The sequence below is a fragment of the Haliotis asinina genome, chromosome 5, assembly GCF_037392515.1.
Source record: "Haliotis asinina isolate JCU_RB_2024 chromosome 5, JCU_Hal_asi_v2, whole genome shotgun sequence".
Taxonomy (NCBI): domain Eukaryota; kingdom Metazoa; phylum Mollusca; class Gastropoda; order Lepetellida; family Haliotidae; genus Haliotis; species Haliotis asinina.
The window spans coordinates 36,933,217-37,077,395 of record NC_090284.1 but is presented as its reverse complement, the minus strand read 5'-3'; the positions used below and the strand labels follow the sequence as shown (position 1 = coordinate 37,077,395).

The 144,179-nt window shown below is 43.5% G+C and overlaps 1 protein-coding gene across 1 annotated transcript; it reads right to left on the bottom strand.

Moving 5' to 3' along the window:
- Positions 1-33,504: 33,504 nt before the first annotated feature.
- LOC137283845 (broad substrate specificity ATP-binding cassette transporter ABCG2-like) lies at positions 33,505-130,316 on the bottom strand. The gene is made up of 18 exons (XM_067815526.1): positions 130,069-130,316; positions 128,979-129,038; positions 125,954-126,068; positions 121,731-121,883; positions 117,281-117,438; positions 116,069-116,220; positions 115,763-115,874; positions 114,719-114,723; positions 109,195-109,255; positions 107,800-107,908; positions 107,599-107,664; positions 106,590-106,675; positions 39,337-39,426; positions 38,999-39,123; positions 38,330-38,484; positions 38,145-38,234; positions 36,723-36,784; positions 33,505-33,868 (listed from the first exon to the last, which is right to left on the bottom strand). Exons 1-18 carry the CDS (start codon positions 130,314-130,316, stop codon positions 33,718-33,720), a joined length of 1,998 nt encoding a protein of 665 aa, XP_067671627.1. The 3' UTR covers positions 33,505-33,717.
- Positions 130,317-144,179: the final 13,863 nt, after the last annotated feature.

The window sequence follows — 144,179 nt, the reverse complement described above, 5'->3', positions numbered from 1 at the left end:
GGTAGTGGTGAACCATGCACTTGTAGATGTTGTGGTGTCCTCATGTATGCAGGTGGTGGTGTACCATGCATTTTTGGTATGTGATCTTGGTGTCTCATGTATGAGGGTTGTGGTGCCCCATGCATTGGTGGATGTTGTGGTGTACTCACGTATGCAGGTGGTGGTGTACCATGCATTGGTGGATATTGTTATTTAGTTATGTATGCCAGCGGTGGTGCCCCATGCATTTTTGAATTTTGTGGTATACTTGTGTATGTCGGTGGTGATACACGATGCAATGGTGGATGTTGTGGTGTACTCACGTATGCCGGTGGCGGTGCGCCATCCATTGGTGGATGTGATGGTGGTGGCTTATGGATGCCTGTGGTGGTGCCCCATGCATTGGTGGATGTTGTGGTGGACTCATGTATGCCGGTGGTTCTAGATGATGCATTGGTGGATATTGTGGTGTACTCATGCATGTCGGTGGCGCTACTCAATGCAATGGTGGATGTTCTGGTGTACTCGTGTATGCCGGTTTTCTTGCACCATACAATGGTGGTTGTTGTGGTGTGCTCATATATGTCAGTGTCGGTGTACCAAGCATTGGTGGATGTGATGGTGGTGTCTCTTGTATATGTATGAGGATGGTTTTGACCATTGCATTGGTGTATGTTGCAGTGTACTCATGTATACAGGTGGTGGTGTCCCATGTCGGTGGCGGTGTGCCATACATTGGTGGATGTGATAGTGGTGGTTCATGTATGCCGGTAGTGATGCCCCATGCATTGGTGGATGTTGTGGTGGACTCATGTATGCCGGTGGTTCTAATTCATGCATTGGTGGATATTGTGGTGTACTCATGCATGTCTGTGGCGCTACTCAATGCAATGGTGGATGTTCTGGTGTACTCGTGTATGTCGGTTTTCTTGCACCATACAATAGTGGTTGTTGTGGTGTGCTCATATATGTCAGTGTCGGTATGCCATGCATTGGTGGATGTGAAGGTGGTGTTTCTTGTATATGTATGAGGATGGTTTTGACCATTGCATTGGTGTATGTTGCGGTGTACTCATGTATTCCGGTGGTGGTGTCCCATGTCGGTGGCGGTGTGCCATACATTGGTGGATGTGATAGTGGTGGTTCATGTATGCCGGTAGTGGTGAACCATGCATTGGTGGATGTTGTGGTGTCCTCATGTATGCTGGTGGCGGTACACCATGCATTGGTGGATGTTGTGGTATGCTCATGTATGTCGGTGACAGTACACGATGCATTAGTAGATGTTCTGGTGTACTCATGTATGCCGGCAGTGGTGCACCATGCATAGGTGGATGTTGTGGTGTACTCATGTATGTCGGTGGCATTGTCCCATGCATTTGTGCATGTGATGGTGGTGTCTCATATATATGTATGAGTGAGGTGATGGCCCATGCATTGGTGAATATTGTGGTGTACTCAACTATACTGTTGGCGTTGTACCATACATTGGTGGATGTGACAGTGGTGGTTCATGTATGCCGGTAGTGGTGAACCATGCACTTGTAGATGTTGTGGTGTCCTCATGTATGCAGGTGGTGGTGTACCATGCATTTTTGGTATGTGATCTTGGTGTCTCATGTATGAGGGTAGTGGTGCCCCATGCATTGGTGGCTGTTGTGGTGTACTCATGTATGCAGGTGGTGGTGTACCATGCATTGGTGGATATTGTTATTTAGTTATGTGTGCCAGCGGTGGTGCCCCATGCATTTTTGAATTTTGTGGTGTGCTCATGTATGTCGGTGGTGACACACGATGGAATGGTGGATGTTGTGGTGTACTCATGTATGACAGTGGCGGTGTGCCATGCATTGGTGGATGTGATCTTGTTGTCTCATGTATGAGGGTAATGGTGCCCCATGCATTGGTGGATGTGATGGTGGTGTCTCATATATATGTATGAGTGAGGTGATGGCCCATGAATTGGTGAATATTGTGGTGTACTCAACTATACCGTTGGCGTTGTACCATACATTGGTGGATGTGATGGTGGTTCTTTATGGATGCCTGTGGTGGTGCCCCAAGCATTGGTGAATGTTATGGTGTAGTTATGTATGCCGGTGGCGGTGTGCCATGCATTTTTGGTATGTGATCTTGGTGTCTCATGTATGAGGGTAGTGGTGCCCCATGCATTGGTGGATGTTGTGGTGTACTCACGTATGCAGGTGGTGGTGTACCATGCATTGGTGGATATTGTTATTTAGTTATGTATGCCAGCGGTGGTGCCCCATGCATTTTTGAATTTTGTGATGTGCTCATGTATGTCGGTGGTGATACACGATGCAATGGTGTATGTTGTGGTGTACTCATGTATGCCGGTGGCGGTGTCCCATGCATTGGTGGATGTGATCTTGGTGTCTCATGTATGAGGGTAATGGTGCCCCATGCATTGGTGGATGTGATGGTGGTGTCTCTTGTATATGTATGAGGATGGTTTTGACCATTGCATTGGTGGATGTTGCGGTGTACTCATGTATACCGGTGGTGGTGTCCCATGTCGGTGGCAGTGTGCCATACATTGGTGGATGTGATAGTGGTGGTTCATGCATGCCGGTAGTGGTGAACCATGCATTGGTGGATGTTGTGGTGGACTCATGTATGCCGGTGGTTCTAGATGATGCATTGGTGGATATTGTGGTGTACTCATGCATGTCGGTGGCGCTACACAATGCTTTGTGGTATGCTCATGTATGTCGGTGACAGTACACGATGCATTGTTGGATGTTGTGGTGTACTCACGTATGCAGGTGGTGGTGTACCATGCATTGGTGGATATTGTTATTTAGTTATGTATGCCAGCGGTGGTGCCCCATGCATTTTTGAATTTTGAGGTGTACTCATGTATGTCGGTGGTGATACACGATGCAATGGTGGATGTTGTGGTGTACTCACGTATGCCAGTGGCGGTGTGCCATGCATTGGTGGATGTGATGGTGGTGGCTTATGGATGCCTGTGGTGGTGCCCCATGCATTGGTGCATGTTGTGGTGGACTCATGTATGCCGGTGGTTGTAGATGATGCATTGGTGGATATTGTGGTGTACTCATGCATGTCGGTGGCGCTACACAATGCAATGGTAGATGTTCTGGTGTACTCGTGTATTCCGGTTTTCTTGCACCATACAATGGTGGTTGTTGTGGTGTGCTCATATATGTCAGTGTCGGTGTGCCATGCATTGGTGGATGTGATGGTGGTGTCTCTTGTATATGTATGAGGATGGTTTTGACCATTGCATTGGTGGATGTAGCGGTGTACTCATGTATACCGGTGGTGGTGTCCCATGTCGGTGGCGGTGTGCCATACATTGGTGGATGTGACAGTGGTGGTTCATGTATGCCGGTAGTGGTGAACCATGCATTGGTGGATGTTGTGGTGTCCTCATGTATGCCGGTGGCGGTACACCATGCATTGGTGGATGTTGTGGTATGCTCATGTATGTCGGTGACAGTACACGATGCATTAGTGGATGTTGTGGTGTACTCAGGTATGCCGGCAGTGGTACGCCATGCATTGGTGGATGTTGTGGTGTACTCATGTATGTCGGTGGCATTGTCCCATGCATTCGTGGATGTGATGGTGGTGTCTCATATATATGTATGAGTGAGGTGATGGCCCATGCATTGGTGAATATTGTGGTGTACTCAACTATACCGTTGGCGTTGTACCATACATTGGTGGATGTGATGGTGGTGGCTTATGGATGCCTGTGGTGGTGCCCCAAGGATTGGTGAATGTTATGGTGTATTTATGTATGCCGATGGCGATGTACCATGCATTTTTGGTATGTTCTCTTGGTGTCTCATGTATGAGGGTAGTGGTGCCCCATGCATTGGTGGATGTTGTGGTGTACCCACGTATGCAGGTGGTGGTGTACCATGCATTGGTGGATATTATTATTTAGTTATGTATGGCAGCGGTGGTGCCCCATGCATTTTTGAAGTTTGTGGTGTACTCATGTATGTCGGTGGTGATACACGATGCAATGGTGGATGTTGTTGTGTACTGACGTATGCCGGTGGCGGTGCGCCATGCATTGGTGGATGTGATGGTGGTGGCTTATGGATGCCTGTGGTGGTGCCCCATGCATTGGTGGATGTTGTGGTGGACTCATGTATGCCGGTGGTTCTAGATGATGCATTGGTGGATATTGTGGTGTACTCATGCATGTCGGTGGCGCTACACAATGCAATGGTGGATGTTCTGGTGTACTCGTGTATGCCGGTTTTCTTGCACCATACAATGGTGGTTGTTGTGGTGTGCTCATATATGTCAGTGTCGGTGTGCCATGCATTGGTGGATGTGATGGTGGTGTCTCTTGTATATGTATGAGGATGGTTTTGACCATTGCATTGGTGGATGTAGCGGTGTACTCATGTATACCGGTGGTGGTGTCCCATGTCGGTGGCGGTGTGCCATACATTGGTGGATGTGACAGTGGTGGTTCATGTATGCCGGTAGTGGTGAACCATGCATTGGTGGATGTTGTGGTGTCCTGATGTATGGCTGTGGTTCTAGATGATGGATTCGTGGATATTGTGGTGTACCCATGCATGTCGGTGGCGCTACACAATGCAATGGTGGATGTTCTGGTGTACTCGTGTATGCCGGTTTTCTTGCACCATACAATGGTGGTTGTTGTGGTGTGCTCATATATCTCAGTGTCGGTGTGCCATGCATTGGTGGATGTGATGGTGGTGTCTCTTGTATATGTATGAGGATGGTTTTGACCATTGCATTGGTGGATGTTGCGGTGTACTCATGTATACCGGTGGTGGTGTCCCATGTCGGTGGCGGTGTGCCATACATTGGTGGATGTGACAGTGGTGGTTCATGTATGCCGGTAGTGATGAACCATGCATTGGTGGATCTTGTGGTAGGCTCATTTATGTCGGTGACAGTACACGATGCATTGGTGGATGTTGTGGTGTACTCAGGTATGCCGGCAGTGGTGCACCATGCATTGGTGGATGTTGTGGTGTACTCATGTATGTCGGTGGCATTGTCCCATGCATTCGTGGACGTGATTGTGGTGTCTCATATATATGTATGAGTGAGGTGATGGCCCATGCATTGGTGAATATTGTGGTGTACTCAGCTATACCGTTGGCGTTGTACCATACATTGGTGGATATGATTGTGGTTGTTCATGTATGCCGGTAGTGGTGAACCATGCACTGGTGGATGTTGTGGTGTCCTCATGTATGCCGGTGGCGGTGTGCCATGCATTTTTGTATGTGATGGTGGTGTCTCATGTATGAGGGTAGTGGTGCCCCATGCATTTTTGGATGTTGTGGTGTACTCACGTATGCAGGTGGTGATGAACCATGTATTGGTGGATATTGTTATTTAGTTATGTATGCCAGCGGTGGTGCCCCATGCATTTTTTAATTTTGTGGTGTCCTCATGTATGCAGGTGGCGGTGTGCCATGCATTTTTAGTATGTGATCTTGGTGTCTCATGTATGAGGGTAGTGGTGCCCCATGCATTGGTGGATGTTGTGGTGTACTCATGTATGCCGGTGGCGGTGCGCCATGCATTGGTGGATGTGATGGTGGTGGCTTATGGATGCCTGTGGTGGTGCCCCATGCATTGGTGGCTATTGTGGTGTACTCATGCATGTCGGTGGCGCTACACAATGCAATGGTGGATGTTCTGGTGTACTCGTGTATGCCAGTTTTCTTGCACCATACAATGGTGGTTGTTGTGGTGTGCTCATATCTGTCAGTGTCGGTGTGCCATGCATTGGTGGATGTGATGGTGGTGTCTCTTGTATATGTATGAGGATGGTTTTGACCATTGCATTGGTGGATGTTGCGGTGTACTCATGTATACCGGTGGTGGTGTCCCATGTCGGTGGCGGTGTGCCATACATTGGTGGATGTGATAGTGGTGGTTCATGTATGCCAGTAGTGGTGAACCATGCATTAGTGGATGTTGTTGTGTACTCAGGTATGCCGGCAGTGTGGCGCCATTCATTGGTGGATGTTCTGGTGTACTCATGTATGTCGGTGGCATTGTCCCATGCATTTGTGGATGTGATGATGGTGTCTCATATATATGTATGAGTGAGGTGATGGCCCATGCATTGGTGAATATTGTGGTGTACTCAACTATACCGTTGGCGTTGTACCATACATTGGTGGATGTGATAGTGGTGGTTCATGTATGCCGGTAGTGGTGAACCATGCATTGGTGGATGTTGCGGTGTCCTCATGTATGCCGGTGTCGGTGTGCCATGCATTTTTGTATGTGATCTTGGTGTCTCATGTATGAGGGTAGTGGTGCCCCATGCATTGGTGGATGTGATGGTGATGTCTCTTGTATATGTATGAGGATGTTTTTGACCATTGCATTGGTGGATGTTGCTGTGTACTCATGTATGTCAGTGGTGGTGTCCCATGCATTGGTGGATGTGATGGTTGTGTCTCATATATATGTATGAATGAGGTGATGGCCCATGCATTGGTGAATATTGTGGTGTACTCAGCTATACCGTTGGCGTTGTACCATACATTGGTGGATGTGATGGTTGTGTCTCTTGTGTATGTATGAGGATGGTTTTGACCATTCCATTGGTGGATGTCGCGGTGTACTCATGTATGCCGGTGGTGGTGTCCCATGCATTCGTGGAAGTGATGGTGGTGTCTCATATATATGTATGAGTAAGGTGATGGCCCATGCATTGGTGAATATTGTGGTGTACTCAACTATACCGTTGGCGTTGTACCATACATTGGTGGATGTGATGGTGGTGGCTTATGGATGCCTGTGGTGGTGCCCCAAGGATTGGTGAATGTTGTGGTGTACTTACGTATGCCGGTGGCGGTGTGCGATGCAATTTTGGTATGTGATCTTGGTGTCTCATGTATGAGGGTTGTGGTGCCCCATGCATTGGTGGATGTTGTGGTGTACTCACGTATGCAGGTGGTGGTGTACCATGCATTGGTGGATATTGTTATTTAGTTATGTATGCCAGCGGTGGTGCCCCATGCATTTTTGAATTTTGTGGTGTACTCATGTATGTCGGTGGTGATACACGATGCAATGGTGGATGTTGTGGTGTACTCATGTATGCCGGTGGCGGTGTGCAATGCATTGGTGCATGTGATGGTGGTGTCTCTTGTATATGTATGAGGATGGTTTTGACCATTGCATTGGTGGATGTTGCGGTGTACTCATGTATACCGGTGGTGGTGTCCCATGTCGGTGGCGGTGTGCCATACATTGGTGGATGTGATAGTGGTGGTTCATGTATGCCGGTAGTGGTGAACAATGCATTGGTGGATGTTGTGGTGTTCTCATGTATGCCGGTGGCGGTACACCATGCATTGGTGGATGTTGTGGTTTGCTCATGTATGTCGGTGACAGTACACGATGCATTAGTGGATGTTGTGGTGTACTCAGGTATGTCGGTGGCATTGTCCCATGCATTTGTGGATGTGATGGTGGTGTCTCATATATATGTATGAGTGAGGTGATGGCCCATGCATTGGTGAATATTGTGGTGTACTCAGCTATACCGTTGGCGTTGTACCATACATAGGTGCATGTGATGGTGGTGGCTTGTGGATGCCTGTGGTGGTGCCCCATGCATTGGTGGATGTTGTGGTGTACTCATGTATGCCGGTGTCAGTATCCCATCCATTGGTGAATGTTGTGGTGTAGTCATGTATGCCGGTGGCGGTGTGAAATGCATTGGTGTATGTGATGGTGGTGTCTCATGTATATGTATCCTGGTGGTGGTGGACCATGCATTGCTGGATGTTGTGGTGTACTCATGTATGCCGGTGGTGGTGCCCCATGCATTGGTGGATGTTGTGATGCACTCATGTATAGCGATACACATTGGTGTATGTGATGGTGTTGTCTCATGTATTTGTATGCTGGTGGTGGTGCGCCATGCATTGGTGGATGTTGTGGTGTTCTCATATATGCCAGTGGTGGTGCCCCATGCATTGTTGGATGTTTTGCTCTATTCATGTATACCGCTGATGGTCGACGATCCATTGGTTGATGTTGTGGTGTACTCATGTATACCGGTGGTTGTGTGGCATGCATTGATGGATTTTGTGTTGTACTCACGTTTGCCGGTGGTGGTACACGATGCATTGGTGGATGTGACGGTGGTGGCTTATGTATGCCTGTGGTGGAGCCCCATGCATTGATGGATGTTGTGATGTACTCATGTATGCCGGTGGTGGTACACGATGCATTGGTGGATGTCGTGGTGTACTCATGTATGCCTGTGGCTTTGTGTCATGCATTGTTGGATGTAATGGTGGTGTCTCATGTATATATATAAAGTGGTGGTGGCCCATACATTTGTGGATGTTGTGGTGTGCTCATGTATGCCACTGTCGGTGCCCCATGCATTGGTGTATGTGATGGTGGTGTCTGTTGTATATGTATGAGGGTGGTGGTGACCATTGCATTGGTTTATGTTGCGGTGTACTCATGTATGCCGGTGGCGGTACGCCATGCATTGGTGGATGTGATGGTGATGGCTTTTGTATGAATGTGGCCCATGGTGGTGCCCCATGCATTGGTGGATGTTGTGTTGTACACATGTATTCCCGTGGTGGTACATGATGCATTGGTGGATATTGTTTTGTGTCACTGGCGGTGCGCCATGCAGTATTTTTTGTGATGGTGGTGCCTCAATAGGCCGGTAGTGGTGCGCCATGCATTTGTGGATGTTGTTGTGTCCTCATGTAAGAGGGTGGTGGTGTCGAATGCAATGGTGGATGTTGTGGTGTACTCCTGTATGTCGGTGGTGGTGTGCCATGCATTGGTGGATGTGATGGTGTGGTCACGCATGCCAGTGGCTGTGCGCCATGCACTGGTGGATGTTGTGGTGTACTCATGTATGCCAGTGGTGGTGACCCATGCATCTGTGGATGTTGTGGTGTACTCATGTATGTCAGTGGCGGTGCGCCATGCATTGGTGGATGTTGTGGTGTACTCATGTATGTCAGTGGCGGTGTGCCATGCATTGGTGGATGTGATGGTGGTGGCTCATGTGTGCCGGTGGTGGTAAACAAAGCATTGGTGGATGTTGTGGTGTGCTCATGTATGCAGGTGGCTGTACACGATGCATTGGTGGATGTTGTGGTGTACTCATGTATGAGGTTGTTAGTGCAACATGTATTGGTGGATGATGTGGTGTACTCATGTATGCAGGTGGCTGTACACGATGCATTGGTGGATGTTGTGGTGTACTCATGTATGAGGTTGTTAGTGCAAGATGCATTTGTGGATGATTTGGTGTACTCATGTATGCCGGTGGTGGTGCCCTATGTCGGTGGCGGTGTACTCATGTATGAGGTTGTTAGTGCAAGATGCATTTGTGGATGATTGTGGTGTCTCATGTATGCCTGTGGTGGTGCCCCATGCATTGGTGACGTGGGGTCCTTGCATTGCTCACGACATCACCTCCCCATGACAAAGTAATATTTTCCCCTAGGTCATGGTGTGAAAAATATGAACTCTGATATTTTCGATCTCGTAGCTCACGGGCGAATCTGGTAGAAATATTAATATTAATTCTTCTGCTGGAGTAGATCATCCAGGTATCCTTGGTGCTGTAAGTTGGAGACCCACTTGCGTTTAACTCGAATCAGCTGTTTTTGTTTCCTGTTTACTTCTAGAGTGACAGCATGTTATATGGAAAAAGATGGCCGCCATTGCAGTCTTACTACTTATACATACCAGAGGACTAAGTTTGTAAACAAGTAAACAAACAAACCAATGTAACAATGTAGCAAGCAATTCCTTTGATGTCAAATGTTTTATACAGTATCGAAAAAGACCTAAATTCCAATAGTATGGTTTATGAAAGCGTCATTTGCCTAATCATCCAAAGTGTTAGAAAGCTATTCTTCACGGCCCATAACTGCGTCTAAGCTCTGTCTGTACAGGGCCCAGGAAGCAGGGGTACACCTGCCCCCTATAATTTTTTTACAGGTTACTTTTTATGCATAAACGTATTGATTTAACATTCTTTTAATGTTGATAGTGCTCCCTTAAATGAGAAATGATAAATTCTGTCCTGTTGTAGCTATTCAAAGTGGTCTGTCAGATAACTCTTAATCACTTTTGATACATTCAGAAGCTTACAATTAACTCTCCTCTTCACTTTCTTTCATATCATATGTTACATCATGTCAGAACTGGAGTCCTCTAAAAGCTAAAGCTGTTCGGGCAACAATCACATGTCATACAAAAAGACATGCCTCTGTGCTCAATAAATCAGTTCATCTGCATTGATATAGATCTCTCTGCTGGCAGTTCAACTAATCCACGGGGAGCAGCATCTCTCGACATCAGGATAAGATGGCCATCATAAATGCTCCAACCATGGTCAACTGGTGAAGGAATATGATAGGCTGCAGATACTGTTTCCAAACATGCACTCGGTAGTTTACTTGCTCAATGTGATATTCTAGACTAGATGGTGGTGGGAGCTTTTCATTTAATGTCTTGTCTCATCTACAGACATCACTGGATTGTTTGGTACTAAAAGTCTGTGCGATCTGGTAATGTTGATAGGCTTTTGTATTGTAAGTTCTGGTTTGTAGATATTATAATACGCCCGTGTACTGATGCATTTTTTGGACTTGTTTCTTGATGTGTTGGCAGTGTATGGCAAAAACAAGCACTACGCGGCGATAAAGACGGGCAGATCCGATTTCCATGGACAACAACCGTTCTTCGAGTTCACAACTTTCAAAAACAAAACAAAACAAACAAGTACAACTGGACCAGCTGGGCGGATTACGGTGTTTAATGTCATCAATCCTAACATGGAACAGAACCAGATCCTCGAACACCAGCGTTGTTGCCGCAGATTGTGTGTCTAAATTGACCTTGTTCAAATTTGAGATTTGAACAAGGTCAAAAGGTAACTGAAGCCCGACACGTAAAACCAGAGATAAAAAAACTTTTTGGAGAAAAAAAAACAACTCTGGAACCGTGTTCCCTCAACGTATGCAACGCTACCTATTCTACTGGAGGGTTTACAGTAGTAGACACGCAGAGTACATTGTCACATCCACATCCCGTCCCAGAAGAATCTTCTGTCCATGGAACGTCTTCTTGGCAGTCGTCCTGCCTCTGGGGGACTTCAGGGTCCATTTCCGCCCCCAGGACGATGGGCATCCATGCTCCTGATAATAAAGGAAAACACATATTACACCATTGGTACTGTGTGTATAAATGCAAAATATATGACTACACGAGAAAATATCTGAAACATGAAACTCAAGTTGTGACTTTGCAGTAGACGTCATGGGAAACAAGGAGGCATTTTATGTTTTCTTCAAAAGACCGTTTGAAAATACACAGTTGCTTCCGTGTGCGACGGTTCTACTAATAAAGGTAAATAGTATTCTACATCTGTTATACTTCCCACGCAGATTAAGACTGCATGAGTGTTGTTTTTACACCGCTTTTAGCAATATTCCAGCTATATCACGTTGAGAAGCAACAAATATATTCTTCACACATCATTCCCATATGGAAAATTGAATTAGGGGTGTTTGGAGGGTCGTGAGCTGACGCTTTAACCATTCGGTTATTCGACGATCCCCTTACATTTAAATGCAAAACAAATATGTCGGGACATGAAAACAAAATTTAATCTAAATATTAAACTGAAATATTGAAATACTTTACCAGCAGTCGGCCAGTACACTGACTTTCAAAGTGACCATCCGGGACTTGCTTTGTCTCGAACTACCTATTGAAGGACGGAATGGTGGGTTAACACTAAGTTATACTATCTATAGATAGCATCGTACAGGGCATGCACGAAGGGGGCCCTATCTACACTAACCCCTAATCTACCAGTCAAGTGCAGTCAGCATTGGGTCTACTGGGGGTGCTGAAAAGACTGGGGCCACAGAGTGTGCCAACCCTAAACTAGCTGGGCTGCTGTAACAACCATCCTGACTGTACAGTCAGGCCCTAGCACCGAACCTACTCCATGTACGCTCGGCAGGGGGCTACGCGGAGAGCAGACGTACTATGGAGCCACCATGAGACAAAAGCTCATCCCATCGGTCCCTCGGAAAGCCAGTGTACTAAGTCCAGGTGGAAGGGTTTAGAGGGACACAACACCAAATCCAGAGTGTGCCAGGGTTCCTGCGTCTGAAAGAGATGAGTCATGCATATGTTTAACACAGTTTAGAAAAAAACAAACTTCAATGTTATGGTTAATAAACGCTATACATTCCTAAACTATTTGATGAAATAGCAGTATCCAAAGTATTAGAAAACAATGCTTCACGATCGATAACTGCCTCTAAGCTCTCGTAGTAGCTATTCAAATGGTCTGTCAGATAACTGTTAATCACTTTTGATACATTCAGAAGCTTACAATTTGTTCAGTTTATCTGGTTTGATATAGATCTCTTTTTGATGGCATACTGACTTTATTGCATTTACTGTATCAGTTCAACCAAACCATGGGGAGCAGCATCTCTCGACATCAGAACACAAGAATAGGGATACGCTGACCATCACAAATGCTCCAACCATGGTCAGCTGGTTAAGGAATATGATTGGCAAACATGCACTTGGTTGTTTACTTGCGCAATGTAATATTCTAGACTGTTGGATGTTGGTGGGAGCTTTTCATTTAATGTCTTGTCTCATCTACAGACACCACTGGATTGTTTAGGACATACATTGAAGTAAAGGTCTGTGCGATGTGATCTAGTAATGTTGATAGGCTTTTGTATTGGAAGTTCTGGTTTGTAGACATTAGAATACCCCCGTGTATTGATCTATTGTTTGAATGTTGGACTTGTTTCGTGATGTGTTTCTGTGTTGGCGGTGTTTAGCAGTGTATGGCAGTGTATGGCTAAAAACAAGCACTCCTACAAGGCGATAAAGTCGTGCACATCCGATTTCCATGGACAAAAACAATTCTTCTCGAGTTCACAAGTTTCACAAACAAAACAGCAAAACAAACAAGTACAATTGGACCAGCTGTGCGGATTATGTTTTATTAATGTCATCATTCCCAACATGGTACAGTACCAAATCCTCGAACATAAACACCAACATTGTTGTAACAGAATGTGTGTCTAAATTGATCTTGATCAAATTTGAGATTTGAACAAGGTCAAAGGTAACTGAAGCCCGACACGTAAAACCAGAGATAAAAAACATTTTTGAGAAAAAAACTCTGGAACCGTGTTCCCTCAACGTATGCAACGCTACCTATTCTACTGGAGGGTTTACAGTAGTAGACACGCAGAGTACATTGTCACAAAATGTCCGAACAGTAAAACATCCACATGCTGCTCCAGAAGAATCCTTGATCCACTTCTGTCCATCAGTCCATGGAATGTCTTCTTGGCAGTCGTCCTGCCTCTGGAGGACTTCAGAGTCCATTTCCGCCCCCAGGACGATGGCATCCATGCTCCTGATAATAAAGGTAAACATATTTTACATCATTTGTACTGTGTGCATAAATGCAAAATATATGATTCCACGAGAACATAGACGTAGACGTCATCGTACACAAGGAGGCACTTTATGTTTTTTTTAAAAGATCGTTTCGAAAAACACAGTGGCTTCTGCTAATAAAGGTAAACAGTATTCTGTATCATAATTTATACTTCCAGTACATATCAAAACTGCATGAGTGTCGTTTTCACACTGCTTTTACCAGCATACCACGGGGCAAAACAACAAATATCGGCTCCACTTATCATTCAGATATGGAAAATCGAAATAGGGTTGTTTGGAGCGTCATGAGCGAACGCTTTAACCATTCGGTTATTCGACGATCCCCTTACATTTAAATGCAAAACAAATATGTCGGGACATGAAAACAAAATTTAATCTAAATATTAAACTGAAATATTGAAATACTTTACCAGCAGTCGGCCAGTACACTGACTTTCAAAGTGACCATCCGGGACTTGCTTTGTCTCGAACTACCTATTGAAGGACGGAATGGTGGGTTAACACTAAGTTATACTATCTATAGATAGCATCGTACAGGGCATGCACGAAGGGGGCCCTATCTACACTAACCCCTAATCTACCAGTCAAGTGCAGTCAGCATTGGGTCTACTGGGGGTGCTGAAAAGACTGGGGCCACAGAGTGTGCCAACCCTAAACTAGCTGGGCTGCTGTAACAACCATCCTGACTGTACAGTCAGGCCCTAGCACCGAACCTACTCCATGTACGCTCGGCAGGGGGCTACGCGGAGAGCAGACGCACAATGGAGCCACCATGAGACAAAAGCTCATCCCATCGGACCCTCTGAAAGCCAGTGTACTAAAGTCCAGGTGGAAGGGTTTAGAGTGACACAACACCAAATCCAGAGTGTGCCAGGGTTCCTGCGTCTGAAAGAAATGAGTCATGCATAAGCATCAGTAATCACATTTCTCTCGGAAGTAGATTGGATTAACAACAGCGAGTAAGTGTGGTTTTCTGCCGCTTTGGGCACTTTTCCAACGACGGGCCTCATAAGTAGGCGTGGGACATAGTATTTAAGTGAGGACTCGAACAATGGTACTGAACATGACGTGCCAACACTTGAACAACTAGGCTACACTACCACTCCGTTTACATGCAGAAACCAGTATCAACCTTTCCCATCTATACCTAAATGGCTGTGACTATGCTTGTCGTAAGAGGCGACTAACGGGATCGGGTGGTCAGACTCTCTGACTTCTTGGTTGAAACATGTCATCGGTTCCCATTTGCGCAGATCGATGCTCGTGTTGTTGATCACTGGATTGTCTTGTCCATACTCGATTATTTACAGACCGTCACCTTATAGCTGAATATTGTTGAGTGCGACGTAAATCTAAACTCACTCACTCCTAAATGGCTGTATACTATGAGAGAATTAGTGTGCACTATATATGAAACAAATATTTTCTTCCAAAATGAGTTGAAAACACCTGCCTGTCTGGTCCTCTGTCACCCTTCCGAAGAATCCATGGTCCACGTCTATCCATAGAATATCTTCTTGGCAGTCGTCCTGCCTCTGGGGGACTTCAGGGTCCATTTCCGCCCCCAGGACGATGGCATCCACGTTCCTAATAGTAACGATAACGAATAGGTTAATGTTTCATATCACTGATACTTACTACATAGATAATAAATATTAAAAGCATATGCTTTTTGGTCAGGAAAACGCTGTAACCTGAAACACAAGTTGTGCTCATGACGTCATTGTCAACAAGAATGTATTGTATGTTGTCTTCAAAAGATAGTTTGGAGAACTTGCCTTCCTGGTAGTCTGGTGGCTTTGTGGTCGTTGTCCTGCCGCCAGAAGAGACCTTGATCCACTTCTGTCCACGGAATATCTTCTTGACAGTCGTCCTGCCTCTGGGGGACTTCAGGGTCCGTTTCCGCCCCCAGGAAGATGGCATCCCTGCTCATAACAGTACAGAGAATATAGTTTACATCGCTGGCACTTACTGTGTGCATAAATGCAACTTATATGCCTACACGTAAAATCTCAAACATGAAACTCAAGTTGTAATTTTGCAGTAGACGTCATGATAAACAAGGATGCATGGCATGTTATGGTTTATTCAAAAGATTGTTTGAAAGGAACAGTTGCATGCGTAAGCAACGGTTCTACTTAAAAAGGCAAATAACACTTTACATAATTTATGCTTCTCACACAGATTATGACTGCATGAGTGTCCTTTTACACCGCTTTCAGCAATATACTAGCTATATCACGGTGAGAAAAACAAATAGATGCTTCACACATCATTCAGATATGGGAAATCGAAATAGGGTTGTTTGGAGCGTCATGAGCGAAAGCTTTAACCATTCGGTTATTCGACGATCCCCTTACATTTAAATACAAAGCAAATACGTCGGGACGTGAAAAACAAAATTTAATCTAAGTTTTAAACTGAAATAGTGAATGCTTTACCAGCAGGTGGCCAGTACACTGACTTTCAAAGTGACCATCCGGGACTTGCTTTGTCTCGAACTACCTATTGAAGGACGGAATGGTGGGTTAACACTAAGTTATACTATCTATAGATAGCATCGTACAGGGCATGCACGAAGGGGGCCCTATCTACACTAACCCCTAATCTACCAGTCAAGTGCAGTCAGCATTGGGTCTACTGGGGGTGCTGAAAAGACTGGGGCCACAGAGTGTGCCAACCCTAAACTAGCTGGGTTGCTGTAACAACCATCCTGACTGTACAGTCAGGCCCTAGCACCGAACCTAATCCATGTACGCTCGGCAGGGGGCTACGCGGAGAGCAGACGCACAATGGAGCCACCATGAGACAAAAGCTCATCCCATCGGACCCTCGGAAAGCCAGTGTACTAAAGTCCAGGTGGAAGGGTTTAGAGTGACACAACACCAAATCCAGAGTGTGCCAGGGTTCCTGCGTCTGAAAGAAATGAGTCATGCATAAGCATCAGTAATCACATTTCTCTCGGATGTAGATTGGATTAACAACAGCGAGAAAGTGTGGTTTTCTGCCGCTTTGGGCACTTTTCCAACGACGGGCCTCATAAGTAGGCGTGGGACATAGTATTTAAGTGAGGACTCGAACAATGGTACTGAACATGACGTGCCAACACTTGAACAACTAGGCTACACTACCACTCCGTTTACATGCAGAAACCAGTATCAACCTTTCCCATCTATACCTAAATGGCTGTGACTATGCTTGTCGTAAGAGGCGACTAACGGGATCGGGTGGTCAGACTCTCTGATTTCTTGGTTGAAACATGTCATCGGTTCCCATTTGCGCAGATCGATGCTCGTGTTGTTGATCACTGGATTGTCTTGTCCATACTCGATTATTTACAGACCGTCACCTTATAGCTGAATATTGTTGAGTGCGGCGTAAATCTAAACTCACTCACTCCTAAATGGCTGTATACTATGAGAGAATTAGTGTGCACTATATATGAAACAAATATTTTCTTCCAAAATGAGTTGAAAACACCTGCCTGTCTGGTCCTCTGTCACCCTTCCGAAGAATCCATGGTCCACGTCTATCCATAGAATATCTTCTTGGCAGTCGTCCTGCCTCTGGGGGACTTCAGGGTCCATTTCCGCCCCCAGGACGATGGCATCCACGTCCCTAATAGTAACGATAACGAATAGGTTAATGTTTCATATCACTGATACTTACTACATAGATAATAAATATTAAAAGCATATGCTTTTTGATCAGGAAAACGCTGTAACCTGAAACACAAGTTGTGCTCATGACGTCATTGTCAACAAGAATGTATTGTATGTTGTCTTCAAAAGATAGTTTGGAGAACTTGCCTTCCTGGTAGTCTGGTGGCTTTGTGGTCGTTGTCCTGCCGCCAGAAGAGACCTTGATCCACTTCTGTCCACGGAATATCTTCTTGACAGTCGTCCTGCCTCTGGGGGACTTCAGGGTCCGTTTCCGCCCCCAGGAAGATGGCATCCCTGCTCATAACAGTACAGAGAATATAGTTTACATCGCTGGCACTTACTGTGTGCATAAATGCAACTTATATGCCTACACGTAAAATCTCAAACATGAAACTCAAGTTGTAGTTTTGCAGAAGACGTCATGATAAACAAGGATGCATGGCGTGTTATGGTTTATTCAAAAGATTGTTTGAAAGGAACAGTTGCATGCGTAAGCAACGGTTCTACTTAAAAAGGCAAATAACACTTTACATAATTTATGCTTCTCACACAGATTATGACTGCATGAGTGTCCTTTTACACCGCTTTCAGCAATATACTAGCTATATCACGGTGAGAAAAACAAATAGATGCTTCACACATCATTCAGATATGGGAAATCGAAATAGGGTTGTTTGGAGCGTCATGAGCGAAAGCTTTAACCATTCGGTTATTCGACGATCCCCTTACATTTAAATACAAAGCAAATACGTCGGGACGTGAAAAACAAAATTTAATCTAAGTTTTAAACTGAAATAGTGAATGCTTTACCAGCAGTCGGCCAGTACACTGACTTTCAAAGTGACCATCCGGGACTTGCTTTGTCTCGAACTACCTATTGAAGGACGGAATGGTGGGTTAACACTAAGTTATACTATCTATAGATAGCATCGTACAGGGCATGCACGAAGGGGGCCCTATCTACACTAACCCCTAATCTACCAGTCAAGTGCAGTCAGCATTGGGTCTACTGGGGGTGCTGAAAAGACTGGGGCCACAGAGTGTGCCAACCCTAAACTAGCTGGGTTGCTGTAACAACCATCCTGACTGTACAGTCAGGCCCTAGCACCGAACCTACTCCATGTACGCTCGGCAGGGGGCTACGCGGAGAGCAGACGCACAATGGAGCCACCATGAGACAAAAGCTCATCCCATCGGACCCTCGGAAAGTCAGTGTACTAAAGTCCAGGTGGAAGGGTTTAGAGTGACACAACACCAAATCCAGAGTGTGCCAGGGTTCCTGCGTCTGAAAGAAATGAGTCATGCATAAGCATCAGTAATCACATTTCTCGCGTTTGTAGATAGGATTAACAACAGCGAGTAAGTGTGGTTTTCTGCCGCTTTGGGCAATATTCCAACGACGGGCCTCATAAGTAGGCGTGGGACATAGTACTTAAGTGAGGACTCGAACACTGACACTGAACATGACGTGCCAACACTTGAACAACTAGTCTACACTACCACTCCGTTTACATGCAGAAACCAGTATCAACCTTTCCCATCTATACCTAAATGGCTGTGTACTATGAGAGAATTAGTGTGCACTGTACATTAAACAAATATCCATGAAGATGCATATTTTCTTCCAAATAGATATGGAAACACCTACCTGTCTGGTCCTCTGTCGCCCTTCCGAAGAATCCTCGAAGTCGTCCTACCTCTACAGGATTTCAAGACTTTCTGTGCCCACGACGAATATTTCACGTCACTATAGGTGGGTGCTCAAACTCCAAGCGTGCGTTTCGCTCGCTTACGCAACCTAATCCCAGTGGCCGAACTCGAAACAAAGGATTAGAGCTATTGAAAGCACCTCCATCAATCACAAGTGTTTGCACAGAGGCATGTTTCCTTATTTAGCGTGAGCCAAGACCTGGTGATATTTATTATTGAAACAAAACGAAACAAAATTTTCTTGCATTAATTACAGATTTATTTATGTAAGACAATATAGCTAAAGCACAATCAACGGCTAATACAATTACAGGTATAACCCATTGTAAATTTAAAATTACAAGTTAAACCCAAAGTGACATAGGTGTATGGAACATTCAATGTAAATGAATTAAAACAAACTGTTATTCTCACTCGTGTTATTCTGCGATTACAGTCCGTTTGCCGTGAAAGCGTACCCATGAATGTCTCTTTAAACAAAAACGTAAATCGAATAAAATGAAATGACGATGGCAAATTTCTTATAATTTTATACCTTGCCAATTGAACAATTTCTCAGAATTTTATTCAACTTAAGATGAAAGTTGTTAAACAAACGATCATAATTTCAAATCACTTTCTTTGTATTACAGGGGGTTTGGGGTGCACATTAAATAAAACGTCGAGAAGTTGGGTTGGTCTAAGTTAACGTACCGCGCGTGCACGTGTTTCACTGTTCTAACTGCTGCGCTTACCTCCTTGCAAAACAAACCAGTAATAACGATTTGAATCTACAATCGTTTGTCAATCTACAACTTTTATCCTACGTTGAATAAAATTCTAACACTTAAACTTTCAGTTGCAAGATAAAATGACGTGGATTCGAAATATTAATTTCACTATGTCTGGTTTACGTTTTCTTTGAAATAAAAAAAATCATCTCAATATCGTACACCACAATACATGTAAATGAGACACCACCATTACATTCACCAATGCATGGCGCACCACCACCGGCATACATGAGTACACCACAACATTAAGCAATGCATAGGGAACCACAACCGGCATATATAAGCCACCACCATGACATCCACCAATCCATGGCGCACCGCCACCGGCATACATAAGTACACCACGACATCCACCAATGCATCATGTACCGCCACCGGCATACATGAGTACACCGCAACATCCACCAATGCATAGGGCAAAATTCCCAGCATAAATAAGCGACCACCATCACATCCACCAATGCATGGTGAACCGCCACCAGCATACATAAATACACCACAACATCCACCAATGCATATTGCACCAAACCCGGCAAACATGAGTACACCACAATATTCACCAATGCATGGTGCACCAACACTCTCATACATGAGACACCACCATCATCTCCACCAATGCATGGGGCACCACTACCGATATACATGAGTGCATCACAACATCCACCAATGCATGGGGCAGCACCACCGGCATACATGAGCCACCACCATCACATCCACCAGTGCATGGCACACCGCCACCGGCATACATGAGACACCACCATCACATCCACCAATGCATGGCACACCGCCACTGGCATGGGGCAACACTACCGGTATACATGAGTGCATCACAACATCCACCAATGCATGGGGCAGCACCACCAGCATACATGAGCCACCAGCATCACATTAACCAGTGCATGGCACCATGCCACCGGCATACATGAGACACCACCATCACATCCACCAATGCATGGCACACAGACACTGGCATGGGGCACCACCACCGGTATACATGAGTGTATCACAACATCCACCAATGCATGGGGCACCACCACGGTCGTACATATACATGAGACACCACCATCACATCCACCAATGCATGGCATACCGCAACATGCATACATGAGTACAACACACCATCCACCATTTCATCGTGCCCCACCACCGGCATATGTGAGTACACCACAACATCCACCGATGCATGAGGCACCACCACCGGCACACATGAGTACACCACAACATCTACACTTGCAATGGCCACCACCAACCTCATGCATATACATGAGAAACCACCATCACATCCACCAATGCATGACGTACCACCACCTTCATACATGAGCATACCACAACATCCACCAAAGCATGGAGCACCACTTTCGGTATACATGAGTACACTACAACATCCACAAATGTATTCAGCACCACGTACACCGGCATACATGAGTAGACCACATCATCCACAAAAGCATGGGGCACCAGTACCTTCATACATAATTACACTACAACATCCACCTATGCATGGGGCACCACCACCGGCATACATGAGCATACCACAACATGCACAAATTCATGTTGCACCACAACCGGCATACATGAGCTACCACCATCACATCCACCAATTCATGGCGCACCGCCACCGGCATACATGAGTTCACCACAACATCCACCAAAACATCGTGTATTGCCACCTGCATACATGAGCACACCACAACATCCACTAATGGATCGTCCACCGCCACTGCCATACATGAATACACCACAACATCCACCAATGCATGGGCCACCACCGGCATACATGAGCCACCACCATCACATCCACCAATGCATGGTGCACCACCACCGGGATACATGAGTACACCACAACATCCACCAATACAAGGGTCAAAACCACCCTCGTACATTTACATGAGACACCACTATCACATCCACCAATGCATGGTGCAACGGCAGTGGCATACATGAGTACACCACAACATCCACAAATGCATGGCGCACTACCAACGTTCTACTGAGGCACCACCATCACAACCACTACTGCATGGCGCACCACCACCCACATACATGAGCACACCACAACATTCACCAGTGGATGGGACACCGCCACTGGCATACATGAATACACCACAACATCCACCAATCCATTAGGCACCAAAACCTTCATACATGAACCACCACCATCACATCCACCAATGCATGGACCATCACCAACCTCATGCATGAGTACACTACAACATCCACCAGTGCATGGTGCACCGCCAAAAGCATACATGAGCACACCACAACATCCACCAATCCATTAGGCACCAAAACCTTCATACATGAACCACCACCATCACATCCACCAATGCATGGAACACCGCCACCGACATACATGAGTACACCACAATCTTCACCAATGGATGTGGCACTACCAACGGCACACATGAGTACACCACAACATCCACCAATGAAGGGGCACCACCACAGGCATCCATAAGCCACCACTATAACATACACCAATGCATGGCACAAAGCCATAAGTAAGCATGAGTACAACGCCACCGACATATATCAGTACACCGCAACATTGACCAATGGATGGGCCACCGCCAACGGCATATGCATGAGTACACTACAACATCCTCTAGTGCATGGTGCACCGCCAAAGGCATACATGAGCACACCACAACATCCACCAATGCATGGGACACCACCACCCTCATACATGAGACACCACCATCACATCCACCAATGCATCGCTCACAGCCACTGGCATACATCAGAACAAAACAACAACAACAATGGATCGTAAACCGCCACCGACATACATGAATACACCACAACATCCACCAATGCAAGGCGCAAGGCACCAGCATACATGAGGACACCACAACATCCACCAATGCATCATGCACCGCCACCGGCATACATGAGACGCCACAACATCCACCAATGCATGGGACACCACCACAGGCATCCATAAGCCACCACCATCACATCCACCAATGCATGGCGCACCGCCACCGGCATACATGAGTACACCACAACATCCACCATTCCATCGTGTATCACAACCGACATACACGAGTACACCACAACATTCAAAAATGCATTTGGCACCACCGCTGACATACGTGAGGACACCACAACATCCACAAATGTATGGCGCACCACAACCACCTTGATGTATGAGGACACAAGAACATCCACCAATGTATGGCGCACCAACATCGGCATACAAGAGTACACCACAACACTCACCAATGCATCTGCCACCACCACCCTCATACATATACATGAGACACCACCATCACACCCGTCAATGCATGGCAAAGCGCCACCGACATACATGATTACCCCACAACATTCACCAATGCATGGGGCACCACCACCATACCTGAGTACACCACAAGATCAATCAATGGATCGGTCACCGCCTCCGGCATACATGAATACACCACAACATCCACCAATGCATGGGGCACCACTGCAGGTATACATAAGCCACAACCATCACATCCACCATTGCATGGCGCACCGCCACCAGCATACATGAGTACACAACAACATATGGTGATGGTTGTGGATCATGCATGCCGGTGGTGGTTAACCATGCATTGGTGGATGTTGTGGTGTGCTCATGTACGTCGGTAGCGGTGTGCCATCCATTAGTGTATGTGATGGTGGTGTCTCATGTATGCTGGTGGTGGTGTCCCATGCATTGGTGGATGTTGTGGTGTACTCACGTATACCGGTGGTGGTGCACCATGCATTGGTGGATGTTGTGATGTACTCACGTATGCCGGTAGTGGTGTGCCATGCATTGGCAGATGTTGTGGTGTATTCATGTATGCCGGTGGTGGTGCACCATGCATCTGTGGATGTTGTTATGAACTCAAGTATACCAGCGGCGGTGCTCCATGCATTGGTGGATGTGATGGTGGAGGCTTATGTATGAATGTGGTGGTGTCCAATGCATTGGTGGATGTTGCGGTGTGCTCATGTATGCCGGTGTCTGTGCCCCATCCACTGGTGAATGTTGTGGTGTATTCATGTATACCGGTAGTGGTGCCCCATGCCAGTGGCGGTGCGCCATGCATTGGTGGATGTTGTGGTGTATTCATGTATGCCAGTGGCGGTGCGCCATGCATTGGTGGATGTGATGGTGGAGGCTCATGTATGCCGGTGGTGCTGCCCCATGCATTGGTGGATGTTGTGATGCACTCATGTATACCGGTGGTGGTGCCCAATGCCAATGACGGTGTGAAATGCATTGGTGGATGTGATAGTGGTGCCCCATGCCAGTGGCGGTGCGCCATGCATTGGTGGATCTTGTGGTGTATTCATGTATGCCAGTGGCGGTGGACGATCCATTGGTGGATGTTGTTGTGTACTGATGTATGCCGGTTTTGGTGTGCAATGCATTGGTAGATGTTGTGGTGTACTCCTCTATGTCCGTGGCAGTGCGCCATGCATTGTTGGATGTTATGGTGGTGGCTTACATGCATTGGTGGATGTGATGGTGGTGGCTCCTGTATACCGGTGGTGGCGAACCATGCATTGGTGAATGTTGTGGTGTACTCATCTATGCCGGTGACGGTGCGCCATGCATTAGTGGATGTTGTAGTGCACTCATGTATGCCTGTGGCGGTGCGCCATGCATTGGTGGATGTAATGGTGGAGGCTCATGTATGCCGATGGTGCTGCCCCATGCATTGGTGGATGTTGTGATGCACTCATGTATACCGGTAGTGGTGCCCCATGCCAGTGGCGGTGCGCCATGCATTGGTGGATGTTGTGGTGTATTCATGTATGCCAGTGGCGGTGGACGATCTATTGGTGGATGTTGTTGTGTACTGATGTATGCCGGTTTTGGTGTGCAATGCATTGGCATATGTTGTGGTGTACTCATGGATGTCGGTGGCAGTGCGCCATGCATTGGTGGATGTGATGGTGGTGGCTCATGTCTACCGGTGGTGCTTCCCCTATGCATTGGTGGATGTTGTGATGCACTCATGTATACCGGTAGTGGTGCCCCATGCCAGTGGCGGTGCGCCATGCATTGGTGGATGTTGTGGTGTATTCATGTATGCCAGTGGCGGTGGACGATCTATTGGTGGATGTTGTTGTGTACTGATGTATGCCGGTTTTGGTGTGCAATGCATTGGCATATGTTGTGGTGTACTCATGGATGTCGGTGGCAGTGCGCCATGCATTGGTGGATGTGATGGTGGTGGCTCATGTCTACCGGTGGTGCTTCCCCTATGCATTGGTGGATGTTGTGATGCACTCATGTATACTGGTAGTGGTGCCCCATGCCAGTGGCGGTGTTCCATGCATTGGTGGATGTGATGGTGGTGGCTCATGTATACCGGTGGTGCTGCCCCATGCATTGGTGGATGTTGTGATGCACTCATGTATACCGGTAGTGGTGCCCCATGCCAGTGGCGATGCGCCATGCATTGGTGGATGTGATGGTGCTTGCTTACATATGAATGTGGTGGTGCCCCATGCATTGGTGGATTTTGTGGTGTACTGATGTATGCCGGTGGCGGTACACAATGCAATGGTGGATGTTGTGGTGTGCTCATGTATGTCGGTGGCGGTGCACCATGCATTGGTGGATGTGATGGTGGTGTCTCATGTATATGTTTGAGGTTGGTGGTGGCTCATACATTTGTGGATGTTGTGGTGTGCTCATGTATGACAGTGTCGGTTGCCATGCATTGGTGGATGTGATGGTGGTGTGTCTTGTATATGTATGAGGATGGTTTTGACCATTGCATTGGTGGATGTTGCGGTGTACTCATGTATACCGGTGGTGGTGTCCCATGCCGGTGGCGGTGTGCCATACATTGGTGGACGTTGTGGTATGCTCATGTATGTCGGTGACAGTACACTATGCATTAGTGGATGTTGTGGTGTACTCAGGTATGTCGGTGGCATTGTCCCATGCATTCGTGGATGTGATGGTGGTGTCTCATGTATATGTATGAGTGAGATGATGGCCCATGCATTGGTGAATGTTGTGGTGTATTCATGTATGAACGTGGTGGTGCGCCATGCATTTGTGGATATTGTGGTGTACTCATCTATACTGTTGGCGTTGCGGCATGCATTGGTGGATGTAATGGTGGTGGGTTATGGATGCCGGTGGTGGTGCCCCAAGCATTGGTGGATGTTGTCTTGTACTCATGTATACAGGTGTCGGTGCCGCATCCATTGGTGAATGTTGTGGTGTACTTATGTATACCTGTGGTGTGCCCCATGCATAGGTGGATGTTTCTGTGTATTCATGTATGCCGGTGGCGGTGGACGATCTATTAGTGGATGTTGTGGTGTACTCATGTATGCCGGTGGCGGTGTGCCATACATTGGTGAATTTGATGGTGTGCTCACGTAAGCCAGTGGCTGTACGTGATGCATTGGTGGATGTGATGGTGGTGTCTCTTGTATGATTGTGGTGGTGCCCCATGCATTGGTGGATCTTGTGGTGTATTCATGTATACCGGTGATGGTGGACGATCTATAATATTGGTGGATATTGTGGTGTACTCACGTATGCGATGGTGGTGCACCATGCATTGGTGGATGTTGTTTTCTACTCATGTATGCCAGCGGCGGTGCGCCATGCATTGTTGGATATGATGCTGGTGGCTTATGTATGCCTGTAGTGGTGCCCCATACATTGGTGGATGTTGTGGTGTACTCATGTATGCCGGTGGTGGTACATGATGCTTTGGTGGATGTTGTTGTATACTCATGTATCCCGGTGGTTGTACACGACGCAATGGTGGATGTTGTAGTGTAGTCATGTATGTCGGTGATGGTGTCCCATGCATTGGTGGATGTGATGGTGGTGTGTCATGTATATGTATGAAGGTGGTGGTGACCATTGCATTGTTGGATGTTGTGATGCACTCATGTATCCCGGTGGCGGTGGCCCATGCATGGGTGGATGTGATGGTGGTGGCTTATGTATGCCGGTGGTGGTGCCCCATGCATTGGTGGATGTTGTGGTATGCTCATGTATGCCGCTTGCTGTGCCCCATGCATTGGTAGATGTTGTAGTGTACAAATGAATGCCGGTACTGATAACATCTTTATACCGTACAGTATATTAAAAATATATCTCAGCTCAAACGTTGGTGAAAAGCTGTACGCATTATTCGTTGATTTTGCAAAACCTTGTGGAATAAACTATGGGGGTTTCGCACGGTCTTAGTAGTGGAATGAATAAAATGCTGAAGAGTATATACGAAAACGTTAATGTGTGTGTAAGGAATAAGCACGAATTATCTGGACCTTTCTATTGGTGAACTAAGTGTTAGAAAAGTCTGTATTTTGAAGCCCTCTCCTTTTTTCAATTCATTTTTCGTTAATGAATTGACAGTGCGCATATGTGACACATGTAAGAATGGGATCCAACGACACCCAGATACAATACAAGTGTTTCGGCTACTCTTTGCCGATGATGATGTATTATTTTAGTAATGTTAGCGTTTTACAGAAACAAATAGTTGAATTAGGAAACTTTTCTTGCAAATATAAATTGCGTGTATACAGAGACAAAACAAATTATTGTCTTTACGAAAGCAGGGAAACTTTTTAAATTAAAATAATGGTATTATAAAGGACATTTCTCCAAAGTACCAGTGTTTGTAAATACCTTGGCGTATATTTCTCTAATAGTCTTTCCTGGTCCAAACACAAAAACAAGCGTCAGTACAAGCCTTGAAAATTTAATCGGTGCTTGTAAAAATGCGAGATCTGTAGGGGTAACGTTCTTTAACACATTCTGTAAAGCGCTCGATATGAAGATAAGTCCAATACTCCCATACGAGGGCTGGTAAAAAATACGAAGGGTTGAGTTCAGAGTTGACAATTATGGTTGACATATTTTCGGGAATCACATTTCGAGTTCACACAAACAAAATCACCAAAACGGCTACCATTAAGATTCCCCAAAGTCAGGATTGTGTGTGGTCTCCATGGGCATCGGTGGGCGCGTTGCGTCGTCTGCATATGGAATGAATTAACCGGCTGATGAAGGCCATAGGCACTTGGGTCCATACTCTGCGAAATGCAGAACGAAATGCGAACAAAGTCCAGCCGCAGTTGTCTGACTTGGTTGGAGGTCATTCGGTCGTCTTTTAATCGCGTCCCAAAGGTGTGCTATTGTACGCCATTCCGGACCGAGTGCAAGCTATTGTAGGGGTTTGCTGGAATGTTGTCTTAGGAAGTCCAATATTACCCTAGTAGTGTGGGCACGAGCGTTGTCGGGCTGGAGTAAGTGAGTGAGTGAGTGAGTGAGTGAGTGAGTTTAGTTTTACGCCACACTCCGCAATAGTCCAACAATATGACCACCGATCTGCGCAATTGGGAACTGATGACATGTGTCAACCAAGTCAGCGAGTCCTGACCACCCGATCCCGTTAGTCGCCCCTTACGACAAGCATAGTGGCTTTTTATAGCAAGCATGGGTTTCTGAGGGCCTGTTCTTGCCCGGGACCTTCAGGGGGCTTTTGATTGTGAATTAAAGTGAATTAGAGCGCGTGCTTTGAAAAAAAAGGCTATCGGTGTGACATCATAAAAGAGATGATGAGGAGGACACGCGTAAAAATATGCACCTTGGTGAATTTAATAGGACATTCTGTGTCAAGAATTTACAGAACTTGAATAAACCTATGCCAGAATGATATATTAGGAAAATATGATAATTCATATATTTTCTTTGCTATTAATTCTAAATCAATTTCAAAAGGTGATTGAAGGATAGGTCTACTCTCGTTTAGCTTTAATTGGAAGCTACATGTTATTATGTGTGCATAACTGAGTAAACCCAGCAAATATTTATAGTATGAATGGTACATTTTCTTCGATTAAAATCTCAGCAACATTTAAAAACGGACTGAAATAATTAGATACATAACACATATTTTGAATGACAAACACAACAACCGTTTTCTTAAAACTTGAGGAATCATTTAATTTATGCTCCTTGTTGTGAGGGAGTCTAGTTTTACAATACACTCAGAGCTATTCCTGCTACATGACAGCGGTCTGTATATAACTGAATCTGGGCCAGACAATACGGGGATCAACACCATGACCATCTATCCACGCAAATGGGATACCATGACATGCTTCCGCCAAGTCAGTGAGTCTGACCCTCAGATCCCGTTAATATACTCTTACGTCCAGCTTAGGTTACTGACGATCAATTTTAACCGGGATCTTCACGAATGCTAGATACTTGCTGAGGTTTTGAAAGTACCCACAGTATTGTCCTTTATACTGCCTGTCAAAACCTCCAGTAATAACGGTATGTTTGCAGCTGAAATTACTAAACGACATCTACTTTAAGTATTTCATGTACTCTAATAGTAGGTGATTCGTGACTGTATCAACCGTCTTAAAAGATTTACTTCACATCAGATGGTTTTACATGTCGTTGGGGTAATTGTCATAAAATCATGTGCAATTCGACATTCTGGTAAGTGAAAAATTGCCCGTTGAAGCAAATCATCTCAAATGTTCACGTTGACGTGAACACAACCGTTCAAAATACTGGATTTCTTTACTCAGAATATCTTCTGTTACAGTTAAGTTTTGTTTGGAATAGCATTCTCGATAAGCATGATACTCGCGTTCTTGTTCAGTTGTTACTATCTCTACTTAAAAACAGTAGGAGCTAAGTGCAACGCTTCTAAAAATGGGTGTACTCAAGGTGAGTTCATTCAGTTTGCAACAGATCTGTGAAGTGAATACTGCTGACTGTCAATCAGGTGACTGACAAGGTTACCTAGGTGTTCATGCGCTGAAAGGAAATGGTTCTCATATGTTCTTTGGTAAGCAATTCGTTCAGACTTTGCTGTCTTGGACAATTCATTTACAATGTAAAATGAATGACTAGACTGTGTCATTCTCTGTTTTGAGTCATTGTCACCCTCATTCTTATGATCAACCTGGATCCCAGACTCGAAACTGTATTTGCTCAACTTATGTGAGTGTGAACGCTCAGACAAAGAAGTGCAATGTCGGCAAGCCACATGTACAAGGTTAACCAGAGTCAGGACATCTACACTGGTTGAATTTGACAGATAATATTGGATTTAATGTGAGAATGAGTTCCGCCCTGTGCCATCTAACCAGGTCTGCTTCAATTAGTTCCATGAGGTTACAGCAATTAAATAGTTAAATATCTTTGGAAATAAATACACTCTTAGTTTGGTAAGCCAAAACCTAGCGTCATGGACAAATACCGGGAGAGCAAAGGTGCCACTTAGTTTCTTAATTAAACTCCTACTGGCTTTGGAGTATACTACCATGGAGAAAGCTCAAGTTAATAAATGCACATCTCTATATCTTAAAACAGCGCGGGGCCCTAGTTTATATCCTGTTCCTCGGTCTGTGAAGAACGCAGAGAGACACCAATACTTCTTATGGATTCACCATATCTTGTAATCATGCAATAGCACTGTTTCTGTCGTGGACGCTTAATAGTTTGCGTTGTGGCATGTAGAAGAAAGTGTGAGGCTTTAATGCCGTTTGTAATTCTTTTAAAGGACACGTTGCCACAAGCTGCTTGGGAAGTCTGTCTGTCTTCCGCATGCACCAGTCTGTTGTGTTTGGACTTTTGAATCTAACACGTTGCTGGTGTTTCAGCACCCTTGTTTTTCGCTGTTTTTGAAAACGTTTCATTTCACTCAACCTCAACGATTATTGAATCAGCTGCGTCACTTCAAGCCCTAAGATGTTGCTGAAAGTGCCCATTAAGCATACAAAAAGTTGCATTTACCTTAGAGTATAAATGGCCATAACCTCAGAGTATAAATGACCATTACCTCAGAGTATAAATGATCAAAGCACGGTAAAGTGTATGTATGCCTATCAAATATTAGTGCATTCCCAAAGTTTTTTGTTTGTAGCATATAACTATTGTAAGACAGAACGGCGAAGGGAACAGAAACAAACATCGAGTGTACATGAACCCATGGGCCCCGAGGGACCAGTGAACAACGTATTTATCTAACTGAATATCTCAGTGTTAGTTCTGAGCTGTTTGAATCATGGGTATCTGATCGAACACTTCAGCCACCCTGAATCGACTGATTCGAATCTTGCTTTCTTTCCCGCAGGTATTGTCTTAGTAAAGTTGCTTTCATGAGACAGTAAGAAGAACTAAATTCCATGTTCCTAAAGTTATCTATTTATTTTCAGTCTTTCATCTATTGTATTAATCAATTCATAGGAATTTTCAAGTCAATGCATTAGTTCCGTGTGTCCTCCTTGCACATACATTTGAGTATTCTGAAAATTTCACCTTTTTACTTATGACTAAACATAGAGTAATTTGACTTTTCCAGACCATTTCTTAGAACCTCGTGTTCTTTGTTCAAATATACATTAAAACACCCATAAAAAGCACATGTGTGACTTAATATGAGATTTTAAAAGAATATTCACCGAAAATCTTCACTTTTCAAGTTTCTTGGCGACAAATAGGACTTGTCATATTTCAGTGGAGACATTACTCAGTAATGTCTGTTCCATTTCTTTTGGAGGTTTTGTGGTATTTTGATTGGACTAAAGGGAGATAACAGTGTTTGATCAAATGTCTTCGAGTGTCGAAATGAAATCTGGATCACTTTAGCCGCCACTTTGTACACGTGTGTTCCCAGTCCCTCTATCTGCATATAGCATACTTTCACTTCTTTAGTTTTCTTGAATTTGCCATGCACAAGATTAAGTGAGTTTAGTTTTACCCGCACTCAGCAGTATTCTAGCTATATGGCAGCGGCCGGGACCAGACAATCCAGTGATCGACAGCATGAACATGAACATCGATCTGTGCAATTGGGAACCGATGATATGTCAACCGAGCCTGACCACCCAATCCCGTTGGTCGCCTCTTACGACAAACTGAGTCGTCCTTTACAGCAAGCATGAGTTGCTGAAGGCCTATTCTACCCTGGACCTTCACGGGTCCCATGCACAAGAATTATTAAATGGTGTTTGTTCTTGCAACAAGCATGGACTATCGAAGACCAAGATATTCACGTGATACTATTGTGGAAGTTTTGTGAATATATCTTGCATCTACCATTATGATGCTGAGTGATGCTGAGTGAGTGAGTGAATGAGTGAGTGAGTGAGTGAGTGAGTGAGAGTGTTCTTTCACGTCACTTTTATCACAATTCCTGCAACATCACGGTGGCGGGTACCTGACTTCAAAGGAGCAAATCTAACAAGTTAGCCTTTGGTCACAGTTCGCTGTAACAGGATATATTATACGTATGCTTCAATAGGAACCATAACGGGCAGTCAACTGAAGTATTTTGTAAATGCTCGAGAATGAATTCTGTATGATAATACAGGAAAGGATGTCTAACAGGCTGTTATCGAATTATTGAGTATGTACCAATGCACCCAAAATGGCTCCGGTGGTATGGAAAGCTATCCACAGGCAAGAGTTCATCCGGCAGACCAAAGAAAGGCTACAAAGACACGCTGAAGGGTACTCTCAAGAAGAAGTGGTTTATTCTCATGACTCACATGTAGTGACATAGTGCACATACAGATAATCAACAATGTGATCAGTATTAAATAAGAAAAATGGGAAAATGGAAATATAAGTTGTTCACTGGTCACGAAGGGAGTATGGGTTGATGTACCCTCGATGTTTATGTACCCTGAGCGCCAACAACTTATAATATATCCCTTTTCTGAAATTTTTAACAAAATGATCTTCATACAAATGACAATCAAGTTCAGATTGGGAAATATTAAACGTCGACTACTTAACCCAGACATTTACATAACTTGATGAATCAACTGTTTAAAATTGTTAAATTGCTTCCCGATGAACGAAGTTAAAGGAACAGGGGAATCTAAATATACTTGTTGAATGCACGTGACTGTCACATGGAATATTTTCGGAGTTACATTCCTTGCTTTCATTCACTCTTTTGGGTGCAGGTACGTCCGCCCATGGTCCACGAGGACCTGTGAACAACCTATTTATCTCACCGAAGACCTCAATGTTAATTCTGAACTGTTTGAAGCATGGAGTGAATCAAACGAATCGAACCTTGCATCTTGCTGTTTTTCCCCCGCACGTAAATGTCTTATTACTGAAATGCCACATAATCGATAACCCTGCATCATGCGTGATTCAGTTTTATTTGAGATAAAGAAGTACCCCGAAGTATGGAATGTATTGCCATTGGAACCTGGGTACATATATGAACTGAGATCTCATGCTAAACAAACACAAATGTGAAACTGTAGTCTCAGCTTTTATCCAGTGGGTTTGTTCAAAACTCCATCTCCACCAAGCAGAAAATGGGTACCCAGTGGGATAAGTCATGTAAATAAAGGAATGTGCTATTGCAGAAGCTTTTTTCACTATTTTACATCAGTATTCATTCAATGCCTAAGATATACCATATACATGAGCATAATGCTTCCGGTCATAAGTGTTACTGAAGGTGTTTCACTCCTGACAACCAGGTCATGACATAAGCTGGTAAGTTTCACTCAAGGGAGCTAAACGTAAACAAAAATACATTCTGTAAAAGTGAATACAAATATCTCTAATTTTATTTCTGTATGCAGTTCAAAGAGGATTTGCTGAGAAAGGTGCATACAAGGGTTGACACTCCAATGTCAGGTATAACCAAATATCACATTACGCTTCCTAACAAACAATCTCAACTATTCATTCCACAAAGATGGAAGATACACCAACCAGACTGACTATACAAAATTAACCAAATAATGTTGGAACAAACTGCTGAATAAACAAAGAAGCAAAAGACAAGAAAACTATATTCATGTGTTATATACTATACAGTTCCACTGATGAACCATTATTGTTGACAGCAGCATATCTGTCCCTGAGGAAAGTAAGATGAGGAGTTATGTCTGTCAGGTTATACGTGTCTTAAACAACATGCTTAGTCTTGTATGTTGCTGTATACTAAACCACTTAACCCCACATCAACACATGAAAATATATAAAAACTATACAGTCCTCTGATTAGGTCCACCCGTACATTTTAAGTGGAGCTTCTGTTTGTATTGCCACAAAGTTGCTCATTCTGGAAGCCGTATTATTTGAGCTTCTTGAGTCGACGCAGCTGTATATAGGACAGAATTAGAAAGACAAAGGCGATAGCTGCCAGTGCCACCTGGGGTACCCACAAGTCCCATGTTGTCTCGTAGGTGATACCTTGCTGACTGAGATACTCGTCCCCTGTTGTACTGTGTGAAGAGACACATCCATTGACATACATGTGATAAACATACACATTACCAGGTGAACAGGATATCCATGTTCAGCAGTTTAAAGAATTGAAAATTTCAACAATAAATTGTATATTTAGACTCATCCTATCTCATGGTATGCACTTCTCTCTCCTACTTCGCTCATGTCATGGAAACCTGCTGTATGCTAGGTTGAATAAAATCTTATGCCTCTCTCTTACCCCATCTCTCCACCACTCCCATTCCAGGACATGTCAGACATCCCTGTAAAGCGTGTGAAGTGTGTCATATAATAATCTATGATGAGGGGAAAGTCAGGTGGGAATCCACTGCATGAGATAGGATAAGCATTATAAATATACAGTTTCCAAATTTTCCCCAAATTTCCAAGTTATTAAACTTCTCCCATCTCAAAGTATGCATTTCTCCCACAGTTTGACGGTGGGCTGCTGAGTACTTTGTGTCAAACGTACTACAACATCATCTGCCTGAAGAAAGCAGTACCTCCTGATATGCATACTCCAGTACATGTGATGAGTTGCTTCTCAATGATAAACCCCTTGACTTACATGGCACAAAAACTCTTGGGAGAGGGCAGTCCTGAATCAATGTTGCTTCAACTATTGTTCAAGGCAAAAGGCTGTTGTTTGGCAAGTAAGTCCTGCCACCCTGCAGTTTCTCACAGACCTTAATCTGATCAGCCCCTGCTTCAAAACCATTCTCCACACACATGATGGAATGTGGTGAAACTTGCTTAACATTCAGGACCATTGAATCACTCCGAGATGAGAAAGGGCAATGTTGGGCGTGAAAGCATGGAGTCTTGAAGATCTGAGGATGCAGCTTCCACTCTGTTGTTGATGGCTGAGCTGACTGGGACAGCGAGTCTGCAATGACATTCTGCACCCCTGGGATATGCCTGAATGCTTCTGCGGGACAAGGAAAACTGGAGAGTAAAATACAATGACTGTTGGGAGACGGGCTGAGCAATTCCACCATAAGGTTTGAATTGTTGCTCTCAGAACGGCTGACTGGGTTACGGGATATCTTCTTTGAACCAAGTGGAGCGTCAACGGAGGGGAACCTACTAGAAAAAAATGAAATCTTCTGAAAAGTGTCAACAGAAGGAATAGGTCATCCAGAACCCTCCATTTGTATGTATAAATGTCAAGTATTTTGCTGACTGCAGAAGTTCCTAGACGTGTACATGTGTTGATGTGAGTGAGTCACTGCTTGGAAGATCCTGCCACATGTGTCTGGTTGGACCGGATAGTGCTACGGGATCAGGTAAGTGTACAGATGCTTTTGGCACCTGAGATGGCTCAGGTAGGAGGGGTGACCTCGAAAATGATGATGACGAAAGTAGGTGCGGATTGTTGAGGAAGTAGAGCACTAGGTGTTGTTGTTGCAGAGGTATTCCATCTGTAGTTGTTGGAACTTCAGAAGTTCCACTGACATCCGTAGCTGAGCATCTTGCTTGACCTTGAAGCAGTCTTCTCAGAAGGACAGATTAAGGGGTACCCAATCCCTGAATGCTCTCAGATATGAGAAAAAATGGGCCACCTGATCCCAAACCAGCTGGAATTGTTCTCGCATCATGGCCATGCCTCCCCTCCCGATGTAGGCTTGTGATGTGAAGTCGTATGAGTGACCACCATAGCAACTGCCTTTGAGGCTGTGAGGATCATGTTGAACAGAGTCAATATTTTGCAGACTTCAGAATCCAGATGGGAGAATTCCTGATCCTCCACCATGAAAAGAGTGTAGGTACGCCGTTTAGTCCCCAACAACATGATATCATCATCATTGGGATGTAATCAGCGTAGAAGGTTGAACTGGGAAGTGGCCAACCATCCCTAACTTTCTGTAAAGTGTTAAAAGCATCATCCAATGATGCAGCCAAGGTGGGAAAGTGATCGTCAAATAATCATCGGGTTGTATGTCAAAGGAGGATAGCAGTTCTACTGGTGACCTGCTCCTTGGTAGTTTCAAATTATCAGCTATCCACATAAGAAGTTGTGATGTCTCACAGCATCTACACTGCCACTTGGAGCTCAGACTGCCATTCTGGATGATTGAGAGGTTATCATGAGAGCCACTGGACATGACTGGAAAGTGAAGTATGAAGCACAACCACTCAAGTGGGAGAATCCGCAGAATCAACATCATAGATTTTCACTTGTGTCCAAAAAATCCTCCTCTGCTGAGGGTGAAGAACGCCAAGCTGATATAAATGAAACATCTAGTTCACATTGTTTCGATGATAAGGGACCCTCGGATGGTCTCTGATGATCCCTGTCTGCCACTCGCCTGCTACCAACTCTGCGATAGGTAGTAAATGCATCATCATCTAAGTTAGCACAGCATGGGTTGCTGAAGGCTTATTCTATTCAGGGGTCTCTAGGAATGGGAACGTTGGAGAGCGATTGGGTGGGTGAGTCCAGAAGATTTCATTCAAATTAGCCTACAGCAAGTTTTCATGCAATGGTTTAAGTAGGAGAGTGAAGTACATAGTGTGAGATAGGATAGGATAAAAAATCTGGTTTTGATGGTAGACTGCCTTTTTCTACTATGATATGACTGTTCCCAGGGTAGGTGTTATATCACACTGGTCACACACTAGTCAGTTGGTGGGATTTGAAATTTACATACATTGCTGGAATATCGCTATCACAAGAAATATATTTTCATTACAAATAACTTCACAAAGTGAGGTGGATGTGACAAATGCCAAGTGCTTGTGACAAATCAAGCCTCAGTTACTTACATTTTAAGCTGGGAGACAGTTTGGGTACACTTACTTGTTCTACACAATCTAATGTTTTATAGATTCATAAAGTAATATACTCACCAAGTACCATTTGGCCCCATGTCACAGAAAACCTCACCAGAGAGCTCATTGATGCTTTGAGCCTGGAACAGCACACACAAAGTGATCATTGGACAAGGACTCAAGTGCACACAATGTGATCATTTAAAAAGGACTAAGGACACACAAAATTTCATCATTCAACAGGGACTCAAGTACACACAAAAAGATCATTCCACTGGACTCAAAATATGATCATTCAACAGGGACTCAAGTACACAAAATGTGACCATTTGACAGGGACTCAAGTTCATTAAAGGTGTTCTTTCGACAGGGACTCCAAATACACAAAATATGATCATTCAACAGGGACTTAAGGACTCAAAATGTGATAATCTGACAAGGACTCAAGTACACAAAATGTGATCATTCAAAAGGGACTCAAGGACTCAAAATGTGACCATTTGACAGGGACTCAAGTTCATTAAAGGTGTTCTTTCGACAGGGACTCCAAATACACAAAATGTGATCATTCCACAGGACTCAAGGACTCAAAATGTGATCATCTGACAAGGACTCAAGTACACAAAATGTCATCATTCAATAGGCACTTGATCACATACAAAGTGATCATTCAACAGGACTCACGTACACAAAATGCCATCATTCGACATGGGCTCAAGTACACACAAGGTGATGATCAACTAAACATTCATCATTGTGCACTCATATGAGACAAACAACTAAACATAATTCATCATTGAAACAAGCACTCACATAAGACATTCAACTAAAGATAATTTAGCGGTGAGACAAACACTCACATTAGACAATAAATCAAACATCATTTAGCAGGGAGACAAACACTCACATCAGAATAAAAAATGAAACATCATTCATCCGGGAGAGAAGCACTCACATGATACAAGAAACTAAACACCATTCTACTGTCTCACCAAGGATGCGATGAACATCATGGTTAGGTTGAAACACACAGACAGGACTGAGTGTATGCAACAGCTTCACTTCAGGAGTGATGAACATCATGGTTAGGTTGAAACACACAGACAGGACTGAGTGTATGCAACAGTTTCACTTAAGGAGTGATGAACATCAATGTCAAGATGACCTGTATTCATGAGGTCCATGTATGCATTCAGATCAACACTATGGCTGGACTAGCTTGATTATGTGTGGTCCCTCTATACACGGGTATCCGCTGTGATCATGGGATCATCAGCGAGAATTGGAGGGAAACTGGCATGGACATCAAGTCATGTTCATTGTTTAAGGAAGGCCCTTAGGCAAGTGCCACACAAACACAACAACCATTGTGACAACAGTTGCCAGAGGTCTCTCGGCTCTACTGTGAAGACTTGCCCTCTAGGTGACAAAACCTGGACAACATTAAACCTAGTGTTACTATCACTGCCTCTGAATACCACATATATTTATCATACTTACATCAAGACTGTATCTGAAGATACTGAACCACTTCAGCCACACCAACCAATCAGCAATGGAGCTCAGGTTCACCAACAGTCCACTGAACAACTGAAACATATCACAGGCAGTTTATTTTTCCAAATCCTCATTGAAAAACTGTAATGAAGAGTATCACCTTCCTGGCTTTTACTATGGATGCTCACCATCATAAATACATAGCACAGAGCGATGAGGAGGTTGGCAATGGCGAAGATGCGGACACTGGCACTGATGGCAAATGCTAATCCTGAGGCTGCCAGTGATGTTAAAAATAGGTCCAGCAAAAAGTAGAAGAAGTAGCTAGCGGCATTTCTTAGACCTGCAATGTAGAAAGCAGACTTGTCATAACATCTGACAGTGACAAAGTAGGGAGAGGACCTGTTGTAACCTCTGTATCATAGATGTTCTGACAGTGACAAAGTAGGGAGAGGGCCTGTCGTAACACCTGTATCATAGATGTTCTGACAGTGACAAAGTAGGGAGAGGGCCTGTCGTAACACCTGTGTGGTGGGTGTCTAGGTAGTGACAAGGTACGGAGACTCTTATGAGCAAGGTGTGTACAGCTATAAGTGGCATCAACTTCATCGTCATGCACTGCACATGCCCAAGCCTAGATCTGCTCTCCCTTTCAGAAGTCAAATAGGTTTGCTCACTGCCACGTACCTGCATTACCTTCTTCTTGAAAACTTGTTCTTTGTGGCACTCCAACTTATCCTTGTTTGCCAGTAAGTAATATCACAGACCCAATGCAGCTCATTGTCAATAAGGGTTATTTCAAACATTAGAATGAACACAGCACAAACACACCAAGGATCTGGTTGAGATGCACCCACCTATCATCCAGTAGACAATGGCGGTGAAAAAAGTTACTGGAACCAGCCTCATGGGAATGACATCACAGAAGACTTTAGCCAGGAAGTAGGCCGACACACGATAGAAGCCACTCACGTTCTCGTGCCTGTAATGGCAGAGTCATACTGTCAAACTTTGGGTCACTCGTTGAAAGGGAATTTAACTGTAATTGGGGTTCTATTCTTTGTGTTTGAAACCAAAATAAATATGAAAATATATACAGAACAGTCATCAGAACTATACTCCACAAATGACTTCACAGCCAGTAGAATTATAATGACTTTAAGCATCAAGGAAGCAAAATATCTTTTAAGCTTACATGAAAATAGCTCTCTCTTTGATGAAGAGCTCCACTGCGGACAAGTTGCCAAACACCTGGTTCATGATGATGAAGAAAAACGCCCCCACTCTGGAAGCAAACCAAACTCAACCGGTACAGACTAGCTTATTATTTACAAATGGAATAAGTATCCAAGACTGAAATGGATATTTACACATTCTGACATCTTTTTAGCAAAGTTGTAAATAAAATGACAGTTCTTACTCCGTGTACTTTGATAAATGTGAACAATAATTACACAATAATGAAACAGTCAACATATCTATATGGCAGGTCCAGTGTGAACACGATGAAGGATACTTTAATTAATGAAGTACAAAGTCATAATCATGTGGGTATAACACTTCACAGAGAATGTTAATGGAAAATACAAATCAATAAACAAATTCTCTAGAAAGTAAGTCCAAGAATATACTGCTTACGGAGAGCTACAAGTACAGACTGACCAGAAATGTTCCATTTTTGACTACAACTGTTATTACTCCAGAATTTGCATTTGGATGCCCCTGTATTCCATTACTCTAGAATTTGCATTTGGATGCCCTGAAAACTATTTGTGGGCAATTCGACAGCATATATGCCTTTATCTTACTGACACATAAATGCCACTGTCTGATTGGCTGAACACTCATCTATTACTTTCAAAGTATCCCGTGTACAAGCGAGGTGTATTGCAATATACCCTGCTGCCAATTGCAACTCATTCAGTACTTCATGTTTTTTTTTACCTCGAGTAACATCAAATGATGCATGATGCATGATGCACGATGCACGATGCACAGAAATTATATATGTTTTGCGAATGGAAATTGATGGAAGGGAGATAACTCTAAATCTGTTTTCCTTGTGTCGTCTGCAAAATCAAGCAATGACTCTTTCCAATAAGTAAGTATTGAATAAAAATAAAATGTTCAAATGTAGTTTAAGTGAATAATAAGAAGGGGAATTACATTGCGGCAACTTTACTAAGACAATACCTATGGGAAATAACAGCAAGATGCAAGATTTGAATGGTTTGATTCACACAGGTTGGCTGAAGTATACGATCCGATAGCCATGCTTCAAACAGTTCAAAATTAACAATAAGGTGTCCAGTAAGATAAATACATTGTTCACTGGTCCCTCGGAGACCATGGGTTGAGATATCCTCAATGTTTGAGGGTGCATCAACCCATGCCCCCCGAGAGACCAGTCAACAATTCATAACACCATCTCTCAGTCCATACAGAGAGACAGTACATACAAAGGAGGGATCTGATGGCAGATGAAACGACATAGACAACTCTCCTAATTCACCATCTCTCAGTCCATACAGAGAGACAATACACACAAAGGGAGGGATCTAATGGCAGATGAAACAACATAGGCAAGTCTCCTGACTCACCATCTCTCAGTCCATACAGAGAGACAGTACATACAAAGGAGGGATCTGATGGCAGATGAAACGACATAGGCAAGTCTCCTAATTCACCATCTCTCAGTCCATACAGAGAGACAATACACACAAAGGAGGGATCTAACAGCAGATGAAACGACATTGGCAAGTCTCCTGACTCACCATCTCTCAGTCCATACAGAGAGACAGTACATACAAAGGAGGGATCTAATGGCAGATGAAACGACATAGGCAAGTCTCCTGACTCACCATCTCTCAGTCCATACAGAGAGACAATACACACAAAGGAGGGATCTAACAGCAGATGAAACAACATTGGCAAGTCTCCTGACTCACCATCTCTCAGTCCATACAGAGAGACAATACACACAAAGGAGGGATCTAATGGCAGATGAAACGACATAGGCAAGTCTCCTGACTCACCATCTCTCAGTCCATACAGAGAGACAGTACATACAAAGGAGGGATCTAATGGCAGATGAAACGACATAGGCAAGTCTCCTGACTCACCATCTCTCAGTCCATACAGAGAGACAATACATACAAAGGAGGGATCTAATGGTAGATGAAACGACATAGGCAAGTCTCCTGACTCTCCACCTCTCAGTCCATACAGAGAGACAGTACATACAAAGGAGGGATCTAATGGCAGATGAAACGACATAGGCAAGTCTCCTGACTCACCATCTCTCAGTCCATACAGAGAGACAATACACACAAAGGAGGGATCTAATGGCAGATGAAACGACATAGGCAAGTCTCCTGACTTACCGTCTCTCAGTCCATACAGAGAGACAATACACACAAAGGAGGGATCTAATGGCAGATGAAACGACAGAGGCAAGTCTCCTCACTCACCACCTCTCAGTCCATACAGAGAGACAGTACATACAAAGGAGGGATCTAATGGCAGATGAAACGACATAGGCAAGTCTCCTAACTCACCATCTCTCAGTCCATACAGAGAGACAATACACACAAAGGAGGGATCCAATGGCAGATGAAACGACATAGGCAAGTCTCCTGACTCACCATCTCTCAGTCCATACAGAGAGACAATACACACAAAGGAGGGATCTAATGGCAGATGAAACGACATTGGCAAGTCTCCTGACTCACCATCTCTCAGTCCATACAGAGAGACAGTACATACAAAGGAGGGATCTAATGGCAGATGAAACGACATAGGCAAGTCTCCTGACTCACCATCTCTCAGTCCATACAGAGAGACAATACACACAAAGGAGGGATCTAACAGCAGATGAAACAACATTGGCAAGTCTCCTGACTCACCATCTCTCAGTCCATACAGAGAGACAATACACACAAAGGAGGGATCTAATGGCAGATGAAACGACATAGGCAAGTCTCCTGACTCACCATCTCTCAGTCCATACAGAGAGACAGTACATACAAAGGAGGGATCTGATGGCAGATGAAACGACATAGACAAGTCTCCTAATTCACCATCTCTCAGTCCATACAGAGAGACAATACACACAAAGGGAGGGATCTAATGGCAGATGAAACAACATAGGCAAGTCTCCTGACTCACCATCTCTCAGTCCATACAGAGAGACAGTACATACAAAGGAGGGATCTGATGGCAGATGAAACGACATAGGCAAGTCTCCTAATTCACCATCTCTCAGTCCATACAGAGAGACAATACACACAAAGGAGGGATCTAATGGCAGATGAAACGACATTGGCAAGTCTCCTGACTCACCATCTCTCAGTCCATACAGAGAGACAGTACATACAAAGGAGGGATCTAATGGCAGATGAAACGACATAGGCAAGTCTCCTGACTCACCATCTCTCAGTCCATACAGAGAGACAATACACACAAAGGAGGGATCTAACAGCAGATGAAACAACATTGGCAAGTCTCCTGACTCACCATCTCTCAGTCCATACAGAGAGACAATACACACAAAGGAGGGATCTAATGGCAGATGAAACGACATAGGCATGTCTCCTGACTCACCATCTCTCAGTCCATACAGAGAGACAGTACATACAAAGGAGGGATCTAATGGCAGATGAAACGACATAGGCAAGTCTCCTGACTCACCATCTCTCAGTCCATACAGAGAGACAATACATACAAAGGAGGGATCTAATGGTAGATGAAACGACATAGGCAAGTCTCCTGACTCTCCACCTCTCAGTCCATACAGAGAGACAGTACATACAAAGGAGGGATCTAATGGCAGATGAAACGACATAGGCAAGTCTCCTGACTCACCATCTCTCAGTGCATACAGAGAGACAATACACACAAAGGAGGGATCTAATGGCAGATGAAACGACATAGGCAAGTCTCCTGACTTACCGTCTCTCAGTCCATACAGAGAGACAATACACACAAAGGAGGGATCTAATGGCAGATGAAACGACAGAGGCAAGTCTCCTGACTCACCACCTCTCAGTCCATACAGAGAGACAGTACATACAAAGGAGGGATCTAATGGTAGATGAAACGACATAGGCAAGTCTCCTAAATCACCATCTCTCAGTCCATACAGAGAGACAATACACACAAAGGAGGGATCCAATGGCAGATGAAACGACATAGGCAAGTCTCCTGACTCACCATCTCTCAGTCCATACAGAGAGACAATACACACAAAGGAGGGATCTAATGGCAGATGAAACGACATTGGCAAGTCTCCTGACTCACCATCTCTCAGTCCATACAGAGAGACAGTACATACAAAGGAGGGATCTAATGGCAGATGAAACGACATAGGCAAGTCTCCTGACTCACCATCTCTCAGTCCATACAGAGAGACAATACACACAAAGGAGGGATCTAACAGCAGATGAAACAACATTGGCAAGTCTCCTGACTCACCATCTCTCAGTCCATACAGAGAGACAATACACACAAAGGAGGGATCTAATGGCAGATGAAACGACATAGGCAAGTCTCCTGACTCACCATCTCTCAGTCCATACAGAGAGACAGTACATACAAAGGAGGGATCTAATGGCAGATGAAACGACATAGGCAAGTCTCCTGACTCACCATCTCTCAGTCCATACAGAGAGACAATACATACAAAGGAGGGATCTAATGGTAGATGAAACGACATAGGCAAGTCTCCTGACTCTCCACCTCTCAGTCCATACAGAGAGACAGTACATACAAAGGAGGGATCTAATGGCAGATGAAACGACATAGGCAAGTCTCCTGACTCACCATCTCTCAGTCCATACAGAGAGACAATACACACAAAGGAGGGATCTAATGGCAGATGAAACGACAGAGGCAAGTCTCCTGACTTACCGTCTCTCAGTCCATACAGAGAGACAATACACACAAAGGAGGGATCTAATGGCAGATGAAACGACAGAGGCAAGTCTCCTGACTCACCACCTCTCAGTCCATACAGAGAGACAGTACATACAAAGGAGGGATCTAATGGCAGATGAAACGACATAGGCAAGTCTCCTAACTCACCATCTCTCAGTCCATACAGAGAGACAATACACACAAAGGAGGGATCCAATGGCAGATGAAACGACATAGGCAAGTCTCCTGACTCACCATCTCTCAGTCCATACAGAGAGACAGTACATACAAAGGAGGGATCTAATGGCAGGTGAAACGACATTGGCAAGTCTCCTAACTCACCATCTCTCAGTCCATACAGAGAGACAATACACACAAAGGAGGGATCTAATGGCAGATGAAACGACATAGGCAAGTCTCCTGACTCACCATCTCTCAGTCCATACAGAGAGACAGTACATACAAAGGAGGGATCTAATGGCAGATGAAACGACATAGGCAAGTCTCCTGACTCACCATCTCTCAGTCCATACAGAGAGACAATACACACAAAGTAGGGATCTAACAGCAGATGAAACAACATTGGCAAGTCTCCTGACTCACCATCTCTCAGTCCATACAGAGAGACAATACACACAAAGGAGGGATCTAATGGCAGATGAAACGACATAGGCAAGTCTCCTGACTCACCATCTCTCAGTCAATACAGAGAGACAATACACACAAAGGAGGGATGTAATGGCAGATGAAACGACATAGGCAAGTCTCCTGACTCACCATCTCTCAGTCCATACAGAGAGACAATACACACAAAGGAGGGATCTAATGGCAGATGAAACGACATAGGCAAGTCTCCTGACTCACCATCTCTCAGTCCATACAGAGAGACAGTACATACAAAGGAGGGATCTAATGGCAGATGAAACGACATAGGCAAGTCTCCTGACTCACCATCTCTCAGTCAATACAGAGAGACAATACACACAAAGGAGGGATCTAACGGCAGATGAAACAACATAGGCAAGTCTCCTGACTCACCATCTCTCAGTCCATACAGAGAGACAATACATACAAAGGAGGGATCTAATGGTAGATGAAACGACATAGGCAAGTCTCCTGACTCACCATCTCTCAGTCCATACAGAGAGACAATACACACAAAGGAGGGATCTAATGGCAGATGAAACAACATAGGCAAGTCTCCTGACTCACCATCTCTCAGTCCATACAGAGAGACAATACACATAAGGGAGGGATCTAATGGCAGATGAAACAACATAGGCAAGTCTCCTGACTCACCATCTCTCAGTCCATACAGAGAGACAATACACACAAAGGAGGGATCTAATGGCAGATGGAGCGACATAAGCAAGTCTCCTGACTCACCATCTCTCAGTCCATACAGAGAGACAATACACATAAGGGAGGGATCTAATGGCAGATGAAACAACATAGGGAAGTCTCCTGACTCACCATCTCTCAGTCCATACAGAGAGACAGTACATACAAAGGAGGGATCTAATGGCAGATGAAACGACATAGGCAAGTCTCCTGACTCACCATCTCTCAGTCCATACAGAGAGACAGTACATACAAAGGAGGGATCTAATGGCAGATGAAACGACATAGGCAAGTCTCCTGACTCACCATCTCTCAGTCCATACAGAGAGACAATACACACAAAGGAGGGATCTAACGGCAGATGAAACAACATTGGCAAGTCTCCTGACTCACCATCTCTCAGTCCATACAGAGAGACAGTACATACAAAGGAGGGATCTAATGGTAGATGAAACGACATAGGCAAGTCTCCTGACTCACCATCTCTCAGTCCATACAGAGAGACAATACACAAAAGGGAGGGATCTAATGGCAGATGAAACAACATAGGCAAGTCTCCTGACTCACCATCTCTCAGTCCATACAGAGAGACAATATACACAAAGGAGGGATCTAATGGCAGATGAAACGACATAGGCAAGTCTCCTGACTCACCATCTCTCAGTCCATACAGAGAGACAATACACATAAGGGAGGGATCTAATGGCAGATGAAACAACATAGGCAAGTCTCCTGACTCACCATCTCTCAGTCCATACAGAGAGACAGTACATACAAAGGAGGGATCTAATGGCAGATGAAACGACATAGGCAAGTCTCCTGACTCACCATCTCTCAGTCAACACAGAGAGACAATACACACAAAGGAGGGATCTAATGGCAGATGAAACAACATAGGCAACTCTCCTGACTCACCATCTCTCAGTCCATACAGAGAGACAATACACATAAGGGAGGGATCTAATGGCAGATGAAACAACATAAGCAAGTCTCCTGACTCACCATCTCTCAGTCCATACAGAGAGACAATACACACAAAGGAGGGATCTAATGGCAGATGAAACGACATAGGCAAGTCTCCTGACTCACCATCTCTCAGTCCATACAGAGAGACAATACACATAAGGGAGGGATCTAATGGCAAATGAAACAACATAGGCAAGTCTCCTGACTCACCATCTCTCAGTCCATACAGAGAGACAGTACATACAAAGGAGGGATCTAATGGCAGATGAAACGACATAGGCAAGTCTCCTGACTCACCATCTCTCAGTCCATACAGAGAGACAATACACACAAAGGAGGGATCTAATGGCAGATGAAACAACATAGGCAAGTCTCCTGACTCACCATCTCTCAGTCCATACAGAGAGACAATACACAAAAGGGAGGGATCTAATGGCAGATGAAACAACATAGGCAAGTCTCCTGACTCACCATCTCTCAGTCCATACAGAGAGACAGTACATACAAAGGAGGGATCTAATGGTAGATGAAACGACATAGGCAAGTCTCCTGACTCACCATCTCTCAGTCCATACAGAGAGACAATACACACAAAGGAGGGATCTAATGGCAGATGAAACAACATAGGCAAGTCTCCTGACTCACCATCTCTCAGTCCATACAGAGAGACAATACACAAAAGGGAGGGATCTAATGGCAGATGAAACAACATAGGCAAGTCTCCTGACTCACCATCTCTCAGTCCATACAGAGAGACAATATACACAAAGGAGGGATCTAATGGCAGATGAAACGACATAGGCAAGTCTCCTGACTCACCATCTCTCAGTCCATACAGAGAGACAATACACATAAGGGAGGGATCTAATGGCAGATGAAACAACATAGGCAAGTCTCCTGACTCACCATCTCTCAGTCCATACAGAGAGACAGTACATACAAAGGAGGGATCTAATGGCAGATGAAACGACATAGGCAAGTCTCCTGACTCACCATCTCTCAGTCAACACAGAGAGACAATACACACAAAGGAGGGATCTAATGGCAGATGAAACAACATAGGCAACTCTCCTGACTCACCATCTCTCAGTCCATACAGAGAGACAATACACATAAGGGAGGGATCTAATGGCAGATGAAACAACATAAGCAAGTCTCCTGACTCACCATCTCTCAGTCCATACAGAGAGACAATACACACAAAGGAGGGATCTAATGGCAGATGAAACGACATAGGCAAGTCTCCTGACTCACCATCTCTCAGTCCATACAGAGAGACAATACACATAAGGGAGGGATCTAATGGCAGATGAAACAACATAGGCAAGTCTCCTGACTCACCATCTCTCAGTCCATACAGAGAGACAATACACATAAGGGAGGGATCTAATGGCAGATGAAACAACATAAGCAAGTCTCCTGACTCACCATCTCTCAGTCCATACAGAGAGACAATACACACAAAGGAGGGATCTAATGGCAGATGAAACGACATAGGCAAGTCTCCTGACTCACCATCTCTCAGTCCATACAGAGAGACAATACACATAAGGGAGGGATCTAATGGCAGATGAAACAACATAGGCAAGTCTCCTGACTCACCATCTCTCAGTCCATACAGAGAGACAGTACATACAAAGGAGGGATCTAATGGTAGATGAAACGACATAGGCAAGTCTCCTGACTCACCATCTCTCAGTCCATACAGAGAGACAATACACACAAAGGAGGGATCTAATGGTAGATGAAACGACATAGGCAAGTCTCCTGACTCACCATCTCTCAGTCCATACAGAGAGACAATACACATAAGGCAGGGATCTAATGGCATATGAAACAACAGAGGCAACTCTCTTGACTCACCATCTCTCAGTCCATACAGAGAGACAATACACATAAGGGAGGGATCTAATGGCAGATGAAACAACATAGGCAAGTCTCCTGACTCACCATCTCTCAGTCCATACAGAGAGACAATACACACAAAGGAGGGATCTAATGGCAGAGGAAACGACATAGGCAAGTCTCCTGACTCACCATCTCTCAGTCCATACAGAGAGACAGTACATACAAAGGAGGGATCTAATGGCAGATGAAACGACATAGGCAAGTCTCCTGACTCACAACCTCTCAGTCCATACAGAGAGACAGTACATACAAAGGAGGGATCTAATGGCAGATGAAACGACATAGGCAAGTCTCCTAACTCACCATCTCTCAGTCCATACAGAGAGACAATACACACAAAGGAGGGATCTAATGGCAGATGAAACGACATAGGCAAGTCTCCTGACTCACCACCTCTCAGTCCATACAGAGAGACAGTACATACAAAGGAGGGATCTAATGGCAGATGAAACGACATAGGCAAGTCTCCTGACTCACCATCTCTCAGTCCATACAGAGAGACAATACACACAAAGGAGGGATCTAATGGCAGATGAAACGACATAGGCAAGTCTCCTGACTCACCATCTCTCAGTCCATACAGAGAGACAGTACATACAAAGGAGGGATCTAATGGCAGATGAAACGACATAGGCAAGTCTCCTGACTCACCACCTCTCAGTCCATACAGAGAGACAGTACATACAAAGGAGGGATCTAATGGCAGATGAAACGACATAGGCAAGTCTCCTAACTCACCACCTCTCAGTCCATACAGAGAGACAGTACATACAAAGGAGGGATCTAATGGCAGATGAAACGACATAGGCAAGTCTCCTAACTCACCATCTCTCAGTCCATACAGAGAGACAATACACACAAAGGAGGGATCTAATGGCAGATGAAACGACATAGGTAAGTCTCCTGACTCACCATCTCTCAGTCCATACAGAGAGACAGTACATACAAAGGAGGGATCTAATGGCAGATGAAACGACATAGGCAAGTCTCCTGACTCACCACCTCTCAGTCCATACAGAGAGACAGTACATACAAAGGAGGGATCTAATGGCAGATGAAACGACATAGGCAAGTCTCCTAACTCACCACCTCTCAGTCCATACAGAGAGACAGTACATACAAAGGAGGGATCTAATGGCAGATGAAACGACATAGGCAAGTCTCCTAACTCACCATCTCTCAGTCCATACAGAGAGACAATACACACAAAGGAGGGATCTAATGGCAGATGAAACGACATAGGCAAGTCTCCTGACTCACCATCTCTCAGTCCATACAGAGAGACAATACACACAAAGGAGGGATCTAATGGCAGATGAAACGACATAGGCAAGTCTCCTGACTCACCATCTCTCAGTCCATACAGAGAGACAGTACATACAAAGGAGGGATCTAATGGCAGATGAAACAACATAGGCAACTCTCCTGACTCACCATCTCTCAGTCCATACAGAGAGACAATACACATAAGGGAGGGATCTAATGGCAGATAAAACAACATAGGCAAGTCTCCTGACTCACCATCTCTCAGTCCATACAGAGAGACAATACACATAAGGGAGGGATATAATGGCAGATGAAACGACATAGGCAAGTCTCCTGACTCACCATCTCTCAGTCCATACAGAGAGACAATACACACAAAGGAGGGATCTAATGGCAGATGAAACAACAGAGGCAACTCTCCTGACTCACCATCTCTCAGTCCATACAGAGAGACAATACACATAAGGGAGGGATCTAATGGTAGATGAAACAACATAGGCAAGTCTCCTGACTCACCATCTCTCAGTCCATACAGAGAGACAATACACACAAAGGAGGGATCTAATGGCAGATGAAACGACATAGGCAAGTCTCCTGACTTACCACCTCTCAGTCCATACAGAGAGACAGTACATACAAAGGAGGGATCTAATGGCAGATGAAACGACATAGGCAAGTCTCCTGACTCACCATCTCTCAGTCCATACAGAGAGACAATACACACAAAGGAGGGATCTAATGGCAGATGAAACGACATAGGCAAGTCTCCTGACTCACCATCTCTCAGTCCATACAGAGAGACAGTACATACAAAGGAGGGATCTAATGGCAGATGAAACGACATAGGCAAGTCTCCTGACTCACCACCTCTCAGTCCATACAGAGAGACAGTACATACAAAGGAGGGATCTAATGGCAGATGAAACGACATAGGCAAGTCTCCTAACTCACCACCTCTCAGTCCATACAGAGAGACAGTACATACAAAGGAGGGATCTAATGGCAGATGAAACGACATAGGCAAGTCTCCTAACTCACCATCTCTCAGTCCATACAGAGAGACAATACACACAAAGGAGGGATCTAATGGCAGATGAAACGACATAGGCAAGTCTCCTGACTCACCATCTCTCAGTCCATACAGAGAGACAATACACACAAAGGAGGGATCTAATGGCAGATGAAACAACATAGGCAAGTCTCCTGACTCACCATCTCTCAGTCCATACAGAGAGACAGTACATACAAAGGAGGGATCTAATGGCAGATGAAACAACATAGGCAACTCTCCTGACTCACCATCTCTCAGTCCATACAGAGAGACAATACACATAAGGGAGGGATCTAATGGCAGATGAAACAACATAGGCAAGTCTCCTGACTCACCATCTCTCAGTCCATACAGAGAGACAATACACATAAGGGAGGGATCTAATGGCAGATGAAACGACATAGGCAAGTCTCCTGACTCACCATCTCTCAGTCCATACAGAGAGACAATACACATAAGGGAGGGATCTAATGGCAGATGAAACAACATAGGCAAGTCTCCTGACTCACCATCTCTCAGTCCATACAGAGAGACAGTGCATACAAAGGAGGGATCTAATGGTAGATGAAACGACATAGGCAAGTCTCCTGACTCACCATCTCTCAGTCCATACAGAGAGACAATACACACAAAGGAGGGATCTAATGGTAGATGAAACGACATAGGCAAGTCTCCTGACTCACCATCTCTCAGTCCATACAGAGAGACAATACACATAAGGGAGGGATCTAATGGCAGATGAAACAACAGAGGCAACTCTCCTGACTCACCATCTCTCAGTCCATACAGAGAGACAATACACATAAGGGAGGGATCTAATGGCAGATGAAACAACATAGGCAAGTCTCCTGACTCACCATCTCTCAGTCCATACAGAGAGACAATACACACAAAGGAGGGATCTAATGGCAGATGAAACGACATAGGCAAGTCTCCTGACTCACCATCTCTCAGTCCATACAGAGAGACAGTACATACAAAGGAGGGATCTAATGGCAGATGAAACGACATAGGCAAGTCTCCTAACTCACCATCTCTCAGTCCATACAGAGAGACAATACACACAAAGGAGGGATCTAATGGCAGATGAAACGACATAGGCAAGTCTCCTGACTCACCACCTCTCAGTCCATACAGAGAGACAGTACATACAAAGGAGGGATCTAATGGCAGATGAAACGACATAGGCAAGTCTCCTGACTCACCATCTCTCAGTCCATACAGAGAAACAATACACACAAAGGAGGGATCTAATGGCAGATGAAACGACATAGGCAAGTCTCCTGACTCACCATCTCTCAGTCCATACAGAGAGACAGTACATACAAAGGAGGGATCTAATGGCAGTTGAAACGACATAGGCAAGTCTCCTGACTCACCACCTCTCAGTCCATACAGAGAGACAGTACATACAAAGGAGGGATCTAATGGCAGATGAAACGACATAGGCAAGTCTCCTAACTCACCACCTCTCAGTCCATACAGAGAGACAGTACATACAAAGGAGGGATCTAATGGCAGATGAAACGACATAGGCAAGTCTCCTAACTCACCATCTCTCAGTCCATACAGAGAGACAATACACACAAAGGAGGGATCTAATGGCAGATGAAACGACATAGGCAAGTCTCCTGACTCACCATCTCTCAGTCCATACAGAGAGACAGTACATACAAAGGAGGGATCTAATGGCAGATGAAACGACATAGGCAAGTCTCCTGACTCACCATCTCTCAGTCCATACAGAGAGACAATACACATAAGGGAGGGATCTAACAGCAGATGAAACAACATTGGCAAGTCTCCTGACTCACCATCTCTCAGTCCATACAGAGAGACAATACACACAAAGGAGGGATCTAATGGCAGATGAAACGACATAGGCAAGTCTCCTGACTCACCATCTCTCAGTCCATACAGAGAGACAATACACACAAAGGAGGGATCTAATGGCAGATGAAACGACATAGGCAAGTCTCCTGACTCACCATCTCTCAGTCCATACAGAGAGACAATACACACAAAGGAGGGATCTAATGGCAGATGAAACGACATAGGCAAGTCTCCTAACTCACCATCTCTCAGTCCATATAGAGAGACAATACAAACAAAGGAGGGATCCAATGTCAGACGAAACGACATAGGCAACTCTCCTGACTTACCATCTCTCAGTCCATACAGAGAGACAATACACACAAAGGAGGGATCTAACAGCAGATAAAACAACATTTGCAAGTCTCCTGACTCACCATCTCTCAGTCCATACAGAGAGACAATACACACAAAGGAGGGATCTAATGGCAGATGAAACGACATAGGCAAGTCTCCTAACTCACCATCTCTCAGTCCATACAGAGAGACAATACACACAAAGGAGGGATCTAATGGCAGATGAAACGACATAGGCAAGTCTCCTAACTCACCACCTCTCAGTCCATACAGAGAGACAGTACATACAAAGGAGGGATCTAATGGCAGATGAAACGACATAGGCAAGTCTCCTCACTCACCATCTCTCAGTCCATACAGAGAGACAATACACACAAAGGAGGGATCTAATGGCAGATGAAACGACATAGGCAAGTCTCCTGACTCACCATCTCTCAGTCCATACAGAGAGACAGTACATACAAAGGAGGGATCTAATGGCAGATGAAACGACATAGGCAAGTCTCCTGACTCACCATCTCTCAGTCCATACAGAGAGACAATACACATAAGGGAGGGATCTAACAGCAGATGAAACAACATTGGCAAGTCTCCTGACTCACCATCTCTCAGTCCATACAGAGAGACAATACACACAAAGGAGGGATCTAATGGCAGATGAAACGACATAGGCAAGTCTCCTGACTCACCATCTCTCAGTCCATACAGAGAGACAATACACACAAAGGAGGGATCTAATGGCAGATGAAACGACATAGGCAAGTCTCCTGACTCACCATCTCTCAGTCCATACAGAGAGACAATACACACAAAGGAGGGATCTAATGGCAGATGAAACGACATAGGCAAGTCTCCTAACTCACCATCTCTCAGTCCATATAGAGAGACAATACAAACAAAGGAGGGATCCAATGTCAGACGAAACGACATAGGCAACTCTCCTGACTTACCATCTCTCAGTCCATACAGAGAGACAATACACACAAAGGAGGGATCTAACAGCAGATAAAACAACATTTGCAAGTCTCCTGACTCACCATCTCTCAGTCCATACAGAGAGACAATACACACAAAGGAGGGATCTAATGGCAGATGAAACGACATAGGCAAGTCTCCTGACTCACAACCTCTCAGTCCATACAGAGAGACAGTACATACAAAGGAGGGATCTAATGGCAGATGAAACGACATAGGCAAGTCTCCTAACTCACCATCTCTCAGTCCATACAGAGAGACAATACACACAAAGGAGGGATCTAATGGCAGATGAAACGACATAGGCAAGTCTCCTGACTCACCACCTCTCAGTCCATACAGAGAGACAGTACATACAAAGGAGGGATCTAATGGCAGATGAAACGACATAGGCAAGTCTCCTAACTCACCATCTCTCAGTCCATACAGAGAGACAATACACACAAAGGAGGGATCTAATGGCAGATGAAACGACATAGGCAAGTCTCCTGACTCACCATCTCTCAGTCCATGCAGAGAGACAGTACATACAAAGGAGGGATCTAATGGCAGATGAAACGACATAGGCAAGTCTCCTGACTCACCATCTCTCACTCCATACAGAGAGACAATACACACAAAGTAGGGATCTAACAGCAGATGAAACAACATTGGCAAGTCTCCTGACTCACCATCTCTCAGTCCATACAGAGAGACAATACACACAAAGGAGGGATCTAATGGCAGATGAAACGACATAGGCAAGTCTCCTGACTCACCATCTCTCAGTCCATACAGAGAGACAGTACATACAAAGGAGGGATCTAATGGCAGATGAAACGACATAGGCAAGTCTCCTGACTCACCATCTCTCAGTCCATACAGAGAGACAGTACATACAAAGGAGGGATCTAATGGTAGATGAAACGACATAGGCAAGTCTCCTGACTCACCATCTCTCAGTCCATACAGAGAGACAATACACACAAAGGAGGTATCTAATGGCAGATGAAACAACATAGGCAACTCTCCTGACTCACCATCTCTCAGTCCATACACAGAGACAATACACATAAGGGAGGGATCTAATGGCAGATGAAACAACATAGGCAAGTCTCCTGACTCACCATCTCTCAGTCCATACAGAGAGACAATACACATAAAGGAGGGATCTAATGGCAGATGAAACGACATAGGCAAGTCTCCTGACTCACCATCTCTCAGTCCATACAGAGAGACAATACACACAAAGTAGGGATCTAACAGCAGATGAAACAACATTGGCAAGTCTCCTGACTCACCATCTCTCAGTCCATACAGAGAGACAAAACACACAAAGGAGGGATCTAATGGCAGATGAAACGACATAGGCAAGTCTCCTGACTCACCATCTCTCAGTCCATACAGAGAGACAATACACACAAAGGAGGGATCTAATGGCAGATGAAACGACATAGGCAAGTCTCCTGACTCACCATCTCTCAGTCCATACAGAGAGACAATACACACAAAGGAGGGATCTAATGGCAGATGAAACGACATAGGCAAGTCTCCTAACTCACCATCTCTCAGTCCATATAGAGAGACAATACACACAAAGGAGGGATCCAATGGCAGACGAAACGACATAGGCAACTCTCCTGACTCACCATCTCTCAGTCCATACAGAGAGACAATACACATAAAGGAGGGATCTAACAGCAGATAAAACAACATTTGCAAGTCTCCTGACTCACCATCTCTCAGTCCATACAGAGAGACAATACACACAAAGGAGGGATCTAATGGCAGATGAAACGACATAGGCAAGTCTCCTGACTCACCATCTCTCAGTCCATACAGAGAGACAATACACACAAAGGAGGGATCTAATGGCAGATGAAACGACATAGGCAAGTCTCCTGACTCACCACCTCTCAGTCCATACAGAGAGACAGTACATACAAAGGAGGGATCTAATGGCAGATGAAACGACATAGGCAAGTCTCCTAACTCACCATCTCTCAGTCCATACAGAGAGACAATACACACAAAGGAGGGATCTAATGGCAGATGAAACGACATAGGCAAGTCTCCTGACTCACCACCTCTCAGTCCATACAGAGAGACAGTACATACAAAGGAGGGATCTAATGGCAGATGAAACGACATAGGCAAGTCTCCTGACTCACCATCTCTCAGTCCATACAGAGAGACAATACACACAAAGGAGGGATCTAATGGCAGATGAAACGACATAGGCAAGTCTCCTGACTCACCATCTCTCAGTCCATGCAGAGAGACAGTACATACAAAGGAGGGATCTAATGGCAGATGAAACGACATAGGCAAGTCTCCTGACTCACCATCTCTCAGTCCATACAGAGAGACAATACACACAAAGTAGGGATCTAACAGCAGATGAAACAACATTGGCAAGTCTCCTGACTCACCATCTCTCAGTCCATACAGAGAGACAATACACACAAAGGAGGGATCTAATGGCAGATGAAACGACATAGGCAAGTCTCCTGACTCACCATCTCTCAGTCCATACAGAGAGACAGTACATACAAAGGAGGGATCTAATGGCAGATGAAACGACATAGGCAAGTCTCCTGACTCACCATCTCTCAGTCCATACAGAGAGACAGTACATACAAAGGAGGGATCTAATGGTAGATGAAACGACATAGGCAAGTCTCCTGACTCACCATCTCTCAGTCCATACAGAGAGACAATACACACAAAGGAGGTATCTAATGGCAGATGAAACAACATAGGCAACTCTCCTGACTCACCATCTCTCAGTCCATACAGAGAGACAATACACATAAGGGAGGGATCTAATGGCAGATGAAACAACATAGGCAAGTCTCCTGACTCACCATCTCTCAGTCCATACAGAGAGACAATACACATAAAGGAGGGATCTAATGGCAGATGAAACGACATAGGCAAGTCTCCTGACTCACCATCTCTCAGTCCATACAGAGAGACAATACACATAAGGGAGGGATCTAATGGCAGATGAAACAACATAGGCAAGTCTCCTGACTCACCATCTCTCAGTCCATACAGAGAGACAGTACATACAAAGGAGGGATCTAATGGCAGATGAAACGACATAGGCAAGTCTCCTGACTCACCATCTCTCAGTCCATACAGAGAGACAATACACACAAAGGAGGGATCTAACGGCAGATGAAAACACATTGGCAAGTCTCCTGACTCACCATCTCTCAGTCCATACAGAGAGACAGTACATACAAAGGAGGGATCTAGTGGTAGATGAAACGACATAGGCAAGTCTCCTGACTCACCATCTCTCAGTCCATACAGAGAGACAATACACACAAAGGAGGGATCTAATGGCAGATGAAACAACATAGGCAAGTCTCCTGACTCACCATCTCGCAGTCCATACAGAGAGACAATACACATAAGGGAGGGATCTAATGGCAGATGAAACAACAGAGGCAAGTCTCCTGACTCACCATCTCTCAGTCCATACAGAGAGACAATGCACATAAGGGAGGGATCTAATGGCAGATGAAACAACATAGGCAAGTCTCCTGACTCACCATCTCTCAGTCCATACAGAGAGACAATACACATAAAGGAGGGATCTAATGGCAGATGAAACGACATAGGCAAGTCTCCTGACTCACCATCTCTCAGTCCATACAGAGAGACAATACACACAAAGTAGGGATCTAACAGCAGATGAAACAACATTGGCAAGTCTCCTGACTCACCATCTCTCAGTCCATACAGAGAGACAATACACACAAAGGAGGGATCTAATGGCAGATGAAACGACATAGGCAAGTCTCCTGACTCACCATCTCTCAGTCCATACAGAGAGACAATACACACAAAGGAGGGATCTAATGGCAGATGAAACGACATAGGCAAGTCTCCTGACTCACCATCTCTCAGTCCATACAGAGAGACAATACACACAAAGGAGGGATCTAATGGCAGATGAAACGACATAGGCAAGTCTCCTAACTCACCATCTCTCAGTCCATATAGAGAGACAATACACACAAAGGAGGGATCCAATGGCAGACGAAACGACATAGGCAACTCTCCTGACTCACCATCTCTCAGTCCATACAGAGAGACAATACACACAAAGGAGGGATCTAACAGCAGATAAAACAACATTTGCAAGTCTCCTGACTCACCATCTCTCAGTCCATACAGAGAGACAATACACACAAAGGAGGGATCTAATGGCAGATGAAACGACATAGGCAAGTCTCCTGACTCACCATCTCTCAGTCCATACAGAGAGACAATACACACAAAGGAGGGATCTAATGGCAGATGAAACGACATAGGCAAGTCTCCTGACTCACCACCTCTCAGTCCATACAGAGAGACAGTACATACAAAGGAGGGATCTAATGGCAGATGAAACGACATAGGCAAGTCTCCTAACTCACCATCTCTCAGTCCATACAGAGAGACAATACACACAAAGGAGGGATCTAATGGCAGATGAAACGACATAGGCAAGTCTCCTGACTCACCACCTCTCAGTCCATACAGAGAGACAGTACATACAAAGGAGGGATCTAATGGCAGATGAAACGACATAGGCAAGTCTCCTAACTCACCATCTCTCAGTCCATACAGAGAGACAATACACACAAAGGAGGGATCTAATGGCAGATGAAACGACATAGGCAAGTCTCCTGACTCACCATCTCTCAGTCCATACAGAGAGACAGTACATACAAAGGAGGGATCTAATGGCAGATGAAACGACATAGGCAAGTCTCCTGACTCACCATCTCTCAGTCCATACAGAGAGACAATACACACAAAGTAGGGATCTAACAGCAGATGAAACAACATTGGCAAGTCTCCTGACTCACCATCTCTCAGTCCATACAGAGAGACAATACACACAAAGGAGGGATCTAATGGCAGATGAAACGACATAGGCAAGTCTCCTGACTCACCATCTCTCAGTCCATACAGAGAGACAGTACATACAAAGGAGGGATCTAATGGCAGATGAAACGACATAGGCAAGTCTCCTGACTCACCATCTCTCAGTCCATACAGAGAGACAGTACATACAAAGGAGGGATCTAATGGTAGATGAAACGACATAGGCAAGTCTCCTGACTCACCATCTCTCAGTCCATACAGAGAGACAATACACACAAAGGAGGTATCTAATGGCAGATGAAACAACATAGGCAACTCTCCTGACTCACCATCTCTCAGTCCATATAGAGAGACAATACACACAAAGGAGGGATCCAATGGCAGACGAAACGACATAGGCAACTCTCCTGACTCACCATCTCTCAGTCCATACAGAGAGACAATACACACAAAGGAGGGATCTAACAGCAGATAAAACAACATTTGCAAGTCTCCTGACTCACCATCTCTCAGTCCATACAGAGAGACAATACACACAAAGGAGGGATCTAATGGCAGATGAAACGACATAGGCAAGTCTCCTGACTCACCATCTCTCAGTCCATACAGAGAGACAATACACACAAAGGAGGGATCTAATGGCAGATGAAACGACATAGGCAAGTCTCCTGACTCACCACCTCTCAGTCCATACAGAGAGACAGTACATACAAAGGAGGGATCTAATGGCAGATGAAACGACATAGGCAAGTCTCCTAACTCACCATCTCTCAGTCCATACAGAGAGACAATACACACAAAGGAGGGATCTAATGGCAGATGAAACGACATAGGCAAGTCTCCTGACTCACCACCTCTCAGTCCATACAGAGAGACAGTACATACAAAGGAGGGATCTAATGGCAGATGAAACGACATAGGCAAGTCTCCTAACTCACCATCTCTCAGTCCATACAGAGAGACAATACACACAAAGGAGGGATCTAATGGCAGATGAAACGACATAGGCAAGTCTCCTGACTCACCATCTCTCAGTCCATACAGAGAGACAGTACATACAAAGGAGGGATCTAATGGCAGATGAAACGACATAGGCAAGTCTCCTGACTCACCATCTCTCAGTCCATACAGAGAGACAATACACACAAAGTAGGGATCTAACAGCAGATGAAACAACATTGGCAAGTCTCCTGACTCACCATCTCTCAGTCCATACAGAGAGACAATACACACAAAGGAGGGATCTAATGGCAGATGAAACGACATAGGCAAGTCTCCTGACTCACCATCTCTCAGTCCATACAGAGAGACAGTACATACAAAGGAGGGATCTAATGGCAGATGAAACGACATAGGCAAGTCTCCTGACTCACCATCTCTCAGTCCATACAGAGAGACAGTACATACAAAGGAGGGATCTAATGGTAGATGAAACGACATAGGCAAGTCTCCTGACTCACCATCTCTCAGTCCATACAGAGAGACAATACACACAAAGGAGGTATCTAATGGCAGATGAAACAACATAGGCAACTCTCCTGACTCACCATCTCTCAGTCCATATAGAGAGACAATACACATAAGGGAGGGATCTAATGGCAGATGAAACAACATAGGCAAGTCTCCTGACTCACCATCTCTCAGTCCATACAGAGAGACAATACACATAAAGGAGGGATCTAATGGCAGATGAAACGACATAGGCAAGTCTCCTGACTCACCATCTCTCAGTCCATACAGAGAGACAATACACAGAAGGGAGGGATCTAATGGCAGATGAAACAACATAGGCAAGTCTCCTGACTCACCATCTCTCAGTCCATACAGAGAGACAGTACATACAAAGGAGGGATCTAATGGCAGATGGAACGACATAGGCAAGTCTCCTGACTCACCATCTCTCAGTCCATACAGAGAGACAATACACACAAAGGAGGGATCTAACGGCAGATGAAACAACATTGGCAAGTCTCCTGACTCACCATCTCTCAGTCCATACAGAGAGACAGTACATACAAAGGAGGGATCTAATGGTAGATGAAACGACATAGGCAAGTCTCCTGACTCACCATCTCTCAGTCCATACAGAGAGACAATACACACAAAGGAGGGATCTAATGGCAGATGAAACAACATAGGCAAGTCTCCTGACTCACCATCTCTCAGTCCATACAGAGAGACAATACACATAAGGGAGGGATCTAATGGCAGATGAAACAACAGAGGCAACTCTCCTGACTCACCATCTCTCAGTCCATACAGAGAGACAATGCACATAAGGGAGGGATCTAATGGCAGATGAAACGACATAGGCAAGTCTCCTGACTCACCATCTCTCAGTCCATACAGAGAGACAGTACATACAAAGGAGGGATCTAATGGTAGATGAAACGACATAGGCAAGTCTCCTGACTCACCATCTCTCAGTCCATACAGAGAGACAATACACACAAAGGAGGGATCTAGTGGCAGATGAAACAACATAGGCAACTCTCCTGACTCACCATCTCTCAGTCCATACAGAGAGACAATACACATAAGGGAGGGATCTAATGGCAGATGAAACAACATTGGCAAGTCTCCTGACTCACCATCTCTCAGTCCATACAGAGAGACAATACACATAAAGGAGGGATCTAATGGCAGATGAAACGACATAGGCAAGTCTCCTGACTCACCATCTCTCAGTCCATACAGAGAGACAATACACATAAGGGAGGGATCTAATGGCAGATGAAACAACATAGGCAAGTCTCCTGACTCACCATCTCTCAGTCCATACAGAGAGACAGTACATACAAAGGAGGGATCTAATGGCAGATGAAACGACATAGGCAAGTCTCCTGACTCACCATCTCTCAGTCCATACAGAGAGACAATACACACAAAGGAGGGATCTAACGGCAGATGAAACAACATTGGCAAGTCTCCTGACTCACCATCTCTCAGTCCATACAGAGAGACAGTACATACAAAGGAGGGATCTAATGGTAGATGAAACGACATAGGCAAGTCTCCTGACTCACCATCTCTCAGTCCATACAGAGAGACAATACACACAAAGGAGGGATCTAATGGCAGATGAAACAACATAGGCAAGTCTCCTGACTCACCATCTCGCAGTCCATACAGAGAGACAATACACATAAGGGAGGGATCTAATGGCAGATGAAACAACAGAGGCAACTCTCCTGACTCACCATCTCTCAGTCCATACAGAGAGACAATGCACATAAGGGAGGGATCTAATGGCAGATGAAACAACATAGGCAAGTCTCCTGACTCACCATCTCTCAGTCCATACAGAGAGACAATACACATAAAGGAGGGATCTAATGGCAGATGAAACGACATAGGCAAGTCTCCTGACTCACCATCTCTCAGTCCATACAGAGAGACAATACACACAAAGTAGGGATCTAACAGCAGATGAAACAACATTGGCAAGTCTCCTGACTCACCATCTCTCAGTCCATACAGAGAGACAATACACACAAAGGAGGGATCTAATGGCAGATGAAACGACATAGGCAAGTCTCCTGACTCACCATCTCTCAGTCCATACAGAGAGACAATACACACAAAGGAGGGATCTAATGGCAGATGAAACGACATAGGCAAGTCTCCTGACTCACCATCTCTCAGTCCATACAGAGAGACAATACACACAAAGGAGGGATCTAATGGCAGATGAAACGACATAGGCAAGTCTCCTAACTCACCATCTCTCAGTCCATATAGAGAGACAATACACACAAAGGAGGGATCCAATGGCAGACGAAACGACATAGGCAACTCTCCTGACTCACCATCTCTCAGTCCATACAGAGAGACAATACACACAAAGGAGGGATCTAACAGCAGATAAAACAACATTTGCAAGTCTCCTGACTCACCATCTCTCAGTCCATACAGAGAGACAATACACACAAAGGAGGGATCTAATGGCAGATGAAACGACATAGGCAAGTCTCCTGACTCACCATCTCTCAGTCCATACAGAGAGACAATACACACAAAGGAGGGATCTAATGGCAGATGAAACGACATAGGCAAGTCTCCTGACTCACCACCTCTCAGTCCATACAGAGAGACAGTACATACAAAGGAGGGATCTAATGGCAGATGAAACGACATAGGCAAGTCTCCTGACTCACCATCTCTCAGTCCATACAGAGAGACAATGCACATAAGGGAGGGATCTAATGGCAGATGAAACGACATAGGCAAGTCTCCTGACTCACCACCTCTCAGTCCATACAGAGAGACAGTACATACAAAGGAGGGATCTAATGGTAGATGAAACGACATAGGCAAGTCTCCTGACTCACCATCTCTCAGTCCATACAGAGAGACAATACACACAAAGGAGGGATCTAATGGCAGATGAAACAACATAGGCAAGTCTCCTGACTCACCATCTCTCAGTCCATACAGAGAGACAATACACATAAGGGAGGGATCTAATGGCAGATGAAACAACAGAGGCAACTCTCCTGACTCACCATCTCTCAGTCCATACAGAGAGACAATGCACATAAGGGAGGGATCTAATGGCAGATGAAACGACATAGGCAAGTCTCCTGACTCACCATCTCTCAGTCCATACAGAGAGACAGTACATACAAAGGAGGGATCTAATGGTAGATGAAACGACATAGGCAAGTCTCCTGACTCACCATCTCTCAGTCCATACAGAGAGACAATACACACAAAGGAGGTATCTAATGGCAGATGAAACAACATAGGCAACTCTCCTGACTCACCATCTCTCAGTCCATACAGAGAGACAATACACATAAGGGAGGGATCTAATGGCAGATGAAACAACATAGGCAAGTCTCCTGACTCACCATCTCTCAGTCCATACAGAGAGACAATACACATAAAGGAGGGATCTAATGGCAGATGAAACGACATAGGCAAGTCTCCTGACTCACCATCTCTCAGTCCATACAGAGAGACAATACACATAAGGGAGGGATCTAATGGCAGATGAAACAACATAGGCAAGTCTCCTGACTCACCATCTCTCAGTCCATACAGAGAGACAGTACATACAAAGGAGGGATCTAATGGCAGATGAAACGACATAGGCAAGTCTCCTGACTCACCATCTCTCAGTCCATACAGAGAGACAATACACACAAAGGAGGGATCTAACGGCAGATGAAACAACATTGGCAAGTCTCCTGACTCACCATCTCTCAGTCCATACAGAGAGACAGTACATACAAAGGAGGGATCTAATGGTAGATGAAACGACATAGGCAAGTCTCCTGACTCACCATCTCTCAGTCCATACAGAGAGACAATACACACAAAGGAGGGATCTAATGGCAGATGAAACAACATAGGCAAGTCTCCTGACTCACCATCTCGCAGTCCATACAGAGAGACAATACACATAAGGGAGGGATCTAATGGCAGATGAAACAACAGAGGCAACTCTCCTGACTCACCATCTCTCAGTCCATACAGAGAGACAATGCACATAAGGGAGGGATCTAATGGCAGATGAAACAACATAGGCAAGTCTCCTGACTCACCATCTCTCAGTCCATACAGAGAGACAATACACATAAAGGAGGGATCTAATGGCAGATGAAACGACATAGGCAAGTCTCCTGACTCACCATCTCTCAGTCCATACAGAGAGACAATACACACAAAGTAGGGATCTAACAGCAGATGAAACAACATTGGCAAGTCTCCTGACTCACCATCTCTCAGTCCATACAGAGAGACAATACACACAAAGGAGGGATCTAATGGCAGATGAAACGACATAGGCAAGTCTCCTGACTCACCATCTCTCAGTCCATACAGAGAGACAATACACACAAAGGAGGGATCTAATGGCAGATGAAACGACATAGGCAAGTCTCCTGACTCACCATCTCTCAGTCCATACAGAGAGACAATACACACAAAGGAGGGATCTAATGGCAGATGAAACGACATAGGCAAGTCTCCTAACTCACCATCTCTCAGTCCATATAGAGAGACAATACACACAAAGGAGGGATCCAATGGCAGACGAAACGACATAGGCAACTCTCCTGACTCACCATCTCTCAGTCCATACAGAGAGACAATACACACAAAGGAGGGATCTAACAGCAGATAAAACAACATTTGCAAGTCTCCTGACTCACCATCTCTCAGTCCATACAGAGAGACAATACACACAAAGGAGGGATCTAATGGCAGATGAAACGACATAGGCAAGTCTCCTGACTCACCATCTCTCAGTCCATACAGAGAGACAATACACACAAAGGAGGGATCTAATGGCAGATGAAACGACATAGGCAAGTCTCCTGACTCACCACCTCTCAGTCCATACAGAGAGACAGTACATACAAAGGAGGGATCTAATGGCAGATGAAACGACATAGGCAAGTCTCCTGACTCACCATCTCTCAGTCCATACAGAGAGACAATGCACATAAGGGAGGGATCTAATGGCAGATGAAACGACATAGGCAAGTCTCCTGACTCACCATCTCTCAGTCCATACAGAGAGACAGTACATACAAAGGAGGGATCTAATGGTAGATGAAACGACATAGGCAAGTCTCCTGACTCACCATCTCTCAGTCCATACAGAGAGACAATACACACAAAGGAGGTATCTAATGGCAGATGAAACAACATAGGCAACTCTCCTGACTCACCATCTCTCAGTCCATACAGAGAGACAATACACATAAGGGAGGGATCTAATGGCAGATGAAACAACATAGGCAAGTCTCCTGACTCACCATCTCTCAGTCCATACAGAGAGACAATACACATAAAGGAGGGATCTAATGGCAGATGAAACGACATAGGCAAGTCTCCTGACTCACCATCTCTCAGTCCATACAGAGAGACAATACACATAAGGGAGGGATCTAATGGCAGATGAAACAACATAGGCAAGTCTCCTGACTCACCATCTCTCAGTCCATACAGAGAGACAGTACATACAAAGGAGGGATCTAATGGCAGATGAAACGACATAGGCAAGTCTCCTGACTCACCATCTCTCAGTCCATACAGAGAGACAATACACACAAAGGAGGGATCTAACGGCAGATGAAACAACATTGGCAAGTCTCCTGACTCACCATCTCTCAGTCCATACAGAGAGACAGTACATACAAAGGAGGGATCTAATGGTAGATGAAACGACATAGGCAAGTCTCCTGACTCACCATCTCTCAGTCCATACAGAGAGACAATACACACAAAGGAGGGATCTAATGGCAGATGAAACAACATAGGCAAGTCTCCTGACTCACCATCTCGCAGTCCATACAGAGAGACAATACACATAAGGGAGGGATCTAATGGCAGATGAAACAACAGAGTCAACTCTCCTGACTCACCATCTCTCAGTCCATACAGAGAGACAATGCACATAAGGGAGGGATCTAATGGCAGATGAAACAACATAGGCAAGTCTCCTGACTCACCATCTCTCAGTCCATACAGAGAGACAATACACATAAAGGAGGGATCTAATGGCAGATGAAACGACATAGGCAAGTCTCCTGACTCACCATCTCTCAGTCCATACAGAGAGACAATACACACAAAGTAGGGATCTAACAGCAGATGAAACAACATTGGCAAGTCTCCTGACTCACCATCTCTCAGTCCATACAGAGAGACAATACACACAAAGGAGGGATCTAATGGCAGATGAAACGACATAGGCAAGTCTCCTGACTCACCATCTCTCAGTCCATACAGAGAGACAATACACACAAAGGAGGGATCTAATGGCAGATGAAACGACATAGGCAAGTCTCCTGACTCACCATCTCTCAGTCCATACAGAGAGACAATACACACAAAGGAGGGATCTAATGGCAGATGAAACGACATAGGCAAGTCTCCTAACTCACCATCTCTCAGTCCATATAGAGAGACAATACACACAAAGGAGGGATCCAATGGCAGACGAAACGACATAGGCAACTCTCCTGACTCACCATCTCTCAGTCCATACAGAGAGACAATACACACAAAGGAGGGATCTAACAGCAGATAAAACAACATTTGCAAGTCTCCTGACTCACCATCTCTCAGTCCATACAGAGAGACAATACACACAAAGGAGGGATCTAATGGCAGATGAAACGACATAGGCAAGTCTCCTGACTCACCATCTCTCAGTCCATACAGAGAGACAATACACACAAAGGAGGGATCTAATGGCAGATGAAACGACATAGGCAAGTCTCCTGACTCACCACCTCTCAGTCCATACAGAGAGACAGTACATACAAAGGAGGGATCCAATGGCAGATGAAACGACATAGGCAAGTCTCCTAACTCACCATCTCTCAGTCCATACAGAGAGACAATACACACAAAGGAGGGATCTAATGGCAGATGAAACGACATAGGCAAGTCTCCTGACTCACCACCTCTCAGTCCATACAGAGAGACAGTACATACAAAGGAGGGATCTAATGGCAGATGAAACGACATAGGCAAGTCTCCTAACTCACCATCTCTCAGTCCATACAGAGAGACAATACACACAAAAGAGGGATCTAATGGCAGATGAAACGACATAGGCAAGTCTCCTGACTCACCATCTCTCAGTCCATACAGAGAGACAGTACATACAAAGGAGGGATCTAATGGCAGATGAAACGACATAGGCAAGTCTCCTGACTCACCATCTCTCAGTCCATACAGAGAGACAATACACACAAAGTAGGGATCTAACAGCAGATGAAACAACATTGGCAAGTCTCCTGACTCACCATCTCTCAGTCCATACAGAGAGACAATACACACAAAGGAGGGATCTAATGGCAGATGAAACGACATAGGCAAGTCTCCTGACTCACCATCTCTCAGTCCATACAGAGAGACAGTACATACAAAGGAGGGATCTAATGGCAGATGAAACGACATAGGCAAGTCTCCTGACTCACCATCTCTCAGTCCATACAGAGAGACAGTACATACAAAGGAGGGATCTAATGGTAGATGAAACGACATAGGCAAGTCTCCTGACTCACCATCTCTCAGTCCATACAGAGAGACAATACACACAAAGGAGGTATCTAATGGCAGATGAAACAACATAGGCAACTCTCCTGACTCACCATCTCTCAGTCCATATAGAGAGACAATACACACAAGGGAGGGATCCAATGGCAGACGAAACGACATAGGCAACTCTCCTGACTCACCATCTCTCAGTCCATACAGAGAGACAATACACACAAAGGAGGGATCTAACAGCAGATAAAACAACATTTGCAAGTCTCCTGACTCACCATCTCTCAGTCCATACAGAGAGACAATACACACAAAGGAGGGATCTAATGGCAGATGAAACGACATAGGCAAGTCTCCTGACTCACCATCTCTCAGTCCATACAGAGAGACAATACACACAAAGGAGGGATCTAATGGCAGATGAAACGACATAGGCAAGTCTCCTGACTCACCACCTCTCAGTCCATACAGAGAGACAGTACATACAAAGGAGGGATCTAATGGCAGATGAAACGACATAGGCAAGTCTCCTAACTCACCATCTCTCAGTCCATACAGAGAGACAATACACACAAAGGAGGGATCTAATGGCAGATGAAACGACATAGGCAAGTCTCCTGACTCACCACCTCTCAGTCCATACAGAGAGACAGTACATACAAAGGAGGGATCTAATGGCAGATGAAACGACATAGGCAAGTCTCCTGACTCACCATCTCTCAGTCCATACAGAGAGACAATACACACAAAGTAGGGATCTAACAGCAGATGAAACAACATTGGCAAGTCTCCTGACTCACCATCTCTCAGTCCATACAGAGAGACAATACACACAAAGGAGGGATCTAATGGCAGATGAAACGACATAGGCAAGTCTCCTGACTCACCATCTCTCAGTCCATACAGAGAGACAGTACATACAAAGGAGGGATCTAATGGCAGATGAAACGACATAGGCAAGTCTCCTGACTCACCATCTCTCAGTCCATACAGAGAGACAGTACATACAAAGGAGGGATCTAATGGTAGATGAAACGACATAGGCAAGTCTCCTGACTCACCATCTCTCAGTCCATACAGAGAGACAATACACACAAAGGAGGTATCTAATGGCAGATGAAACAACATAGGCAACTCTCCTGACTCACCATCTCTCAGTCCATATAGAGAGACAATACACATAAGGGAGGGATCTAATGGCAGATGAAACAACATAGGCAAGTCTCCTGACTCACCATCTCTCAGTCCATACAGAGAGACAATACACATAAAGGAGGGATCTAATGGCAGATGAAACGACATAGGCAAGTCTCCTGACTCACCATCTCTCAGTCCATACAGAGAGACAATACACATAAGGGAGGGATCTAATGGCAGATGAAACAACATAGGCAAGTCTCCTGACTCACCATCTCTCAGTCCATACAGAGAGACAGTACATACAAAGGAGGGATCTAATGGCAGATGAAACGACATAGGCAAGTCTCCTGACTCACCATCTCTCAGTCCATACAGAGAGACAATACACACAAAGGAGGGATCTAACGGCAGATGAAACAACATTGGCAAGTCTCCTGACTCACCATCTCTCAGTCCATACAGAGAGACAGTACATACAAAGGAGGGATCTAATGGTAGATGAAACGACATAGGCAAGTCTCCTGACTCACCATCTCTCAGTCCATACAGAGAGACAATACACACAAAGGAGGGATCTAATGGCAGATGAAACAACATAGGCAAGTCTCCTGACTCACCATCTCTCAGTCCATACAGAGAGACAATACACATAAGGGAGGGATCTAATGGCAGATGAAACAACAGAGGCAACTCTCCTGACTCACCATCTCTCAGTCCATACAGAGAGACAATGCACATAAGGGAGGGATCTAATGGCAGATGAAACAACATAGGCAAGTCTCCTGACTCACCATCTCTCAGTCCATACAGAGAGACAATACACACAAAGGAGGGATCTAATGGCAGATGAAACGACATAGGCAAGTCTCCTGACTCACCATCTCTCAGTCCATACAGAGAGACAATACACACAAAGGAGGGATCTAATGGCAGATGAAACGACATAGGCAAGTCTCCTGACTCACCATCTCTCAGTCCATACAGAGAGACAGTACATACAAAGGAGGGATCTAATGGCAGATGAAACAACATAGGCAAGTCTCCTGACTCACCATCTCTCAGTCAATACAGAGAGACAATACACACAAAGGAGGGATCTAACGGCAGATGAAACAACATTGGCAAGTCTCCTGACTCACCATCTCTCAGTCCATACAGAGAGACAATACATACAAAGGAGGGATCTAATGGTAGATGAAACGACATAGGCAAGTCTCCTGACTCACCATCTCTCAGTCCATACAGAGAGACAGTACATACAAAGGAGGGATCTAATGGTAGATGAAACGACATAGGCAAGTCTCCTGACTCACCATCTCTCAGTCCATACAGAGAGACAATACACACAAAGGAGGGATCTAATGGCAGATGAAACAACATAGGCAAGTCTCCTGACTCACCATCTCTCAGTCCATACAGAGAGACAATACACACAAAGGAGGGATCTAATGGCAGATGAAACGACATAGGCAAGTCTCCTGACTCACCATCTCTCAGTCCATACAGAGAGACAGTACATACAAAGGAGGGATCTAATGGCAGATGAAACAACATAGGCAAGTCTCCTGACTCACCATCTCTCAGTCAATACAGAGAGACAATACACACAAAGGAGGGATCTAACGGCAGATGAAACAACATTGGCAAGTCTCCTGACTCACCATCTCTCAGTCCATACAGAGAGACAATACATACAAAGGAGGGATCTAATGGTAGATGAAACGACATAGGCAAGTCTCCTGACTCACCATCTCTCAGTCCATACAGAGAGACAGTACATACAAAGGAGGGATCTAATGGTAGATGAAACGACATAGGCAAGTCTCCTGACTCACCATCTCTCAGTCCATACAGAGAGACAATACACACAAAGGAGGGATCTAATGGCAGATGAAACAACATAGGCAAGTCTCCTGACTCACCATCTCTCAGTCCATACAGAGAGACAATACACATAAGGGAGGGATCTAATGGCAGATGAAACAACAGAGGCAACTCTCCTGACTCACCATCTCTCAGTCCATACAGAGAGACAATACACATAAGGGAGGGATCTAATGGCAGATGAAACAACATAGGCAAGTCTCCTGACTCACCATCTCTCAGTCCATACAGAGAGACAATACACACAAAGGAGGGATCTAATGGCAGATGAAACGACATAGGCAAGTCTCCTGACTCACCATCTCTCAGTCCATACAGAGAGACAGTACATACAAAGGAGGGATCTAATGGCAGATGAAACGACATAGGCAAGTCTCCTAACTCACCACCTCTCAGTCCATACAGAGAGACAATACACACAAGGGAGGGATCTAATGGCAGATGAAACAACATAGGCAAGTCTCCTGACTCACCATCTCTCAGTCCATACAGAGAGACAATACACATAAGGGAGGGATCTAATGGCAGATGAAACAACATAGGCAAGTCTCCTGACTCACCATCTCTCAGTCCATACAGAGAGACAATACACATAAGGGAGGGATCTAATGGCAGATGAAACAACAGAGGCAACTCTCCTGACTCACCATCTCTCAGTCCATACAGAGAGACAATACACATAAGGGAGGGATCTAATGGCAGATGAAACAACATAGGCAAGTCTCCTGACTCACCATCTCTCAGTCCATACAGAGAGACAATACACACAAAGGAGGGATCTAATGGCAGATGAAACGACATAGGCAAGTCTCCTGACTCACCATCTCTCAGTCCATACAGAGAGACAGTACATACAAAGGAGGGATCTAATGGCAGATGAAACGACATAGGCAAGTCTCCTAACTCACCACCTCTCAGTCCATACAGAGAGACAGTACATACAAAGGAGGGATCTAATGGCAGATGAAACGACATAGGCAAGTCTCCTGACTCACCATCTCTCAGTCCATACAGAGAGACAATACACATAAGGGAGGGATCTAATGGCAGATGAAACGACATAGGCAAGTCTCCTGACTCACCATCTCTCAGTCCATACAGAGAGACAGTACATACAAAGGAGGGATCTAATGGCAGATGAAACAACATAGGCAACTCTCCTGACTCACCATCTCTCAGTCCATACAGAGAGACAATACACATAAGGGAGGGATCTAATGGCAGATGAAACAACATAGGCAAGTCTCCTGACTCACCATCTCTCAGTCCAAACAGAGAGACAATACACACAAAGGAGGGATCTAATGGCAGATGAAACGACATAGGCAAGTCTCCTGACTCACCATCTCTCAGTCCATACAGAGAGACATTACACATAAGGGAGGGATCTAATGGCAGATGAAACAACATAGGCAAGTCTCCTGACTCACTATCTCTCAGTCCATACAGAGAGACAGTACATACAAAGGAGGGATCTAATGGTAGATGAAACGACATAGGCAAGTCTCCTGACTCACCATCTCTCAGTCCATACAGAGAGACAATACACACAAAGGAGGGATCTAATGGTAGATGAAACGACATAGGCAAGTCTCCTGACTCACCACCTCTCAGTCCATACAGAGAGACAGTACATACAAAGGAGGGATCTAATGGCAGATGAAACGACATAGGCAAGTCTCCTAACTCACCACCTCTCAGTCCATACAGAGAGACAGTACATACAAAGGAGGGATCTAATGGCAGATGAAACGACATAGGCAAGTCTCCTAACTCACCATCTCTCAGTCCATACAGAGAGACAATACACACAAAGGAGGGATCTAATGGCAGATGAAACGACATAGGCAAGTCTCCTGACTCACCATCTCTCAGTCCATACAGAGAGACAGTACATACAAAGGAGGGATCTAATGGCAGATGAAACGACATAGGCAAGTCTCCTGACTCACCATCTCTCAGTCAATACAGAGAGACAATACACACAAAGTAGGGATCTAACAGCAGATGAAACAACATTGGCAAGTCTCCTGACTCACCATCTCTCAGTCCATACAGAGAGACAATACACACAAAGGAGGGATCTAATGGCAGATGAAACGACATAGGCAAGTCTCCTGACTCACCATCTCTCAGTCCATACAGAGAGACAATACACACAAAGGAGGGATCTAATGGCAGATGAAACGACATAGGCAAGTCTCCTGACTCACCATCTCTCAGTCCATACAGAGAGACAATACACACAAAGGAGGGATCTAATGGCAGATGAAACGACATAGGCAAGTCTCCTAACTCACCATCTCTCAGTCCATGTAGAGAGACAATACACACAAAGGAGGGATCCAATGGCAGACGAAACGACATAGGCAACTCTCCTGACTCACCATCTCTCAGTCCATACAGAGAGACAATACACACAAAGGAGGGATCTAACAGCAGATAAAACAACATTTGCAAGTCTCCTGACTCACCATCTCTCAGTCCATACAGAGAGACAATACACACAAAGGAGGGATCTAATGGCAGATGAAACGACATAGGCAAGTCTCCTGACTCACCATCTCTCAGTCCATACAGAGAGACAGTACATACAAAGGAGGGATCTAATGGCAGATGAAACGACATAGGCAAGTCTCCTGACTCACCACCTCTCAGTCCATACAGAGAGACAGTACATACAAAGGAGGGATCTAATGGCAGATGAAACGACATAGGCAAGTCTCCTAACTCACCATCTCTCAGTCCATACAGAGAGACAATACACACAAAGGAGGGATCTAATGGCAGATGAAACGACATAGGCAAGTCTCCTGACTCACCACCTCTGAGTCCATACAGAGAGACAGTACATACAAAGGAGGGATCTAATGGCAGATGAAACGACATAGGCAAGTCTCCTAACTCACCATCTCTCAGTCCATACAGAGAGACAATACACACAAAGGAGGGATCTAATGGCAGATGAAACGACATAGGCAAGTCTCCTGACTCACCATCTCTCAGTCCATGCAGAGAGACAGTACATACAAAGGAGGGATCTAATGGCAGATGAAACGACATAGGCAAGTCTCCTGACTCACCATCTCTCAGTCCATACAGAGAGACAATACACACAAAGTAGGGATCTAACAGCAGATGAAACAACATTGGCAAGTCTCCTGACTCACCATCTCTCAGTCCATACAGAGAGACAATACACACAAAGGAGGGATCTAATGGTAGATGAAACGACATAGGCAACTCTCCTGACTCACCATCTCTCAGTCCATACAGAGAGACAATACACATAAGGGAGGGATCTAATGGCAGATGAAACAACATAGGCAAGTCTCCTGACTCACCATCTCTCAGTCCATACAGAGAGACAATACACACAAAGGAGGGATCTAATGGCAGATGAAACGACATAGGCAAGTCTCCTGACTCACCATCTCTCAGTCCATACAGAGAGACAGTACATACAAAGGAGGGATCTAATGGCAGATGAAACAACAGAGGCAAGTCTCCTAACTCACCATCTCTCAGTCCATACAGAGAGACAATACACACAAAGGAGGGATCTAATGGCAGATGAAACGACATAGGCAAGTCTCCTGACTCACCACCTCTCAGTCCATACAGAGAGACAGTACATACAAAGGAGGGATCTAATGGCAGATGAAACGACATAGGCAAGTCTCCTGACTCACCATCTCTCAGTCCATACAGAGAGACAATACACACAAAGGAGGGATCTAATGGCAGATGAAACGACATAGGCAAGTCTCCTGACTCACCATCTCTCAGTCCATACAGAGAGACAGTACATACAAAGGAGGGATCTAATGGCAGATGAAACGACATAGGCAAGTCTCCTGACTCACCACCTCTCAGTCCATACAGAGAGACAGTACATACAAAGGAGGGATCTAATGGCAGATGAAACGACATAGGCAAGTCTCCTAACTCACCACCTCTCAGTCCATACAGAGAGACAGTACATACAAAGGAGGGATCTAATGGCAGATGAAACGACATAGGCAAGTCTCCTAACCCACCATCTCTCAGTCCATACAGAGAGACAATACACACAAAGGAGGGATCTAATGGCAGATGAAACGACATAGGCAAGTCTCCTGACTCACCATCTCTCAGTCCATACAGAGAGACAGTACATACAAAGGAGGGATCTAATGGCAGATGAAACGACATAGGCAAGTCTCCTGACTCACCATCTCTCAGTCAATACAGAGAGACAATACACACAAAGTAGGGATCTAACAGCAGATGAAACAACATAGGCAAGTCTCCTGACTCACCATCTCTCAGTCCATACAGAGAGACAATACACACAAAGGAGGGATCTAATGGCAGATGAAACGACATAGGCAAGTCTCCTGACTCACCATCTCTCAGTCCATACAGAGAGACAATACACACAAAGGAGGGATCTAATGGCAGATGAAACGACATAGGCAAGTCTCCTGACTCACCATCTCTCAGTCCATACAGAGAGACAATACACACAAAGGAGGGATCTAATGGCAGATGAAACGACATAGGCAAGTCTCCTGACTCACCATCTCTCAGTCCATACAGAGAGACAATACACACAAAGGAGGGATCTAATGGCAGATGAAACGACATAGGCAAGTCTCCTGACTCACCATCTCTCAGTCCATACAGAGAGACAATACACACAAAGGAGGGATCTAATGGCAGATGAAACGACATAGGCAAGTCTCCTAACTCACCATCTCTCAGTCCATATAGAGAGACAATACACACAAAGGAGGGATCCAATGGCAGACGAAACGACGTAGGCAACTCTCCTGACTCACCATCTCTCAGTCCATACAGAGAGACAATACACACAAAGGAGGGATCTAACAGCAGATAAAACAACATTTGCAAGTCTCCTGACTCACCATCTCTCAGTCCATACAGAGAGACAATACACACAAAGGAGGGATCTAATGGCAGATGAAACGACATAGGCAAGTCTCCTGACTCACCATCTCTCAGTCCATACAGAGAGACAATACACACAAAGGAGGGATCTAATGGCAGATGAAACGACATAGGCAAGTCTCCTGACTCACCATCTCTCAGTCCATACAGAGAGACAGTACATACAAAGGAGGGATCTAATGGCAGATGAAACGACATAGGCAAGTCTCCTAACTCACCACCTCTCAGTCCATACAGAGAGACAGTACATACAAAGGAGGGATCTAATGGCAGATGAAACGACATAGGCAAGTCTCCTAACTCACCATCTCTCAGTCCATACAGAGAGACAATACACACAAAGGAGGGATCTAATGGCAGATGAAACGACATAGGCAAGTCTCCTGACTCACCATCTCTCAGTCCATACAGAGAGACAGTACATACAAAGGAGGGATCTAATGGCAGATGAAACGACATAGGCAAGTCTCCTGACTCACCATCTCTCAGTCAATACAGAGAGACAATACACACAAAGTAGGGATCTAACAGCAGATGAAACAACATTGGCAAGTCTCCTGACTCACCATCTCTCAGTCCATACAGAGAGACAATACACACAAAGGAGGGATCTAATGGCAGATGAAACGACATAGGCAAGTCTCCTGACTCACCATCTCTCAGTCCATACAGAGAGACAATACACACAAAGGAGGGATCTAATGGCAGATGAAACGACATAGGCAAGTCTCCTGACTCACCATCTCTCAGTCCATACAGAGAGACAATACACACAAAGGAGGGATCTAATGGCAGATGAAACGACATAGGCAAGTCTCCTGACTCACCATCTCTCAGTCCATACAGAGAGACAATACACACAAAGGAGGGATCTAATGGCAGATGAAACGACATAGGCAAGTCTCCTAATTCACCATCTCTCAGTCCATATAGAGAGACAATACACACAAAGGAGGGATCCAATGGCAGACGAAACGACGTAGGCAACTCTCCTGACTCACCATCTCTCAGTCCATACAGAGAGACAATACACACAAAGGAGGGATCTAACAGCAGATAAAACAACATTTGCAAGTCTCCTGACTCACCATCTCTCAGTCCATACAGAGAGACAATACACACAAAGGAGGGATCTAATGGCAGATGAAACGACATTGGCAAGTCTCCTGACTCACCATCTCTCAGTCCATACAGAGAGACAATACACACAAAGGAGGGATCTAATGGCAGATGAAACGACATAGGCAAGTCTCCTGACTCACCATCTCTCAGTCCATACAGAGAGACAGTACATACAAAGGAGGGATCTAATGGCAGATGAAACGACATAGGCAAGTCTCCTGACTCACCACCTCTCAGTCCATACAGAGAGACAGTACATACAAAGGAGGGATCTAATGGCAGATGAAACGACATAGGCAAGTCTCCTGACTCACCATCTCTCAGTCCATACAGAGAGACAATACACACAAAGGAGGGATCTAATGGCAGATGAAACGACATAGGCAAGTCTCCTGACTCACCATCTCTCAGTCCATACAGAGAGACAGTACATACAAAGGAGGGATCTAATGGCAGATGAAACAACAGAGGCAAGTCTCCTAACTCACCATCTCTCAGTCCATACAGAGAGACAATACACACAAAGGAGGGATCTAATGGCAGATGAAACGACATAGGCAAGTCTCCTGACTCACCACCTCTCAGTCCATACAGAGAGACAGTACATACAAAGGAGGGATCTAATGGCAGATGAAACGACATAGGCAAGTCTCCTGACTCACCATCTCTCAGTCCATACAGAGAGACAACACACACAAAGGAGGGATCTAATGGCAGATGAAACGACATAGGCAAGTCTCCTGACTCACCATCTCTCAGTCCATACAGAGAGACAGTACATACAAAGGAGGGATCTAATGGCAGATGAAACGACATAGGCAAGTCTCCTGACTCACCACCTCTCAGTCCATACAGAGAGACAGTACATACAAAGGAGGGATCTAATGGCAGATGAAACGACATAGGCAAGTCTCCTAACTCACCACCTCTCAGTCCATACAGAGAGACAGTACATACAAAGGAGGGATCTAATGGCAGATGAAACGACATAGGCAAGTCTCCTAACTCACCATCTCTCAGTCCATACAGAGAGACAATACACACAAAGGAGGGATCTAATGGCAGATGAAACGACATAGGCAAGTCTCCTGACTCACCATCTCTCAGTCCATACAGAGAGACAGTACATACAAAGGAGGGATCTAATGGCAGATGAAACGACATAGGCAAGTCTCCTGACTCACCATCTCTCAGTCCATACAGAGAGACAATACACACAAAGTAGGGATCTAACAGCAGATGAAACAACATTGGCAAGTCTCCTGACTCACCATCTCTCAGTCCATACAGAGAGACAATACACACAAAGGAGGGATCTAATGGCAGATGAAACGACATAGGCAAGTCTCCTGACTCACCATCTCTCAGTCCATACAGAGAGACAATACACACAAAGGAGGGATCTAATGGCAGATGAAACGACATAGGCAAGTCTCCTGACTCACCATCTCTCAGTCCATACAGAGAGACAATACACACAAAGGAGGGATCTAATGGCAGATGAAACGACATAGGCAAGTCTCCTGACTCACCATCTCTCAGTCCATACAGAGAGACAATACACACAAAGGAGGGATCTAATGGCAGATGAAACGACATAGGCAAGTCTCCTGACTCACCATCTCTCAGTCCATACAGAGAGACAATACACACAAAGGAGGGATCTAATGGCAGATGAAACGACATAGGCAAGTCTCCTAACTCACCATCTCTCAGTCCATATAGAGAGACAATACACACAAAGGAGGGATCCAATGGCAGACGAAACGACATAGGCAACTCTCCTGACTCACCATCTCTCAGTCCATACAGAGAGACAATACACACAAAGGAGGGATCTAACAGCAGATAAAACAACATTTGCAAGTCTCCTGACTCACCATCTCTCAGTCCATACAGAGAGACAATACACACAAAGGAGGGATCTAATGGCAGATGAAACGACATAGGCAAGTCTCCTGACTCACCATCTCTCAGTCCATACAGAGAGACAATACACACAAAGGAGGGATCTAATGGCAGATGAAACGACATAGGCAAGTCTCCTGACTCACCATCTCTCAGTCCATGCAGAGAGACAGTACATACAAAGGAGGGATCTAATGGCAGATGAAACGACATAGGCAAGTCTCCTGACTCACCATCTCTCAGTCCATACAGAGAGACAATACACACAAAGTAGGGATCTAACAGCAGATGAAACAACATTGGCAAGTCTCCTGACTCACCATCTCTCAGTCCATACAGAGAGACAATACACACAAAGGAGGGATCTAATGGCAGATGAAACGACATAGGCAACTCTCCTGACTCACCATCTCTCAGTCCATACAGAGAGACAATACACATAAGGGAGGGATCTAATGGCAGATGAAACAACATAGGCAAGTCTCCTGACTCACCATCTCTCAGTCCATACAGAGAGACAATACACACAAAGGAGGGATCTAATGGCAGATGAAACGACATAGGCAAGTCTCCTGACTCACCATCTCTCAGTCCATACAGAGAGACAGTACATACAAAGGAGGGATCTAATGGCAGATGAAACGACATAGGCAAGTCTCCTAACTCACCATCTCTCAGTCCATACAGAGAGACAATACACACAAAGGAGGGATCTAATGGCAGATGAAACGACATAGGCAAGTCTCCTGACTCACCATCTCTCAGTCCATACAGAGAGACAATACACATAAGGGAGGGATCTAATGGCAGATGAAACAACATAGGCAAGTCTCCTGACTCACCATCTCTCAGTCCATACAGAGAGACAATACACACAAAGGAGGGATCTAATGGCAGATGAAACGACATAGGCAAGTCTCCTGACTCACCATCTCTCAGTCCATACAGAGAGACAGTACATACAAAGGAGGGATCTAATGGCAGATGAAACGACATAGGCAAGTCTCCTAACTCACCATCTCTCAGTCCATACAGAGAGACAATACACACAAAGGAGGGATCTAATGGCAGATGAAACGACATAGGCAAGTCTCCTGACTCACCACCTCTCAGTCCATACAGAGAGACAGTACATACAAAGGAGGGATCTAATGGCAGATGAAACGACATAGGCAAGTCTCCTGACTCACCATCTCTCAGTCCATACAGAGAGACAATACACACAAAGGAGGGATCTAATGGCAGATGAAACGACATAGGCAAGTCTCCTGACTCACCATCTCTCAGTCCATACAGAGAGACAGTACACACAAAGGAGGGATCTAATGGCAGATGAAACGACATAGGCAAGTCTCCTGACTCACCACCTCTCAGTCCATACAGAGAGACAGTACATACAAAGGAGGGATCTAATGGCAGATGAAACGACATAGGCAAGTCTCCTAACTCACCACCTCTCAGTCCATACAGAGAGACAGTACATACAAAGGAGGGATCTAATGGCAGATGAAACGACATAGGCAAGTCTCCTAACTCACCATCTCTCAGTCCATACAGAGAGACAATACACACAAAGGAGGGATCTAATGGCAGATGAAACGACATAGGCAAGTCTCCTGACTCACCATCTCTCAGTCCATACAGAGAGACAGTACATACAAAGGAGGGATCTAACAGCAGATGAAACAACATTGGCAAGTCTCCTGACTCACCATCTCTCAGTCCATACAGAGAGACAATACACACAAAGGAGGGATCTAATGGCAGATGAAACGACATAGGCAAGTCTCCTGACTCACCATCTCTCAGTCCATACAGAGAGACAATACACACAAAGGAGGGATCTAATGGCAGATGAAACGACATAGGCAAGTCTCCTGACTCACCATCTCTCAGTCCATACAGAGAGACAATACACACAAAGGAGGGATCTAATGGCAGATGAAACGACATAGGCAAGTCTCCTAACTCACCATCTCTCAGTCCATATAGAGAGACAATACACACAAAGGAGGGATCTAATGGCAGACGAAACGACATAGGCAACTCTCCTGATTCACCATCTCTCAGTCCATACAGAGAGACAATACACACAAAGGAGGGATCTAACAGCAGATAAAACAACATTTGCAAGTCTCCTGACTCACCATCTCTCAGTCCATACAGAGAGACAATACACACAAAGGAGGGATCTAATGGCAGATGAAACGACATAGGCAAGTCTCCTGACTCACCATCTCTCAGTCCATACAGAGAGACAATACACACAAAGGAGGGATCTAATGGCAGATGAAACGACATAGGCAAGTCTCCTGACTCACCACCTCTCAGTCCATACAGAGAGACAGTACATACAAAGGAGGGATCTAATGGCAGATGAAACGACATAGGCAAGTCTCCTAACTCACCATCTCTCAGTCCATACAGAGAGACAATACACACAAAGGAGGGATCTAATGGCAGATGAAACGACATAGGCAAGTCTCCTGACTCACCACCTCTCAGTCCATACAGAGAGACAGTACATACAAAGGAGGGATCTAATGGCAGATGAAACGACATAGGCAAGTCTCCTAACTCACCATCTCTCAGTCCATACAGAGAGACAATACACACAAAGGAGGGATCTAATGGCAGATGAAACGACATAGGCAAGTCTCCTGACTCACCATCTCTCAGTCCATGCAGAGAGACAGTACATACAAAGGAGGGATCTAATGGCAGATGAAACGACATAGGCAAGTCTCCTGACTCACCATCTCTCAGTCCATACAGAGAGACAATACACACAAAGTAGGGATCTACCAGCAGATGAAACAACATTGGCAAGTCTCCTGACTCACCATCTCTCAGTCCATACAGAGAGACAATACACACAAAGGAGGGATCTAATGGCAGATGAAACGACATAGGCAAGTCTCCTGACTCACCATCTCTCAGTCCATACAGAGAGACAGTACATACAAAGGAGGGATCTAATGGCAGATGAAACGACATAGGCAAGTCTCCTGACTCACCATCTCTCAGTCCATACAGAGAGACAGTACATACAAAGGAGGGATCTAATGGTAGATGAAACGACATAGGCAAGTCTCCTGACTCACCATCTCTCAGTCCATACAGAGAGACAATACACACAAAGGAGGTATCTAATGGCAGATGAAACAACATAGGCAACTCTCCTGACTCACCATCTCTCAGTCCATACAGAGAGACAATACACATAAGGGAGGGATCTAATGGCAGATGAAACAACATAGGCAAGTCTCCTGACTCACCATCTCTCAGTCCATACAGAGAGACAATACACATAAAGGAGGGATCTAATGGCAGATGAAACGACATAGGCAAGTCTCCTGACTCACCATCTCTCAGTCCATACAGAGAGACAATACACATAAGGGAGGGATCTAATGGCAGATGAAACAACATAGGCAAGTCTCCTGACTCACCATCTCTCAGTCCATACAGAGAGACAGTACATACAAAGGAGGGATCTAATGGCAGATGGAACGACATAGGCAAGTCTCCTGACTCACCATCTCTCAGTCCATACAGAGAGACAATACACACAAAGGAGGGATCTAACGGCAGATGAAACAACATTGGCAAGTCTCCTGACTCACCATCTCTCAGTCCATACAGAGAGACAGTACATACAAAGGAGGGATCTAATGGTAGATGAAACGACATAGGCAAGTCTCCTGACTCACCATCTCTCAGTCCATACAGAGAGACAATACACACAAAGGAGGGATCTAATGGCAGATGAAACAACATAGGCAAGTCTCCTGACTCACCATCTCTCAGTCCATACAGAGAGACAATACACATAAGGGAGGGATCTAATGGCAGATGAAACAACAGAGGCAAGTCTCCTGACTCACCATCTCTCAGTCCATACAGAGAGACAATACACATAAGGGAGGGATCTAATGGCAGATGAAACAACATAGGCAAGTCTCCTGACTCACCATCTCTCAATCCATACAGAGAGACAACACACACAAAGGAGGGATCTAATGGCAGATGAAACGACATAGGCAAGTCTCCTGACTCACCATCTCTCAGTCCATACAGAGAGACAGTACATACAAAGGAGGGATCTAATGGCAGATGAAACAACATAGGCAAGTCTCCTGACTCACCATCTCTCAGTCCATACAGAGAGACAATACATACAAAGGAGGGATCTAATGGTAGATGAAACGACATAGGCAAGTCTCCTGACTCACCATCTCTCAGTCCATACAGAGAGACAGTACATACAAAGGAGGGATCTAATGGTAGATGAAACGACATAGGCAAGTCTCCTGACTCACCATCTCTCAGTCCATACAGAGAGACAATACATACAAAGGAGGGATCTAATGGCAGATGAAACAACATAGGCAAGTCTCCTGACTCACCATCTCTCAGTCCATACAGAGAGACAATACACATAAGGGAGGGATCTAATGGCAGATGAAACAACAGAGGCAACTCTCCTGACTCACCATCTCTCAGTCCATACAGAGAGACAATACACATAAGGGAGGGATCTAATGGCAGATGAAACAACATAGGCAAGTCTCCTGACTCACCATCTCTCAGTCCATACAGAGAGACAATACACACAAAGGAGGGATCTAATGGCAGATGAAACGACATAGGCAAGTCTCCTGACTCACCATCTCTCAGTCCATACAGAGAGACAGTACATACAAAGGAGGGATCTAATGGCAGATGAAACAACATAGGCAAGTCTCCTGACTCACCATCTCTCAGTCAATACAGAGAGACAATACACACAAAGGAGGGATCTAACGGCAGATGAAACAACATTGGCAAGTCTCCTGACTCACCATCTCTCAGTCCATACAGAGAGACAATACATACAAAGGAGGGATCTAATGGTAGATGAAACGACATAGGCAAGTCTCCTGACTCACCATCTCTCAGTCCATACAGAGAGACAGTACATACAAAGGAGGGATCTAATGGCAGATGAAACGACATAGGCAAGTCTCCTGACTCACCATCTCTCAGTCCATACAGAGAGACAATACACATAAGGGAGGGATCTAATGGCAGATGAAACAACAGAGGCAAGTCTCCTGACTCACCATCTATCAATCCATACAGAGAGACAACACACACAAAGGAGGGATCTAATGGCAGATGAAACGACATAGGCAAGTCTCCTGACTCACCATCTCTCAGTCCATACAGAGAGACAATACACATAAGGGAGGGATCTAATGGCAGATGAAACAACAGAGGCAACTCTCCTGACTCACCATCTCTCAGTCCATACAGAGAGACAATACACATAAGGGAGGGATCTAATGGCAGATGAAACAACATAGGCAAGTCTCCTGACTCACCATCTCTCAATCCATACAGAGAGACAACACACACAAAGGAGGGATCTAATGGCAGATGAAACGACATAGGCAAGTCTCCTGACTCACCATCTCTCAGTCCATACAGAGAGACAGTACATACAAAGGAGGGATCTAATGGCAGATGAAACAACATAGGCAAGTCTCCTGACTCACCATCTCTCAGTCAATACAGAGAGACAATACACACAAAGGAGGGATCTAACTGCAGATGAAACAACATTGGCAAGTCTCCTGACTCACCATCTCTCAGTCCATACAGAGAGACAATACATACAAAGGAGGGATCTAATGGTAGATGAAACGACATAGGCAAGTCTCCTGACTCACCATCTCTCAGTCCATACAGAGAGACAGTACATACAAAGGAGGGATCTAATGGTAGATGAAACGACATAGGCAAGTCTCCTGACTCACCATCTCTCAGTCCATACAGAGAGACAATACACACAAAGGAGGGATCTAATGGCAGATGAAACAACATAGGCAAGTCTCCTGACTCACCATCTCTCAGTCCATACAGAGAGACAATACACATAAGGGAGGGATCTAATGGCAGATGAAACAACAGAGGCAACTCTCCTGACTCACCATCTCTCAGTCCATACAGAGAGACAATACACATAAGGGAGGGATCTAATGGCAGATGAAACAACATAGGCAAGTCTCCTGACTCACCATCTCTCAGTCCATACAGAGAGACAATACACACAAAGGAGGGATCTAATGGCAGATGAAACGACATAGGCAAGTCTCCTGACTCACCATCTCTCAGTCCATACAGAGAGACAATACACATAAGGGAGGGATCTAATGGCAGATGAAACAACATAGGCAAGTCTCCTGACTCACCATCTCTCAGTCCATACAGAGAGACAATACACACAAAGGAGGGATCTAATGGCAGATGAAACGACATAGGCAAGTCTCCTGACTCACCACCTCTCAGTCCATACAGAGAGACAGTACATACAAAGGAGGGATCTAATGGCAGATGAAACGACATAGGCAAGTCTCCTAACTCACCATCTCTCAGTCCATACAGAGAGACAATACACACAAAGGAGGGATCTAATGGCAGATGAAACGACATAGGCAAGTCTCCTGACTCACCATCTCTCAGTCCATGCAGAGAGACAGTACATACAAAGGAGGGATCTAATGGCAGATGAAACGACATAGGCAAGTCTCCTGACTCACCATCTCTCAGTCCATACAGAGAGACAATACACACAAAGTAGGGATCTAACAGCAGATGAAACAACATTGGCAAGTCTCCTGACTCACCATCTCTCAGTCCATACAGAGAGACAATACACACAAAGGAGGGATCTAATGGCAGATGAAACGACATAGGCAAGTCTCCTGACTCACCATCTCTCAGTCCATACAGAGAGACAGTACATACAAAGGAGGGATCTAATGGCAGATGAAACGACATAGGCAAGTCTCCTGACTCACCATCTCTCAGTCCATACAGAGAGACAGTACATACAAAGGAGGGATCTAATGGTAGATGAAACGACATAGGCAAGTCTCCTGACTCACCATCTCTCAGTCCATACAGAGAGACAATACACACAAAGGAGGTATCTAATGGCAGATGAAACAACATAGGCAACTCTCCTGACTCACCATCTCTCAGTCCATACAGAGAGACAATACACATAAGGGAGGGATCTAATGGCAGATGAAACAACATAGGCAAGTCTCCTGACTCACCATCTCTCAGTCCATACAGAGAGACAATACACATAAGGGAGGGATCTAATGGCAGATGAAACGACATAGGCAAGTCTCCTGACTCACCATCTCTCAGTCCATACAGAGAGACAATACACATAAGGGAGGGATCTAATGGCAGATGAAACAACATAGGCAAGTCTCCTGACTCACCATCTCTCAGTCCATACAGAGAGACAGTACATACAAAGGAGGGATCTAATGGCAGATGGAACGACATAGGCAAGTCTCCTGACTCACCATCTCTCAGTCCATACAGAGAGACAATACACACAAAGGAGGGATCTAACGGCAGATGAAACAACATTGGCAAGTCTCCTGACTCACCATCTCTCAGTCCATACAGAGAGACAGTACATACAAAGGAGGGATCTAATGGTAGATGAAACGACATAGGCAAGTCTCCTGACTCACCATCTCTCAGTCCATACAGAGAGACAATACACACAAAGGAGGGATCTAATGGCAGATGAAACAACATAGGCAAGTCTCCTGACTCACCATCTCTCAGTCCATACAGAGAGACAATACACATAAGGGAGGGATCTAATGGCAGATGAAACAACAGAGGCAACTCTCCTGACTCACCATCTCTCAGTCCATACAGAGAGACAATACACATAAGGGAGGGATCTAATGGCAGATGAAACAACATAGGCAAGTCTCCTGACTCACCATCTCTCAATCCATACAGAGAGACAACACACACAAAGGAGGGATCTAATGGCAGATGAAACGACATAGGCAAGTCTCCTGACTCACCATCTCTCAGTCCATACAGAGAGACAGTACATACAAAGGAGGGATCTAATGGCAGATGAAACAACATAGGCAAGTCTCCTGACTCACCATCTCTCAGTCCATACAGAGAGACAATACATACAAAGGAGGGATCTAATGGTAGATGAAACGACATAGGCAAGTCTCCTGACTCACCATCTCTCAGTCCATACAGAGAGACAGTACATACAAAGGAGGGATCTAATGGTAGATGAAACGACATAGGCAAGTCTCCTGACTCACCATCTCTCAGTCCATACAGAGAGACAATACATACAAAGGAGGGATCTAATGGCAGATGAAACAACATAGGCAAGTCTCCTGACTCACCATCTCTCAGTCCATACAGAGAGACAATACACATAAGGGAGGGATCTAATGGCAGATGAAACAACAGAGGCAACTCTCCTGACTCACCATCTCTCAGTCCATACAGAGAGACAATACACATAAGGGAGGGATCTAATGGCAGATGAAACAACATAGGCAAGTCTCCTGACTCACCATCTCTCAGTCCATACAGAGAGACAATACACACAAAGGAGGGATCTAATGGCAGATGAAACGACATAGGCAAGTCTCCTGACTCACCATCTCTCAGTCCATACAGAGAGACAGTACATACAAAGGAGGGATCTAATGGCAGATGAAACAACATAGGCAAGTCTCCTGACTCACCATCTCTCAGTCAATACAGAGAGACAATACACACAAAGGAGGGATCTAACGGCAGATGAAACAACATTGGCAAGTCTCCTGACTCACCATCTCTCAGTCCATACAGAGAGACAATACATACACAGGAGGGATCTAATGGTAGATGAAACGACATAGGCAAGTCTCCTGACTCACCATCTCTCAGTCCATACAGAGAGACAGTACATACAAAGGAGGGATCTAATGGCAGATGAAACGACATAGGCAAGTCTCCTGACTCACCATCTCTCAGTCCATACAGAGAGACAATACACATAAGGGAGGGATCTAATGGCAGATGAAACAACAGAGGCAAGTCTCCTGACTCACCATCTCTCAGTCCATACAGAGAGACAACACACACAAAGGAGGGATCTAATGGCAGATGAAACGACATAGGCAAGTCTCCTGACTCACCATCTCTCAGTCCATACAGAGAGACAATACACATAAGGGAGGGATCTAATGGCAGATGAAACAACAGAGGCAACTCTCCTGACTCACCATCTCTCAGTCCATACAGAGAGACAATACACATAAGGGAGGGATCTAATGGCAGATGAAACAACATAGGCAAGTCTCCTGACTCACCATCTCTCAATCCATACAGAGAGACAACACACACAAAGGAGGGATCTAATGGCAGATGAAACGACATAGGCAAGTCTCCTGACTCACCATCTCTCAGTCCATACAGAGAGACAGTACATACAAAGGAGGGATCTAATGGCAGATGAAACAACATAGGCAAGTCTCCTGACTCACCATCTCTCAGTCAATACAGAGAGACAATACACACAAAGGAGGGATCTAACTGCAGATGAAACAACATTGGCAAGTCTCCTGACTCACCATCTCTCAGTCCATACAGAGAGACAATACATACAAAGGAGGGATCTAGTGGTAGATGAAACGACATAGGCAAGTCTCCTGACTCACCATCTCTCAGTCCATACAGAGAGACAGTACATACAAAGGAGGGATCTAATGGTAGATGAAACGACATAGGCAAGTCTCCTGACTCACCATCTCTCAGTCCATACAGAGAGACAATACACACAAAGGAGGGATCTAATGGCAGATGAAACAACATAGGCAAGTCTCCTGACTCACCATCTCTCAGTCCATACAGAGAGACAATACACATAAGGGAGGGATCTAATGGCAGATGAAACAACAGAGGCAACTCTCCTGACTCACCATCTCTCAGTCCATACAGAGAGACAATACACATAAGGGAGGGATCTAATGGCAGATGAAACAACATAGGCAAGTCTCCTGACTCACCATCTCTCAGTCCATACAGAGAGACAATACACACAAAGGAGGGATCTAATGGCAGATGAAACGACATAGGCAAGTCTCCTGACTCACCATCTCTCAGTCCATACAGAGAGACAGTACATACAAAGGAGGGATCTAATGGCAGATGAAACAACATAGGCAAGTCTCCTGACTCACCATCTCTCAGTCAATACAGAGAGACAATACACACAAAGGAGGGATCTAACGGCAGATGAAACAACATTGGCAAGTCTCCTGACTCACCATCTCTCAGTCCATACAGAGAGACAATACATACAAAGGAGGGATCTAATGGTAGATGAAACGACATAGGCAAGTCTCCTGACTCACCATCTCTCAGTCCATACAGAGAGACAGTACATACAAAGGAGGGATCTAATGGCAGATGAAACGACATAGGCAAGTCTCCTGACTCACCATCTCTCAGTCCATACAGAGAGACAATACACACAAAGGAGGGATCTAATGGCAGATGAAACGACATAGGCAAGTCTCCTGACTCACCATCTCTCAGTCCATACAGAGAGACAATACACACAAAGGAGGGATCTAATGGCAGATGGAACGACATAGGCAAGTCTCCTGACTCACCATCTCTCAGTCCATACAGAGAGACAATACACACAAAGGAGGGATCTAACGGCAGATGAAACAACATTGGCAAGTCTCCTGACTCACCATCTCTCAGTCCATACAGAGAGACAGTACATACAAAGGAGGGATCTAATGGTAGATGAAACGACATAGGCAAGTCTCCTGACTCACCATCTCTCAGTCCATACAGAGAGACAATACACACAAAGGAGGGATCTAATGGCAGATGAAACAACATAGGCAAGTCTCCTGACTCACCATCTCTCAGTCCATACAGAGAGACAATACACATAAGGGAGGGATCTAATGGCAGATGAAACAACAGAGGCAACTCTCCTGACTCACCATCTCTCAGTCCATACAGAGAGACAATACACATAAGGGAGGGATCTAATGGCAGATGAAACAACATAGGCAAGTCTCCTGACTCACCATCTCTCAGTCCATACAGAGAGACAACACACACAAAGGAGGGATCTAATGGCAGATGAAACGACATAGGCAAGTCTCCTGACTCACCACCTCTCAGTCCATACAGAGAGACAGTACATACAAAGGAGGGATCTAATGGCAGATGAAACGACATAGGCAAGTCTCCTAACTCACCATCTCTCAGTCCATACAGAGAGACAATACACACAAAGGAGGGATCTAATGGCAGATGAAACGACATAGGCAAGTCTCCTGACTCACCATTTCTCAGTCCATACAGAGAGACAGTACATACAAAGGAGGGATCTAATGGTAGATGAAACGACATAGGCAAGTCTCCTGACTCACCATCTCTCAGTCCATACAGAGAGACAATACACACAAAGTAGGGATCTAACGGCAGATGAAACAACATTGGCAAGTCTCCTGACTCACCATCTCTCAGTCCATACAGAGAGACAGTACATACAAAGGAGGGATCTAATGGTAGATGAAACAACATAGGCAAGTCTCCTGACTCACCATCTCTCAGTCCATACAGAGAGACAATACACACAAAGGAGGGATCTAATGGCAGATGAAACAACATAGGCAAGTCTCCTGACTCACCATCTCTCAGTCCATACAGAGAGACAATACACATAAGGGAGGGATCTAATGGCAGATGAAACAACAGAGGCAACTCTCCTGACTCACCATCTCTCAGTCCATACAGAGAGACAATACACATAAGGGAGGGATCTAATGGCAGATGAAACAACATAGGGAAGTCTCCTGACTCACCATCTCTCAGTCCATACAGAGAGACAACACACACAAAGGAGGGATCTAATGGCAGATGAAACGACATAGGCAAGTCTCCTGACTCACCATCTCTCAGTCCATACAGAGAGACAGTACATACAAAGGAGGGATCTAATGGCAGATGAAACAACATAGGCAAGTCTCCTGACTCACCATCTCTCAGTCAATACAGAGAGACAATACACACAAAGGAGGGATCTAACGGCAGATGAAACAACATTGGCAAGTCTCCTGACTCACCATCTCTCAGTCCATACAGAGAGACAATACATACAAAGGAGGGATCTAATGGTAGATGAAACGACATAGGCAAGTCTCCTGACTCACCATCTCTCAGTCCATACAGAGAGACAGTACATACAAAGGAGGGATCTAATGGTAGATGAAACGACATAGGCAAGTCTCCTGACTCACCATCTCTCAGTCCATACAGAGAGACAATACACACAAAGGAGGGATCTAATGGCAGATGAAACAACATAGGCAAGTCTCCTGACTCACCATCTCTCAGTCCATACAGAGAGACAATACACATAAGGGAGGGATCTAATGGCAGATGAAACAACAGAGGCAACTCTCCTGACTCACCATCTCTCAGTCCATACAGAGAGACAATACACATAAGGGAGGGATCTAATGGCAGATGAAACAACATTGGCAAGTCTCCTGACTCACCATCTCTCAGTCCATACAGAGAGACAGTACATACAAAGGAGGGATCTAATGGTAGATGAAACGACATAGGCAAGTCTCCTGACTCACCATCTCTCAGTCCATACAGAGAGACAATACACACAAAGGAGGGATCTAATGGCAGATGAAACAACATAGGCAAGTCTCCTGACTCACCATCTCTCAGTCCATACAGAGAGACAATACACATAAGGGAGGGATCTAATGGCAGATGAAACAACAGAGGCAACTCTCCTGACTCACCATCTCTCAGTCCATACAGAGAGACAATACACATAAGGGAGGGATCTAATGGCAGATGAAACAACATAGGCAAGTCTCCTGACTCACCATCTCTCAGTCCATACAGAGAGACAACACACACAAAGGAGGGATCTAATGGCAGATGAAACGACATAGGCAAGTCTCCTGACTCACCACCTCTCAGTCCATACAGAGAGACAGTACATACAAAGGAGGGATCTAATGGCAGATGAAACGACATAGGCAAGTCTCCTAACTCACCATCTCTCAGTCCATACAGAGAGACAATACACACAAAGGAGGGATCTAATGGCAGATGAAACGACATAGGCAAGTCTCCTGACTCACCATTTCTCAGTCCATACAGAGAGACAGTACATACAAAGGAGGGATCTAATGGTAGATGAAACGACATAGGCAAGTCTCCTGACTCACCATCTCTCAGTCCATACAGAGAGACAATACACACAAAGTAGGGATCTAACGGCAGATGAAACAACATTGGCAAGTCTCCTGACTCACCATCTCTCAGTCCATACAGAGAGACAGTACATACAAAGGAGGGATCTAATGGTAGATGAAACAACATAGGCAAGTCTCCTGACTCACCATCTCTCAGTCCATACAGAGAGACAATACACACAAAGGAGGGATCTAATGGCAGATGAAACAACATAGGCAAGTCTCCTGACTCACCATCTCTCAGTCCATACAGAGAGACAATACACATAAGGGAGGGATCTAATGGCAGATGAAACAACAGAGGCAACTCTCCTGACTCACCATCTCTCAGTCCATACAGAGAGACAATACACATAAGGGAGGGATCTAATGGCAGATGAAACAACATAGGGAAGTCTCCTGACTCACCATCTCTCAGTCCATACAGAGAGACAACACACACAAAGGAGGGATCTAATGGCAGATGAAACGACATAGGCAAGTCTCCTGACTCACCATCTCTCAGTCCATACAGAGAGACAGTACATACAAAGGAGGGATCTAATGGCAGATGAAACAACATAGGCAAGTCTCCTGACTCACCATCTCTCAGTCAATACAGAGAGACAATACACACAAAGGAGGGATCTAACGGCAGATGAAACAACATTGGCAAGTCTCCTGACTCACCATCTCTCAGTCCATACAGAGAGACAATACATACAAAGGAGGGATCTAATGGTAGATGAAACGACATAGGCAAGTCTCCTGACTCACCATCTCTCAGTCCATACAGAGAGACAGTACATACAAAGGAGGGATCTAATGGTAGATGAAACGACATAGGCAAGTCTCCTGACTCACCATCTCTCAGTCCATACAGAGAGACAATACACACAAAGGAGGGATCTAATGGCAGATGAAACAACATAGGCAAGTCTCCTGACTCACCATCTCTCAGTCCATACAGAGAGACAATACACATAAGGGAGGGATCTAATGGCAGATGAAACAACAGAGGCAACTCTCCTGACTCACCATCTCTCAGTCCATACAGAGAGACAATACACATAAGGGAGGGATCTAATGGCAGATGAAACAACATAGGCAAGTCTCCTGACTCACCATCTCTCAGTCCATACAGAGAGACAATACACACAAAGGAGGGATCTAATGGCAGATGAAACGACATAGGCAAGTCTCCTGACTCACCATCTCTCAGTCCATACAGAGAGACAATACACACAAAGGAGGGATCTAATGGCAGATGAAACGACATAGGCAAGTCTCCTAACTCACCATCTCTCAGTCCATACAGAGAGACAGTACACACAAAGGAGGGATCTAATGGCAGATGAAACGACATAGGCAAGTCTCCTGACTCACCACCTCTCAGTCCATACAGAGAGACAGTACATACAAAGGAGGGATCTAATGGCAGATGAAACGACATAGGCAAGTCTCCTAACTCACCATCTCTCAGTCCATACAGAGAGACAATACACACAAAGGAGGGATCTAATGGCAGATGAAACGACATAGGCAAGTCTCCTGACTCACCATCTCTCAGTCCATACAGAGAGACAGTACATACAAAGGAGGGATCTAATGGTAGATGAAACGACATAGGCAAGTCTCCTGACTCACCATCTCTCAGTCCATACAGAGAGACAATACACACAAAGTAGGGATCTAACGGCAGATGAAACAACATTGGCAAGTCTCCTGACTCACCATCTCTCAGTCCATACAGAGAGACAATACACACAAAGGAGGGATCTAATGGCAGATGAAACAACATAGGCAAGTCTCCTGACTCACCATCTCTCAGTCAAAACAGAGAGACAATACACACAAAGGAGGGATCTAACGGCAGATGAAACAACATTGGCAAGTCTCCTGACTCACCATCTCTCAGTCCATACAGAGAGACAGTACATACAAAGGAGGGATCTAATGGTAGATGAAACGACATAGGCAAGTCTCCTGACTCACCATCTCTCAGTCCATACAGAGAGACAATACACACAAAGGAGGGATCTAATGGTAGATGAAACGACATAGGCAAGTCTCCTGACTCACCATCTCTCAGTCCATACAGAGAGACAATACACACAAAGGAGGGATCTAATGGCAGATGAAACGACATAGGCAAGTCTCCTGACTCACCATCTCTCAATCCATACAGAGAGACAGTACATACAAAGGAGGGATCTAATGGCAGATGAAATGACATAGGCAAGTCTCCTGACTCACCATCTCTCAGTCAATACAGAGAGACAATACACACAAAGGAGGGATCTAACGGCAGACGAAACAACATTGGCAAGTCTCCTGACTCACCATCTCTCAGTCCATACAGAGAGACAATACATACAAAGGAGGGATCTAATGGTAGATGAAACGACATAGGCAAGTCTCCTAACTCACCATCTCTCAGTCCATACAGAGAGACAGTACATACAAAGGAGGGATCTAATGGCAGATGAAACGACATAGGCAAGTCTCCTGACTAACCATCTCTCAGTCCATACAAAGAGACAATACACACAAAGGCGGGATCTAATGGCAGATGAAACAACATAGGAAACTCTCCTGACTCACCATCTCTCAGACCATACAGAGAGACAATACACATAAGGGAGGGATCTAATGGCAGATGAAACAACATAGGCAAGTCTCCTGACTCACCATCTCTCAGTCCATACAGAGACACAATACATACAAAGGAAGGATCTAATGGCAGATGAAACAACATTGGCAACTCTCCTGACTCACCATCTCTCAGTCCATACAGAGAGACAATACACATAAGGGAGGGATCTAATGGCAGATGAAACAACATAGGCAACTCTCCTGACTCACCATCTCTCAGTCCATACAGAGAGACAATACACACAAAGGAGGGATCTAATGGCAGATTAAACGACATAGGCAAGTCTCCTGACTCACCACCTCTCAGTCCATACAGAGAGACAGTACATACAAAGGAGGGATCTAATGGCAGATGAAACGACATAGGCAAGTCTCCTAACTCACCATCTCTCAGTCCATACAGAGAGACAATACACACAAAGGAGGGATCTAATGGCAGATGAAACGACATAGGCAAGTCTCCTGACTCACCACCTCTCAGTCCATACAGAGAGACAGTACATACAAAGGAGGGATCTAATGGCAGATGAAACGACATAGGCAAGTCTCCTAACTCACCATCTCTCAGTCCATACAGAGAGACAATACACACAAAGGAGGGATCTAATGGCAGATGAAACGACATAGGCAAGTCTCCTGACTCACCATCTCTCAGTCCATACAGAGAGACAGTACATACAAAGGAGGGATCTAATGGCAGATGAAACGACATAGGCAAGTCTCCTGACTCACCATCTCTCAGTCCATACAGAGAGACAATACACACAAAGTAGGGATCTAACGGCAGATGAAACAACATTGGCAAGTCTCCTGACTCACCATCTCTCAGTCCATACAGAGAGACAATACACACAAAGGAGGGATCTAATGGCAGATGAAACAACATAGGCAAGTCTCCTGACTCACCATCTCTCAGTCAAAACAGAGAGACAATACACACAAAGGAGGGATCTAACGGCAGATGAAACAACATTGGCAAGTCTCCTGACTCACCATCTCTCAGTCCATACAGAGAGACAGTACATACAAAGGAGGGATCTAATGGTAGATGAAACGACATAGGCAAGTCTCCTGACTCACCATCTCTCAGTCCATACAGAGAGACAATACACACAAAGGAGGGATCTAATGGTAGATGAAACGACATAGGCAAGTCTCCTGACTCACCATCTCTCAGTCCATACAGAGAGACAATACACACAAAGGAGGGATCTAATGGCAGATGAAACGACATAGGCAAGTCTCCTGACTCACCATCTCTCAGTCCATACAGAGAGACAGTACATACAAAGGAGGGATCTAATGGCAGATGAAATGACATAGGCAATTCTCCTGACTCACCATCTCTCAGTCAATACAGAGAGACAATACACACAAAGGAGGGATCTAACGGCAGACGAAACAACATTGGCAAGTCTCCTGACTCACCATCTCTCAGTCCATACAGAGAGACAATACATACAAAGGAGGGATCTAATGGTAGATGAAACGACATAGGCAAGTCTCCTAACTCACCATCTCTCAGTCCATACAGAGAGACAGTACATACAAAGGAGGGATCTAATGGCAGATGAAACGACATAGGCAAGTCTCCTGACTAACCATCTCTCAGTCCATACAAAGAGACAATACACACAAAGGCGGGATCTAATGGCAGATGAAACAACATAGGAAACTCTCCTGACTCACCATCTCTCAGACCATACAGAGAGACAATACACATAAGGGAGGGATCTAATGGCAGATGAAACAACATAGGCAAGTCTCCTGACTCACCATCTCTCAGTCCATACAGAGACACAATACATACAAAGGAAGGATCTAATGGCAGATGAAACAACATTGGCAACTCTCCTGACTCACCATCTCTCAGTCCATGCAGAGAGACAATACACATAAGGGAGGGATCTAATGGCAGATGAAACAACATAGGCAACTCTCCTGACTCACCATCTCTCAGTCCATACAGAGAGACAATACACACAAAGGAGGGATCTAATGGCAGATGAAACAACATAGGCAAGTCTCCTGACTCACCATCTCTCAGTCCATACAGAGAGACAATACACACAAAGGAGGGATCTAATGGCAGATGAAACGACATAGGCAAGTCTCCTGACTCACCATCTCTCAGTCCATACAGAGAGACAGTACATACAAAGGAGGGATCTAATGGCAGATGAAACAACATTGGCAAGTTTCCTGACTCACCATCTCTCAGTCCATACAGAGAGACAGTACATACAAAGGAGGGATCTAATGGCAGATGAAACGACATAGGCAAGTCTCCTGACTCACCATCTCTCAGTCCATACAGAGAGACAGTACATACAAAGGAGGGATCTAATGGCAGATGAAACGACATAGGCAAGTCTCCTGACTCACCATCTCTCAGTCCATACAGAGAGACAATACACACAAAGGAGGGATCTAATGGCAGATGAAACGACATAGGCAAGTCTCCTGACTCACCACCTCTCTGTCCATACAGAGAGACAGTACATACAAAGGAGGGATCTAATGGCAGATGAAACGACATAGGCAAGTCTCCTAACTCACCATCTCTCAGTCCATACAGAGAGACAATACACACAAAGGAGGGATCTAATGGCAGATGAAACGACATAGGCAAGTCTCCTGACTCACCACCTCTCAGTCCATACAGAGAGACAGTACATACAAAGGAGGGATCTAATGGCAGATGAAACGACATAGGCAAGTCTCCTAACTCACCATCTCTCAGTCCATACAGAGAGACAATACACACAAAGGAGGGATCTAATGGCAGATGAAACGACATAGGCAAGTCTCCTAACTCACCATCTCTCAGTCCATACAGAGAGACAGTACATACAAAGGAGGGATCTAATGGTAGATGAAACGACATAGGCAAGTCTCCTGACTCACCATCTCTCAGTCCATACAGAGAGACAATACACACAAAGTAGGGATCTAACGGCAGATGAAACAACATTGGCAAGTCTCCTGACTCACCATCTCTCAGTCCATACAGAGAGACAATACACACAAAGGAGGGATCTAATGGCAGATGAAACGACATAGGCAAGTCTCCTGACTCACCATCTCTCAGTCAAAACAGAGAGACAATACACACAAAGGAGGGATCTAACGGCAGATGAAACAACATTGGCAAGTCTCCTGACTCACCATCTCTCAGTCCATACAGAGAGACAGTACACACAAAGGAGGGATCTAATGGTAGATGAAACGACATAGGCAAGTCTCCTGACTCACCATCTCTCAGTCCATACAGAGAGACAGTACATACAAAGGAGGGATCTAATGGCAGATGAAACGACATAGGCAAGTCTCCTGACTCACCATCTCTCAGTCCATACAGAGAGACAATACACACAAAGGAGGGATCTAATGGCAGATGAAACAACATAGGCAAGTCTCCTGACTCACCATCTCTCAGTCCATACAGAGAGACAATACACATAAGGGAGGGATCTAATGGCAGATGAAACAACATTGGCAAGTCTCCTGACTCACCATCTCTCAGTCCATACAGAGAGACAATACACATAAGGGAGGGATCTAATGGCAGATGAAACAACATAGGCAAGTCTCCTGACTCACCATCTCTCAGTCCATACAGAGAGACAATACACACAAAGGAGGGATCTAATGGCAGATGAAACGACATAGGCAAGTCTCCTAACTCACCATCTCTCAGTCCATACAGAGAGACAGTACATACAAAGGAGGGATCTAATGGCAGATGAAACAACATAGGCAAGTCTCCTAACTCACCATCTCTCAGTCCATACAGAGAGACAATACACACAAAGGAGGGATCTAATGGCAGATGAAACGACATAGGCAAGTCTCCTAACTCACCATCTCTCAGTCCATACAGAGAGACAGTACATACAAAGGAGGGATCTAATGGTAGATGAAACGACATAGGCAAGTCTCCTGACTCACCATCTCTCAGTCCATACAGAGAGACAATACACACAAAGTAGGGATCTAACGGCAGATGAAACAACATTGGCAAGTCTCCTGACTCACCATCTCTCAGTCCATACAGAGAGACAATACACACAAAGGAGGGATCTAATGGCAGATGAAACGACATAGGCAAGTCTCCTGACTCACCATCTCTCAGTCAAAACAGAGAGACAATACACACAAAGGAGGGATCTAACGGCAGATGAAACAACATTGGCAAGTCTCCTGACTCACCATCTCTCAGTCCATACAGAGAGACAGTACACACAAAGGAGGGATCTAATGGTAGATGAAACGACATAGGCAAGTCTCCTGACTCACCATCTCTCAGTCCATACAGAGAGACAGTACATACAAAGGAGGGATCTAATGGCAGATGAAACGACATAGGCAAGTCTCCTGACTCACCATCTCTCAGTCCATACAGAGAGACAATACACACAAAGGAGGGATCTAATGGCAGATGAAACAACATAGGCAAGTCTCCTGACTCACCATCTCTCAGTCCATACAGAGAGACAATACACATAAGGGAGGGATCTAATGGCAGATGAAACAACATTGACAAGTCTCCTGACTCACCATCTCTCAGTCCATACAGAGAGACAATACACATAAGGGAGGGATCTAATGGCAGATGAAACAACATAGGCAAGTCTCCTGACTCACCATCTCTCAGTCCATACAGAGAGACAATACACACAAAGGAGGGATCTAATGGCAGATGAAACGACATAGGCAAGTCTCCTGACTCACCATCTCTCAGTCCATACAGAGAGACAGTACATACAAAGGAGGGATCTAATGGCAGATGAAACGACATAGGCAAGTCTCCTGACTCACCATCTCTCAGTCAATACAGAGAGACAATACACACAAAGGAGGGATCTAACGGCAGATGAAACAACATTGGCAAATCTGCTGACTCACCATCTCTCAGTCCATACAGAGAGACAATACATACAAAGGAGGGATCTAATGGCAGATGAAACGACATAGGCAAGTCTCCTGACTCACCACCTCTCAGTCCATACAGAGAGACAGTACATACAAAGGAGGGATCTAATGGCACATGAAACGACATTGGCAAGTCTCCTAACTCACCATCTCTTAGTCCATACAGAGAGACAATACACACAAAGGAGGGATCTAATTTCAGATGAAACGACATAGGCAAGTCTCCTGACTCACCACCTCTCAGTCCATACAGAGAGACAGTACATACAAAGGAGGGATCTAATGGCAGATGAAACGACATAGGCAAGTCTCCTAACTCACCATCTCTCAGTCCATACAGAGAGACAATACACACAAAGGAGGGATCTAATTTCAGATGAAACGACATAGGCAAGTCTCCTCACTCACCATCTCTCAGTCCATACAGAGAGACAATACACACAAAGGAGGGATCTAATGGCAGATGAAACAACATAGGCAAGTCTCCTGACTCACCATCTCTCAGTCCATACAGAGAGACAATACACATAAGGGAGGGATCTAATGGCAGATGAAACAACATTGGCAAGTCTCCTGACTCACCATCTCTCAGTCCATACAGAGAGACAATACACATAAGGGAGGGATCTAATGGCAGATGAAACAACATAGGCAAGTCTCCTGACTCACCATCTCTCAGTCCATACAGAGAGACAATACACACAAAGGAGGGATCTAATGGCAGATGAAACGACATAGGCAAGTCTCCTGACTCACCATCTCTCAGTCCATACAGAGAGACAGTACATACAAAGGAGGGATCTAATGGCAGATGAAACGACATAGGCAAGTCTCCTGACTCACCATCTCTCAATCAATACAGAGAGACAATACACACAAAGGAGGGATCTAACGGCAGATGAAACAACATTGGCAAATCTGCTGACTCACCATCTCTCAGTCCATACAGAGAGACAATACATACAAAGGAGGGATCTAATGGCAGATGAAACGACATAGGCAAGTCTCCTGACTCACCACCTCTCAGTCCATACAGAGAGACAGTACATACAAAGGAGGGATCTAATGGCAGATGAAACGACATTGGCAAGTCTCCTAACTCACCATCTCTTAGTCCATACAGAGAGACAATACACACAAAGGAGGGATCTAATTTCAGATGAAACGACATAGGCAAGTCTCCTGACTCACCACCTCTCAGTCCATACAGAGAGACAGTACATACAAAGGAGGGATCTAATGGCAGATGAAACGACATAGGCAAGTCTCCTAACTCACCATCTCTCAGTCCATACAGAGAGACAGTACATACAAAGGAGGGATCTAATGGCAGATGAAACGACATAGGCAAGTCTCCTGACTCACCATCTCTCAGTCCATACAGAGAGACAGTACATACAAAGGAGGGATCTAATGGCAGATGAAACGACATAGGCAAGTCTCCTGACTCACCATCTCTCAGTCAATACAGAGAGACAATACACACAAAGGTGGGATCTAACGGCAGATAAAACAACATTGGCAAGTCTCCTGACTCACCATCTCTCAGTCCATACAGAGAGACAATACACATAAAGGAGGGATCTAACGGCAGATGAAACGACATAGGCAAGTCTCCTGACTCACCATCTCTCAGTCAATACAGAGTGACAATACACACAAAGGAGGGATCTAACGGCAGATGAAACAACATTGGCAAGTCTCCTGACTCACCATCTCCCATTCCATACAGAGAGACAGTACATACAAAGGAGGGATCTAATGGTAGATGAAACGACATAGGCAAGTCTCCTGACTCACCATCTCTCAGTCCATACAGAGAGACAGTACATACAAAGGAGGGATCTAATGGCAGATGAAACGACATAGGCAAGTCTCCTGAGTCACCATCTCTCAGTCCATACAGAGAGACAATACACACAAAGGAGGGATCTAATGACAGATGAAACGACATAGGCAAGTCTCCTGACTCACCATCTCTCAGTCCATACAGAGAGACAGTACACACAAAGGAGGGATCTAATGGCAGATGAAACGACATAGGCAAGTCTCCTGACTCACCATCTCTCAGTCCATACAGAGAGACAGTACATACAAAGGAGGGATCTAATGGCAGATGAAACGACATAGGCAAGTCTCCTGACTCACCATCTCTCAGTCCATACAGAGAGACAGTACATACAAAGGAGGGATCTAATGGCAGATGAAACGACATAGGCAAGTCTCCTGACTCACCATCTCTCAGTCCATACAGAGAGACAATACACACAAAGGAGGGATCTAACGGCAGATGAAACGACATAGGCAAGTCTCCTGACTCACCATCTCTCAGTCCATACAGAGAGACAGTACATACAAAGGAGGGATCTAATGGCAGATGAAACGACATAGGCAAGTCTCCTGACTCACCATCTCTCAGTCCATACAGAGAGACAATACACACAAAGGAGGGATCTAATGGCAGATGAAACGACATAGGCAAGTCTCCTGACTCACCATCTCTCAGTCCATACAGAGAGACAATACACACAAAGGAGGGATCTAATGGCAGATGAAACGACATAGGCAAGTCTCCTGACTCACCACCTCTCAGTCCATACAGAGAGACAGTACATACAAAAGAGGGATCTAATGGCAGTTGAAACGACATAGGCAAGTCTCCTAACTCACCATCTCTTAGTCCATACAGAGAGACAATACACACAAAGGAGGGATCTAATGGCAGATGAAACGACATAGGCAAGTCTCCTGACTCACCACCCCTCAGTCCATACAGAGAGACAGTACATACAAAGGAGGGATCTAATGGCAGATGAAACGACATAGGCAAGTCTCCTAACTCACCATCTCTCAGTCCATACAGAGAGACAATACACATAAAGGAGGGATCTAATGGCAGATGAAACGACATAGGCAAGTCTCCTGACTCACCATCTCTTAGTCCATACAGAGAGACAGTACATACAAAGGAGGGATCTAATGGCAGATGAAACGACATAGGCAACTCTCCTGACTCACCATCTCTCAGTCCATACAGAGAGACAATACACACAAAGGAGGGATCTAACGGCAGATAAAACAACATTGGCAAGTCTCCTGACTCACCATCTCTCAGTCCATACAGAGAGACAATAGACATAAGGGAGGGATCTAATGGCAGATGACACGACATAGGCAAGTCTCCTGACTCACCATCTCTCAGTCCATACAGAGAGACAGTACATACAAAGGAGGGATCTAATGGCAGATGAAACGACATAGGCAAGTCTCCTGACTCACCATCTCTCAGTCCATACAGAGAGACAATACACACAAAGGAGGGATCTAATGGCAGATGAAACGACATAGGCAAGTCTCCTGACTCACCATCTCTCAGTCCATACAGAGAGACAGTACATACAAAGGAGGGATCTAATGGCAGATGAAGTGACATAGGCAAGTCTCCTGACTCACCATCTCTCAGTCAATACAGAGAGACAATACACACAAAGGAGGGATCTAACGGCAGGCGAAACAACATTGGCAAGTCTCCTGACTCACCATCTCTCAGTCCATACAGAGAGACAATACATACAAAGGAGGGATCTAATGGTAGATGAAACGACATAGGCAAGTCTCCTGACTCACCATCTCTCAGTCCATACAGAGAGACAATACACATAAGGGAGGGATCTAATGGCAGATGAAACGACATAGGCAAGTCTCCTGACTCACCATCTCTCAGTCCATACAGAGAGACAATACATACAAAGGAAGGATCTAATGGCAGATGAAACAACAGAGGCAACTCTCCTGACTCACCATCTCTCAGTCCATACAGAGAGACAATACACATAAGGGAGGGATCTAATGGCAGATGAAACAACATAGTCAAGTCTCCTGACTCACCATCTCTCAGTCCATACAGAGAGACAATACACATAAGGGAGGGATCTAATGGCAGATGAAACAACATAGGCAAGTCTCCTGACTCACCATCTCTCAGTCCATTCAGAGAGACAATACATACAAAGGAGGGATCTAATGGCAGATGAATCAACATTGGCAAGTCTCCTGACTCACCATCTCTCAGTCCATACAGAGAGAATACATACAAAGGAGGGATCTAATGGCAGATGAAACAACAGAGGCAAGTCTCCTGACTCACCATCTCTCAGTCCATACAGAGAGACAATACACACAAGGGAGGGATCTAATGGCAGATGAAACAACATTGGCAAGTCTCCTGACTCACCATCTCTCAGTCCATACAGAGAGACAATACATACAAAGGAGGGATCTAATGGTAGATGAAACGACATAGGCAAGTCTCCTGACTCACCATCTCTCAGTCCATACAGAGAGACAGTACATACAAAGGAGGGATCTAATGGCAGATGAAACGACATAGGCAAGTCTCCTGACTAACCATCTCTCAGTCCATACAAAGAGACAATACACACAAAGGCGGGATCTAATGGCAGATGAAACAACATAGGCAAGTCTCCTGACTCACCATCTCTCAGTCCATACAGAGAGACAATACACATAAGGGAGGGATCTAATGGCAGATGAAACAACATAGGCAAGTCTCCTGACTCACCATCTCTCAGTCCATACAGAGACACAATACACACAAAGGAAGGATCTAATGGCAGATGAAACAACAGAGGCAACTCTCCTGACTCACCATCTCTCAGTCCATACAGAGAGACAATACACATAAGGGAGGGATCTAATGGCAGATGAAACAACATAGGCAAGTCTCCTGACTCACCATCTCTCAGTCCATACAGAGAGACAGTACATACAAAGGAGGGATCTAATGGTAGATGAAACGACATAGGCAAGTCTCCTGACTCACCATCTCTCAGTCCATACAGAGAGAATACACACAAAGGAGGGATCTAATGGCAGATGAAACGACATAGGCAAGTCTCCTGACTCACCATCTCTCAGTCCATACAGAGAGACAATACATACAAAGGAAGGATCTAATGGCAGATGAAACAACAGAGGCAACTCTCCTGACTCACCATCTCTCAGTCCATACAGAGAGACAATACACATAAGGGAGGGATCTAATGGCAGATGAAACAACATAGTCAACTCTCCTGACTCACCATCTCTCAGTCCATACAGAGAGACAATACACATAAGGGAGGGATCTAATGGCAGATGAAACGACATAGGCAAGTCTCCTGATTCACCATCTCTCAGTCCATACAGAGAGACAATACACACAAGGGAGGGATCTAATGGCAGATGAAACAACATAGGCAAGTCTCCTGACTCACCATCTCTCAGTCCATTCAGAGGGAGAATACATACAAAGGAGGGATCTAACGGCAGATGAATCAACATTGGCAAGTCTCCTGACTCACCATCTCTCAGTCCATACAGAGAGAATACATACAAAGGAGGGATCTAATGGCAGATGAAACAACAGAGGCAAGTCTCCTGACTCACCATCTCTCAGTCCATACAGAGAGACAATACACACAAGGGAGGGATCTAATGGCAGATGAAACAACATAGGCAAGTCTCCTGACTAACCATCTCTCAGTCCATACAGAGAGACAATACACATAAGGGAGGGATCTAATGGCAGATGAAACAACATAGGCAAGTCTCCTAACTCACCATCTCTCAGTCCATTCAGAGAGACAATACATACAAAGGAGGGATCTAATGGCAGATGAATCAACATTGGCAAGTCTCCTGACTCACCATCTCTCAGTCCATACAGAGAGAATACATACAAAGGAGGGATCTAATGGCAGATGAAACAACAGAGGCAAGTCTCCTGACTCACCATCTCTCAGTCCATACAGAGAGACAATACACACAAGGGAGGGATCTAATGGCAGATGAAACAACATTGGCAAGTCTCCTGACTCACCATCTCTCAGTCCATACAGAGAGACAATACATACAAAGGAGGGATCTAATGGTAGATGAAACGACATAGGCAAGTCTCCTGACTCACCATCTCTCAGTCCATACAGAGAGACAGTACATACAAAGGAGGGATCTAATGGCAGATGAAACGACATAGGCAAGTCTCCTGACTAACCATCTCTCAGTCCATACAAAGAGACAATACACACAAAGGCGGGATCTAATGGCAGATGAAACAACATAGGCAAGTCTCCTGACTCACCATCTCTCAGTCCATACAGAGAGACAATACACATAAGGGAGGGATCTAATGGCAGATGAAACAACATAGGCAAGTCTCCTGACTCACCATCTCTCAGTCCATACAGAGACACAATACACACAAAGGAAGGATCTAATGGCAGATGAAACAACAGAGGCAACTCTCCTGACTCACCATCTCTCAGTCCATACAGAGAGACAATACACATAAGGGAGGGATCTAATGGCAGATGAAACAACATAGGCAAGTCTCCTGACTCACCATCTCTCAGTCCATACAGAGAGACAGTACATACAAAGGAGGGATCTAATGGTAGATGAAACGACATAGGCAAGTCTCCTGACTCACCATCTCTCAGTCCATACAGAGAGAATACACACAAAGGAGGGATCTAATGGCAGATGAAACGACATAGGCAAGTCTCCTGACTCACCATCTCTCAGTCCATACAGAGAGACAATACATACAAAGGAAGGATCTAATGGCAGATGAAACAACAGAGGCAACTCTCCTGACTCACCATCTCTCAGTCCATACAGAGAGACAATACACATAAGGGAGGGATCTAATGGCAGATGAAACAACATAGTCAACTCTCCTGACTCACCATCTCTCAGTCCATACAGAGAGACAATACACATAAGGGAGGGATCTAATGGCAGATGAAACGACATAGGCAAGTCTCCTGATTCACCATCTCTCAGTCCATACAGAGAGACAATACACACAAGGGAGGGATCTAATGGCAGATGAAACAACATAGGCAAGTCTCCTGACTCACCATCTCTCAGTCCATTCAGAGGGAGAATACATACAAAGGAGGGATCTAACGGCAGATGAATCAACATTGGCAAGTCTCTTGACTCACCATCTCTCAGTCCATACAGAGAGAATACATACAAAGGAGGGATCTAATGGCAGATGAAACAACAGAGGCAAGTCTCCTGACTCACCATCTCTCAGTCCATACAGAGAGACAATACACACAAGGGAGGGATCTAATGGCAGATGAAACAACATAGGCAAGTCTCCTGACTAACCATCTCTCAGTCCATACAGAGAGACAATACATACAAAGGAGGGATCTAATGGCAGATGAAACAACAGAGGCAAGTCTCCTGACTCACCTGTTCTGAATCCCTGCTGATGCAGTGTTGTCCACATCAAAGTGAATAGCACCAACAATTACTCCAAAGAGTATCATTACGAACACCTGAAAACACAACAAAAATCATCTTGGGATGACAAAGAAACTGAACATATGTTAGGGTTTGGATTACATTTCCTTAGGTCAGTACACATTCTAGTTATTTTATTGCACTGTGTCCCAGCCCTGATTTTTTTAAAGCCACTCCACACCTAATTGCACCAAATAAAGCCAGCCACCTAACCCACACAGCCAACATAACAAGCAGGGAAGTAGGACAACTGGTAGTCTAGACTGCGAACTTTGTGTACCCCTCTGATAAGTTGCCACAGCTCCCACAGCTGAAAGCAATGTTTATACAATGCCACTTAGAAAGTGGTCAAATGTAACATAGGTTATATATCAGCACACAAAGTCATGGTGGCTAAGTGGCTAAGCAGCTGACTTTGTGTGCTGGCAACTAGGTTGCAGACTCTGAGGGTGTGGGTTCAAATCCCGGATGGGACTTACCCAACTAAAGTACTAGAATCTGTATATGTTACATCTGACCATTTTCTAAATAGCACTGTAAAATCAAAACTTATAACACTTATAAAACTGACATGTATGGAAGTTCATAACTGTTCCCCTATTCGAACATTCCGACAGGCACACTTTATCACATTACTGACTTAAGAGTTACATAAACGAGTAACATAGTAAATGTTCTGCCCCTGTATTGCATGTTTAGATGATTGCAACTCTCTTACATATTAACATGGTCTCATAGAGGTCTCACATTGCTTGGTGGAATTGGCACGGATCATAGAGATGAGCCCCTCAGGAGAAACCCGAGAACAGATTAAGGGGGACTTTGGACTTGAAGCCAAGATCACAAAATCATTCTTTTTGTGCTTTACCTTCCAATAGAGCTGCCAGGTGACATTATCTTATTTATAACCCTTCTTGATGCCTTGAAAATATACCAAAATATATAATAAGGCTTTCACCTGCAATATGGATGTCTGGGGATTTCGGATGATATTTCTTATTGTTCTTCCCGAGACAACCATCAGCTGAAACATTAAGATCATTTAATAATTCTGTTTCTCATTTCAATCAATCATTTGTCATCAGAATATAAAAACACCAAGAAAAAAGTGTAAAATATACTCATTTATACAAAGCAAAATAAGGTTTGTAATCTGTACCTGATTGAAGAAAGATGTGGCATATGGCACTCGTGGCATCCGAACAATTGTGCCGTTCTCATCATCCTTCACATTCTTGTCATAGATCTCCGTGACCTCATTCATCAGTCTGGAATAATGATGCATTAGTTAGGCCTGGTGAAAGTTATTTGCACCTAGAAGCTGGATTGTTGAACATGATTCTTTGTTCAGTGAGCGAGATAATGGGACAGGGTGACTGAACTATCTGCCTTGAAACTTGAAATTCAGCTACCATTGTCATTTATGTTGCCAACATTTCATTGCCATTACGACATAAAGCCAACCTAAGTTATAATTCCACTATCTACTTGTACAGCCTATTACAGCAAGTATTCAAGTGGGCCCCAGCTCCATTTCTGAATCTCCATTCTCACCATATGACACACAACAATCATATTGCAGACCCTGACTGGCATTATTGTGGACAAAGATGTCTTGTAACAAATGTTATGTTGGGGATAGTATTAGTGTGCTGGTGATCAGATGCTTGACCCTGAGGGTTAGGGTTCAAATCCCAGACGGGTCTCAACCCAACAAAAGTAGTAGAATTTGTTCTCCACTGAGAGAGTGTCCCAAATATAACGTTACATCCTCCGAACACATGGACGATAATGTTAGGTCACATTGTGTGGATGCCATCAGTGATTTCTTACTCCAAGTTGCTAGCGGCTCTACACTTTCCTTTCCTTTAGTGCAGATCTCAATCCCATAAAGGATGTTTGGTACATTATGTGTTGCACAATATGCCACAGAAATCCTGACCCAATACATTGGAACAAGCCCTACATGAAAAAGGGAATGGAATACCTAAACACCTCATAGATGTGAGAGGGGAGGAGGGTGAGGGAGGTTATTGTAGTTGGCAGAGGTTACACCAGATAATGAAATTGTACTTGGTTGTTAATACTTATGTGGTTTCCTATGAGGCTTTAATGAAAGAATCTTGAGAAAGACTGCCTGTGCTAAAGTCATGCGACCACAGTTATCAGCACTATAAAATCAGTGGTTTGTCATGTTTGCTTCTAGGAATACACTTTCCTTAGTCATTATTTCAGCATTTAGATTTACCATCCAATTATTCCTCACTATCTAAACATTCCCTGAGGCCACATTTATAGAAAAATGTAATTAAACCGAGATTTGGATAAGTTCCTGAGCCATGTTCTATGGTAACAAACTGATAGTATAAAATGATGTGCGTTTTGCGATACTTTTCCAGGTGTGTATTTCACACATTGGATAATGCATAAGATAACAGACTAAACCTTGGAATAAAACCTCTGTCATAAACAAATAAATCTTCATTACTGTTTGTATCAGTATGTATTTGTAACATTGTTCAGATGTTATTCAATAGTACTGCAATATGCTTACTTGTCATGCCACTGTGACTGTCTAAAATTCTCTACAAGAGTTTCCTGAAGATTCTTGCTTTCTGAAAAAAAGTAAGTTTACATTGAATATGAGAATACTAAGAGTTCTTGCCGCATGAAGGAGTTAAACCATGCATCATTTGCTATAGTCAGCACTGAATGGTGCAACAAGTGAAAATAACTTGACTACAGGTCAAATAGAGAACTAAACAAGTGACACAGAAAAGGGCAGACAACGCTGTTGTGACAGCTTTGAAAAAACGGTGCATGTGTGGAGATGTGGGTGCATGTGTGGGTGCATATACATAATTGTGCAATGGTCGACACTTAGGTTTGTTGGACTGACTGACAACTAATATCAGTTACAATACATTTTAAGGTTAAATGTTTAATTTACCACAGTCACATTTATCCGCAATACAATAATAATAACAACAAAATTTCAGCAAACATTAATAAAAGTTCTGAATGATATTATTTACCAATAAAACAAAGGAATTCCAGGACTCTATACAAGAATACAACCAATGGGCATTTTACCAATGGTTTCCAAGCTTGATTGGGTACTTAGTATCAGTATTTTCATTACCTAGTTCATTCTGGTATTTATGTATTCTTTATTACTGTCATATTGTTGATAGTGTAAATCCTTTCATTTGGCTGACAGCATCTGATACACATTTTTAAGTTGTTTATTAATTACACACATTTATTTTATTCAAATCGTAACAGTAATAATTAATGCATATATTATCCTCAGACAATTGCAAAATTTGCTTTTTTTTAAAAGAAAAACCCAAACTCTTTCCTATTTAACACAAAGACCCAGATCCAGGATTATAGCAGTTATGTTTGAATTGGAATGTCATTTTCAGTTATGTTTGAAATGGAATGTCATATTCAATGCAGTGGCAAGTTATTGGAACCCCATTTTGAAGCACACTACCAAAAAGTGGGAGGCTTGTGCCGACTGGAATCCCTTGGATTCAAACTCAAACACTGAAGTAAGCTGATGTTAACAGATAAAGTTACCTGGCAACACAAGAAAAAGACTCAGCACCATCATTAATCATCAATAATGTAAGCTATGCAGTAGGCTGGCCCTGTGGTTGTAGAGAGTTACACCCCTTGGCTATGTCGATCCAACAGTTTGGGGTTCATACCCCATTTTCTGGGATAGTGTCATGCTTTAACCAGTAAGTTTCACTTGAGTTTTAATGTCTTCAATCTGCTCTTTTTTTAAACTTAAGACTGTAGTAATTGTTTTTTCTTTTTTTCTAATAATTTATTCATTTCAGTGAGGCAGTTACATAGTTAAATCTTCAAACAAGAATATGGATGTACAAGAGATTTGTAACAATAATTGCACCATGTGTTACCCAAATCATATGAGCTATATTCATTTCAGAAAGGCTGTTACACAAATGCAATTCGCATTATGTGTGAATATAGATGTATGAGGATGCTATAGCGCTACTGGCATAATATATTTTAAAACGTGTAGACAGTCTTCATTTCGGCGAGGCGGTTACGTAATTACCTCAGTAATTGTATGGGAATATAGGTGTGCATAGGTATTGACATGGTATTAGCATAATATATTTCTATTTCATAATGGCTTTGTATACATATTCAAATAAAATACATTCAATACGTGAAAAGCAGTTCTCAAAATGTCCACAGTGAAAAGGTACATTCAGGCTACATGTTTTTGTAATAATATAGTGAAATATAGGTGTGGCCAACATAACATTAACATGGCAGGTACACTGGGTAAAAAGTTACATCAGACATTAGCACTGTTTACATATCCAAGATACATGCGGTGGGCAATATATACTGCACACTAGAAACAAATTGCTATGTACATCAAATAGCAGTGTTAACTCTGTGGGCCATTTTTGCTGGAAATTCGTCATAGTGTTATTTTTCCTGGCTATGTATCTTTTTAACTCGCATAAAAAATTGTCAAGAGTAAGCTTTCTCTCAGTTATACTAGCTAGGTATATGAACCGTTTTCCAGCAAGAATGATATTATTAACAAAAGGGTAGCCAGTGTTAATCCCTAATAATATTACAAAATCTGTGAATAAAATGTTAATATTAACAGTATTCTTAATATAGAGACTTTAGTCATTCCAAAAGGTCCGAACAATATCACAAGATGCAAACACGTGTACAATGTTTTCAGATTCTCTTTCACAGAATGTACAGCAGTTATTATCTATTACAGTATGTTCGTTTTTATCAGTTCTTTCAGGTATAGATAACTTTATGAATAAATCTATACTGAAGAGGTAACAGTTTAATGTCTTTTGTACACTTTCTATAGTTTAGAAAAATAGTGTACCAGGATGTATAAATATTTGTTAAAATTTCCCATTTCTTGCAAACTTCAGGCAATTTATCTGTTCTAATCAACTTATCATAAAGGATTCTGCAACCTTTGAAGGGTGTAAGCAACATTAAAATCACTTCATTGATACCAAGATTTTGGTTTCCGACTTTATGATTGCTTTTGTAGTTCTCCAAGTCCAGGGAATATTTTTCAATAGTCTATTACAATCTAAAAAGGTACCCTTAACTGGGAATCTAGCTTTAAATTCACTAAATGATAGAAACCTGTCAGAGTTACAAATATCTTTGATCTCGGTAACACCCATTTTAAACCAGTTATAAATCAAAAAAGAGGAGACTGCAAACTGATGGTTCAGCCATAGTGGTTCATAAAGTATTTTCTGAAAATCATCTGGATTAATTTTGAAAGAAGATCTGTATTTCTTCCATGCCTGAAAAACATCTTTCCAATATGGGTTATCCACTTTCATGAACTGATCAATATTAGGAATGTTGCAGGGGTTGTTACAGTTAGCTCTAGATAAAGATCTTGTTAGGGTGGCTACTTTGAGTGAGTCAATAAAAGAGGTAATATCTGTCATCCTAATTCCTCCTTCCTTATAGTCTTTTTTCAGTGTTACTCTCCTTATTGTATCTGGCTTTCCGTTCCATGCAAAAGAGAAGAACCTTTGTTCCAAGTCTTTAATAAATGTTTCTGGTGGATTAAGTAGAGCCGAAAATATATGTACCAGAGACGAGAGAGCTAGAGTTTTTATAACAGTAATTTTCCCCATAAGAGTCAACTTCGTTCTTTGCCAGTTTCCTAAAATCTTCAAAATTGAAGTAAGTCTTTTTCTAGTATAGATCCTTCAGGTTGGCATTCAGAAATATACCCAAAACCTCAAAATTTTCAGAAACCCAGTCTCAATATAATTTCTTTCGTTTGAGGCACGAATTAGAATGAAATTTCTTTCTCCTAGCATCGGAAGATACAACAAAGGGAAGTAATGCTATAGGTATGGGGGCGCTCTGGTAGGTATAAAAGGGAGGGAAATTTGAATTAGATTATTCTCAGCTGCAGTGCACTAGCGGTCAGTTTTGATGTGTCCTGTATGTTATGTGATGTTTATGTGAGTGGATATATACACTGTCTGTATATATGCATGTGGTCTATACTGAATGTTTAATTCTCGTGTCATGTTACAGACCGATGACTGGCACTGTTGAGTGGGACGGACATGTCCAGGCTGGCGAGCCGTTAGAATACGTGAGTCATCGGGGAGCATTTGCCATGAGCTGTCCAACATGTAACCTTGAGATGTTGTGTGCAGATTTGAAGCTGATTCTGTGATGTGATGAGACGACACGTTATCTAAGTCTAAATGAATGTACTCTGGTATAATTGTAGCAATTACATAATTATTCGGTTACGAATAAACTGTGGTCTCAGTTTGTGCACCGTACAGCATGCAGATGATATCCTTACTGTTGACCACAGACCCTAGCCATATTGCTTTAGTCTTTTCCACATTAATTTTCAAACCTGAAATTTTATAAAATAGAGACAGCGCGTCTTTAGCAGCCTTGAGACTAGTATCAATGCCATCCAAGAATAGTTGAGTATCGTCTGCGTATTGACCTAATTTATATTCCTTACAATTCAACACAATACCCTTGATATCTCTGTTCTCATGAATCATAATGCCTAAAATTTCAGCAACAAAGAGCAAGAGGTATGGTGAAATTGGATCACCTTGACAACAGCCTCTTGAGTTAGAAAAGAAGTCTGATAGGTGGCCGTTTTGAATGACACATGACGTCGCGTTACTTGTAAAAGAGTGATCCATTTTAGTCTATTTGTGCCAAATCTAAACTTTTTTACGACAGCATTGAAACAGTATTAATTAATAGCAAAAGACCTTTCATATTTTGTTTTCCTGTCTCAAAAATGGTGTCATACAGAAGTCTTATATTTTCGCTAATGCATCTACCTGGAATAAAACCAGTCTGGTTTTCTTGTATTAAATAGTCTAGCGTACATTTCAGTCTATTAGTGATACAAGCACTAATCAATTTATACACAGAGTTTAGAAGGGATATAGGGCGCCAATTTTTTAGCAGTTTTCTATCCTTACCTTGCTTAGGTATGCAGGTTATTATTCCCCTGTTCAAGGTTTAAGATAAATGGTTATTTTTAAATGTTTGATGTATATAATGGAGAATCGATTTACCCAAATCATTCCAGAAAAATTTTAAAAATTCTATTGGATATCCGTCAATACCAGGACTTTTATCATTTTTCATGGACTTCAGAACATTCAGTATTTCACTCCTATTAATGGGTTTTTCTAATTTTTCTGTCAAGGTTGCTGGAAGACTTGGAACATTAAGTGTAGATAGAACTATATTGTGGTCTATCTTACTATCTTTTTCAGCATATACTGTAAACAGCCAAATTTTCACGACCCTTTAATTTTTGCGAACTTCGCGTCAGACTTCATAACGCGAGAATAAAAACACGAGATAATATAGATATATCATTCACTTTCTTCAGATAAGTCAACAACATAAAAACAATACAAGTGTACACTGCTCATTCACGTGTCCCCGCTGGGCTAATCTGAATTAACATGTGTCACTTACTGATCCTCTTACTAACAGTTTTCACAAGAGATTAGCTTTTTGCCAACCCCTCAGAACAAAGTCTTTCTCTTTGGAGAGCTTGTCCAGATATTTCACTATCCACCGTGCATGTACATGCTTCATAACACTGATTTGCAAGTGTATTGTTTCATCTACGTAAGCAGTCACATCACGTGAGAAGAGATCATTTTGTTTTCATTGGGCTAACACTCGGTTAAAGAGAACTAGGTTTGATATCAAATACATTTGTTTTTAAATCACTACGCAAATCTGTTTATCTTATAACAACTCAATGATCACGCACCTGGGTGTTGTGCTACAACATTCAGAGATGCCCTCTGTTACAAGATCACATGTCTGTCACGTGACCGGTCTTTTTCATGGCTGAATGAAAGATTTATCGATCAATATTCTGCTAGAAAACCATAGTCATGTAAAGTACCCTTTAGACCTATATCTCAGGTATTTATACTGTATTGCATTTGTCAATATATTGGTCAACTAGCGCCTCGCGAAAATAAGAAGGCGCGAAAAGGTTTAGTGACCGTCACTTGCGAAAATTTAAGGCATGGAAATAAGACAGTTTTCAGTAGTTCTTGATAAAAATGTTTTTGCCTTGCCAAAATATCCTTTTGATCACTGATTAACTCACCTTCATCTGATAGAAGACAGTTAATTGATTTACTGATAAAATTTCTATTTTCAAGATTACAAATTTTGTAGGTTTTCCCCTTCTTCCTGCCACAATATTCTATTTCTGATCTGAATACCGTTGATCTCTTGTTCCTTTATTTTCTCCAGTTCCAACTTATATTTAGATAGCTCAGACAGAAGAGCTTTGTTAATGTTTTGGAAGTTATTACGAATAGTATCCTCAATATCAACTATTTTAGCTTACAGATATTTTGTTCTGTCTTTTTTCTGTCTCTTCAAGAAGGTACTGTAGGAGATTGATTTACCTTTAATGTTCATCAGCAATGTTTCAAGAAAAAGAAAATCATCGATACTTAGAACTAAATCATTATCGTCAATATTCCTTATATCCTCGGTGCAATTACTTAGAGCATATTGCTGTTTAGCTAATTCTATCATGGTCTTAACTATATTTATATACTCCTCATCTTGAAAAAGCGAGGTGTTAAATTTCCAGTAACCGTTTCCTCTTCTATTGTTGTTATTCGTGAAAGTAAATGTTATAGCTGAATGATCAGATTTGTATCCCAGAAGAATTTGTGCATCTACAGTGATGTTACCTATGTCCTGGGAGACTAGAAAGAAGTCTAGTCTGGCTTGCAATCTAGGATTTCTTTTCCACCAAGTGTATTTCCTCGTATTATCATGTAGATCACGCCAGACGTCTATCAAATTGAACTGCTCAATTTTCTTTGAAATTATATTTCTAGCATTTGGGTTGTTAGTGTGTTTGTAATTCTCAAGATCAACAGTTGGGTCAAGTACAACATTCAACAAGACTGTAGTAATTCAATAAAACTCAAATGTGCACCATTCTGAAGTCAACACCTACTCACTCTCACAGTGCTTTAAGTCTTACAGTGGTCACCCATATCTGTAGCTAGCAAAGATTCCACAAACCATTTTCTTTCTTGTCAGGGGCCTCAAAGTTATCAGTGGTATTGTAGTCGCCGTTGAGGACGTCCAGGAAGAAGTCCGGAGGGTTGTTGTGTTCCTCACAGATATAACCTGGATGAAAGAAATCTCATTTATAACTGCTCTCTGACTCCATGACAGTTCTAAATTGAAAAATATTTTCTCATGGAAATAATACAGAAATTGACATGCGTGAACTGGCTAGTATGCTCTGCTTCTAAGAGCTCAGCACACATGTAAGTAGAATGTTCGATATGAGTCATGAGTGACAGGAAGCTGGGACATACCTACTGACTGGAAGTACTCGAGAGCCTCAGGTGCAGCGCCATGGTAGACTACCTCACCCCCCGACAGCAGCATCAGGTTGTCAAACACTTTGTATATAGAGAAGCGAGGCTGGTGGATTGAGAACACAATGGTACGACCCTTCAGGGCCAGTCTGAAGTGAAAAAAACCCCTCTGGTTTAAGGAAGAAATGACCGATCTATCTGGATTGTTATGAATGTACAATTTCTGTTGTTCCAGCATACAAATGGTATTTTTAATACCAATACTATCTGGTCAAAGAGACAGCCATTTTGCTGTTGGTCTATTTGGGGAAATGCATCATCTTAACTAATGCTAATGCCACAAAAACCTGCATGAATATGTCAAGAAGTTATGATTAGGTATATAGAAGAATGGAAAGAGAGTAATGAAAGGTTTTAAAAGGTGAAAGGAGCACAACCACCAATTTCTGTCTAGTCATACTTGTTGCCATGGAAATGCAAAAATATCTTAATCAGAATTCCAAATACCACTAGACCAAGCTTTAATATTCCAAGTTTGGTGAAATAACGAACAGTTCAAGAGTTCTACTCCGTAAAAGAGCCCTACCACTAATTTCAGTTGAAGTCAAACTTGTTGCCATTGAAATGCAAAAAATATTTTATTAAGAATTCCAAAACTATCAAAAGGCACCAATACACCAATAGTCCAAGCTATGTGCAATGTTTGGTGAAGAAACACTGAATGGCTTTAGAGTTCTGCTCCGGAAAAGAGCAATAACACCAATTTTAGTTGAAGTCAAACTTGTTGCCATGGAAACACAAAAAATGTTTTTATCTGAATTAAAAGCTTATCAAAAGGCACAAGTACACCATCACATCAATCTATGTGTCAAGTTTGGTGAAGATATAGTGAACAGTTTCAGAGTTGGGTCTCCAGAAAAGAGCACTAACACCAATTTCAGTCAAATTCATACTTGTTGCCATGGAAACACAAAAAATACTTTATTCAGAATTCCAAAACTATCAAAATGCACCAGAACACCACCACACCAATCTAAGTCACAAGTTTGGTGAAGAAATTTTGAACAGTTTAAGAGTTCTGCTCTGAAAACAGACTGACAAACTGAGCACATTTCAATACCCTCCTCCCTGCAAAACGCATTGCAGGCGATAAAATTAGGAGGTTGTGTATGCATTCATCTAGTCTGTGTCATCTCAGTTCCTTCTCACCTTCTAAGCAAGTACATTACTGCATTAGCCGTGCTGGCATCCAGGCCTGTGGTTGGTTCGTCCAGGAACAGCACGGGAGGGGAGATAATCAGCTCCATACCGATGTTTGTTCGCTTTCTCTCACCCCCAGACACACCCCGAATAAACTCATTACCAACCTAAATGAATGAATGAAAATTTTAACAATACACTGTAATATTTATAATACGGCTCCTATCTCATGGTATGCACTTACTTACTTCTACTTCGACCATGGCATGGAAACATGCTGTTGAATAAGATCTGCCTCACTCCCATCTGAATATTCCCCACTGCTCCCATTCATGAACACATCTATATCCTGCCAGACCTTACATTAAGGCTTAATCTGGACAGCCCCTGCTTCGAAACCATTTCCCACAGACACACGCTGAAAGGGTGTGAAAGGGAAGACAACTCAGTATTTAACTTGTTTAATGTTCAGTACAAATCAGTCATCCTAAGATGAGAAAGGGATTTGGACGTGGAATACTTTGAAAACCCCATAGGTAATCTGAAATAAACACCTTACTGACATAATTGCTGAGAGAGTACAGGTCAGAAAGTGAAATGTTGAAATTTCCAAATTTTTAAACTTATCCTATCTCAAGGTATGCATTTCTCCCACAGTTTGACGGTGGGCTGCAGAGTACTTTGTGTCAAATGTATAACTGTGAAGTAGCCTTGCACAGTGAGGCCTGGAGAAAGCAGTACCTCCTGATATGCATACTCCAGTACTTGTGATGAGTTGCTTCTCAATGATAAACGCCTTGACATACACAGCACAAAAACTCTTGTGAGTGGGCAGTCCTGAATCAATGATGCTGTCAGCTGCAACTATTGTTCAAGGCTAAAGGATGCAGTCTGGCAAATAAGCCCTGCCTCCCTGTAATTTCTCTATGACCTTAATGGTAGACCCTTGCTTTGAAACCATTTCCCACAGACACACTGCAAGGCCATTAAAGGGACAACCTGGTTTCAACTTGTTTAACATTCAGTACTAATCAGTCATGCCAAGATGAGAGGGGAGCTTATAAGCGAAATGCTTTGAAAATGAACACTTTACTTACTGCTCAGAGAGCAGAGGTCAGTAAGTGGAGTGGCGAGCCCTCTCTGCATGAAGTACAAGACTGGCCTCACAGTCTAAAGAGTCATTGGTATGACAGTACAAACATGCATCTGCTATGCCAGGTAAGGTGATCTGTGCCCAAGAAAAGTAGAACGAAACAAAATGACATCAATATATTTTATAGATGTACAAGACCAACATATAGCAGGCTGACACAAGTTGGTCTGCCAAACAGACCAAACTGGTGTAGACCCTCCACATTAATAACAGATATATCTCGGAGATAGTAAGAGGTGAAGTCCATATTGACTTCCAGGAGCAACATTCCATGATGGTGTCAAGGGAACAGTTACTCTGCAGCACCTATGTTGAAGCCAAGGCTCTTACTATGTGAGTTAGCAGTAGTAAGCATTGGAAGGTCAGCGTAGACATTAGTAGCCTAGGATGGTAGACCTTACCCAAATTTGTTGTATGCGAGACTTCTTCAAATGAAGATGTAGACAATGGAATAAAATGCATACGACAGTCTTGAGATGAAGCAAGATTCACTCATAGAGCCCAGACACGGATGGAGAGAATGAGTGTGCGCGGCTGTCCTGGCAACTGATTCTTTGCAATAAGGTTCCACCCTAAGCCAAGGAAAATATTGGCATGCCTTTTCGTTGCAAAACACACCCAGTTGACAGTTCCTAGATGCATGCAGCAGTGTTTGCAATACTTTAATTTACCAGCTGTCCAATGGGCCTGCTGCTATCTGCAGGCTTTAAAATCTACAGGCTCTGAATGGAATCTGCAGGCGCATTTGGAAACCAATAAAAACAAAATAGACTACATTGTACACATTTTCACACTGTTTCTACAACATCAAGTGAAGCCTATGGCACACAGAACAGTTTTTATTTGTAAGACAGGCGTTGACATTCCTACATCAAAAAATAGTACTAGGATGTGAAACTTATCATAACATAATGAATCATGGATGATTCCTGAACATTATTAAAGAAAAGAAAGGGAAAACATTCCAGCTGAAAAGTAATTGACAGATAATGTACTGGATGCCATTAGAGCCTGCACATATTTGAAACTGCCAGTCCAGTAGAATAACAACCGTCACTGGGCCGGCGATTATTTTGAACGCCGGCAGTTGCAAGTACTGTAAGGAAAAAATTCTGAGGGTGATTATCTCGAAATCTTTTGATGCCAAAGGTTCATATTCCTCTGAGAACAACCACAAGATCGCAGGGTGGACGCTGGAATTTTTGAGTATGGTCAAGAACTTTACAGTAGAGACTGGAGTACAGGGACAGAGACTTGAATACCCAAGGCTGTGACTATTATCGTATGTGTTGGCACTTGGACTAGAAGACTGAGGACAAAATAAACATCACGCATTTTCACTGAGATAAGAGTCCTACAAAACATCTAAGAAGTCCTTCTCGGGTGAGGAGCAAAAGAGAACTCAAAGCGCTATTCTAAGATGCTTCGGTTAAAGATCAAAGGCGCCAACAATACTTTATCAGATGATAATGCACACTTTTTGCATTACGTCACAATGTGTTGATGTCGCTGCACCATTCCAGTTGTCATCGCCTTGTACAGCCTCCCACAGTAAACAGCTTCGACGCATCCCATTTCTTGGTTTGCGGTTGCATCAAACAGCTAACATCACCGGTGGAAACATTATGTTTATGTTTTCCGAAGGATAAAATGCCTCATAGTTCAACTAAAAAATTTACAGAGCCACGTTCATGTTAAGTGTTCAGGACAGTCATATGACATCCAACTACTGTCATTCTCTTTCTTGTCACCCACAGGTGTGGATGTGTGTCTAAGCTCTGTCTGCCACTCATCCTTGTCTCTAATCATGGAAAAGAATAGTTGTTCTACTTGGAAGAGGAAATACTGTGTTTGCATTAACAGCATTTATCACAAGGTTGGTTTGTCTGTTACATGTCATAACCACTACAAGCTCATTTCTTGTCATGACTAAATTTACATCAAAGACTCAAGGAAATTTACATTCCTAACATACTAGTCTTCAGTAAATGCATTTTGTGTAAATTGAGAAAAAATCCTGAAAAAACTATGTGTTTCTATATTTTTTGTGCACTAACAAACATAACCAGTAGACATTGATAAATAAAGGTAAGCAATTATTTTCGATAATCAATCGGTTAAATCATCACCTGTAAGATCTTAACCACTTCCCAATTCTTGTCAAGTCAAAGAGAGAAGTGCATACCATGACACAGGTTAAGTTAATCAATTCACATGATCTCATCAATAGCCAGCTATATACTCACAACCTCATGACCAGCCCTAGGTGTCAGCTACAAACAATGGTGTTAATTTCACCCTGGTGTCAGCTACAAACAATGCTGTTAATCTCACCCTGGTGACAGCTACAAACAATGATGTTAATCTCACCCTGGTGTCAGCTACAAACAATGGTGTTAATCTCACCCTGGTGTCAGCTACGAACAACGGTGTTAATATAACCCTGGTGTCAGCTACAAACAACGGTGTTAATATAACCCTGGTGTCAGCTACAAACAATGGTGTTAATCTTACCCCGGTGTCAGCTACAAACAATGCTGTTCATCTAACCCTGGTGTCAGCTATCAACATTGCTGTTAATCTAACCCTGGTGTCAGTTACAAACAATGATGTTAATCTTACCCTGGTGTCAGCTACAAACAATGCTGTTAATCTCACCCTGGTGTCAGGTACAAACAATGGTGTTAATCTCACCTGGGTGTCAGCTACAAACAATGCTGTTAATCTCCCCCTGGTGTCAGCTACAAACAATGCTGTTAATCTCACCCTGGTGTCAGCTACAAACAGTGCTGTTAATCTAACCTTGGTGTCCGCTACAAACAATGCTGTTAATCTCACCCTGGTGTCAGGTACAAACAATGCTGTTAATCTCACCTGGGTGTCAGCTACAAACAATGCTGTTAATATCACCCTGGTGTCAGCTACAAACAATGCTGTTAATCTCACCCTGGTGTCGGGTACAAACAATGGTGTTAATCTCACCATGGTGTCAGCTACAAACAATGCTGTTAATCTCACCTGGGTGTCAGCTACAAACAATGGTGTTAATCTCACCTGGGTGTCAGCTACAAACAATGCTGTTAATCTCACCCTGGTGTCAGCTACAAACAACGCTGTTAATCTCACCCTGGTGTCAGCTACAAACAATGCTGTTAATCTCACCCTGGTGTCAGCTACAAACAATGCTGTTAATCTCACCCTGGTGTCGGGTACAAACAATGATGTTAATCTCACCCTGGTGTCGGGTACAAACAATGATGTTAATCTCACCCTGGTGTCGGGTACAAACAATGCTGTTAATCTCACCCTGGTGTCAACACACCGAGTCAGCCCCAGTTCGTCTATCACAGCATTCACACGGGCATCTCTCTCCATCTTTTTAGTATCCGAGGGTAACCGCAAAGCTGCTGAGAACTGGAAATTCTCTCTCACTGTCAGAGTTCCCATGACGACATCATCCTAAGTTTGAATTGTAAAGCTAAGTAAAACATCACTATCTACATACACAGCAATACTTGTTTACGGTTGACTTTTAGAAGAGATTTGCTGAAAGGTCTTATTGATGACGTTGTTCACACCTAAGACAAGGGCCAGAATCTGCATCACCATAGCTCCAATGGAGACACAAGAGTGAAAAGGTTCGGTGACTTGTTGCCATTTAGCTAAATTAGATACAAATTAATGTGACCCACACTCACTAAAATAAACTATCAGTGCTAAAATACTGCATATTGTATACTGTATAAATTGTCATTATTTTGTTAGTCAAACCTGAACATTTTCATGGGAACCTGCATTCGTCAATAAATGTCCTCATGGGTTAGACAGAGGGGTATTCCCTGACCCTTGTACTGACATGCTTCATGAGCCATCACAGTGGGTTAGACAGAGGGGTATTCCCTGACCCTTGTACTGACATGCTTCATGAGCCGTCACAGTGGGTTAGACAGAGGGGTATTCCCTGACCATAGTACTGACTTGTTTCATGAGCCGTCACATTGGGTTAGACAGAGGGGTATTCCCTGACCATTGTACTGACTTGCTTCATGAGCCGTCTTAGTGGGTTAGACAGAGCAGTAATTGTGGGTTAGATAGGGAGGTATTCCCTGACCCTTGTACTGACTTGCTTCATGAGCCGTCACAGTGGGTTAGATAGGGAGGTATTCCCTGACTTGCTTCATGAGCCGTCACAGTGGGTTAGATCGGGAGGTATTCCCTGACTTGCTTCATGAGCCGTCACATTGGGTTAGACAGAGGGGTATTCCCTGACCATTGTACTGACTTGCTTCGTGAGCCGTCACATTGGGCTAGACAGAGAGATATTCCCTGACCATTGTACTGACATGCTTCATGAGCCGTCTTAGTGGGTTAGACAGAGGGGTATTCCCTGACCCTTGTACTGACTTGCTTCATGAGCTGTCTTAGTGGGTTAGACAGAGGGGTATTCCCTGACCATTGTACTGACTTGCTTCATGAGCAGTAATTGTGGGTTAGATAGAGGGGTATTCCCTGACCATTGTACTGACTTGCTTCATGAGCCGTCACATTGGGTTAGACAGAGAGATATTCCCTGACCATTGTACTGACTTGCTTCATGAGCCGTCACATTGGGTTACACAGAGAGGTATTCCCTGACCCTTGTACTGACTTGCTTCATGAGCCGTCACAGTGGGTTAGATAGGGAGGCATTCCCTGACCCTTGTACTGACATGCTTCATGAGCCGTCACAGTGGGTTAGATAGGGAGGCATTCCCTGACCCTTGTACTGACTTGCTTCATGAGCCGTCACAGTGGGTTAGATAGAGGGGTATTCCCTGACCCTTGTACTGATTTGCTTCATGAGCAGTAATTGTGGGTTAGACAGAGGGGTATTCCCTGACCCTTGTAGTGACTTGCTTCATGAGCCGTCACAGTGGATTAGATAGGGAGGTATTCCCTGACCCTTGTACTGACTTGCTTCATGAGCCGTCACAGTGGGTTAGATAGGGAGGCATTCCCTGACCCTTGTACTGACATGCTTCATGAGCCGTCACAGTGGGTTAGATAGGGAGGCATTCCCTGACCCTTGTACTGACTTGCTTCATGAGCCGTCACAGTGGGTTAGATAGAGGGGTATTCCCTGACCCTTGTACTGACTTGTTTTATGAGCAGTAATTGTGGGTTAGATAGGGAGGTATTCCCTGACCCTTGTACTGACTTGCTTCATGAGCCGTCACAGTGGGTTAGATAGGGAGGCATTCCCTGACCCTTGTACTGACATGCTTCATGAGCCGTCACAGTGGGTTAGATAGGGAGGCATTCCCTGACCCTTGTACTGACTTGCTTCATGAGCCGTCACAGTGGGTTAGATAGAGGGGTATTCCCTGACCCTTGTACTGACTTGTTTCATGAGCAGTAATTGTGGGTTAGATAGGGAGGTATTCCCTGACTCTTGTACTGACTTGCTTCATGAGCCGTCACAGTGGGTTAGATAGGGAGGCATTCCCTGACCCTTGTACTGACATGCTTCATGAACCGTCACAGTGGGTTAGATAGGGAGGCATTCCCTGACCCTTGTACTGACTTGCTTCATGAGCCGTCACAGTGGGTTAGATAGAGGGGTATTCCCTGACCCTTGTACTGACTTGCTTCATGAGCAGTAATTGTGGGTTAGACAGAGGGGTATTCCCTGACCCTTGTAGTGACTTGCTTCATGAGCCGTCACAGTGGGTTAGATAGGGAGGTATTCCCTGACCCTTGTACTGACTTGCTTCATGAGCAGTAATTGTGGGTTAGACAGAGGGGTATTCCCTGACCCTTGTAGTGACTTGCTTCATGAGCCGTCACAGTGGGTTAGATAGGGAGGCATTCCCTGACCCTTGTACTGACATGCTTCATGAGCCGTCACAGTGGGTTAGATAGGGAGGCATTCCCTGACCCTTGTACTGACTTGCTTCATGAGCCGTCACAGTGGGTTAGATAGAGGGGTATTCCCTGACCCTTGTACTGACTTGTTTCATGAGCAGTAATTGTGGGTTAGATAGGGAGGTATTCCCTGACCCTTGTACTGACTTGCTTCATGAGCCGTCACAGTGGGTTAGATAGGGAGGCATTCCCTGACCCTTGTACTGACATGCTTCATGAACCGTCAGAGTGGGTTAGATAGGGAGGCATTCCCTGACCCTTGTACTGACTTGCTTCATGAGCCGTCACATTGGGTTAGATAGAGGGGTATTCCCTGACCCTTGTACTGACTTGCTTCATGAGCAGTAATTGTGGGTTAGACAGAGGGGTATTCCCTGACCCTTGTACTGACTTGCTTCATGAGCCGTCACAGTGGGTTAGATAGAGGGGTATTCCCTGACCCTTGTACTGACTTGCTTCTGAGCAGTAATTGTGGGTTAGATAGGGAGGTATTCCCTGACCCTTGTACTGACTTGCTTCATGAGATGTCACATTGGGTTAGACAGAGGGGTATTCCCTGACCCTTGTACTGACTTGCTTCATGAGCAGTAATTGTGGGTTAGATAGGGAGGGATTCCCTGACCCTTGTACTGACTTGCTTCATGAGATGTCACAGTGGGTTAGGAAAGGAGATTTTTCATGTGTTACTAGCTGTCATAATTAATATATGTAGACTAAATAGGGTGGTGTTCAATGAACTGTATACTTCCATGTGTGGGTGTGGGTTAAAGGTCAAAAGGTTAGGGGGAAATGCACCCGACAGAACATTTTGTGGGGATGCAGAGGTTAAAAAAGTCCCATCGCTCTGAGCCTCAGGGATGACTCAGTTTTCATTTCGGACAATAACATCATGGTATCTTACTTGTCTTGTGCCACTTGATAATTTCCACTTATGGTTTCAAACTGCAAATAAACTTGGATTTCATGTCATATCTGCCCAAAATGTAGCCATTAAATTTTGCAATGATAATGAAGTACAGTATCTTTGTTTGCTATTTATCACTTTTTCTTAAATTGTCCAGTAAACATTAACATCAAATACCATATTGATTTATTCTTTCAAAATTATATCATAATGATTATGTCATAAAAATCTGGGCAAGAAGAAAATTTATTAGGACAGGGTTGCTTTCTTAAAGTCACTCACTCTGTGGCAAGCTGCTTTTAAAAGATTATGAACCCCTGGGATGTGTGTGTGTGTGTGCGTGCGTGCATGCACCCCTCTGGATCCATCACTGGTATTCAATGTACCATACACTTTCATGCGTCACAAACCTTATCAGTAAACATGATAGGAAGGTATTCTATGAACCTTGTACCCGCATGTTACACAAGCCATTGTATTTGCCAAGATAAAGAGGTATCTTAGTGATAAAATGTTGGATAACAGTCCTAACCTAGCTATTCCCCTATAATACCTAGCTGTAAGAAATACATGTTTACCTCCAGCATTTAGAGGAAGATAAGAACACTTTTTATTGACACAGTGGTAAGAGCTATTGATAGTTCAAACATCAATATCAAGCTACAACAAATTGCTACATGCCAGTGTTTCCTATCACGTACCTACCCCGCAGAGTACCTACCTGCACAACATATCCCACCATGCATTTGAAGTTGTCAGGGGGTGGGGCACCATCCAATAGCAAGTTACCTCTAAGGCCAACTGGGTCTTTTCTGCCGGCCAACACATCTAGCAGTCTGAAACAAACACGTCTAAATATGGCACACATGTCATCAACCACGTTCCCTCATATCAAAGCGTTTATCCGACATTTCTGTCAATACGTGCACACGCACTCCAAAATTACTGTCATCCATCATGGACTATGCAAATTTGTAATTTAGTTACTTCAGCACAGTCATGTATACATAAGTTTTATCACGACATTATTTGTAACATACTTATGGAGAGAAAGTGAAAGTTAGTTTTTTGAAAGGACCTGTTTCCAGTCTCTGCAGCACACAGAAGTATTGAATGTGTGCCCTGATGTTACATATTGTGGACACTAATCAAGCAATTATCACTTCATCAACATAAATATTCTGAGATGACCAGGGCTTGTAAAATGATGGATAATTGGAAATGCCATGAACATTGTGATATGGATAATATTTTACATTAATGTTTGTGACAGATAAAAACTTTAAAGGACCACTAAACTCAATTTTTTGGTACTCTTTTTATCACTGCATATGAAAGACTTTTGGTTAGTCATAAACAAAACACCATTTTCTTTTAAAAAAAACTTGTAGTTAATTAATACCAAGCGCTTAAAAGTTGCAAAAAAGCCGTGTGCTTCTCTCTCGCCCGCAAACGAAACCGCAGACAGGTTACGTAACTCTCGTCGTCGCCAGAGCCCTACAGTGACGTCATAGCAGGAACGGTTTCCAGTTAAATGTATAGAAAATGTGTAGGAAGCTCGTCATTTTGCTGATTTCTTGACGTCACCAAAGACATGCCGAATTGTTGTGTTGCCGTCAATTGTTCCTTGGGGTCGGGTGATGGTGTAACTATGCACAGATTTCCACCAGACTCTGAAGTTTGTGCTTAAATTGGTTGTTAGTGTGTGAGAAGTGAGCTTTGTGGAAGCCTGTGGTATATACTAAATCAGATGGTTTGCCCCCTACCACGCTTCCAGGATAGAAAATGGAGTTCAAGATTCCTCGAGTTTATAAAATCAAGACTGCTTACTACACATTGTTGACCAAAAGGATTTTGCATGGATATAACGCTTTCTCCCACAAAACGAGGTTGTGGTCGAAGTGACAAAATTATCGTAAGTAATATTATATATTGACCCCTTATATTGACTGATTCCTAGAGTGAAATTGTTATGTTATAAGCAATGTCATGTAAACTCCTAAAGTCCATCAATAAAATACATATTTTACTACGAGTAGAAAGTAATTGTCCTTTTGTAAGTCGGTGAAAACAAACTTAAATAGCATTCATCCCAAGACAGGGCGCCGCCATTTTTGAAAATCGTGAAGTCAAACTCATTTGAATTAATGAGATTATGTATGGTTTGTTCTCATCAACTTAGAAAATCAAAACTACATAAATATGTATTTGAATCATTACCAAAAGGAGTTTGCATGACACAACCTGTAACATAACCTAAGCGAGGTTGGGGTTGAAGTAAAAATACTGTGCGATAAATTTCTTCACTTGCTAAATTTACTTGGTTTCTAACGTTCACTCACCAGTATTTAGACACTTAAACGTCTTCATACTTGGTCTCATAATCCTAATTACTTTATAATCATACTTGTATGCATTTTGAAACTTAATAAAAAGAAGCGATCTGCGAATGTATAAGAGGAATGTAATATGTAGACATTTCATAGTTTTCCTATATGAATCATAATTCGCACCCACGCCCTAGTGTATGTCGTCTGATAAAAACAATGATTCTGTTGAAAGCTACGACAATGTATTAAAAACAAAAATGCAAATATTATAATTAAAGTTATAGGAGCAATGTCAGGCTATTACCTTCTTCGAGGAATGTATCCATCAATATCCACAAAAAACAAGTGATATATAATTCATCTGCAGATTTCCCAAGTGATGTGTCTTTTAACAGTCTAATATACGAAAACGTGATGTATCGTTTCAGGTTTTTCACATTGCGGTATAGTTTCATTGATTACCCAAGAAAGCACACCTGGCAACTAATTGCATAATGTGCGTCATTCTTTTTATAAAGTTATTTAGTTAGCCAATAATGAGCAATCAATGTATTGGCGGTTAATCATTTGAAAGAAGGGTGTTGTTTTACACAGACACAGACACGACAGAGTGTATTCAGTATAGATTTGTAAATGTACATACATAAACACTACCTTTTGACAAATCCCCCATTTAAATCCCCATAAAACTAATTAATCAATCAGCATGTTATTGGTTAATCCTTTGATCGATCCAGACAAAAGAAATGCCAAATGGGGGCCTTTGTCGGGTAATCTAAGTGGCATTACCACTAATTATACCTGTTATAAATTCATTAACTGAGCATCAAGTGAATGATGACAAATAACGTGTAGGTTTATACCACCTAACACAGATTACGACTTCGCAACACCAAGTGATTTTGACAGAATCGTCTATGAAAAGAAGGGTTGTAACTCAAAAACTAGGCAAAGCAGGAGACAAAACTAAATGATAGTAGATTGTGAGAACATATAGCTTTCATTTTTCTCCACAGCTTTCGTGATTTCAGGTTTGCACAAACCTGTAAGCGAAATAGTTCAACCCCTGAAATGTAGATGAATACTGCACAGACCCTCATTTCTATACCCACTATTACGTCACGGAGACGCGCCGCTCTGATTGGTTGAAATTTTGTTTGCGGCCGAGAATTGTGCACTGTTGACAAAAGGTCTATTTAAGGTAATTAAAGATCGAAATGAGCATTTTTAATGACAGGGTTTCATTTATAATGATGTCAGCAAGAGATTTTGCGTTTGTACCCTATTAGAGTATATGTGGCCTTTAATATTCTCATACAATATGCAGTTTTAGGACTTTCATGGTCTGTTTCTAAATTATTCACAGGGTGTTCTTATTTGTTTGAACATTGCTCAAGACCTGACAGAAGTACCCACGATGACTTTCCACTTCCAGTTGGTCCAAGGATAGCATTCATGCCTGGCTTGAAGATGCCACTGAAACAATAGTGAATGAGTATGGTCTTTAGCTGCTTTTAGCAATATTCCAGCAAAATCAAGGCGAGGGACACCAGAAATTGTACACATGTGGGAATCGAATCAGGGTCTTCAGCATGAAAAGTGAAGACTTTAACTATTGGGCCACTCTACCGCCCCTCCACAGAATGATATCAATCCTATCACAGTTGCAGGAGAATGTTTCAATGAAACAGATTTAACTTGCACAAGAGGCATATTGACATTTTAACCAAAGTTAACAACACAAAACAAAGATGCACTCTGATCCCATAAAAATATCAAAATTTAAACAGAGATGCGTAACCTAGTGTAAATGGATACGAATCACAGATCTCTGATTTTACATGCAAAGTGAAATTTGTGTCAAATCACAAAAAGCCACATACAAAAATGTTGTGGTTCCAATTACACGGGATTTTTTTCAAAATCGTTTTTTTCAAAAGTAAAGTACAAACCAATAGACACTTTTATCAATGTGTAGCTGTACAGTGTGGTGACAACAATATTACACACATTGATGGCACCCGAGTGCCACGCCTCCTGTCATGAGGTTATCATCAGACTGTGACAGAGCATGAAATGCAGGTGTCCTACCCCAACACATGGTCATGGTAACCCCGGTTCCTTGGAATTTTTACTATTCTCAGCTTAACAGTTAATTTAATCAAGTTTGTGGCCATCATATCCACTTGCTCTATCAGTATGACCGATTTCCCTCGGTGCCAGGGGAATAAAACAATTGTATCTGAAAGCCTATTTATTCATGCCATTTCAAAAATAATAAGAGTAAGTCCAGTAACTGGAAGCACATTTTCAGGCCTAGAACACATGGGATAGCCATGAAGTGTTGCAAATTGAAAATAAAAGAATAAAGAGTGTTCAAAGACCGTTGTAGAGTGAAACACTGAGGAAAGTTTAGACACAAAGTGGAAAGTGCCGATCTATAGAAACGAACAAGTCTGTGTTTATCGGGAACTAGGGCGAGAACTGATATCCTAACCAAACTTACTTTAATCCTTTTAAAATAGTCTTCATTTCTGTCCTGCCGCAGCATGCTTTCGTCTTTACTGGTACAGAGTAGAAACAGTTGTGGATGGAGATCACAGAGGACTGAATGTTCTGAGAGCCGCTCAGACGAAAACCTGCCTCGGGGTCGAGGGTTGTTCTGCCATTGTCTGTGGTTCCATACCGTACAGACACACTCCCGTCCACAGGTGACTTGGTAATGAACGCCGAACCTCTTTCTGTATCATCCATTGCAGTTGTCGAGTGGTCTTACTGATTTGACCACAGGCCCTACCCTGAACTGACAGGTCATGGGTAGGCCGATTTTAGCCTGTAGGGGTGTCAGAACTTTACATGGTATGTAGTCATAATCATGTTATCAGTATGGACTGCTGTGACGCGGTCACTTACAGGTCTTACATACCTACACCACCAACGTACACCGGCTGATGGAGAAAGACTTCCCCTTGAAATTTTATTCTAGTAAAACCGTACCACCTGATTATATAATCTTCATCTGGTAAGGATACGTTTTAACATGTTTTAACGTAAAAGGCTGTTCTTCACACAGAAGCGTAGGTCTAGACGCTGTTCGTTCCGCAGGTGACTTAGTAGTTCAGGGGGAGAATCTTAAAAGGGGCCAAGAAATAGGATTTCGTAGCCTCCCCAGTATTGATTTGGTTTGACACTGTTTTCAGTTAGTATGATGTCTTGGGCTCATGAAAAGGACTGTAATACTCTAAGATTGTGGTATCAGGTTTATTTTCACAGGCCATTTTAGGTGGTGCGGGTCTGTGAACATTTTCATGACATTTGGTTTGCTGCCCGACAACATCTCAAAGTTAATCGTGGATAGTTTTACTACTATCGATCTGATCACTTTCATTTTGACTTTTGTGTATTGCTAAATGATGTAGAATTTGTTTGACATATTTTGCTTTTGAAAATAATCATAATGGCCGCCATTCTGGCCGCCATCTTTAATTGTCGAGTGTTGCCGTCTCGGCAGTTCAATTTACATAATGATTAACACCGAAGGTGCCCATTTACATCCAGTGTTGATACTTTTGATTTTTTTGGACACTTGTCACTTCTAGAGTGGTGGTTTGGGCGCAAAATAAGTAATTTTGTATTGTCATGTCGTGGTAATATAATTTTTTACAGCTTATTCTTTGAGACAGGGGACTTTAGCGATTCTCCGACTTTTCATGAAACATGTGTGGTGGTAATTTATTTGTTGAAAGTTTACATTATTCTTGTAACTCGAATCAGTTGTTTTTGTTTCCTGTTTACTTCTAGAGTGACAGCATGTTATATGGAATTATTTCATATTACCCAGAATTCAAAATGGCTGCCAAGATGGCCGCCATTGCAGTCTTACTACTTATACATAGCAGAGGACTAAGCTTGTAAGCAAGTAAACAAACAAACCAATGTAACAATGTAACAAGCAATTCCTTTGATGTCAAATGTTTTATACAGTATCGAAAAAGACCTAAATTCCAATAGTATGGTTTATGAAAGCGTCATTTGCCTAATCATCCAAAGTGTTAGAAAGCTATTCTTCACGGCCCATAACTGCGTCTAAGCTCTGTCTGTACAGGGCCGAGGAAGCAGGGGTACAGCTGCCCCTTATAATTTATTTACAGGTTACTTTTTATGCATAAACGTATTGATTCAACATTCTTTTAATGTTGATAGTGCTCCCTTAAAGGTCACATGCAACCAAAAAAATCAAACATAATTAAAACACATTTATCACTTATTCATGTCATATAATATACATTGCTGCTTTTAAAAAAGCAAAAAAAAACACAAAAAACACAATTATAAGCGTACAATCGCGATTCAAAAGTGCAATATTTTGTACTTGGGCTTACTTCCCCCGAAACGGAGCCCTCGGGAGACCGAACCCAGTCAGAGCGGGTGGATATGCACTCAAGTGTAACGACGGCTTTCGATTGGCTGGTTTAACTTTAAACGGGAGTGTATGGTGCTTTATTGCATGCTAGCAGATGAGTGAATGCTGGCTCTTCATATAGTTAAATGGAATGGCAAAACTGCAAATGTGCAGAAAGGGAACTGCTTCAAAATTTGGAGACTTGGCTGATATGCATTGAGATAAATTCGGAACCGAACTGACTGCATTAAAGTTGATGCTGTTTGGGACAGGTATGCCAGCCAAGAGTCGGTCAAAGTAGGGGTCCTCTCAACAAGTCTAGTCTTGTCGCACATACGAACGAACGATTGAGTTCTGTTGGTCCGGCCATGCTACATGCTGGTAGGCCCGAGGCACACCAAGGTACATCTGTAGTTCCTAGGACGTACTGACCTGTCTTAACAATAACTGTAAAATGAGACTGAACGGGATATTAGGTGTAATGATTATATAAATTACAATGCTCGTTTGATCATAAATATTTGTCAATATGTCTACCTCATCTGTGCCCAATCCCCAGACAGTTGGTATTACCTGGGCTGGGAGGAAATGGACCTTCACCCCATGTGAACAACGTTTTCAAGCAGTTCAACCCCGTCTTTAGTCAGTTTATATCCGTTCTGAATTAGACCTACCACGATCTTAACATGCGCATGTCCTGATTTGATTTCTGTAAGTACCCAGCCAAATCTTATTTCCGTTATCAGTTTCAAGATGGAAACATCGACATAAACATGCCCCTGGGTGGAATAGGCCTTCAGCAACCCATTCTTGCCATAAAAGGCGACTATGCTTGTCGTTAGATGCGACTAACGGAATCGGGTGGTCAGGCTTGCTTACTTGGTTGCCACATGTCATCGGTTCCCAATCGCGCAGATCGATGCTCATGTTGTTGGTCACTGGATTGTCTGGTCCAGACTCGATTATTTACAGACCGCGGTCATATAGCTGGAATATTGCTGAGTGCGTCGTAAAACTAAACTCACTCACTCACTCATATCGTAATGCACACAGTGTTGACATAGTAAGACCTGTGTGAGACCTACATAAACGCACAACGAGTAGAACTTGATGAGAATTCATTGCGCTCTTTCAGAACCGAGTAGAAATGTAGTACAACCTTCTTAAGAACAATTCATTTGGTTTTGAGAATATTTGCACGGAATATCAAAGTAACTAAGAATATAATGCGGTCGAGTTTCGTTTGGTTGCGGACTGAGTTGACCTGGAGGAAACTGTGTACAAATGTATTGCATCTGATGTCCAACTACATTATGTCTGCACACATTTGAAGTACGGCGATTCCGTTCGTCATATGACAATCTGTGTTATCACTCTATCCCACTTCAGAACATGTAGAACATTAGACAATGGGAATTGTCTTATTACAGTCATCTGAAACTCACCAACGACATTCACACAAATAGGTGACAATCAGGATTCTGTCGGTCATTATATCTTGTAGACAGTTTGAATATAAAACCATCCCAAATCAAATCTTCATTACAACTGGCAGCGTCTTATTAACACACTTTGGAAACAGGTCAAAATACCCCAGTGTAATATCAATCAGAGAATGTCAGAGAATGTTCCAGATCGTATACGCATAAAACGCGGCCATCAAATCCCAACGTCCAGAGTAGCTGAGAGAGTGAGTGAGTGAAGCGTTTTGACAATTAGTGAAGGTTGGATCAACCAAAATGTTAGTTTTAAAGCCATTCTTAAGGATTCTCACGTTTAGTGAAGTCCTATATTATTTTGTCCTCATTTTGTGCAGTTGATCCAGTCTACCGAATATGCCCTTCCCTGAAACAAGACACAAGAAAGGTCATTAAGATATTGGAATTTCACAGGAATATTAAATTTTAAGGGATTAAATCGGAATTTGATACAATTATATAAAACATGTATTACTTTAAATGTTCTATTGCCTGCAACCAGATCTTAAAGGACCACTACATTCAATTTTTGGTACTCTTTTTATCACTGCATGTGAAAGACTTTTGGTTAGTCATAAACGAAACACCATTTTTAAAAAAAACAACTTGTGGTTAATCAATACCAAGCGCGTAAAAGTTGCTAAAAAGCCGTCTGCTTCTCTCTCGCCCGCAAACGAAACCGCAGACAGGTTACGTAACTCTGTCGCCAGAGCCCTACAGTGACGTCATAGAAGGAACGATTTCTCGTTAAATGTATAGAAAATGTGTAGGAAGCTCGTCATTTTCCTGATTTCTCGACGTCACCAAAGACATGCCGAATTGTTGTGTTGCCGTCAATTGTTCCTTGGGGTCGGGTGATGGTGTCACTATGCTCAGATTTCCACCAGACTCCGTAGTTTGTGCTGAAATTGGTTGTTAGTGTGAGCGAAATGAGCTTTGTGGAAGCCTGTGGTGTATACTAAATCGGATGGTTCGCCCCCTACCACGCTTCCAGGAAAGAAAATGGAGTTCAAGTTTCATCGAGTTTATAAAATCAAGACTGCTTACTACACATTGTTGACCAAAAGGATTTTGCATGAAACTAGGTTGTGGTCGAAGTGACAATATCATCGTAAGTAATATTATCTTGACCCCTTATATTGACCGATTCCAAGAGTGAAATTGTTATGTTATAAGCAATGTCATGTAAAATCCTAATGTCCATCAAACAAATATATATTTTACTACCCGTAGAAAGTAATTTTGTTTTTGTAAAATTTTGTAACTTAAATAGCATTCATCCTCAGACAGGGAGCCGCCATTTTGAAAATCGTGAAGTCACGGGCTAAAGAATTATTGAGATTATGATTTGTTCTCATCAAGTTAGAAAATCAAAACTACTTTTTACTGGTAGTTAAATATGCAATTGAATCATGGCCAAAAGGATTTTGCATGACACAACTTTTAACATAAGGACTTCTTCCAAGGAAGCAAGGTGGGGGGTCGAAGTGACATTTATATTGCAAGAGTGAAATTGTTATGTTATAGGCAATGTCATGCAAAATCCTAATGTCCATCAATAAAATACATATTTTACTACCAGTAGAAAGTAATTGTCCTTTTGAAAGTCGGTGAAAACAAACTTAAATAGCATTCATCCCAAGACAGGGCGCCGCCATTTTTGAAAATCGTGAAATCAAATTCATTTGAATTAATGAGATTATGTATGGTTTGTTCTCATCAACTTAGAAAATCAAAACTACATAAATATGTATTCGAATCATTACCAAAAGGTGTTTGCATGACACAACCTGTAACATAACCTAAGCGAGGTCGGGGACGAAGTGAAAATACTGCGCGATAAATTTCTTCACTTGCTAAATTTACTTGGTTTCTAACATTCACTCACCAGTATGTAGACACTTGTCAATAAACGTCTTCATACTTGGTCTCATAATCCTAATTACTTTATAATCATACTTGTATGCATTTTGAAACTTAATAAAAAGAAGCGATCTGCAAATGTATAAGAGGAATGTAATATGTAGACATTTCATAGTTTTCCTATGTGAATCATAGCGTATGTCGTCTGCATCATTACACTTAACGACGAAAACAATGATTCTGTTGAAAGCTACCACAACTTATTAAATGTCACATAATTACTCTAATAGGGTACAAATGCAAAATCACTTGCTGACATCGTTATAAATGAAACCCCGTCATTACAAATGCTCATTTCGATCTTTAATTACCTTAGATCGACCTTTTTGTCAACAGTGCACAATTCTCAGCCGCAAACGAAATTTCAACCAATCAGAGCGGCGCGTCTCCGTGACGTAATAGTGGGTATAGAAATGAGGGTCTGTGCAGTATTCATCTACATTTCAGGGGTTGAACTATTTCGTTTACAGTTATGTACAAACCTGAAATCGCGAAAGCTGTTGAGAAAAATGAAAGCTATATGTTCTCACAATCTACTATCATTTAGTTTTGTCTCCTGCTTTAGCTAGTTTTCGAGCTACAACCCTTGTTTTCATAGACGATTCTGTCAAAATCACTTGGTGTCGCTAGGTTGTAATCCGTGTTAGGTGGTATAAACCTACACGTTATTTGCCATCATTCACTTGATGCTCAGTTAATGAATTTATAACAGGTATAATTAGTGGTAACGCCACTTAGATTACCCGACAAAGGCCCCCCCACTTGGCATTTCTTTTGTCTGGGTCGATCAAAGGATTAACCGATAACACGCTGATTGATTAATTAGTTTCATGGGGATTTAAACATTTGTTGAAAGGTAGTGTTTATGTATGTACATTTATTAATCTATACTGAATACACTCTGTCGTGTCTGTGTCTATGTAAAACAACACCCTTCTTTCAAAGGATCAACCGCCAATACATTGATTGCTCATTATTGGCTAAGTAAATAACTTTTTAAAAAGAATGACGCACATTATGCAATTAGTTGCCAGGTGTGCTATCTTGGGTAACCAATGAAACTATGCAGCAATGTGAAAAACCTGAAGCGACACATCACGTATATTAGACTGTTAAAAGACACATCACTTGGGAAATCTGCAGATGAATTATATATCACTTGTTTTTGTGGATATTGATGGATGCATTCCTCGTAGAAGGTAATAGCCTGACATTGCTCCTATAACTTTAATTTTAATATTTGCATTTTTGTTTTTAATAATTTGTCAGAGCTTTCAACAGAATCATTGTTTTCGTCGTTAAGTGTAATGTTATATTGACCTCCACCTCACTTCCAAGAGTGAAATTGTTATGTTATAAGCAATGTCATGTAAACTCCCAATGTCCATCAATAAAATACATATTTTACTTTCAAGGATGCATGTCGCATCAGAACACATCTTTAGAACTAGTTTGCACAAAGAAAGGATGAACAAACAAACCCACCACTAAACATGATGGACTAAAACACTTCAGTGTCCACCATAGCACCATATCTTGATGATGACATGCATACAGTGATAGATGTTGTTTTGGTGTTCCAGTGGTGTAGTGATGGATGTAGTTGTGTCGCAGTTAGTGGTGGCTGTGTTGCATCCCATGTTGTGTCGGTGGCTGTGGTGTCTGTATGTAGTGATGCATGTGGTGGTGTCCCATGCATTGGTGGATGTTTTGGTGTCCCATGTAATGCCGGTGGTGGTGCGCCATGTATTGGTGAATGTGATGGTGGTCTCATGTACATGTATGGTGGTATACGATGTTGAGATGATTTCTCACTTTAAACAAAAAGTAAACCAGACATAGTGAAAGTAATATTTCGAATCCACGTTTTTGATCTTGCCAACTGAAAATTGAAGTCTTAGAATTTTATTTAACATAGGATAAAAACTGTTTAACAAACGACCATGGATTCAAATCGTCATTACTGGTTTGTTTTGCAAGGGTAAGCGCAGCAATTAGAACGGTGAAACAAGAGCACGCGCGGTACGTGATGAGCGTTAACTTAGACCAACCCAACTTCTTCTCGGCGTTTTATTTAATGTACATATACACCCTTGTAATACAAACAAAGAAAGTGATTTAATATTATGATCGTTTGTTAAACAACGTTCATCGTAAGTTGAATACAATTCTGAGAATTAAATGTTCAATTGGCAGGGTAATATTACAAGAATTTGCAATCTTAATTTAACCTTATTCTAGTTTTTGTTTAAAGATACATTCAACACTACGTTTTCACGGCAAACAGACTGCAATCGCAGAATAACACGAGTGAGTCACGAATGCGATGAGCAGTGATAAGCACATCACAATTTGCAACATTCCCACCCACGGATGACAGTTTGTTTTAATTCATTTGTATTGAATGACCCATACATCTATGTCATTTTGGGTTTAACTTGCAATTTTGAATTTACACTGCGCCATACCTGTATTGCATTAGCCGTTGATTATGTTTTAATTATATTGTCTTACATAACTAAATCTGTAATTAATGAACGAAATTTTTGTTTCGTTTTGTTTCAATAAAGAATATTACCAGGTTTTACTTGGCTCACGCTAAATCAGAAAACATGTCTCTGTGCAAACACGTGTGATTGAGGTGTTTTCAATAGCTTTAACCCTTTGTTTCGGGTTCGGCGACTGGGATTAGGTTGCGTAAGGTGGCTAGTTTGCCCTTTGTTGTTTCCAGCTGCACACTTTAAGCGAGCGACTAAAGCCCGCTTGGAGTCTGAGCACCGACTCCCAGTGATGTGAAATATTCGTCGTGGGGACAGAAAGTGTTGAAATCCTGTAGAGGTAGGACGTCTTCAAGGATTCTTCGGAAGGGCCACAGAGGACCGGACAGGTAGGTGTTTCCATATCTATTTAGAAGAAAATTTGCGTCTTTATGAATGTTTGTTTAATATTCAGTGCACACTCATTCTCTCATACTATACAGCCATTTAAGTATAGATGGGAAAGGTTGATACTGGTTTCTGCATGTAAATGGAGTGGTAGTGTAGCCTAGTTGTTCAAATGTTGGCACGCTCTGTTCAGTGCCTGTGTTCGAGTTCCCACTTAAATACTATGCCTCGCGTCCACTTCTGAGGCCCGTCGTTTAAATATTGCCAAAGCGGCATACAACCACACTTACTCGATGTTGTTAAACCAATCTACACACGAGAGAAATGTGATTAGTGATGCTTATGCATGACTCATTTCTTTCAGACGCAGGAACCCTGGCACACTCTGGATTTGGTGTTGTGTCCCTCTGAACCCATCCACCTGGACTTAGTACACTGGCTTTCCAAGGGACCGATGGGATGAGCTTTTGTCTCATGGTGGCTCCATAGTACGTCTGCTCTCCGCGTAGCCCCCCGCCGAGCGTACATGGAGTAGGTTCGGTGCTAGGGCCTGACTGTACAGTCAGGATGGTTGCTATAGCAGCCCAGCTAGTTTAGGGTTGGCACACTCTGTGGCCCCAGTCTTTTCAGCACCCCCAGTAGACCCAATGCTGACTGCACTTGACTGGTAGATTAGGGGTTAGTGTAGATAGGGCCCCCTTCGTGCATGCCCTGTACGATGCTATCTATAGATAGTATAATTTAGTGTTAACCCACCATTCCGTCCTTCAATAGGTAGTTCGAGGCAAAGCAAGTCCCGGATGGTCACTTTGAAAGTCAGTGTACTGGCCGACTGCTGGTAAAGTATTTCAATATTTCAGTTTAATATTTAGATTAAATTTTGTTTTCATGTCCCGACATATTTGTTTTGCATTTAAATCTATGGGGATCGTCGAAAAACCGAATGGTTAAAGCGTTAGCTCACGACGCTCCAAACACCCCTAATTCAATTTCCCATATGGGAATGATGAGTGAAGAATATATTTGTTGCTTCTCAACGTGATATAGCTGGTATATTGCTAAAAGCGGTGTAAAAAGTACCCTCACGCAGTCATAATCTGTGTGGGAAGTATAAATTATGTAAATTGTTTTTTGCCTGTTTTAGTAGAACCGTCGCTTAGGCAAGCAACTGTTTCTTTCAAACAATCTTTTGAAGAAAATATAAAATGCAATGCATCGTTGTTTACCATGACGTCTGCTGCAAAGTTACAACTTGAGTTTCATGTTTGAGATTATTTCACGTGTAGTCATATAACTTGCATTTATATACACAGTAAGTACCAGTGATGTAAAATATATTCATTTTTACTATTAGGAGCAGGGAACCATCGTCCTGGGGGCAGAATTGGACCCTGAAGTCCCCCAGAGGCAGGACGACTGCCAAGAAGATATTCCATGGACACACGTGGATCAAGGATTCTTCGGAAGGGCGACAGAAGACCAGACAGGCAGGTGTTTCCAACTCTATTTGGAAGAAAATATTTGTTTGATTATATAGTGCACACTCATTCTCTCATTGTATACAACCATTTAGGAGTGAGTGAGCTTAGTTTTACCCCGCACCCAGCAATATTAAGCTATATGGTGTTGGTCTGTAAATAATCGAGTCTGGACCAGACAATCCAGTTATCAACAACACGAGCATCGATCTGCGCAATTGGGAACCGATGACATGTTTCAACCAAGAGGTCAACGAGCCTGACCACACGATCCCGTTAGTCGCCTCTAACGACCAGCAAAGTCACAGCCATTTAGGTATAGATTGGAAAGGTTGATACTGGTTTCTGCATGTAAATGGAGTGGTAGTGTAGCCTAGTTGTTCAAATGTTGGCACGCTCTGTTCAGTGCCTGTGTTCGAGTTCCCACTTAAATACTATGCCTCGCGCCCACTTCTGAGGCCCGTCGTTTAAATATTGCCAAAGCGGCATACAACCACACTTACTCGATGTTGTTAAACCAATCTACATCCGTGTGAAATGTGATTTCTGATGCTTATGCATGACTCATTTCTTTCAGACGCAGGAACCCTGGCACACTCTGGATTTGGTGTTGTGTCACTCTAAACCCTTCCACCTGGACTTTAGTACACTGGCTTTCCAAGGGTCCGATGGGATGAGCTTTTGTCTCATGGTGGCTCCATAGTACGTCTGCTCTCCGCGTAGCCCCCCGCCGAGCGTACATGGAGTAGGTTCGGTGCTAGGGCCTGACTGTACAGTCAGGATGGTTGCTATAGCAGCCCAGCTAGTTTAGGGTTGGCACGCTCTGTGGCCCCAGTCTTTTCAGCACCCCCAGTAGACCCAATGCTGACTGCACTTGACTGGTAGATTAGGGGTTAGTGTAGATAGGGCCCCCTTCGTGCATGCCCTGTACTATCTATAGATAGTATAACTTAGTGTTAACCCACCATTCCGTCCTTCAATAGGTAGTTCGAGGCAAAGCAAGTCCCGGATGGTCACTTTGAAAGTCAGTGTACTGGCCGACTGCTGGTAAAGTATTTCAATATTTCAGTTTAATATTTAGATTAAATTTTGTTTTCACGTCCCGACATATTTGCTTTGTATTTAAATGTAAGGTGATCGTTGAATAACCGAATGGTTAAAGCGTTAGCTCACGACGCTCCAAACACCCCTAATTCAATTTTCCATATGGGAATGATGTGTGAAGAATATATTTGTTGCTTCTCAACGTGATATAGCTGGTATATTGCTAAAAGCGGTGTAAAAACAACACTCATGCAGTCATAATCTGTGTGGGAAGTATAACAGATGTAGAATACTATTTACCTTTATTAGTAGAACCGTCGCACACGGAGGCAACTGTGTATTTTCAAACGGTCTTTTGAAGAAAACATAAAATGCCTCCTTGTTTCCCATGACGTCTACTGCAAAGTCACAACTTGAGTTTCATGTTTGAGCTGTTTTCTCGTGTAGTCATATATTTTGCATTAATACACATAGTACCATTGATGTAAAATATGTTTACCTTTGTTATCAGGAGCATGGATGCCCATCGTCCTGGGGGCGGAAATGGACCCTGAAGTCCCCCAGAGGCAGGACGACTGCCAAGAAGACATTCCATGGACAGAAGATTCTTCTGGAACGGGATGTGGATGTGACAATGTACTCTGCGTGTCTACTACTGTAAACCCTCCAGTAGAATAGGTAGCGTTGCATACGTTGAGGGAACACGGTTCCAGAGTTGTTTTTTTTTCTCCAAAAAGTTTTTTTATCTCTGGTTTTACGTGTCGGGCTTCAGTTACCTTTTGACCTTATTCAAATCTCAAATTTGAACAAGGTCAATTTAGACACACAATCTGCGGCAACAACGCTGGTGTTCGAGGATCTGGTTCTGTTCCATGTTGAGATTGATGACATTAAACACCGCCCAGCTGGTCCAGTTGTACTTGTTTGTTTTGTTTTGTTTTTGAAAGTTGTGAACTCGAAGAACGGTTGTTGTCCATGGAAATCGGATCTGCCCGTCTTTATCGCCGCGTAGTGCTTGTTTTTGCCATACACTGCCAACACATCAAGAAACAAGTCCAAAAAATGCATCAGTACACGGGCGTATTATAATATCTACAAACCAGAACTTACAATACAAAAGCCTATCAACATTACCAGATCGCACAGACTTTTAGTACCAAACAATCCAATGATGTCTGTAGATGAGACAAGACATTAAATGAAAAGCTCCCACCACCATCTAGTCTAGAATATCACATTGAGCAAGTAAACTACCGAGTGCATGTTTGGAAACAGTATCTGCAGCCTGTCATATTCCTTCACCAGTTGACCATGGTTGGAGCATTTATGATAGCCATCTTATCCTGATGTCGAGAGATGCTGCTCCCCGTGGATTAGTTGAACTGCCAGCAGAGAGATCTATATCAATGCAGATGAACTGATTTATTGAGCACAGAGGCATGTCTTTTTGTATGACATGTGATTGTTGCCCGAACAGCTTTAGCTTTTAGAGGACTCCAGTTCTGACATGATGTAACATATGATATGAAAGAAAGTGAAGAGGAGAGTTAATTGTAAGCTTCTGAATGTATCAAAAGTGATTAAGAGTTATCTGACAGACCACTTTGAATAGCTACAACAGGACAGAATTTATCATTTCTCATTTAAGGGAGCACTATCAACATTAAAAGAATGTTAAATCAATACGTTTATGCATAAAAAGTAACCTGTAAAAAAATTATAGGGGGCAGCTGTACCCCTGCTACCTGGGCCCTGTACAGACAGAGCTTAGACGCAGTTATGGGCCGTGAAGATTAGCTTTCTAACACTTTGGATGATTAGGCAAATGACGCTTTCATAAACCATACTATTGGAATTTAGGTCTTTTTCGATACTGTATAAAACATTTGACATCAAAGGAATTGCTTGTTACATTGGTTTGTTTGTTTACTTGTTTACAAACTTAGTCCTCTGGTATGTATAAGTAGTAAGACTGCAATGGCGGCCATCTTGGCAGCCATTTTGAATTCTGGGTAATATGAAATAATTCCATATAACATGCTGTCACTCTAGAAGTAAACAGGAAACAAAAACAGCTGATTCGAGTTACAAGAATAATGTAAACTTTCAATAAATAAATTACCACCACACATTTTTCATGAAAAGTCGGAGAATTGCTAAAATCCCCTGTCTCAAAGAATAAGCTGTAAAACTTTATATTACCACGACATGACAATACAAAATTACTTGCTTTGTGCCCAAGCCACTACTCTAGAAGAGACAAGTGTCCCAAAACATCAAAAGTATCAACATTGGATGTAAATGGACACATTCGGTGTTAATCTTTACGTAAATTGAACTGCCGAGATGGCAACACACGACAATGAAAGATGGCGGCCAAAATGGTGGCCATTTTGATTATTTTCAAAAGCAAAAATATGTCAAATTCTACATCCTTTTAGCAATACATAAAAGTCAAAATGAAAGTGATCAGACTGATAGTAGTAAAACTATCCACGATTAACTTTGAGATGTTGTCGGGCAGCAAACCAAATGTCATGAAAATGCTCACAGACCCGCACCACCTAAAATGGCCTGCGAAATGGCCTTTACATGAGCCCAAGACATCATACTAACAATGATGATGGGATTTTTCAGCTGCCTCCTCCTGGACTATGGGAATCTACCAATGTTCTCTACCAACATTCCTGGCCTGCGTTACATAAATAGTGTTGGGTGTCTCATAATTGCATTTAGTAATAGTTTTTAATGTATTTACAGCAGGTGTGGTTGTCGGGATCTATTTCAGTCAGAAGGGAAGTATTCCAGGGGCACTCGAGTTTTAAGCTGTAAAACATAACAATACAAGTGCAGCTAATTTCCAACCGGGAGCTGCTCAGCTGTGCTTCACAGTTTAAAATAAAGGAAACAGAGTTATATGGCTTGAAGAGGTTTTCATGAGGAACAGAGTCCGCAGGTTTGAGAGATGTTTGGAAGGCTGTTTCACAGAGTTCGAGCCACGACTGAAAAAGTGACTTGCTTGCTGCAGTTGATGAGCGGAGTTGATGAGCTGAGTCCACGAGCAGGAAGATAAGGAGTGAGAAGTTTTTTTCAGATGGGCTGTGTCACAGTGGAGAGCAGATAGACAGATTGTCAGTATCTTGAAGGATATTCACTATTTTATGGGTAGCCAGTGCAGTTCTCTGAGAATTGGACTGATGTACTCATGTAGTCTAGTGCGGTTATGAAACGTGCTGCTTTGTTTTGAACTTCCTGCAGGTCTGAGATAATGCCGGATCCAGAGGGAAAAGAGTTGCAATAGTCCAGAAACGTTTTGCAGGTATTAGAATCCAAATATTTTCGGATTCTACCTATAGTGTGGAGCTTGAAATTGGCGGTTCTTGCTGTTCTGTTTTAAGTGCCTGTGC

Bases quoted from the DNA above. Each gene is read 5' to 3' on its own strand.
- LOC137283845 (XM_067815526.1), bottom strand. From the start codon at position 130,316: ATGGATGATACAGAAAGAGGTTCGGCGTTCATTACCAAGTCACCTGTG. The intron at 129,039-130,068 runs GTAAGTTTGGTT...CTATTGTTTCAG, and splicing joins ACTATTTTAAAAGGATTAAA to TGGCATCTTCAAGCCAGGCA. The intron at 39,124-39,336 runs GTAAGCTTAAAA...CTGCCATTACAG, and splicing joins AAAGAGAGAGCTATTTTCAT to GCACGAGAACGTGAGTGGCT.